Here is a 142,500-nt window from a genome sequence, read left to right as displayed (position 1 = left end):
CGAGCCCCGGAGACACGAGCCCCTGAGACACGAGCCCCTGAGACACGAGCCCCTGAGACACGAGCCCCGGTGACACGAGCACCGGAGACACGAGCCCCGGAGGCACGAGCGCCGGAGACACGAGCGCCGGAGACACGAGCGCCGGTGACACGAGCCCCTGAGACATGAGCTCCTGAGACACGAGCCCCGGTGACACGAGCCCCGGTGACACGAGCCCCGGTGACACGAGCCCCGGAGACACGAGCCCCAGAGACACGAGCCCCAGAGACACGAGCCCCTGAGACACGAGCCCCTGAGACACGAGCCCCTGAGACACGAGCCCCGGTGACACGAGTCCTGGAGAAATGAGCTCCTGAGACACGAGCGCCGGAGACACGAGCCCTGGTGATACGAGCCCCGGAGACACGAGCCCCTGAGACACGAGCCCCTGAGACACGAGCCCCTGAGACACGAACCCCGGAGACACGAACCCCTGAGACACGAGCCCCGGTGACACGAGTCCTGGAGAAATGAGCTCCTGAGACACGAGCGCCGGAGACACGAGCCCCGGAGACACGAGCCCCGGTGATACGAGCCCCGGAGACACGAGCCCCGGAGACTACCAGGTAAATTGGCATTAACCCATCACTACCCACAGACCACCAGGGATGTCATCATAAACCCCTAACTGCCCTAGACCACCAGCAATATCTGCATTAACCCTTCACTGTCCAGAGATGTTTGTAGTAACCCCCTTTTTTTTACCAGTTAATCTTAGTATTGACCATTTCATTACCCTAGACAATCAGGAATATTGGCATTGACCCTTTAAGTATCCTAGGCCAGCAGGAAAGTTGAAATTTACCCCTATTAACCCCAAATTACAAGACATGTTGACCCCTTTAGTATCACAAACAAGGGAGGTAAAAATGAATCCTGCTGATACTCTAGACCACCAGGGAGTTTGAAAGCAATTGACTTCTCTAGATAATGAGAAAAGTTGGTATTAACCCATTCACTACTCTAGGTTAGTAGAGATGCTGGGGGTGACCTATACTCATATAATACTAGTAGCACAGAGCACCCCAGGAGTTGCGGAAATCTTGGAGTTTTGTAGTAAATCTATAGGACCAAGTGACCTGGAAATGTATGGGCTCCATAAGAATGAAGAACTGGGCACCATCATGTGCTGGAGTTTGACCCCCCACCACCCACCCCCCATTTCTTGCTCCCCTCTCCTATTCCTGGGGGTACTGACCAGGTTCTTACCTTCCATGTTGACCCCTCTCTCTCCCCATGTTTGGTCTCTATATCATACATGAAAGGAACGCAGCCAAATTAATTGTGATTAAATATAGAAAAGGGCAAAAAGAAGCAAAAAATCACAAAATCATCAATGGAAATGTCAGGAGGGCGCTGGTGTTATCAGCTTCTCGCAGAGCGAGGGGGTCGCAGCTGAATTTATGGCTTTCCCTCTGTTCCGGAAGAAGAAGAAGATGTCAGATTGAGGGATGAATATTTGCTTTTGTCTATTTTTTAATGACCTAATGAACAGTATAAGAGGAATATTCACCATGGCTCAGTGTAAGGATATGAGCTGTTCTCCCCCAGAGCTGACAGCTGCGGGGCCCGGGCCCCATCGCTCACATCAGGCGGATGCTGGGAATCTTCACAGGGTATCAATTATGTGCAGCATCCCATAATGAATCATCCTGAACGATCCACCCACTGCTCCCAGGACTCACATATACAGGACATATACAGGACGCACGGCTGCATGCAGAAAGAAATGCTCAACTAGCAATTCCCTAATGTTATTCTATCACTGACATGGACCCCTATAGAGGCAAAGCCAAAATGTGTGCACTAAAGGGGCTGAACATGTACAACATGCTGCAGTATGACAGTCTGTACTCTGCAAAGGGAGCTGATAAATGAGAATGTATGGGATCTATGGGGGATTCAGTAAATGGGGAGCGGATGGTGAGATACGGAGCCTTAAAGTCAAAGCTTCAAAACATTGTTACCCTTTTGCTTCTGGTGCTTTCTAGTCTACTTTACTGATTCTTCAGATTCTCTGCTTGATGTTTCTTGTTACTCTCAGATCTGGGACAAACCTAACAGTCTCACGTCCTACTCAGCGGCACCATTATTGTTCTTAATAGTTTGTTACATTGTATCAATCTGATTAAAATGTGTCATTCTGGAGCAATGTAGCTCACAGAGGATTGTACACAACAAAAATTAGGTTATTCCCCATCCATTGCATAGAGGATAATTTGCTGATCACTGGGATGTGATAATTGAGGGTTTTTTGCAGTTACCATTTTAATATGATATTTACAAACTCTTTGGAAGAAGCATTATTCCTGAACCAGCATTTCATCCTTAGAACTGTCACAGGTAACAGACAGTCCTGTGGTGTCCGGCTATAGAAGGTCACAGCATTGGGCTGCACAAACTGCTCCCCGACCTTCTATTATTTCTTCTATATTGCTCAATAACGGACGGATGTTTAGTCAGTGTTTAGATCAGATTTGCAGCAGTGTTTTGTACCAGAGTCAGTTTTTACCATCAGTTTCATCAATGATTTTCTGGTATGAAAAGAAAGAAGTTGCAAAGCTTCTATACATTGCCGTCCTTGAACTGTCCGTGTTTCACTTTGCAGGGATGTTTCACAGATCCATCGCTGCTCTTTTGATCACCCAGTGTCACAGGTAACAGACAGTCCTGTGGTGTCCGACTATAGAAGGTCAAAGTGTTTGGCTGCACAAACTACTACTTGACCTTCTATTATTTCTGCTTGGTTTTCATCCCTTTCCCTTTAGGACCCGGCGTTGTTCCTCTGCCTTTCAGCTGTTTTTCATATCAGCACTTCTCTTGGTGCCTTTACATATCTTCACTTCCTATTACTTGGTGCTGGTGACATCTCGTACACCTTTAACAAGTCTTCAGTGCAAGCAGTCGGCTTGTATACATCTAGAGAAACTTTGTTGTTCCTCTCCCTGAGTCATCTGGAGATACGTTGTTTGTTCACTTTCCCCCTGTTTGTTATCCTGTGTCTTCTTTAGCGCTTAGTGGGGTTGACTAAGCGCTCATCCCATCCGCTCCCTACTTAGGCCCAGGTCAGAGTCAGCCTAGGGCCTAGTATCCGGCTCGGCACATAGATGTGGAACCTATCTAGGGTGGTGAAGGAAGCCAAGGCCCAGCAGTAGGTTTGGTCAGGGGGTCACCATCTCCCCCTTCCCTTTTGCCATTTGCTTAGTACTTCCCCATACGTAGCGCAACAAGAACAAAACAATAATAATGTTCCCATTAACTGACAGCAAGCAGAGATCATGAAAAAAGAATTTTAACACAAAATACATTGAAATGTTCATGTTTTAAAGAGTTAGGGCTAGGACACATGGCAAATAAAACGGTCCGAGTGGAATGTGATAAAAAAATAAATAAATCACATTTCAACCAGACCAATGTTACTTTATGGAGCCATTCCCATCTGTGATTGTTTTCTCAGCCCTAATTGGAGTGAGAAAACAGTCGCAGCATGCTGAGGGTGGAATCCGATCCATTTTCATAGTCTATGGGTGCGAGAGAAACATTGGACTGCACTCGGATGACACCGGAGTGCAGTGCGATAATCACATCAGCTGGCAATGGAGGAGATATGGAGATTAATCCCTCCCTCTCTTCCACAGCTGTGATCGGATCACAGTGGCATGACACTCTGCTTACATTCGCAGCACAGCGGGAGCCGAGAGTCGCTACCAATGTACTCGCATTGGATGCCATACGCTTGTGTGGACACAACCTTAGTGGCAATGGAACAAGCTGATTGCTAGGGGTCCTATTCCTGGGCCCCCCTCCTGATGCCGAGAACTGAGCTCTAAAATGCCTTGTTAGAAAGTATCTCCAGCAATGTCACAGATGAAGAACCGGGGCTGCAATCTGATGGGTCAGGATAATTGCATGACTCCACCATCGGACTCCATAGCAATCAGCGAGTAATCTCCTATCCGGTCCTTATTATAATAGTCGTTCAAAACTCTGTGCTGATTAATTTCTTAATATATTTTTATAACGTCTGGAGCTTTATTTTTGTGACACAAAGCTCCAAATTTTTGCAGAAGTAAAAAGATGAATTCCTCCCTCCCTGCAGCTGCCAGCAGAGGGCGCTTACTGCATCCGTGCACATAGAGCCCTGTATACAGCTCTCAGGACTCATCCCTTTAATCTATGCAGGAAGCTGCAGCTGCTCACATAGAATAGTAAAGAATCAGCCGGAATTTTAAACCTAAAACAAAAGAAAGGGGTCAAGAGAAGTGAAAAGCCGCGGCCCATATCACATTCCCTAACATCTCACTATGGCGATTATTAAGCTGCAACTCTTGCAGAAAACTCCCCCATCGCTGTGAAATGACCGTCTGCCGCCCCTTCTATGATCCCTGATATTACATTTATTACTAGGAGCATGCTGATGTTGTAGCAGAGCCACTTCCAGTAATGGATGAGTCAAAGGAGCAGAAAAACAAAATATTTCCACTTATTAAAAATCCTCCTGATGAATGGGGCTGATATGTGATGATATAGGATTATACTGCGGGAGGTGCAGCGAGTCCAGGACCGCGGCCGTCCCTGGAAGGACAATTATGTGAGCATTAAGGAGCACAAATCTTATTATTTGCAACCTCGATGCCTCCCTCCAGTTTCTTGCTCTTTGTTTATTGCGATATGAAATTTGCTTTGCCAGTTTGTAACATCATTATTTTTTGCCTGTAATGTTCAATTGTCCCATTGCCCGCGGTGCAATATACAGAAGTATCGGTATCTCGGCGGATGACGTCTGGGTTATGCACAAAGATACACTGAATATTTTATTGCAGTTCTGATCCTGGGCATTATTTAAAGGGGTCTATGGGGTTCCCGGAGAAGAACGCACATCCACCTTTAAATGCCATGTAACTTACAGGACAGACCTCGGTTTACATTTTTGGGTGAAGATCTTTAAAGGGAATCTGTCATCAGGTATTTACTATGTAATCTGACAGCAGCATAATGTAGGGGCAGAGACCCTGATTCCAGTAATATGCCATTTATTGGGCTGTATTTTGCGGTTTCAATAAAATCACTGTTTTATCGGCAGGAGGTTATCACTAGAAAACTAGGTGTCCTGTGACTCCTAGTCCAATGCCCCAGCACTGATTAGTAGCTTTCTGTCTGCCAATATACAATGTACACAGAAAGCTGCCACTTCTAGTCCAATGCCCCAGCACTGATTAGTAGCTTTCTGTCTGCCAATATACAATGTACACAGAAAGCTGCCACTTCTAGTCCAATGCCCCAGCACTGATTAGCAGCTTTCTGTCTGCCAATATACAATGTACACAGAAAGCCGCCACTTGTAGTCCAATGCCCTCCAGCACTGATTAGCAGCTTTCTGTCAACATACAGTGTACACAGAAAATGGCCACTTCTAGTCTAATACACTAGCACTGATTAGCAGCTTTCTGTCAATATACAGTGTACACAGAAAATGGCCAATTCTAGGCTAATACACCAGCACTGATTAGCAGCTTTCTGTCAATATACAGTGTACACAGAAAATGACCAATTCTAGGCTAATACACCAGCACTGATTAGCAGCTTTCTGTCAATATACAGTGTACACAGAAAATTGACACTCTTAGTCTAATACACCAGCACTGATTAGCAGCTTTCTGTCAATATACAGTGTACACAGAAAGTCACCACTCCTAGTCTAATACACTAGCACTGATTAGCAGCGTTCTGTCAATATACAGTGTACAGAGAAAGTCGCCACTTCTAGTCTAATACACCAGCACTGATTAGCAGCTTTCTGTCAATATACAGTGTACACAGAAAATCTCCACTCCTAGTCTAATACACCAGCACTGATTAGCAGCTTTCTGTCAATATACAGTGTACACAGAAAGTCGCCACTTCTAGTCTAATAAACCAGCACTGATTAGCAGCTTTCTGTCAATATACAGTGTACACAGAAAATCGCCACTTCTAGTCTAATACACCAGCAGTGATTAGCAGCTTTCTGTCAATTTACAGTGTACACAGAAAGTCGCCACTTCTAGTCTAATACACCAGCACTGATTAGCAGCTTTCTGTCAATATTCAGTGTACACAGAAAGCTGCAACTCATAGTCTAACGTCCCCAGGACTGATTAGTAGCTTTTTGTCAATATACAGTGTACACAGAAAGCTGCAACTCATAGTGTAACATCCCCAGCACTGATTAGCAGCTTTCTGTCAGTACACAGTGTACACAGAAAGCTGCAACTCATAGTCTAATGTCTTTAGCAAAGAATGAACTAGACGTATTCATTTAATTCATTGCTATTTAAACCTATATAAACTGTAAAGTTTTTTTTATTTTACGGATCTTTATGATTTTCATTTATACAAGCAGCGCAGGAAAATTACCGTTATTTCTCCAGCTCCTGCTATCAGATTATATAGCAAGAACCTGCTGACAGATTCCTTGTAAACGCCCTGTATTGCTTTAGACAGGAAGATTAAAGCTTTTACTACCGGCAGCCACCACTAGGGGGAGCTTATGGCATGTTTCAAGACTGAACGCTGGTAATACTGTATGCAGAAGTCACATCAGCTCCCCCTAGTGGTGACTGCAGGTAGCCGGAACTGTCGCAGCTGAAGCTTTATAATTATACAAAGGATGTTTTGTTTCTACCAGAAAAAAAATAGAACAATGACAAATAGATGTCTCACAGCTTTCCATGACTCCTCGATGGCTACTTTATTTATTTATTTATTTATATATATTTTTTAACACTCCAGATAATGTTAGTTTGGATGATGGGCTGTCTCCGCACTCTTTCTCAGAGCTCTGCACTCAGATTGCGAGACTATAATCTGTAATGCTGTGTCCCCGTCTCTCCTCTCCTGCAGGGACGCGTTGTCACTCACCGCCATGGCCAGCTCCTTCCAGGCTGCCCGGCGTCCCTGCTCGCTACTTCACATGTCTCCCTCCTCCCACTGCCCAGAGTCTGTTGCGCACGTCACAGGACCTTTGGGAGTGCTCCTAGTGAGTGGCCCTCTCCTAAAGGGCCAGCATGCCACTGCCAGGAAGTGCCTCTCAGCCTATTGCTGAGAGGCACTGGGTATTTAAGGCACGCTCCCACGAGGGAAGGTGCCTCTTCAACACCCTCAGTCCTGTTAGTCAGTTGGTTCTGCTTAGTCAGTTGTTGGGTCTCTGCCCGTACCTGGCTACCACCCCTTTCCTGCCTGTTGGCACCTGGTCCCAGCCTGTCCTGCCTGTTGGCACCTGGTCCCAGCCTGTCCTGCCTGTTGGCACCTGGTTCCAGTCCTGTCCTGCCCGAATCTGGTCCAAGCCTGTCCTGCCTGTTGGCACCTTGTTCCAGTCCTGTCCTGCCCATACCTGGTCCCAGCCTGTCCTGCCTGTTGGCATCTGCTTCCAGTCCTGTCCTGCCCGTACCTGGTCCCAGCCCGTCCTGCCTGTTGGCATTTGGTTCCAGACCTGTCCTGCCCGTACCTGGTCCCAGCCCGTCCTGCCTGTTGGCATCTGGTTCCAGTCCTGTCCTGCCCGTACCTGGTCCCAGCCTGTCCTGCCTGTTGGCACCTTGTTCCAGTCCTGTCCTGCCCATACCTGGTCCCAGCCTGTCCTGCCTGTTGGCATCTGCTTCCAGTCCTGTCCTGCCCGTACCTGGTCCCAGCCCGTCCTGCCTGTTGGCATCTGGTTCCAGTCCTCTCCTGCCCGTACCTGGTCCCAGCCCGTCCTGCCTGTTGGCATCTGGTTCCAGTCCTGTCCTGCCCGTACCTGGTCCCAGCCCGTCCTGCCTGTTGGCATCTGGTTCCAGTCCTTCCCTGCCCGTACCTGGTCCCAGCCCGTCCTGTCTGTTGGCACCTGGTTCCAGTCCTGTCCTGCCCATACCTGGTCCCAGCCCGTCCTGCCTGTTGGCACCTGGTTCCAGTCCTGTCCTGCCCGTACCTGGTCCCAGCCGGTCCTGCCTGTTGGCACCTGGTTCCAGTCCCGTCCTGCCTGTACCTGGATTTTGCCTGTCCACCCTGCCCTGTTGGTACTATAGACTCTGCCTGCCTGTCCTGCCCTGGCCGTGCCATCTGCCTTGCTTGTGACTTTGCTTGTCCATCCTGCCCTGTTGGTCCTATAGACTCTGCCTGTCCGTCCTGCCTGTGATGTCCACCCTGAGCCACCCTGGTGGTCCCTGTCTGCACTTGAGACTCAGTCCTGTCTGCTCTTGTGTCTATCCCTGTCCTGGGGGTCAGCTGCCACAGTCATGGTCCTCTACCCCATGGAAGGGTACACCAGGGGTCTCCCTGTGGTCCAGTGGGTCCACTTCAGCTTGGCGCAGTATAATTTCCAGAATTCGGCATCTGGAGACGGATTGTTTATTATTCTGCAGGAAGTAAATGTATCTAATTTCATCCGTCGGTTTCCGTCCATAAATCTGGAGATAATTGTCCTCGTCATTTCGCGTCGCCTCCTCCGTATAGAGGCCATCACTCCGGGGCCCTGCTATCGGGACCCATGAGCGAGTCACACTGCTGGATATCTGGGGCAATGTGTCCTGGGAGCTCCAGAACCAACGTAACCAAAGCGCTTGATCCCTGGACTGGCATCCACTGGAGACTGCAGATGTCACACGTCGCCTTCTCCCTCCGATGAGGCCCCACACCCTGACACTGGGCAACGTTCCGCCCTAGACTAATTATACCCTCCTCTCACCAGTTACAATTACATACTGGGAATATAATTCGTATTGTTGGAGACAATTGTGCAAAGCCAAAAAAATCAAATCCAGGACCAATTAATAGTGAGAGTCATGGAGGAGCCAGTAGAGGGCGATATTGTGCCAGCCCAGCTTTCGGGGCATATTATTAATGAACCTGCCCCCGGTGATGTGGCCCCTTTAATAATACAGAGCAATAATCTATGTAATGAGCATCTGATACATCAGGAAAGGGGAGAAGCTGCGATTCCATCCTAATATGAAAGGGTCATTAATAGTGTTTCAGGACCGCGGACAGCTGCCGCTCCGCCATATTGCCCGGACGTGGCCGCATCAACTGCACGAAGCAAGAATCTATTGTTATAGAGAGCAGAGAAGAAAAAATCTGTACTGCTAATCACAGAAACATGAAATAATGTATCTGGAAATCTACAATGTAATTATGCAAAACGTCAACCTATAAATGAGATTAGGTTTCTACACAAAGTAATCACATCTGTTTCATTCATCTATACCCCGTGTCCACAGATGGAGCTCCCCATGTACCAATGTATGCGCTGCGCCCCAAATCCTCTGACTTCCATCACACTGCAATATACAGTAATGGAATTATAAAGTTGTCTCCCTGCAGCCACCACTAGAGGGAGCTCACTACATACAGATTTATACAGCTACCACTAGGGGGAGCTCACTACATACAGATTTATACAGCCACCACTAGAGGGAGCTCACTACATACAGATTTATACAGCCACCACTAGAGGGAGCTCACTACATACAGATTTATACAGTCACCACTAGAGGGAGCTCACTACATACAGATTTATACAGCCACCACTAGAGGGAGCTCACTACATACAGATTTATACAGCCACCACTAGAGGGAGCTCACTACATACAGATTTATACAGCCACCACTAGAGGGAGGTCACTACATACAGATTTATACAGCCACCACTAGAGGGAGCTCACTACATACAGATTTATACAGCCACCACTAGAGGGAGGTCACTACATACAGATTTATACAGCCACCACTAGGGGGAGCTCACTACATACAGATTTATACAGCCACCACTAGGGGAAGCTCACTACATACAGATTTATACAGCCACCACTAGAGGGAGCTCACTACATACAGATTTATACAGCCACCACTAGAGGGAGCTCACTACATACAGATTTATACAGCCACCACTAGAGGGAGGTCACTACATACAGATTTATACAGCCACCACTAGAGGGAGCTCACTACATACAGATTTATACAGCCACCACTAGAGGGAGGTCACTACATACAGATTTATACAGCCACCACTAGAGGGAGCTCACTACATACAGATTTATACAGCCACCACTAGAGGGAGGTCACTACATACAGATTTATACAGCCACCACTAGAGGGAGCTCACTACATACAGATTTATACAGGCACCACTAGAGGGAACTCACTACATACAGATGTATACAGCCACCACTAGAGGGAGCTCACTACATACAGATTTATACAGCCACCACTAGAGGGAGCTCACTACATACAGATTTATATAGCCACCACTAGAGGGAGCTCACTACATACAGATTTATACAGCCACCACTAGAGGGAGCTCACTACATACAGATTTATACAGCCACCACTAGAGGGAGCTCACTACATACAGATTATACAGCCACCACTAGAGGAAGCTCACTACATACAGATTTATACAGCCACCACTAGAGGGAACTCACTACATACAGATTTATACAGCCACCACTAGAGGGAGCTCAATATATAAAGATTTATACAGTCACCACTAGGTGGAGCTCAATACATAAAGATTTATACAGTCACCACTAGAGGGAGCTCACTACATACAGATTTATACAGCCACCACTAGGGGAAGCTCACTACATACAGATTTATACAGCTACCACTAGAGGGAGCTCACTACATACAGATTTATACAGCCACCACTAGAGGGAGCTCACTACATACAGATTTATACAGGCACCACTAGAGGAAGCTCACTACATACAGATTTATACAGCTACCACTAGAGGGAGCTCACTACATACAGATTTATACAGCCCCCACTAGAGGGAGCTCACTACATACAGATTTATACAGCCACCACTAGAGGGAGCTCACTGCATACAGATTTATACAGCCACCACTAGAGGGAGCTCACTACATACAGATTTATACAGCCACCACTAGGGGAAGCTCACTACATACAGATTTATACAGCTACCACTAGAGGGAGCTCACTACATACAGATTTATACAGGCACCACTAGAGGAAGCTCACTACATACAGATTTATACAGCTACCACTAGAGGGAGCTCACTACATACAGATTTATACAGCCACCACTAGAGGGAGCTCACTACATACAGATTTATACAGCGTCCACTAGAGGGAGCTCACTACATACAGATTTATACAGCGTCCACTAGAGGGAGCTCACTGCATACAGATTTATACAGCCACCACTAGAGGGAGCTCACTGCATACAGATTTATACAGCCACCACTAGAGGGAGCTCACTACATACAGATTTATACAGCCACCACTAGAGGGAGCTCACTACATACAGATTTATACAGCCACCACTAGGGGAAGCTCACTACATACAGATTTATACAGCCAACACTAGAGGGAGCTCACTACATACAGATTTACAGTTAGGTCCAGAAATATTTGGACAGTGACACAATTTTCGCGAGTTGGGCTCTGCATGCCACCACATTGGATTTGAAATGAAACCTCTACAACAGAATTCAAGGGCAGATTGTAACGTTTAATTTGAAGGTTTGAACAAAAATATCTGATAGAAATTGTAGGAATTGTACACATTTCTTTACAAACACTCCACATTTTAGGAGGTCAAAAGTAATTGGACAAATAAACCAAACCCAAACAAAATATTTTTATTTTCAATATTTTGTTGCGAATCCTTTGGATGCAATCACTGCCTTAAGTCTGGAACCCATGGACATCACCAAACGCTGGGTTTCCTCCTTCTTAATGCTTTGCCAGGCCTTTACAGCCGCAGCCTTCAGGTCTTGCTTGTTTGTGGGTCTTTCCGTCTTAAGTCTGGATTTGAGCAAGTGAAATGCATGCTCAATTGGGTTAAGATCTGGTGATTGACTTGGCCATTGCAGAATGTTCCACTTTTTTGCATTCATGAACTCCTGGGTAGCTATGGCTGTATGCTTGGGGTCATTGTCCATCTGTACTATGAAGCGCCGTCCGATCAACTTTGCGGCATTTGGCTGAATCTGGGCTGAAAGTATATCCCTGTACACTTCAGAATTCATCCGGCTACTCTTGTCTGCTGTTATGTCATCAATAAACACAAGTAACCCAGTGCCATTGAAAGCCATGCATGCCCATGCCATCATGTTGCCTCCACCATGTTTTACAGAGGATGTGGTGTGCCTTGGATCATGTGCCGTTCCCTTTCTTCTCCAAACTTTTTTCTTCCCATCATTCTGGTACAGGTTGATCTTTGTCTCATCTGTCCATAGAATACTTTTCCAGAACTGAGCTGGCTTCATGAGGTGTTTTTCAGCAAATGTAACTCTGGCCTGTCTATTTTTGGAATTGATGAATGGTTTGCATCTAGATGTGAACCCTTTGTATTTACTTTCATGGAGTCTTCTCTTTACTGTTGACTTAGAGACAGATACACCTACTTCACTGAGAGTGTTCTGGACTTCAGTTGATGTTGTGAACGGGTTCTTCTTCACCAAAGAAAGTATGCGGCGATCATCCACCACTGTTGTCATCCGTGGACGCCCAGGCCTTTTTGAGTTCCCAAGCTCACCAGTCAATTCCCTTTTTCTCAGAATGTACCCGACTGTTGATTTTGCTACTCCAAGCATGTCTGCTATCTCTCTGATGGATTTTTTCTTTTTTTTCAGCCTCAGGATGTTCTGTTTCACCTCAATTGAGAGTTCCTTAGACTGCATGTTGTCTGGTCAAAGCAACAGCTTCCAAATGCAAAACCACACACCTGTAATCAACCCCAGACCTTTTAACTACTTCATTGATTACAGGTTAACGAGGGAGACGCCTTCAGAGTTAATTGCAGCCCTTAGAGTCCCTTGTCCAATTACTTTTGATCCCTTGAAAAAGAGGAGGCTATGCATTACAGAGCTATGATTCCTAAACCCTTTCTCCGATTTGGATGTGAAAACTCTCATATTGCAGCTGGGAGTGTGCACTTTCAGCCCATATTATATATATAATTGTATTTCTGAACATGTTTTTGTAAACAGCTAAAATAACAAAACTTGTGTCTCTGTCCAAATATTTCTGGACCTAACTGTATACAGCCACCACTAGAGGGAGCTCACTACATACAGATTTATACAGCCACCACTAGAGGGAGCTCACTGCATACAGATTTATACAGTCACCACTAGGGGGAGCTCACTACATACAGATTTATACATCCACCACTAGATGGAGCTCACTACATACAGATTTATACAGCCACCACTAGAGGGAGCTCACTACATACAGATTTATACAGCCACCACTAGAGGGAGCTCACTACATACAGATTTATACAGCCACCACTAGAGGGAGCTCACTACATACAGATTTATACAGCCACCACTAGAGGGAGCTCACTACATACAGATTTATACAGCCACCACTAGAGGGAGCTCACTACATACAGATTTATACAGCCACCACTAGGGGGAGCTCACTACATACAGATTTATACAGCCAACACTAGAGGGAGCTCACTACATACAGATTTATACAGCCACCACAAGAGGGAGCTCACTACATACAGATTTATACAGCCACCACTAGAGGGAGCTCACTGCATACAGATTTATACAGTCACCACTAGGGGGAGCTCACTACATACAGATTTATACAGCCCCCACTAGAGGGAGCTCACTACATACAGATTTATACAGCCACCACTAGAGGGAGCTCACTACATACAGATTTATACAGCCCCCACTAGAGGGAGCTCACTACATACAGATTTATCCAGCCACCACTAGAGGGAGCTCACTATATACAGATTTATACAGCCACCACTAGAGGGAGCTCACTACATACAGATTTATACAGCCACCACTAGAGGGAGCTCATTACATACAGATTTATACAGCCATCACTAGAGGGAGCTCACTACATACAGATTTATACAGCCACCACTAGAGGGAGCTCACTACATACAGATTTATACAGCCACCACTAGAGGGAACTGACTACATACAGATTTATATATCCTCCACTAGAGGGAGCTCACTACATACAGATTTATACAGCCACCACTAGAGGGAGATCACTGCATACAGATTTATACAGTCACCACTAGGGGGAGCTCACTACATACAGATTTATACAGCCCCCACTAGAGGGAGCTCACTACATACAGATTTATACAGCCACCACTAGAGGGAGCTCACTACATACAGATTTATACAGCCCCCACTAGAGGGAGCTCACTACATACAGATTTATACAGCCACCACTAGAGGGAGCTCACTATATACAGATTTATACAGCCACCACTAGAGGGAGCTCACTACATACAGATTTATACAGCCACCACTAGAGGGAGCTCATTACATACAGATTTATACAGCCATCACTAGAGGGAGCTCACTACATACAGATTTATACAGCCACCACTAGAGGGAGCTCACTACATACAGATTTATACAGCCACCACTAGAGGGAACTGACTACATGCAGATTTATACACCCACCACTAGGGGGAGCTCACTATATACAGATTTATATATCCTCCACTAGAGGGAGCTCACTACATACAGATTTATACAGCCACCACTAGAGGGAACTGACTACATACAGATTTATATATCCACCACTAGAGGGAACTCACTACATACAGATTTATATATCCACCACTAGAGGGAGCTCACTACATACAGATTTATATATCCACCACTAGAAGGAGCTCACTACATACAGATTTATACAGCCCCCACTAGAGGGAGCTCACTACATACAGATTTATACAGCCACCACTAGAGGGAGCTCACTATATACAGATTTATACAGCCACCACTAGAGGGAGCTCACTACATACAGATTTATACAGCCACCACTAGAGGGAGCTCACTACATACAGATTTATACAGCCACCACTAGAGGGAGCTCACTGCATACAGATTTATACAGTCACCACTAGGGAGAGCTCACTACATACAGATTTATACAGCCCCCACTAGAGGGAGGTCACTACATAGAGATTTATATATCCACCACTAGAGGGAGATCACTACATACAGATTTATACAGCCACCACTAGGGTGAGCTCACTACATACAGATTTATACAGCCACCACTAGAGGGAGCTCAGGAGTGCAGTCAGGAACAAGGCCAATGTCAAGCTCAGGATCAATAGTCAATAGCAATACAAGCACAAGAAACAGAAAGGATTGTTATACCTTAATTACCAAAGCATCAGAATTTACATCTTCCTTGGGGCCCAGGCATTTGTACAGCCAGAGCGCAATCCTGCTGGTCATTCATCCATTGTCTGGAACTGTGAGGGGGGAAATATATAACCCAACTATAAATCTGTATGTAGTGAGCTCCCCCTAGTGGAGGCTGTATAAATCTGTATGTAGTGAGCTCCCCCTAGTGGAGGCTGTATAAATCTGTATGTAGTGAGCTCCCTTTAGTGGTGGCTGTATACATCTGTATGTAGTGAGCTCCCCCTAGTGGAGGCTGTATAAATCTGTATGTAGTGAGCTCCCCCTAGTGGAGGCTGTGTATAAATCTGTATGTAGTGAGCTCCCTCTAGTGGAGGCTGTATAAATCTGTATGTAGTGAGCTCCCTCTAGTGGTGGCTGTATAAATCTGTATGTAGTGAGCTCCCTTTAGTGGTGGCTGTATAAATCTGTATGTAGTGAGCTCCCTCTAGTGGTGGCTGTATAAATCTGTATGTAGTGAGCTCCCTTTAGTGGTGGCTGTATAAATCTGTATGTAGTGAGCTCCCCCTAGTGGAGGCTGTATAAATCTGTATGTAGTGAGCTCCCCCTAGTGGAGGCTGTGTATAAATCTGTATGTAGTGAGCTCCCTCTAGTGGAGGCTGTATAAATCTGTATGTAGTGAGCTCCCTCTAGTGGTGACTGTATAAATCTGTATGTAGTGATCTCCCTCTAGTGGTGGCTGTATAAATCTGTATGTAGTGATCTCCCTCTAGTGGTGGCTGTATAAATCTGTATGTAATGAGCTCCCTCTAGTGGTGGCTGTATAAATCTGTATGTAGTGAGCTCCCTCTAGTAGTGACTGTATAAATCTGTATGTAGTGACCGCCCTCTAGTGGTGGCTGTATAAATCTGTATGTAGTGAGCTCCCTCTAGTGGTGGATGTATAAATCTGTCTGTAGTGATCTCCCTCTAGTGGTGGCTGTATAAATCTGTATGTAGTGAGCTCCCCCTAGTGGTGACTGTATAAATCTGTATGTAGTGAGCTCCCTCTAGTGGTGGCTGTATAAATCTGTATGTAGTGACCTCCCTCTAGTGGTGACTGTATAAATCTGTATGTAGTGAGCTTCCTCTAGTGGTGACTGTATATATCTGTATGTAGTAACCTCCCTCTAGTGGTGGCTGTATAAATCTGTATGTAGTGACCTCCCCCTAGTGGAGGCTGTATAAACCTGTATGTAGTGAGCTCCCCCTAGTGGTGGATGTATAAATCTGTATGTAGTGAGCTCCCGCTAGTGGTGGCTGTATAAATCTGTATGTAGTGAGCTCCCTCTAGTAGTGACTGTATAAATCTGTATGTAGTGACCTCCCTCTAGTGGTGGATGTATAAATCTGTATGTAGTGAGCTCCCTCTAGTGGTGGCTGTATACATCTGTATCTAGTGAGCTCCCTCTAGTGGTGCCTGTATAAATCTGTATGTAGCGAGCTCCCTCTAGTGGTGGCTGTATAAATCTGTATGTAGTGACCTCCCTCTAGTGGTGGCTGTATAAATCTGTATGTAGTGAGCTCCCCCTAGTGGAGGCTGTATAAATCTGTATGTAGTGAGCTCCCTCTAGTGGAGGCTGTATAAATCTGTATGTAGTGCGCTCCCTCTAGTGGTGGCTGTATACATCTGTATCTAGTGAGCTCCCTCTAGTGGTGGCTGTATACATCTGTATGTAGCGAGCTCCCTCTAATAGTGCCTGTATAAATCTGTATGTAGTGAGCTCCCTCTAGTGGTGGCTGTATAAATCTGTATGTAGTGAGCTCCCTCTAGTGGTGGCTGTATAAATCTGTATGTAGTGAGCTCCCCCTAGTGGAGGCTGTCTGTATAAATCTGTATGTAGTGCGCTCCCTCTAGTGGTGGCTGTATACATCTGTATCTAGTGAGCTCCCTCTAGCGGTGGCTGTATACATCTGTATGTAGTGAGCTCCCTCTAATGGTGCCTGTATAAATCTGTATGTAGTGAGCTCCCTCTAGTGGTGGCTGTATAAATCTGTATGTAGTGAGCTCCCTCTAGTGGTGGCTGTATACATCTGTATGTAGTGAGCTCCCTCTAGTGGTGCCTGTATAATTCTGTATGTAGTGAGCTCCCTCTAGTGGTGGCTGTATAAATCTGTATGTAGTGACCTCCCCCTAGTGGAGGCTGTATAAATCTGTATGTAGTGAGCTCCCTCTAGTGGCGGATGTATACATCTGTATGTAGTGACCTCCCTCTAGTGGTGGCTGTATAAATCTGTATGTAGTGAGCTCCTCCTAGTGGTGGCTGTATAAATCTGTATGTAGTGCGCTTCTGACTTGCCCACCACAGGCCCTTAGGTGACTCGGTGTCGGGCCGGACTAGTCCAGGGTAGTCAGCGGTGGCGGGGCCCGACTCCGTGACCCTGGTGGAGTCAATTAAAGTGGCGGTATGGATGGGGGAGATGGTGATGTTAAAGTTTATGGAAAATATATTCATGACGCCACCTGTGGATTGCGGCTATGGAGCCGCCGCTGCTGGAAAGGGCCTCCGGGGCTGATTAATGGCAGCTGGGATGGTTCTGCTCCCCATAGGTGGAGCGGGTACCTCGGGGCAACCGTCGGTGCTTGTAAGAGTCTATGGTGTTTTGTGAATGATGCGGTGCAGGATGAATCAGATGACACAGGGGTTGCAGTTCAGATGTTTACTCACTGTTTCTGAGTCCAGGTGTCGACAAACCAGTTGCCCGGCAGTATGCTGGGACCCACTGTGAGGGACCTCCGCCGATCCCAGGTAGTTCCAGGGCCAATGCCGGTGCACCCCTTCTTGTGTGTCCTTTCTCCTGACTGACTTCTTAGCCTTGACTATTAGTTGAACTGGTCTTGGCCTCCACCACAGGACCTGAACAAGGGGCTTGCCTCACTGGTTTCTTGCCCTCTTCCCAGGGGGACTGTGGCAGGTTGTGGCCCCGGGCGCTTGCAGCCACCCTGGGCCTCGGTGTCACTTTATGAGGAAAGGTCTTTCTTCCCTCTGTCTGGGGACCGTCCCCGAATGCAGCCAGATCCCTCCACCCGATCTTCCTGTGGAGCAGGCCACGAGCGAATATGCCCTTCCGTGGCCCTGGGATCCTTTCTTTTCTTTGGGTGTCACCTGGGCCTTGCTAGACCCCAGGATCTTCACCAGGAACCTATTTCTGTTTCTTTCTGTCAGACTTCACTCCTCCACTCTCCTGAGGTAACCACCTCCTCTCACTCCTCCACTCTCCTGAGGTAACCGCCTCCTCTCACTCCTCCACTCTCCTGAGGTAACCACCTCCTCTCACTCCTCCACTCTCCTGAGGTAACCGCCTCCTCTCACTCCTCCACTCTCCTGAGGTAACCACCTCCTCTCACTCCTCCACTCTCCTGAGGTAACCACCTTTTCTCACTCCTCCACTCTCCTGAGGTAACCACCTCCTCCCACTCCTCCACTCTCCTGAGGTAACCACCTCCTCTCACTCCTCCACTCTCCTGAGGTAACCACCTCCTCCCACTCCTCCACTCTCCTGAGGTAACCACCTCCTCTCACTCCTCCACTCTCCTGAGGTAACCACCTCCTCCCACTCCTCCACTCTCCTGAGGTAACCACCTCCTCTCACTCCTCCACTCTCCTGAGGTAACCACCTCCTCTCACTCCTCCACTCTCCTGAGGTAACCACCTCCTCTCACTCCTCCACTCTCCTGAGGTAACCACCTCCTCTCACTCCTCCACTCTCCTGAGGTAACCGCCTCCTCTCACTCCTCCACTCTCCTGAGGTAACCGCCTCCTCTCACTCCTCCACTCTCCTGAGGTAACCACCTTTTCTCACTCCTCCACTCTCCTGAGGTAACCACCTCCTCCCACTCCTCCACTCTCCTGAGGTAACCACCTCCTCTCACTCCTCCACTCTCCTGAGGTAACCACCTCCTCCCACTCCTCCACTCTCCTGAGGTAACCACCTCCTCCCACTCCTCCACTCTCCTGAGGTAACCACTCCCTCTCACTCCTCCACTCTCCTGAGGTAACCACCTCCTCCCACTCCTCCACTCTCCTGAGGTAACCACCTCCTCCCACTCCTCCACTCTCCTGAGGTAACCACCTCCTCTCACTCCTCCACTCTCCTGAGGTAACCACTTCCTCTCACTCCTCCACTCTCCTGAGGTAACCACCTCCTCTCACTCCTCCACTCTCCTGAGGTAACCGCCTCCTCTCACTCCTCCACTCTCCTGAGGTAACCACCTCCTCTCACTCCTCCACTCTCCTGAGGTAACCACTTCCTCTCACTCCTCCACTCTCCTGAGGTAACCACCTCCTCCCACTCTCCTGAGGTAACCACCTCCTCTCACTCCTCCACTCTCCTGAGGTAACCACCTCCTCTCACTCCTCCACTCTCCTGAGGTAACCACCTCCTCTCACTCCTCCACTGTCCTGAGGTAACCACCTCCTCTCACTCCTCCACTCTCCTGAGGTAACCACCTCCTCTCACTCCTCCACTCTCCTGAGGTAACCACCTCCTCTCACTCCTCCACTCTCCTGAGGTAACCACCTCCTCTCACTCCTCCACTCTCCTGAGGTAACCACCTCCTCTCACTCCTCCACTCTCCTGAGGTAACCACCTCCTCTCACTCCTCCACTCTCCTGAGGTAACCACCTCCTCTCACTCCTCCACTCTCCTGAGGTAACCACCTCCTCTCACTCCTCCACTCTCCTGAGGTAACCACCTCCTCTCACTCCTCCACTCTCCTGAGGTAACCACCTCCTCTCACTCCTCCACTCTCCTGAGGTAACCACCTCCTCTCACTCCTCCACTCTCCTGAGGTAACCACCTCCTCTCACTCCTCCACTCTCCTGAGGTAACCGCCTCCTCTCACGACTACTCTCTGACTGACCTCACTCTGAACTTCCTAGTTCCCTTTTCTACTCTTACTTTCTGACTCCTCCCACACACCCACTGGCTAGGCCCCACCCACACTATTGGGGACCAGGAATGGGACTTATGGCCCCATGAATACATCTATGGGGGTTGCTGCCACTATCTCTGAGGCCCCCTTCACACACGTCCGTGACACACGTGCGTGTTTGGTCCGTTTCCGTATGTACCGGAGACACGGCCAAACGTGCACCAATGTTATGCTATGTTTGAGGGCACACGTGCGTTATTTCATAATGTCCGTGTGTCCGTGATCCGTATGTGTTTCCGTTTTGCACGGAAGCATGTCCGTTTTCTGCACGGAACACGCACACGCGGACACCGTGAAAGTCAATGGTTCTGTGCGCACAATACGTGACACGGATGCATCTCTGTATGCTCCGTGTACGTTTTGTGCTTTTTTTCTAGCGATGTCGGTCATTCTTTCTTTTCCTGTCTATGTCGGTCAATCTCCCTCAGTCCGTCGGTCGGTCTGTCTGTCGGTGGCCGCGGGTAACCTCAGTGACAGCTCAGCTGATCCCGCTACTCACCTCATTTGCTGCGTGGAGCTGTCAGGAGCGGCGGTGTATTCTGCTGCTCCTGTCACCTTCATGCAGCAGAGCTGGATGCGACGCTGGAGGTCCGTGGATTACGCCAGACATGGAGGGCTTTGTTGGGGTTAATAAATTGGTGACGAGGGAATTTGTTAGTGTTTTTTATTTCTAATAAAGGATTTTTCGGGTGTGTTTATTTACTGTAATTTACAGATTAATCATGGAAGGTATCTCGGGGAGACGCCTGACATGATTAATCTAGGATTTAGTGGCAGCTATGGGCTGCCATTAACTCCTTATTACCCCGATTGCCAACACATCAGGGCCAATCGGGAAGAGCCGGGTAGAGTCCCAGAAGAGTCGCATCTAATGGATGCGGCCATTCTGGGCGGCTGCTGGCTGATATTGTTAGGCTGGGGGGCTCCCCATAACGTGGAGCTCCCCATCCTGAGAATACCAGCCTTCAGCCGTGTGACTTTACCCTGGCTGGTATCAAAATGGGGGGACCGCACGTCGTTTTTTTTTAATTATTTATTTTTTTAACTGCACAGTATAGTCCCGCCCCCCGGCGGCTGTGATTGGTTGCAGTGAGACAGCTGTCAATCAGCATGGGGGTGTGTCTAACTGCAACCAATCATAGGCGCAGGTGGGCAGGGAAAGCAGGGAATACGAGATTGTTTAGTGAGCAGCCGGCTTTTTCAAAAGAGGAAAAGCCGCCGGAGTTTAGTGAACAGCCGCGCAGCGCCGCACCGCGCCTGTGATCGGGGAACGGTGAGTATGCGAGAGGGGTACTCCATTCAGTCACTCTGGTGATTAGCGGTCACCGGTGAGTCCTTCACGGGTGACCGCTAATCAGTACGCGACACAGACAGAGCCGCGGTATGACAATGAAGTCGGGTGAAGTTCACCCCAGTTCATTCTCTACGCGCGACTCTGTCTACTGTCAGCGGGTATGTATCTACAACATTGTGCATCACAAACACGCATAAATTCACACGGACAACACATACACATGTCAGTTATTTCTCTCACGCATAAACGGACAACCAACACGCACAACACACGGCTAGCATACGGCATTCACACAGATGGCACACGGACACAAAAAAAGGACACAAAAATGGAAAACAAATCCGAAAAACGGACGTAACACGCATGTGCGTGTTTTTTCACGGACGTGTGAAGGGGGCCTGACATAGTGTATGCCTACCAATTGGTGTGTGCAAGTTTAGTCTGTGGACCGGCATATGACCTCATTCTTACCCAGGATGGGACATCACACCTCTGGCTGAGGTGCAATATCTCTGTGGCGACGGAAGCCTCAGGGGCGCCACACTTCCTCTAGTGGTGCCTGTATAAATCTGTATGTAGTGAGCTCCCTCTAGTGGTGGCTGTATAAATCTGTATGAAGTGATCTCCCTCTAGTGGTTTCTGTATAAATCTGTATGTAGTGAGCTCCCCCTAGTGGTGGCTGTATAAATCTGTATGTAGTGAGCTCCCCCTAGTGGTGGCTGTATAAATCTGTATGTAGTGAGCTCCCCCTAGTGATGGCTGTATAAATCTGTATGTAGTGAGTTCCCCCTAGTGGTGGCTGTATAAATCTGTATGTAGTGAGCTCCCCCTAGTGGTGGCTGTATAAATCTGGATGTAGTGAGCTCCCTCTAGTGGTGGCTGTATAAATCTGTATGTAGTGAGCTCCCTCTAGTGGTGGCTGTATAAATCTGTATGTAATGAGCGCCTCCTAATAGTATATTCTTCTCTATAGGAGCAGTATTATAGTAGTTCTATTCCTGTACATAGGAGCAGTATTATAGTAGTTATATTCTTGTACATAGGGGCAGTATTATAGTAGTTATATTCTTGTACATAGAGGGCAGTATTATAGTAGTTATATTCTTGTACATAGGGGCAGTATTATAGTAGTTATATTCTTGTACATAGGGGCAGTATTATAGTAGTTATATTCTTGTACATAGGGGGCAGTATTATAGTAGATATATTCTTGTACATAGGGGCAGTATTATAGTAGTTATATTCTTGTATAAAGGGGCAGTATTATAGTAGTTATATTCTTGTATATAGGGGGCAGTATTATAGTAGTTATATTCTTGTACATAGGGGGCAGTATTATAGTAGATATATTCTTGTACATAGGGGCAGTATTATAGTAGTTATATTCTTGTATAAAGGGGCAGTATTATAGTAGTTATATTCTTACACATAGCAGCAGTATTATAGTAGTTATATTCTTATATATAGGGGCAGTACTATAGTAGTTATATTCTTGTACATAGGGGGCAGTATTATAGTCGTTATATTCCTGTACATAGGGGGCAGTATTATAGTAGATATATTCTTGTACATAGGGGCAGTATTATAGTAGTTATATTCTTGTACATAGGGGCAGTATTATAGTAGTTATATTCTTGTACATAGCGGCAGTATTATAGTAGTTATATTCTTGTACATAGGGGCAGTATTATAGCAGTTTTATTCTTGTACAAAGGGGCAGTATTATAGTGTTATATTCTTGTACATGGGGGCAGTATTATAGTAGTTATATTCCTGTACATAGGGGGCAGTATTATAGTTATATTCTTGTACATAGGGGTCAAGATTATAGTAGTTATATTCTTGTACAAAAGGGGCAGTATTATAGTGTTATATTCTAGTACATAGGGGCAGTATTATAGTAGTTATATTCCTGTACATAGGGGGCAGTATTATAGTTATATTCTTGTACATAGGGGCAGTATTATAGTAGTTATATTCTTGTACATAGGGGGCAGTATTATAGTAGTTATATTCTTGTACATATGGGGCAGTATTATAGTAGTTATATTCTTGTACATATGGGGCAGTATTATAGTAGTTATATTCTTGTACATATGGGGCAGTATTATAGTAGTTATATTCTTGTACATAGGGGCAGTATTATAGTAGTTATATTCTTGTACATATGGGGCAGTATTATAGTAGTTATATTCTTGTACATATGGGGCAGTATTATAGTAGTTATATTCTTGTACATAGGGGCAGTATTATAGTAGTTATATTCTTGTACATAGGAGGCAGTATTATAGTAGTTATATTCTTGTACATATGGGGCAGTATTATAGTAGTTATATTCTTGCATATAAGGGCAGTATTATAGTAGTTATATTCTTGTACATAGGGGGCAGTATTATAGTAGTTATATTCTTGTACATAGGAGGCAGTATTATAGTAGTTATATTCTTGTACATAGGAGCAGTATTATAGTAGTTATATTCTTGTACATAGGGGCAGTATTATAGTAGTTATATTCTTGTACATAGGGGCAGTATTATAGTAGTTATATTGTTATACATAGGGGCAGTATTATAGTAGTTATATTGTTATACATAGGATGGCAGACAGCAGCAGAAGTTTCGGGTTTGGAAACCAACTTCCAAAATAACAAAGTTCGGGTTTGAAGTTCAAGTGAGTTACGAGTGCAAAGCACTCAAGCGAGCGGCACTGTGCTCGGGTACACTTGGTGCTCAACCCTGTGCGAGCCGCTTGCAGTGCTTGATCGGCTCACATTTTGGGTAAAATCAGCACAGTCAGATGTGTATGGACACACAACAAAAAAAAAAAAAATTTGAAAAGCTTCGCCCAACGCCCCCCGGAAGTGATCTACCTACGGCTGGCAGCATGTGGGAGGAGCCACAAACCAAACTTTTTTAAAGTTTGAATGTACCTGGTGAACCGAGTGTCCAAAGGTTCACTCATGTCTAGAGATAATGTATAGCTGTTATAGTGTGCATGCGCTTGGGGTAGAGACAGATTGCACGCGTTTCTCATTCCGCCATGCTGGATACTATAGAATGGTTTCTTACATTGTACTCCTGTAATAAACAACATTCTGTGTTTCACTTTCACAAGACCCAAATAACGTCTTATAAACTATACACTAAGGATGAAACAGAATTTCTTCACTTGTACATGACTGGGACTTTCATCATTAAATTATTAGAATCCACAATGATCCGATGACCTAAAGAAGCAGCGCGAGATCCTCATCTGAGAAGCATCGGAATAAGAAATCACCCCTGTATGGCAGATTTCAATATCAAGGCGTCTCCAAGGTCAGTGGTGCTGCGCGTGGCGATAGCGAGATATTTCAAAGACGCAGCATCAAAAAGTAACGTCTTGCTCAGGAACTGTTTGCATTTCAAAGAACTGTACAGAACACGGGATCCAGGAGATATGTCCCGTACTGTACAATGAAAGGGAGAAGAGCAAACTGCATGCTATAACCGCTCCGCCATCACAAACCGCCCAACGGAGGGAAGTCGTCATGAGCGGACTTGCTCTAGTTATTGTGGCCTCGTTCTAGTTATTTGCCGAAGTGCTACACAATGTTTCATAAACTACGTCCACTTTTCAATCACAAATATATCTATAGCTAAGTTTGCATATATATATATATACACAGTACAGACCAAAAGTTTGGACACACCTCATTCAAAGAGTTTTCTTTATTTTCATGACTCTAAAAATTGTAGATTCACATTGAAGGCATCAAAACTATGAATTAACACATGTGGATTGAAATACTTAACAAAAAAGTGTGAGACAACTGAAAATATGTCTTATATTCTAGGTTCTTGAAAGTAGCCACCTTTTGCTTTGATTACTGCTTTGCACACTCTTGGCAATCTCTTGATGAGCTTCAAGAGGTAGTCACCGGAAATGGTTTTCCAAAAGTCTTGAAGGAGTTCCCAGAGATGCTTAGCACTTGTTGGCCCTTTTGCCTTCACTCTGCGGTCCAGCTCACTTCAAACCATCTCGATTGGGTTCAGGTCTGGTGACTGTGGAGGCCAGGTCATCTGGCGTAGCACCCCATCACTCTCCTTCTTAGTCAAATAGCCCTTACACAGCCTGGAGGTGTGTTTGGGGTCATTGTCCTGTTGAAAAATAAATGATGGTACAACTAAACGCAATCCAGATGGATTAGCATGCCACTGCAAGATGCTGTGGTAGCCATGCTGGTTCTGTATGCCTTCAATTTTGAATAAATCCCCAACAGTGTCACCAGCAAAGCCCCCCACACCATCACACCTCCTCCTCCTCCATGCTTCACGGTGGGAACCAGCCATGTAGAGTCCATACGTTCACCTTTTCTACAAAGACACGGTGGTTGGATCCAAAGATCTCAAATTTGGACTCATCAGACCAAAGCACAGATTTCCACTGGTCTAATGTCCATTCCTTGTGTTCTTTAGCCCAAACAAGTCTCTTCTGCTTGTTGCCTGTCCTTAGCAGTGGTTTCCTAACAGCTATTTTACCATGAAGGCTGCTGCACAAAGTCTCCTCTTAATAGTTGTTCTAGAGAGGAGAAGGTGTGTCCAAACTTTTGGTCTGTACTGTATGTCCCTCAAAATTCCATTAAAAAAAATGCCCGCATACATTTATTGTAAAACAAATTCTTTCAGGATATGGCACATATACAAAATTGTCTTTCAGAATATAGGGCATATACAAAATTGTCTTTCAGAATATGGGACATAAGAAAAATTGTCTTTCAGAATATGGGACATATACAAAATTGTCTTTCAGAATATGGGGCATATACAAAATTGTCTTTCAGTGTATGGGTATATAAAAAAAAGTGTCATTTAGAATATGGGGCATATACAAAACAATATGAGAAAATCTGCTGAGATCTTTTTAATATCAAACTTCCTAATACTATAACAGACTGCTCTCATTTCGGATTCCTTTGTAGCCTCGTCCTCTACATCTCTACGTTTTCCTGGCAGGGGATGAGATTTACTCCAAAATGTTGCAACTTAATAAAAGTTGAAAAAACACAAATAAGGAATTTAGTTCAGCTCACCACTCACCACTTATGAATTTGGAGTCTACTTTCTGCGAAACGCGTCAAGCGTAAATATATTCTGCACTTGGTTGGAATTACCTTTTTTATGAATTTTGAATAAAGAATTTTTTTTATTACGTCGGTGCTACCCTTTTTTCATATACGAGAAAAAAAAAAACATCTTAATGGGGCCCAAAAGTAACAACACCAGGACCTATATACATGTACGTCTTTCCAAAATCCGGTATTTAATTCCAGATTGCACAGATGAATACGGACGGAGCGACAATCTGGCACACCTGCGGATCTACTACGGGAACATTTCGTCCACACAGAGTCGTATATCAATGGAGTGAGGTCACTCGGCTTTCTCACCGGGGTGTAAGAGCTAATTGCTGGTTCCATAGAAGATAGACCCATAGACGTCAATGGTTGCTGCATCAACCGTCTATGGGAAGCTGCGAGGAGCCATCAATTATTTCCTCTGAACAGAATAGAAATCTCCTAATTTAGTTGGGTTTGGGGATTAGCACCTGGAGTTGGTGGTGTCATAGGATGGAGAATGGGGGGTGTAGTAGTGAGGAGGGGACACATTCCTGCAGCAGGACCCTTTATGGGAATCTTCCCTGCACACACTGCTGTCTGGAGAAAACTGGTGAGATAAGGCTGCAGATAGCAGGTCACAGGGTAGGGGGTATAAATGGGAGAGGGGTTTGGTACAGGCTCAGACCACTGGGGGGAATAGAGGAGTCACCAGCAGCTGCAGGGACAGCAGTATACAGCCAGCACCAGCTTATTATATCCCCTGCTCACCATGGAGAGGAAGCTGTATGCCTTCTGCACCCTGCTCTGTGCCACCCTGCAGCTGCTCTCCACCACAGCCCACCCTGCAGCCCACCCAGACACTGACCGGGAACTGGACTCCTTCAAGGTAAGCATTAGATTGCAAGCTCCTGGGTTCCAGCTGCAGAAAACTAATATTGCTGGGAATTGTAGTCCTACACTTCATAGCTTAGGAACAGGTTAGCTGGGTAGTGTAGAGGTAGTGCTGTGACTTTTAGTTCTACACCTCTTAGAGAAGCTATAAGTCTTTATAGAGGATGCAGGGTACAGACCAGGCTAGACATATAATGATGGCTTTATAGGAGTCAGCGCATGCTGGGAGTAGTAGTTCTGATTATGCATGGCATAGTTGTAAGGGTAGGAGATCTAAATCCACTGCTTATGAATGGGGAAATAGGAACAAATGGTGCATGGCAGGGTTGTAAGGGTGAGATGCTGAGAGGAGTAGTTCTGATTATGCTTGGGAAACAGATGCATGACATAGCTGTAAGAATAGGACATATTGAGAGTAGCTCTAAAATCACTGTAAGGGGGTAATGGAAACAGATGGCTAGTGAGTGATATACTTGTAAAGGTGTGACATGTTGAGAGTAATAGGTCTTATCATTGCTATGCATGGGAAACAGATAGTGCAAGGCATAGTTATAATAGTAGGGCATGCTGTGAGTAGTAGTTCTACAATTACCTTTTATACATCGTATTATAGACATAATGCATGGCATCATTGTAATAGTAGGGCATGCTGTGACTAGTAGTTCTACAATCACTGCTTATACATGGGATAATATTCACAGTGCATGACATCATTGTAATAGTAGGGCATGCTGTGAGTAGTAGTTCTACAATCACTGCTTATATATGGGATTATAGACACAGTGCATGGCATCATTGTAATAGTAGGGCATGCTGTGAGTAGTAGTTCTACAATCACTGCTTATATATGGGATTATAGACACAGTGCATGGCATCATTGTAATAGTAGGGCATGCTGTGAGTAGTAGTTCTACAATCACTGCTTATATATGGGATTATAGACACAGTGCATGGCATCATTGTAATAGTAGGGCATGCTGTGAGTAGTAGTGCTATAATCACTGCTTATACATGGGATTATAGACAGTGCATGGCATCATTGTAATTGTAGAACTACTACTCATAGCATGCACTACTATCACCGCCTTATACATAGGATTATAGACATAATGCATGACATTGGTGTAATAGTAGGGCATACTGTGAGTAGTAGTTCTACAATCACTGCTTATACATGGAACTATAGACATAATGCGTGGTATCATTGTAATAGTAGGGCATGCTGTGAGTAGTAGTTCTAAAACCACTGTAAATGGGGTAATGGCTGCTAGCTCCATTTGTATGATTGGTGATATGATTGTATAGGATGATGCAGAATAGGACACCTGTATGTGACATATGGGGGACCGGGACTCTACAGAACATTATATATTCCATGTTTTCATACACAGGACATCCTGGAGAGACTGGAGGAGAAGCTGTCAGCCATTGAAGATATACAACAATCAAATCCCAGCAACGCAGAGACCAGATTGGACGATCGCACACAAGTGATGACCCTAGAAGAGGCAGGAGCCCAAATACCTGAATCCAGAGGGGTCCCCAGCAAGACCCTCTCCATCAACGACTCCTTCCTCAAAGGGCTGAGATCGCTGCAGAGCCCCAAAATGATGAGGGGTTCAGGCTGCTTCGGGAGAAGGATTGATAGAATCGATTCCTTCAGTGGACTGGGCTGTAATGGTAAGACAAGCTTCGTATTATTATTCTGTAGTCAGTAGGGGAACTACAAGTCCCAGTGTGAGGATGCTGGGAGTCCTTTTCCATTGATTGCTCTCACACACACATTTTATATATATATATGAAAGAACTACTCTGGATCCTGTGTATTTTGTGTTCTGGGTAGTTCCCAATGCAAACTACAACTCCCAATCTGTCCCAATCCCAAAAGGACATGATAGGAGTTGTAGTTTCTTTCTAGCAGGTAGATGAGCGCCCAGTTACATAGTATAGACAACTACCTGGATCAAGAACGGCCATTATAATGGTATATGTCAGTAGATACACATGTAGCAGAGCTGAATTCATTGTATCACACTCAACAATGCAGCAGGTTTACCTGCAGTCCTATGTAAAATGACAGGATGATGCCTCATTCAGTTGAGCCTGATGATAAACTCAGCTCTGCTATGTCTGGACACGGTTTAACATTAGCGCCACATGTATTACACAGAGAAGCTGCACTTCAGGAGAAAATATCTTCCATATCATCGGTATTTATCTAGTCCTGCCCCAAACGTGTAGATACAAATGACGTAATGATTTATTCAAGTGTCCATCAATCTCTTTTAAGTAGCTGCCATCACCTGGAAACCATCCAGATACGTATATATATATATATATATATATATATATATATATATATATATATATATATATATATATATATATATATATATATATACACACACACACACACACACACACACACACACACACACACACTCTGTATATAGGGGTGTGACTATCAATCAGTAGGCCTCACACCTAGATTACCTTTGTTACCCATAGCAACCATTCACTGCCCAGTTTACATTCCCCCCCTGGCTGCTATGCTGGGGTCAGTAATGGTGGCTATGCCTATCCCTAACCCCAATATGCATTGTATACGGATATACAATCCCATCCCCACATATTTGTGGCAAACATTTTCCCAGACAGACCATTATAAGTCATGAGGTGTTTAGATAAAATGGCGGCCACCATCCTGACCAAGTTTCCCATAGCAACCAATGCTTAACATTGCAGTTTAGAACATGAAAGCTGAGCTCTGATTGGTTGCTGAGGCCCCTTCAGACATGGGGGCTTCTTCTCTAGGGCCAGTTTCTTCCTCCCGTGATTTCTTACACAATTTTTGTCTCACAATTTGACTTTTCTTCCCGTAGGATCCAGAAGGTTTTGACACAATGGGGCCTATGGGAGAATCTTGTGCTGCTTGAGGCCCCTCCGAAGACGTCTCACCGGAACATTACTTTTCTATTTCTGAGGATCCCGCTCATATTTATTTATTTATATGTATTTATTTCATGTTTTATAATTGTAATTTCTAACACTTCATAGATCATAATAAATATATGACACTTTCCTTCATTCTCCAATGTCTGTGAATTATAAAACGTAAACATTTGGTTGGATTTTTTGGAAGAGGTCGTGTTACCATTGACAGGAGCATAACTGTAGCGGAGACCAGAGGTGTAACGATCGCGGTCACGACCATTGGTAGGAGCATAACTATAGTGGAGACCAGAGGCGTAACAATCGCGGTCACGACCATTGGTAGGGTCATAATTATAGTGGGGACCAGAGGCGTAACGATCGCGGTCGCGACCACTGGTAGGGTCATAACTATAGTGGGGACCAGAGGTGTAACGATCGTAGTCGCGACCACTGGTAGGGTCATAACTATAGTGGGGACCAGAGGCGTAACGATCGCAGTCGCGACCATTGGTAGGAGCATAACTATAGTGGGGACCAGAGGCGTAACGATCCCGGTCGCAACCATTGACAGGGGCATAACTATAGTGGGGACCAGAGGCGTAACAATCGTGGTCACGACCATTGGCAGGGGCATAACTATAGTGGGGACCAGAGGCGTAACGATCGCAGTCGCGACCATTGGTAGGAGCATAACTATAGTGGGGACCATAGGCGTAACGATCCCGGTCGCAACCATTGACAGGGGCATAACTATAGTGGGGACCAGAGGCGTAACAATCACAGTCACGACCATTGGCAGGGGCATAACTAAAGTGGGGACATACAGCTTCTGGTGTCGCAAAACACTTTTGGCCCCATTGAGGAGACCAGTATTAAAAATGGTGCATCGTATTTGAGGGCTTGGTTACAAAATTTGCTTCGAGCCTAGCAGTTACCCCTTTATCTGCTGTACATGGTGGCTAGAGGGCAATAAGAGCCAATGTACAGGGCCAGTTTATGGGTCATGTTGTGCACCATTGTAATCCCAAATTCACTGGACTTTCCTGATTTTCCAGATACAGTCATATCAAATTTGCGGCCTACCTAATCCAAAAAAAGGTCCAGGTTATGCAAAAAGTTACCCAAAAGTAGGCTCTCCTAGTTGGGTTAGAGGCACTTTCATATGATACTGCAGGTAGGATTTAAAGGGAATCTGTCCCCAGGTTTTTGCCACCTAATCTGAAAGCAGCATAGGGGGGCAGAAATCCTGATTCCAGCGATGTGTCACTTACTGTGCTGCTTAGTGTAGTTTTGATAAAATCACTGATTAATAAGCAGTAGATTATCATTACAGGACTACTTGGAGTGCTGCAGGTAGTCCAGCATATTCATGATCTCTGTATAACTGCTATATCTGCAGCAGAGAAAAGTGATTTTATCAAAATGACAGAAAACAGCTCAGTAAGTGACACCGCTGGAGTCAGGGTCTCTGTCTATACATTATGCTGCTCTCAGATGGGGGAGCAAAAACCTGCTGACAGATTCCCTTTAAATATCTCTATTCTCTCAAGTATTCAGGATCTGTGTTGAAAAATATATTGATATGTTCCACAACATGCGACATTATAGGGAGGAGTATAACACTTCACGGAGGCACTGTATAGGTAGTGCATACAGGTCTGTAATATGGAGGTCCGACCCCAATTTTCATATGTGAATGTTCATTACTGATTCGAATATTGTCCATGTCCCTCTTATGACGTGTACTGATAGTATATTCTAATCATCAATACTGGAGCAGAGGGCAGTGAGAATTTATTATATACTAGGTGGTCGAGAACCATCCAAGGCTAATGTCACCATCACCACTGGGTATCCCGGTAGCTCGTGTGACCCTACTCTTCCACCATAGTGAATACTGTCACAGCCTGAGTCCTGGTCTGCTCAAAGGTCTGCAGCTCGGACACGCTACTGTAGTGCCCGCATTCTCCACCAGAGAAATGTCACGGCCTGCTATGGGGATGAGGGTCGCACAGGGATCAGCCTCGTGTCATAGATGACTGCTGTCGAGGGAAGGAATAAGGTCACACACAGAGTTCAAAGTATGACAAGATTCCCCATTTATTAGCGGAAGTTAATACATATTTATACAGTATATTTTTTGGGCCCAGCAAATAGGATACAAAACTTAAGCATCCTATTAGTTGCATGACCATCTTTCTACTGATTGGTTATTTTTCAATCATCTGCATAATTGGATGTTAATTTCAAACTAACATGTTTATAGGTTACACTTTGATTAACATAGTGTGGGCATACTGCCACAGAGGAAAGGGGGGTGTTGTACCTCAAACCTTACCTATGAGAGCTGGACATTACATGCTTTCTCAGCAGGAAGCTTCAAGGCCTTAGACAAGGGTCTTGGAGGCTAAAACATAATGCTTCTTTAGAGGTAGCTGGAAGGTCAGTGTGTAATGTTCCTTCAGAGATAGCTTGAAGGTCAGTGTGTAATGTTCCTTCAGAGATAGCTGGAAGGTCAGTGTGTAATGCTCCTTCAGAGATAGCTTGAAGGTCAGTGTGTAATGCTCCTTCAGAGGTAGCTGGAAGGTCAGTGTGTAATGCTCCTTCAGAGGTAGCTGGAAGGTCAGTGTGTAATGTTCCTTCAGAGGTAGCTGGAAGGTCAGTGTGTAATGTTCCTTCAGAGGTAGCTGGAAGGTCAGTGTGTAATGCTCCTTCAGAGATAGCTGGAAGGTCAGTGTGTAATGCTCCTTCAGAGATAGCTTGAAGGTCAGTGTGTAATGTTCCTTCAGAGATAGCTTGAAGGTCAGTGTGTAATGTTCCTTCAGAGGTAGCTGGAAGGTCAGTGTGTAATGTTCCTTCAGAGGTAGCTGGAAGGTCAGTGTGTAATGCTCCTTCAGAGATAGCTTGAAGGTAAGTGTGTAATGTTCCTTCATGAATGTTTTCATTAACTGACTGCAAGCAGCTGGAAATGGTGCACAGTTTACACATAAAGAAAGTTGCAGATTTTCTCATTTCTACACTAAGTTACGTCTACACAAAAATTGTGAACAGAGCTGCTATGCAGACCTATGCATCTCCATGGTAACAGACTACAAATCAGCCCTGTGTAGTCAGATCCTGTATATTAGTTTGCAGACTGTCATAATCCTATTTACCCCCTATAGATACACAATATAAATTATCAAGACGAGTGAGCAGAAGGAAGTAATAAAACCGCAGGATCAGACTACACAGGGGTTGTTTGTAGTCTGTTACCATGGAGACACATAGCTTTGCATTGCAGCTATAATTGGTGGAACATTTTTAATCAAGACCTATTAGATATATTTTTAGTTTTTTATCCTATTTTAACCCTTTTTTGGCATTTAAAAAAGTAAAATTGATAGTGATGCAATATGGCAAAAATGAATAATGAAAAAGGAGGTAAATACATTTTTTTTTTTCTTAAATTCTCAGTCCATGATGACACTCATATTTAACGCTTTGGCGTTAAAGGGGATATGACACCTTTACCTGTTACATGATGATTTTGGCTGCTGCCAATGATCGCTCTGTGCTGCTATATGACAGTGTAATGCAGGTGAATGGAGTTACATTGCCACCTCCTAGAGAAACGCAGCCACGACAAGCACAAAAAATCCAATTAGGTCCAACTAAACTTTTGCAACCTGCTTGTCCTGGCCTTGATGCACAGTGTGACCCTATTCACTTGAGTTATGTTGCCATATAGCAGTGGCGCAGCGCACTGATCAGCTGCCTATGGATTGATCCTTTTTTTTTTTAGAACTATTACAGAACCCCCTGGATTCTCCCTGCCCCAAACCCTTTGACTGACAGGTCCCTCCATATAGAAAACAAAAAAAGACAAGGCGAAGCCACTGGAGAACCTCCTTGGACTAATCATCCTCTGAGATACATGTCCCCGGCCGGCTTCTCAAAGTATGTTTTCACTGAAACGCTGCAGAGTTTTAGAGTAATTGTATATGGGGGCAATTGTGCAGCATATTTTTGTCATGATGACATTGGGATAGCGGGAACAGCGGCTCCCAAGCTGACCCTGAAGCTAGGGGGGGCCCTATGCTATCCTTAATCTCAGGAATTCTCTTGATGGTGGGTAGACCCAAGTCTACGTCCTGGCCCTTTGGGATAGCAGGGCTCCTAAGTTGACTCTCAAGCTTAGGGGGCCTTATGCTATCCCTAATCTCAGGGATACACCTGATGGTGGGGAGGTCCGAGTCTCGTTCCTGGTCCTGCTCCTGACCAGTCCTGATCTGATTTCCCCTCTTCCCAGGGAGGGATGGGTCAGGAGTCTATTGAAAACCATAGATAAAGACAGATAAGAGAAAAATCAAAACACTGTCACGCAGCACACCCACAGGATAAGAAACTAAGAGACTCAGGAAAAAAAAATGAGAGCAGCAAGGAAGTACAAAACAACAGGAGTGAACTCCACAGATAGGAACCACTTAAGCACAACTTTCACCACTTTCACCACAGAGTCTGGGACACCAAACCTCACAGACTAACATAGAATAAACTATAGCTGGCATTGGTAGAATGATTCCACCAGCATAAATAGGAGGGGAGCAGATGTGATAGGTCTCTCCACAACATGTGATTAAAGGAACAAGCACACTAGCAGAGATTAACTCTTGCTAGCCTGCCTATGATTCAGCACACAGCAGCTTGACGCCCGAGTCTGGTTGTGTTGATCCCAGACACCAGAGAAACTATCGGATGGAGTGTCAGAATCTGCAATCTGAACAGAGACCAGTGCCACCATGACAGTTGACAAAGTTTGTGCAAAACTCGGGGTGACAATTTCTGATTCTTGCTGCTTGTCGTTGGGGTGGCTTTAATCTAATAACAGAGGTGCTTTAAGACAATCCCGTGCCTAAGTTTACAAACCTATTGACCCAAAATATACCCCAAATTGTAGAGCGACACACTGTCCCCTCCACACAGTACCTACACAGTGATGCCAATGTTGTATCCATGCAGTTGTCAATAGCGCCATCACATTGATACCGTCACCTTTATAGCCGCCCTAGTGTTGCCCAGCTCCATACACATAGCAGGGCCCATGGGGTCTACGGAGCCCCAAAGCCCAGGAGACGTTTATCTCTTTTGGGTAGATGTATATACCAATCCTGCCCTATGTCGATATACTGAGCACTTTAAAGACCACCCCATGGCCATTGCAGGTACTGCACTCTCATAAAAAACTCTTTTAAGCAATAATTTTTAGATTTAGGCTGAATTTCCCCCCCTCCTCCATTGCAGATCGAGTCTGTTTATGGTCATCTGTTTTTTACTATGATATCGCCAATAACCATGTGATGAGCAGATGTCCTGGTCCAGAAATAGTGCTAGACGTTGGGCACAAGCCGGGTCACATTGTCCTCATTCCATAGGCATCGGCACATCCTGAGGATTGGTCAAAAGGTTGGATTCTCTGATTTTCCATGAGAGGTAGAGGGAGAGGTGAGGAGCCTCTTATGGCAGGAATGTTAGGCGGCCAGCAGCCATAGGGTCAAGTGGGCAAGTTGGCTCTTCGGAGGGCTCGCTGCAATGGCAAGGGAAGGATAACTTTAAAAGGGAATCTTCTACTGGTGTGGAAGCGGCCTCTTTATCTTTCGGAAGTGCTAGAATGTGGATGAGTTCATGCCCGGCCCATATATAACCAGTCAGTGCTGGACAGACAGGACATAAGACAACTAGACACACAGACGAAAAGAAGGGACCGGCTACTTGATAGGAAAACTAACTAGCCATGGGAACCGCAATCCTTGGGAACTTATCCTGCCTTTTGCTTCTTCTGGCATTGACCACCAAGAGCTATGGAGGTCCAGTGTACAACGCCATGATATCATCAGACCTGTCCGATCTAAAGGTAAGACAAAGACATGTGAGCTTACATTAGATTATGGGGAGATGTAGCAGAGCTGAGATTGTCAATGGTGCATATCCTGGGCTTCTCCACAATTCATGGTGATAAGACCCCATGAGATGTGGATGTGTAGGAGATACAGCAGAGCTGAGCTTGCCTTTTGGTACTACTCATCATCGTGCCTCATTGGAAAAGTTTGAAACTTTCAAGAAGTTTACTGTACGGAGACATTGTGGACAGACTCCAAACTCAACTTGTAGCTCCTGCCTATAGTCTGTAGGATGTGTTCCTGCGCACACTGTAAAACCCAACCTCTCTCTGTGCCCTCCGTAAAAGCCGACCTCTGCCTAGTCTGTAGGATAAGTGACCCTGTGCCCACTGTAAAAGCCGACCTCTGCCTATAGACTGTAGGATGTGTTCCTGCGCCCACTGTAAAAGCCAACCTATCCTCTCTCTGTGCCCTCCGTAAAAGCCGACCTCTGCCTAGTCTGTAGGATAAGTGACCCTGTGCCCACTGTAAAAGCCGACCTCTGCCTATAGACTGTAGGATGTGTTCCTGCGCCCACTGTAAAAGCCAACCTAACCTCTCTCTGTGCCCTCCGTAAAAGCCGACCTCTGCCTATAGTCTGTAGGATAAGTGACCCTGCGCACACTGTAAAAGCCGACCTCTGCCTATAGTCTGTAGGATGTGTTCCTGCGCACACTGTAAAAGACAACCTCTGTCTATAGTCTGTAGGCTAAGTGTTCCTGCGCCCACTGTGAAAGCCGACCTCTATATATACCAACCAAAATATCCCAATAAACCACTATACAATCAATTAAAACAAGTTTTTTTATTGATGGCATTTTTAAAAACATAAATGACAAAAAGAAAAATTAAAACCTACATAAAACCCATAGGCAGGGAGAGCAAGTCATACACTATTAACAATAGAAATTAAAGCACATGGGGAATCACACTGTAAATACACATCAATATATTCTATCACCTGTTCACAAATATTAGAGCAATGATGCAGTCAAAAATGCCTTCATATTGGTAAAATACCTAACACAACCGCACAGTATGACACAGCTCCCCTGCCACGCACTCCAACGCGCGTTTCACACCGCTTCTTCAGGGAGTGACATATATATATATATATAGTCTGTACAATGTGTTCCTGTGCCCACTGTGAAAGCCGACCTCTGTCAATAGTCTGTAGGATAAGTGACCCTGCACCCAAAGTAAAAGCTGACCTCTATATATAGTCTGTAGGATGTGTTCCTGAGACCAATGTAAAAGCCGACCTCTGCCTATGGTCTGTAGGATAACTGACCCTGCGCCCACTGTAAAAGCCGACCTCAGCCTTTAGTCTTTATGATGTGTTCCTGTGCCCACTGTAAAAGCTGACCTCTGTCAATAGTCTCTAGCACACCTGACCCTGCACCCACTGTGAAAGCCGACCTCTGTCAATAGTCTGTAGGATAAGTGTTCCTGTGCCCACTGTAAAAGCCGACCTCTGTCTATAGTCTGTAGGATAAGTGTTCCTGTGCCCACTGTAAAAGCTGACCTCAGCCTATAGTCTGTGGGATGTGTTCCTGTGCCCACTGTAAAAGCCGACCTCTGTCTATAGTCTGTAGGATAAGTGTTCCTGTGCCCACTGTAAAAGCCGACCTCTGTCTATAGTCTGTAGGATAACTGACCCTGCGCCCACTGTAACAGCCGACCTCTGTCTATAGTCTGTAGGATAACTGACCCTGTGCCCACTGTAACAGCCGACCTCTGTCTATAGTCTGTAGGATAACTGACCCTGTGCCCACTGTAAAAGCCGACCTGGCTGGGCAGCTATAGGGGATCAGAGGTGATAGCTGCACCCCTGTATCTGACAGGGTCACTTTACTACAATAGACAGCAATGCTATAAGTAGTGATGTTTCGGGGGTCCTTCCTTGTAGCTCTGAATATGAGACCTCCAACTGCACGGTCATTCTCCATAGAAGTCATTGACACTCAGTGGCTGAGGTTTAGCCTAGTGAGAGCCGTGTGCATTAATGCAATATGGATCTGTAACCCTCAGATCTGCAGCTGCTGTGGAACTACAACTCCCAGCAGACCCCAAAAGTCAGAGGACGAGCTGGGAATCTGCTATTGATTCTAACTGGACCTCTGTTTTCTGGGCTTGTAATTTTGAGATTGCAAATACTTGCTTCTAGGGTTTCCATTCATTTCAATGGGGGAAAACATTTTATAGCCGGAGTGAGATCGTCTACGGGATCCGCTCTCCCCCTGGCCCCGGCCCCTATATCTGCATCATGCAAAGATTTCACCATATACTTTATATTACAAGGAGAAGGGGTATTTATCTGAAGACCCCTCTGATGGAATTGGGTGGTCCAAAGTCCTCAGTGCCTGTTATTACCTCCATCCCATAGATCCAGTTCATTTCATCTAAAACTGGAATATGAAGCCCCTCCAAATCTTATATTGGGGAATTGCAATATTAGCAATTGCTTGAAACATCCCGGGGCAATACAGATATTGGAGCAGGGCTCATTGTACAGACCCCCCTGATCATTGCCACTTGGTGGCTGCAAGTCCACCATTAGCTACACATAAAGGAATCGCTGAAGAGGCAATTCCCTAATAAAGTGGCTACAAATTGGGGCTCTATGGCCCCCCACAAATAGGATCCTTAAGGTGAAGTCATGGACAGAAGCGGTGTATTACGTGGAAACATTTCTCTTTCTATAGGGTCTCCTGGAACGCTTAGAAGATAAACTTCCCGTAGAAGAACCAGAAATTCCAGCTCAAGACGTGTTTGTAGGAAACTACGATTCATCCGATCCCCTCCAATCTGCAAATTCCGCTCCATCCTGGGCTGGAGAAGCCGCCCGGCCCCCCGCAGACATGGGCTACAACCGGGGGTCCTGGGCTCAGCCTGATAAAATCTCCCCTCTGAAGAACAAGCTGCGAGAGCTGCTGAACGCCCCCCGCAGCATGAGGAGGTCTTCAGATTGCTTTGGCTCTCGGATTGACAGAATTGGCACCCAGAGTGGCATGGGCTGCGGACGCCGGGTAAGGATTGGGGGGTCTTCTAATACTTATGGTGCCCTCTGCTGACATTACTGATATTAGCTCAGGAAGAGTTGGAAAACTTTTTTAAAATTAAAACATAATTATAATTATTTTTTACATCCAGGAGTCATCTCCTCCTAATCCAATACTTCTTACAGCTGAGGGTTTGCTACAGTTCATCCCTTTTAAGACCATTATCTGTGAGCAAAACAAGGTGATACAGCACTGATACATTGTAACAAACTGGATCATAGAAATGCGCGCAGACGACTGGATACACTGTAACAAATCCTCAGCTCTCAGAAGTTTACAGTCTCTTCAGGTTTTGAACTTTTGTATATAAATATATAAAGTCACTGACATTCAGAGTTCCCGATGTACAGCCACCATTAGGGGGAGCTCACTACATACAGATTTATACAGCCACCATTAGGGGGAGCTCACTACATACAGATTTATACAGCCACCACTAGAGGGAGCTCACTACATACAGATTTATACAGCCACCACTAGGGGGAGCTCACTACATACAGATTTATACAGCCACCATTAGGGGGAGCTCACTACATACAGATTTATACAGCCACCATTAGGGGGAGCTCACTACATACAGATATATACAGCCACCACTAGAGGGAGCTCACTACATACAGATTTATACAACCACCACTAGAGGGAGCTCACTACATACAGATTTATACAGCCACCACTAGAGGGAGCTCACTACATACAGATTTATACAGTCACCACTAGAGGGAGCTCACTACATACAGATTTATACAGCCACCACTAGAGGGAGCTCACTACATACAGATTTATACAGCTACCACTAGAGGGAGCTCACTACATACAGATTTATACAGCCACCACTAGAGGGAGCTCACTACATACAGATTTATACATCCACCACTAGAGGGAGCTCACTACATACAGATTTATACAGCTACCACTAGAGGGAGCTCACTACATACAGATTTATACAGCCACCACTAGAGGGAGCTCACTACATACAGATTTATACAACCACCACTAGAGGGAGCTCACTACATACAGATTTATACAGCCACCACTAGAGGGAGCTCACTACATACAGATTTATACAGCTACCACTAGAGGGAGCTCACTACATACAGATTTATACAGTCACCACTAGAGGGAGCTCACTACATACAGATTTATACAGCTACCACTAGAGGGAGCTCACTACATACAGATTTATACAGCCACCACTAGAGGGAGCTCACTACATACAGATTTATACAGCCACCACTAGAGGGAGCTCACTACATACAGATTTATACAGCCACCACTAGAGGGAGCTCACTACATACAGATTTATACAGCCACCACTAGAGGGAGCTCACTACATACAGATTTATACAGCCACCACTAGAGGGAGCTCACTACATACAGATTTATACAGCCACCACTAGAGGGAGCTCACTACATACAGATTTATACAGCCACCACTAGAGGGAGCTCACTACATACAGATTTATACAGCCACCACTAGAGGGAGCTCACTACATACAGATTTATACAGCCACCACTAGAGGGAGCTCACTACATACAGATTTATACAGCCACCACTAGAGGGAGCTCACTACATACAGATTTATACAGTCACCACTAGAGGGAGCTCACTACATACAGATTTATACAGCCACCACTAGAGGGAGCTCACTACATACAGATTTATACAGCCACCACTAGAGGGAGGTCACTACATACAGATTTATACAGTCACCACTAGAGGGAGCTCACTATATATAGATTTATACAGCCACCACTAGAGGGAGCGCTTTACATACAGATTTATGCATCTCCCATTGAATTCAGTACAAGTTGTATAGATCCATATGGAGTTAGGTCCCCCTAGTGGTCACAGCAGTCAGTGAAAAGTATATAATTTGTGATTAAATAAGTTTGGACCTCAATGAAATGAATAAACCAGTCTACAAATTGTAGCTCTCCAGCTGCCGTGAAACTACAACCCCCAGCATGTCAGGACAGTCGGAGGCAGCAGCTGTGGGTTTCTGATCAATGAAGGTGGATATTAATGGCATACAGCATCTTTAAGTTACTTCTGCCTTGTGAGAACTCCTTGGGGCGATTTCCATCCCCCGCTGTATATACACGTATTCACAGTATCCGTATACTGTGTGTGGATAAAGCCGTCAATAATAAAGTTGTCGGCGCACCACGCAAGATAATCGATATTCTTCATTAGACCCGCGCCGCTCTGTATTTCTATGTGTTACATTATTAGACACAATGACGAGCGAGGATTAAATCAATATTCCCGGATAGAAAGTATCCGCTCGGTGTCGCCCCCGCTTTCCTGTCTCCCATTGTGTCTTAAGTCTCTGCTTCGAGGGTCCGAGGAGCCGCACAGTAAAACCTTCTCTTTTTCTTCTTCTTTCCACAGTTTTCAAGAGAAAGCGAAGCTAAACAAGCCCAGGATTAGGAGACGATCGGGGACGAGCGCGGGGGGACGAGCGCGGGGGGGGGCGAGCGCGGGGGGGGGGGGGGACGAGCGCGGGGGGGACAAGTGCGGGGGGGACGTGCCGGCAACCTAAAGGAACATTCACCCCAAAAATAAAAAAGACAAATCTCAGCTTTGGATAAAACTTCGATCCCATTATTTTATATTTATAGCAGGAAAATTGCTGGATAAAGAGAATAGACGCAGTGGGGAAGTCATCCAGCTTTCCTAGAGTCCTGACAGGTCTACATATGCAGATATATAGGGGGGGGGGGGGGGAAGAGTGTGAAGAATTGGGAGCATTAGCTGCTTTTTTCCAGAAACAGCGCCACATCTGTCCACTGGTTGAGTGTGGTATTACAGCTCAGTCTCATGCTCTTCAATGGGGTTGAGCTGCAATACCAGAACAGACCATATGCAGAGGGTGGCGCTGTTTCCTATAGCCAATTTTCTTATTTCAGACAACCACCTTTAGCAAAGCACTGACCACTTCTATAGGGGCCGCGGCGGTGGCCATAGTGTCAGTCGCTCATCCATAGTATATAGTATACAGTGACTGGAGATATAACTCCGCACCCCGGCTTTCTGTGATGGGATCCCTGCAATATATACATAGATATTAAGGCAGATTTTTCATACAGGGGTCTGTGAAAAGCTGCGCCCCCCCCCCCCCCCGTAGGAGCCGTAATAGGGGACTGTGAGGTAAATCCGGAGATATGACGATAAATCATGACATTCAAGTCATGTCAGGAAGCCCTCTCCTGGTGTCACCCCCCCCCCCCTTCCCTTCACACAACTGGTTTAGCAACAAATCCATGGCCATGTCCTGTGATATGGAAATTAGGTGGCTTGAGGACAATGGACACAGGATGACTCCCTGCCGTCACCCTGTAGTAGGAGCTGCTAGCTAGTTAGCAAGGCTATGGAAATAGCCAGACAGAACGACTCCAGTAAAAAATGGTTCATATCTCGCAAGCCATATTTCCGATAAATATGGCAACCATAAAAATGGTGTCTCCGCATGTGGACGATGCCGGCACCCCCTTTTTATGGGAGCAGGACATTGGGAAATGCCCCAGGCGTGATATCAGCCAATGGGGAACTGGCAGACAGGCCATGAGTCCCCTCGTTCTGTAGCTAAATTCATAACTGTCACAATGAGAGCATTGGCGTCCGCCTACGACGCTCCCAGGCAAAGTTATGGCCAATATCCCCTTGGCTGGATAATTCTGATCCATGCAGGGGGAGTGGCAGTGCTTCCCTGTGAGGTCACTAAGGTAGGAGGGGACCTGGATCTGCCCAGGTTGATAACCCTACTTCGGCCATTTTCCAGCGTTCTTCTGCTCGGGGGCCTGGTTGGGAAAGACCTGTGAGAGAGTTCCTGGAAACCTGGTCTACAGCGCCCCCCTGTGGCCAGACGCAACAAGGTAACTGCTGGAACTGTGTGTGCCTGTTTGTAACCCATGCTTTGATTGTAACTGTACTCTGACATAACTGTATATTCTGTAGATTCCCTATTGTATATATTGTAGTTTCTAGTGTGCTTTAGGCGATTAAATTATATAATTAATCCTGGGCTGTTCTGTTATCTCGATCTTGAATCCCACGTCTGTGTGTTCGGCTAATAGTTACCGTGAAGCGGTTGGTGGCAGCGAGTTGTGCCAAGGATTATTGTGGGGAGGCCAGTGAGATTCGGGGAGATTTTATATATTCCGCCCGCGGAGGTCGGGGGAATATATACCTTACTCTCACCGGGGACCCTTCAATAATCGGCATAAGTAGTATAGCGGCCTCCTTGCTTATTGTCGGGCAATTCCATAATTGGCCTGACTATAAGAGGGGCGCTAGAGAGCGCGTCACGTGCTCTGTCTGTCGGTCGGGAGGTATAAAGGAGGGGTGACCCCCACTTGTTACCCCCCGATTGTGACGTACTGGTAGCCAGCGCGGGGGATTTCTGAGTGACCCCCCCGGTGGTTTGTGACATATTGGTGGCAAGCGGTGGGATCGAGATAATAGTGTGTGTGAGTGTGAGACCCATACTCCCAGACACTAAAGACTGCCTGCAGCAGCTGTGGCTGCTGGGGTCTTCAGACCAGCTCAACACTAGAGTGTCAGAGTGCAGATACTGTAAGGTGTGTGGAGGCATCAGGTGTCAGTTCTGTGTCAGTGACCAAAAGTCTGCAAGAATGGCTGATAGCACCAGGAGCAAAGCCAAAGGAATGGCCGATGCTCAGGCCAGAGACGATGAGGAGGTTGCCCACGAGTCCTCCAGGAGCTCGACGCCTGAAAACCGTTCTGCAGAGGACAGCGCACAAGCTGGCAATTATGGACAAGATGAGGAGGAGCTCGCCCAAGGTTCCTCAACGAGCCAGATGCCAGCCCTCCGCTCTGCAATGGACAGTGAAGCACCAGGCTCCGCAGCGGGCCGCAGATCACCACGTGCCATTCCACCGAGCCTGGGAGGCTCGGATAGCCTTCTTCAAATGGCTATGGCCCTACTCCAGGCTGGAGACCGGGAGGGCTACCAGGCACTCCTGGCAGAGCGCAGGGCAGCGTGTGAGGCTGAGGCTGCGGAGCGGCAGGCAGAGCGGCAAGCAGCGCGTGAGGCTGAGGCTGCGGAGCGGCAGGCAGCGCGTGAAGAGCGCCAGGCAGAGCGTGACTACCAGCTGCAGCTAGCTCAGCTCCGGCCCTCATCAGCCGCACGTGACCTTCAAGACACCAAACTTCCAAAGGTCCGTGTTGAGGACTTCCCAGTGCTGGAGAAGGATGGAGACTTGGACTCTTTCTTGACTGCTTTTGAACGGACTTGCTTGCAGCACCATCTGAACAAGGACCAGTGGGCCAAATACCTGACCCCCCGTTTAAGGGGTAAGGCCCTGGATATCCTTGGGGACTTGCCTGCTGAGGCAGATCAGGGCTACGACACCATCAAGCGGGCCCTGATCCAACAGTACAACCTCACTCCAGAGTCCTACCGCAAGAAGTTCCGGAGCCTACAGAAGGGACCAAAGGACTCCTGGGCTGACCACCGGCGGGCACTTGCCCGAGCTGCCGACCACTGGACCCAAGGCCTGCAGCTTTCCACCGGACCGGAGATCCTGGACTTGTTCATCACGGAGCAACTCTTGTGGAACTGCCCTGAGGATCTCCGCCAGTTCATCCGAGACCAGAAGCCAAAGGGGTCCACGGCTACAGCTGCCCTTGCCGATGACTACACCAACAACCGGGCCCCTGAGGCCAGGAGAGCGGCCACCAGCAGCACCTGGAGAGGGGGTAAGATGAATTCTGCGACTGCCCCACCTGCCCCTAGACTGCAGGGGGTGTCCCCCTCCACTCCCCTCTCCAGGCCCGTGGCGGAACCAAGACGGTGCCACCAGTGCAACCTACCTGGACACTTCAAGGCCATGTGCCCTCAGCGTCCCAAGGCCCCGGCTCCGTCCCCGTCCCAAGGGCCGCCCAAGGTGTATTGTGTGGGTGGGGGTGGTGGTAGGTCCCTGGACAGCTTCCAACCTGTCACCGTCGGCCGGTCTGTGACCATAGGACTGCGAGACAGCGCCTCGGAGGTGACTCTGGTGCGGCCTGAGATGGTGTCCCCCCAAGACTTGATCCCTGGAAAAACCCTCGCTGTCTCCGGGATTGGAGGCATTGACCCGGCGCTGCCTGTTGCTGACATTTATGTGGACTGGGGCGCAGGGCGGGGGGTGAGGGAGGTGGGGGTAACTGATCGGATCCCCGCAAACGTGCTACTTGGGACAGATTTGGGGCAGATAACCTCCCAGTTTGGGCCCCAACCAAGGGCTGAACCTTCAGCCCGTACTGACTTGACTCCTAACAATGTTAATGTGTTATCTATGAATGATGTAAGGGAGGAGGGAGTGAACTCTGATATTTCTGCTTGCACAGACACCATAGACACACACACAGCTGCAGCTGTGACAGGGGAGGGGGTCAGAGAAAGGTGTGACAATGCCTCTACAAGTAACCAGCCTGTGAGCTGGGATCTGCTGCCCTCTGCAGGGATAAGCAGAGAGCAGGGTGCTGCAGGGGGAGGACCAGTGTGTGGGGTGGGGGCTACCACAGCAAATGTGGGGTCCCCAGAGATTTCACAGCGGGGTTCTGTTGCTGCAGGAGGGGAACAGGCAGGTGAGATTGGGGCCAGTCCAGGAGCGGAAGTGCTCCCAGGTAAGATCTCGGTGCATGGTTCCCCCACAACCGGGGTGTCAGGAAGCCAGGTAGGTCTGCCTGAACCGGCGACTTGGTCAGGAACGGAGGAGGAGCAGGCACGACCCACGGTCGCAGCGGCTGTGGCCGCTGTCACCCGCAGTGGGAGTGCTGGAAGCCAAGGGGCCTCCCGGAGGTCCGATAGCTCTTCCCCTTCTGACCAAGTGGCAGCCGAGTCAGGTGGAGGCCAGGACACAGGTCCCGGGGTACTGACCGAAGATGTGACAGTCTCGTCGATTCTGGCCACATCTGGTCAGGGGTTTCAGGCAGCGTTAGAAGCTGACGACAGCCTGAAAGCTCTTAAGGAGCAGGCGGCACAGCCTCCCTCGGACTCGGACCCGGAGCGAGTGGTCTGGGACTAAGGACGGCTGTACCGGGCCACGGTCCAGCAGAGTTCACCGGAGGCGTGGCCCAGGGACCGACAGTTGGTGGTACCCTATCCGTTCCGGACGGAGTTGTTGCGGATCGCACATGAGATTCCGATGGCCGGACACCTAGGGATCGCTAAGACCAAGGCCAGGTTAAACCAGCATTTCTACTGGCCAAAAATGGGGGCCGATGTGGCTGCCTACTGCCGTTCGTGTGAAACCTGTCAGAGAGTGGGGAAGGCGGGGCCACGCCCCAAAGCCCCACTGGTATCTCTGCCCATCATCGATGAGCCTTTCAGGAGGGTGGCTGTGGATCTGGTCGGCCCGCTGGCCATCCCCAGCAGCTCCGGGAAACGCTTCATACTGACGGTAGTGGACTATGCCACCCGGTACCCAGAAGCAGTGGCCTTGTCGTCCATTCGGGCTGACAAGGTGGCCACCGCATTGCTGGAGATTTTCTCCCGAGTGGGTTTTCCCCAGGAAATGCTCACTGACCGGGGGACCCAATTCATGTCCCAGCTGATGGAGGCCCTCTGTAAGCAAGTCCAGGTGCGACATCTGGTGGCCAGCCCGTACCATCCACAGACTAATGGCCTGTGCGAGCGGTTCAATGGCACCTTAAAGCAGATGCTTAAGATGTTGGTCGACTCCCACGGGCGTGACTGGGAGCGGTATCTCCCACACCTGTTATTTGCTTACCGGGAGGTTCCACAGGCCTCAACAGGACTCTCACCGTTTGAGCTCCTGTACGGGCGACGTGTGCGGGGCCCCCTGGCTCTGGTGAAAGAGGCTTGGGAAGGGGATTTGGCCACCCCTGGAGTGTCGGTCATCGAGTATGTCATGCGCTTCCGGGACAAAATGCAGGCCTTGACGCAACTGGTACACGACAATATGGCTCAAGCCCAGGCCGATCAGAAGCGTTGGTACGACCAGAACGCTTGTGAGAGGACCTACCAAGTGGGTCAAGAGGTGTGGGTACTGGTCCCCGTACCACAGGACAAGCTTCAGGCAGCCTGGGAAGGCCCATACCTCGTGTACCAGCAGCTCAACCCTGTGACGTACCTGGTCACCCTGGACCCTGCCCGTGGAAGGCGGAAGCCCTTCCATGTGAACATGATGAAGGCACATCATGAGCGGGAGGCATGTGCGCTCCCCGTGTGCAACCTGCCCGAGGAGGGAGAAGCGGAAACCCTCTTGGATATGCTAGCCCAGGTTAGGGCAGGCGGATCCATTGAGGATGTGGAGGTTGGCCACCAGCTCTTGGAGGACCAACGGTCCCAGCTGTGGGCCACCCTCCTCCCCTTCCGGGGGTTGTTTACCAACCAGCCCGGAAGGACTGACTTGGCTGTCCATCACGTGGACACTGGGGATCATCCCCCGATCCGGCGTTCAGCATATCGGGTCTCCCTGGAGGTGCAGCAACACATGCGCCAGGAGATTGACGAGATGCTGAAGCTGGGGGTGATCCAGGCATCCAACAGCGCTTGGGCCTCGCCTGTAGTCCTCGTCCCTAAGAAGGACCGAACCACGCGGTTCTGCGTGGACTACAGGGGGCTCAATGCGGTCACGGTCGCCGATGCGTACCCAATGCCACGCATCGATGACCTGCTCGATCAGTTGGCCGGGGCTCAGTACCTGACCATCATGGATCTGAGCCGGGGATATTGGCAGATCCCCCTGACTCGCAAGGCCAGGGAACGCTCTGCCTTTATTACCCCATTTGGACTGTACAAGTCCACGGTGATGCCATTCGGGATGAGGAATGCCCCTGCCACTTTCCAGCGGATGGTCAACACCCTGCTCAAGGGACTTGAAGGGTACGCGGCCGCGTACCTGGATGACATTGCCGTCTTCAGTCCCACCTGGGAGGACCACCTAGAGCATCTAGCACAGGTGCTCGGGCGGATCCACCGGGCAGGTTTGACCATCAAGCCGGGAAAGTGTCAGCTGGCCATGAGCGAGGTCCAGTACCTCGGTCACCGGGTAGGCGGGGGAACACTGAAGCCCGAGCCTGAGAAAGTGGAGGCCATCGCATCCTGGCCCACCCCCAGGACCAAGAAGCAGGTGATGTCCTTCTTGGGGACCGCTGGGTACTATAGGAGGTTTGTTCCACGCTATAGTAGCCTGGCCAAGCCCTTGACGGACCTCACCAAGAAGAAGCTGCCCTCTGCAGTCGATTGGACAATGGACTGCGAGACAGCCTTCCGGCCCTAAAGGACGCCCTGTCCAGCCCGCCCGTGCTACAGGCAGCCGACTTCACGCGGCCGTTTGTAGTACAGACCGACGCCAGTGACTTCGGCCTCGGTGCGGTGCTCAGCCAGGTGGACTCTGCGAGCCAAGAGCACCCAGTCTTGTACCTGAGCAGGAAGCTGTTACCAAGGGAAGTGGCCTATTCTACAATGGAGAAGGAGTGCCCTGGCCATAGTGTGGGCCCTGCAGCGTCTGCAACCCTATCTATACGGGCGCCACTTCATCGTGGAGACGGACCATGTGAGGTAAATCCGGAGAGATGACGATAAATCATGATATTCAAGTATGTCAGGAAGCCCTCTCCTGGTGTCAACCCCCCTTTCCCCCACACAACTGGTTTAGCAACAAACTCCATGGCCATGTCCTGTGATATGGAAATTAGGTGGCTTTGGGACAATGGACACAGGATGACTCCCTGCTGTCACCCTGTAGTAGGAGCTGCTAGCTAGTTAGCAAGGCTATGGAAATAGCCAGACAGAACGACTCCAGTAAAAAATGGTTCATATCTCGCAAGCCATATCTCCGATAAATATGGCAACCATAACAATGGTGTCTCCGCATGTGGACGATGCTGGCACACCCTTTTTATGGAAGTAGGACATTGGGAAACACACCAAACGTGATATCAGCCATATGGGAACTCGTAGACAGGTCATGAGTCCCCTCGTTCTGCAGCTAAATTCATAACTGTCACAATGAGAGCATTGGCGTCCGTCTACGACGCTCCCAGGCACAGTTATGGCCAAAATCCCCTTTTCTGGATAATTCTGATCCATGCAGGGGGAGTGGCAGTGCTTCCCTGTGAGGTCACTAAGGTAGGAGGAGACCTGGATCTGCCCAGGTTGATAACCCTACTTCGGCCATTTTCCAGTGTTCTTCTGCTCGGGGGCCTGGTTGGGACAGACCTGTGAGAGAGTTCCTGGAAACCTGGTCCTACAGCGCCCCCCTGTGGCCAGACGCACAAGGTAATGAGATTGAATTGCATACCTGTTGTAACCCATGCTTGATTGTAACTGTACTCTGACATATGTATATTCTGTAGATTCCCTATTGTATATATTGTAGTTTCTAGTGTGCTTTAGGCGATTAAATTATATAAATTAATCTTGGGCTGTTCTGTTATCTCGATCTTGAATCCACCGTCTGTGTGTCTCGGCTAATAGTTACCGTAAATCGGTTGGTGGCAGCGAGTTGTGCCAAGGATTATTGTGGGGAGGCCAGTGAGATCGGGAAGATATTATATATTCCGCTCCGCGGTAGGTCGGAGGGAATATATACCCTACTCTCACCGGGGACCCTTCAATAATCGGCATAAGTAGTATAGCGGCCTCCTTGCTTATTGTCGGGCAATTCCATAATTGGCCTGACTATAAGAGGGGCGCTAGAGAGCGCGTCACGTGCTCTGTCTGTCGGTCGGGAGGTATAAAGAGAGGGTTGACTCCTGCTTGTTACCCCCCGATTGTGACGTACTGGTAGCCAGCGCGGGGGATTTCTGAGTGACCCCCACCGGTGGTTTGTGACATATTGGTGGGCATAGCGGTGGGATCGAGATAATAGTGTGTGTGAGTGTGAGACCCATACTCCCAGACACTAAAGACTGCCTGCAGCAGCTGAGGCTGCTGGGGTCTTCAGACCTAGCTCAACACTAGAGTGTCAGAGTGCAGAATACTGTAAGGTGTGTGGAGGCATCAGGTGTCAGTTCTGTGTCAGTGACCAAAGTCTGCAACAATGGCTGATAGCACCAGGAGCAAAGCCAAAGGAATGGCCGATGCTCAGGCCAGAGACGTATGAGGAGGTTGTCCACGAGCCCTCCAGGAGCTCGACGCCAGAAAAACCGTTTCTGCCGAGGACATTGCACAACCGAGGGCACTGCTGGACAAGATGAGGAGGAGCTCGCCCAAGGTTCCTCAACGAGCCAGATGCCAGCCCTCCGCTCTGCAATGGACAGTGAAGCACCAGGCTCCGCAGCGGGCCGCCAGATCAACCACGTGCCATTCCACCGAGCCTGGGAGGCTCGGATAGCCTTCTTCAAATGGCTATGGCCCTTCTCCAGCTGTGGAGACCGGGATACCTACGAGATACTCATGGCAGAGCGCAGGCAGAGCGGCAGGCAGCGCGTGAAGAGCGCCAGGCAGAGGCTGTGACTACCAGCTGCAGCTAGCTCAGCTCCGGCCCTCATCAGCCACACGTGACCGTTCAAGACACCAACTTCCAAAGGTCCGTGTTGAGGACTTCCCAGTGCTGGAGAAGGATGGAGACTTGGACTCTTTCTTGACTGCTTTTGAGCGGACTTGCTTGCAGCACCATCTGAACAAGGACCAGTGGGCCAAATACCTGACCCCCCGTTTAAGGGGTAAGGCCTGGATATCCTTGGGGACTTGCCTGCTGAGGCAGATCAGGGCTACGACACCATCAAGCGGGCCCTGATCCAACAGTACAACCTCACCCCGGAGTCCTACCGCAAGAAGTTCCGGAGCCTACAGAAGGGACCAAAGGACTCCTGGGCTGACCACCGGCGGGCACTTGCCCGAGCTGCCGACCACTGGACCCAAGGCCTGCAGCTTTCCACCGGACCGGAGATCCTGGACTTGTTCATCACGGAGCAAGCTCTTGTGGAACTGCCCTGAGGATCTCCGCCAGTTCATCCGAGACCAGAAGCCAAAGGGATCCACGGCTACAGCTGCCTGGCAGATGACTACACCAACAATCGAGCTCCTGAGAGCCAGGAGAGCAGCCACCAGCAGCACCTGGGAGAGGGGGGGTAAGATGAACTCTGCGACTGCCCCACCTGCCCCTAGGACTGCAGGGGGTGTCCCCCTGCAACTCCCCTCTCCAGGCCCGTGGCAGAACCAAGACGGTGCCACCAGTGCAACCTACCTGGACACTTCAAGGCCATGTGCCCTCAGCGTCCCAAGGCCCCGGCTCCGTCCCCGTCCCAAGGGCCGCGCCAAGGTGTATTGTGTGGGTGGGGGTGGTGGTAGGTCCCCTGGACAGCTTCCAACCTGTCACCGTCGGCCAGTCTGTGACCATAGGACTGCGAGACAGCGCCTCGGAGGTGACTCTGGTGCGGCCTGAGATGGTGTCCCCCCAAGACTTGATCCCTGGAAAAACCCTCGCTGTCTCCGGGATTGGAGGCATTGACCCGGCGCTGCCTGTTGCTGACATTTATGTGGACTGGGGCGCAGGGCGAGGGGTGAGGGAGGTGGGGGTAACTGATCGGATCCTGCAAACGTGCTACTTGGGGACAGATTTGGGGCAAATAACCTCCCCAGTTTGGCCCCGCCCCAAAGGCTGAACCTTCAGCCAGTACTGACATGACTCCTGACAATGTTAATGTGTTATCTATGAATGATGTAAGGGAGGAGGAGGAGTGAACTCCGATATTTCTGCTTGCACAGACACCCTAGACAAACACGCAGCTGCAGCTGTGACAGGAGGGGAGGGGGTCAGAGACAGGTGTGACGAATGCCTCTACAAGTAAACCAGCCTGTGAGCTGGATCTGTTGCCCTCTGCAGGGATAAGCAGAGAGCAGGGTGCTGCAGGGGAGAGGACCAGTGTGTGGGGTGGGGGCTACCACAGCAAATGTGGGTCCCCAGAGATTCTCACAGCGGGGTTCTGTTGCTGCAGAGGGGGAACAGGCAGGTGAGATTGGGGCCGGATCCAGGAGCGGAAGTGCTCCCAAGGTAAGATCTCGGTGCAGGGTTCCCCCACAACCGGGGTGTCAGGAAGCCAGGTAGGTCTGCCTGAACCGTGCGACTTGGTCAGGAACGGGAGGAGGAGCAGGCACGACCCACACGGTCGCAGCGGCTGTGGCCGCTGTCACCCGCAGTGGGAGTGCTGGAAGCCAAGGGGCCTCCCGGAGGTCCGATAGCTCTTCCCCTTCTGACCAAGTGGCAGCCGAGTCAGGTGGAGGCCAGGACACAGGTCCCGGGGGTACTGACCGAAGATGTGACAGTCTCGTCGATTCTGGCCACATCTGCGTCAGGGGTTTCAGGCAGCGTTAGAAGCTGACGACAGCCTGAAAGCTCTAAAGGAGCAGGCGGCACAGCCTCCCTCGGACTCGGACCCGGAGCGAGTGGTCTGGGACCAAGGACGGCTGTACCGGGCCACGGTCCAGCAGGGTTCACCGGAGGCGTGGCCCAGGGACCGACAGTTGGTGGTACCCTATCCGTTCCGGACGGAGTTGTTGCGGATCGCACATGAGATTCCGGTGGCCGGACACCTAGGGATCGCTAAGACCAAGGCCAGGTTAAACCAGCATTTCTACTGGCCAAAAATGGGGGCCGATGTGGCTGCCTACTGCCGTTCGTGTGAAACCTGTCAGAGAGTGGGGAAGGCGGGGCCATGCCCCAAAGCCCCACTGGTATCTCTGCCAATCATCGATGAGCCTTTCAGGAGGGTGGCTGTGGATCTGGTCGGACCCGCTGGCCATCCCCAGCAGCTCCGGGAAACGCTTCATACTGACGGTAGTGGACTATGCCACCCGGTACCCAGAAGCAGTGGCCTTGTCGTCCATTCGGGCTGACAAGGTGGCCACCGCATTGCTGGAGATTTTCTCCCGAGTGGGTTTTCCCCAGGAAATGCTCACCGACCGGGGGACCCAATTCATGTCCCAGCTGATGGAGACCCTCTGTAAGCAAGTCCAGGTGCGACATCTGGTGGCCAGCCCGTACCATCCACAGACTAATGGCCTGTGCGAGCGGTTCAATGGCACCTTGAAGCAGATGCTTAAGATGTTGGTCGACTCCCATGGGCGTGACTGGGAGCGGTATCTCCCACACCTGTTATTTGCTTACCGGGAGGTTCCACAGGCCTCAACAGGATTCTCACCGTTTGAGCTCCTGTACGGGCGACGTGTGCGGGGCCCCCTGGCTCTGGTGAAAGAGGCTTGGGAAGGGGATTTGGCCACCCCTGGAGTGTCGGTTATCGAGTATGTCATGCGCTTCCGGGACAAAATGCAGGCCTTGACGCAACTGGTACACGACAATATGGCTCAAGCCCAGGCCGATCAGAAGCGTTGGTACGACCAGAACGCTTGTGAGAGGACCTACCAAGTGGGTCAAAAGGTGTGGGTACTGGTCCCCGTACCACAGGACAAGCTTCAGGCAGCCTGGGAAGGCCCATACCTCGTGTACCAGCAGCTCAACCCTGTAACGTACCTGGTCACCCTGGACCCTGCCCGTGGAAGGCGGAGGCCCTTCCATGTGAACATGATGAAGGCACATCATGAGCGGGAGGCATGTGCGCTCCCCGTGTGCAACCTGCCCGAGGAGGGAGAAGCGGAAACCCTCTTGGATATGCTAGCCCAGGTTAGGGCAGGCGGATCCATTGAGGATGTGGAGGTTGGCCACCAGCTCTTGGAGGACCAACGGTCCCAGCTGTGGGCCACGGACTGACTTGGCTGTCCATCACGTGGACACTGGGGATCATCCCCCGATCCGGCGTTCAGCATATCGGGTCTCCCTGGAAGTGCAGCAACACATGCGCCAGGAGATTGACGAGATGCTGAAGCTGGGGGTGATCCAGGCATCCAACAGCGCTTGGGCCTCGCCTGTAGTCCTCGTCCCTAAGAAGGACCGAACCACTCGGTTCTGCGTGGACTACAGGGGGCTCAATGCTGTCACGGTCGCCGATGCGTACCCAATGCCACGCATCGATGACCTGCTCGATCAGTTGGCCGGGGCTCAGTACCTGACCATCATGGATCTGAGCCGGGGATATTGGCAGATCCCCCTGACTCCCAAGGCCAGGGAACGCTCTGCCTTTATTACCCCATTTGGACTGTACGAGTCCACGGTGATGCCATTCGGGATGAGGAATGCCCCTGCCACTTTCCAGCGGATGGTCAACACCCTGCTCAAGGGACTTGAAGGGTACGCGGCCGCGTACCTGGATGACATTGCCGTCTTCAGTCCCACCTGGGAGGACCACCTAGAGCATCTAGCACAGGTGCTCAGGCGGATCCACCGGGCAGGTTTGACCATCAAGCCGGGAAAGTGTCAGCTGGCCATGAGCGAGGTCCAGTACCTCGGTCACCGGGTAGGTGGGGGGAACGCTGAAGCCCGAGCCTGAGAAAGTGGAGGCCATCGCATCCTGGCCCACCCCCAGGACCAAGAAGCAGGTGATGTCCTTCTTGGGGACCGCTGGGTACTATAGGAGGTTTGTTCCATGCTATAGTAGCCTAGCAAAGCCCTTGACGGACCTCACCAAGAAGAAGCTGCCCTCTGCAGTCGATTGGACAGTGGACTGCGAGACAGCCTTCCGGGCCCTAAAGGACGCCCTGTCCAGCCCGCCCGTGCTACAGGCAGCCGACTTCACGCGGCCGTTTGTAGTACAGACCGACGCCAGTGACTTCGGCCTCGGTGCGGTGCTCAGCCAGGTGGACTCTGCGAGCCAAGAGCACCCGGTCTTGTACCTGAGCAGGAAGCTGTTACCAAGGGAAGTTGCCTATTCCACGATGGAGAAGGAGTGCCTGGCCATAGTGTGGGCCCTGCAGCGTCTGCAACCCTATCTATACGGGCGCCACTTCATCGTGGAGACGGACCACAATCCCCTCAGCTGGTTGCACACCGTCTCTGGGACGAATGGGCGATTGTTGCGATGGAGCCTTGCGCTCCAGCAATACAACTTCACCATTCGCCACAAAAGGGGCCGTGACCACGGTAACGCAGACGGGCTGTCCCGACAAGGAGAGGTCGCGGACGGGCGCACGGGGGAACACCGGAGTGTGCTGCCCCCTAGCGCCCTCAAAAGGGGGGAGGTGTGAGGTAAATCCGGAGAGATGACGATAAATCATGATATTCAAGTATGTCAGGAAGCCCTCTCCTGGTGTCAACCCCCCTTTCCCCCACACAACTGGTTTAGCAACAAACTCCATGGCCATGTCCTGTGATATGGAAATTAGGTGGCTTTGGGACAATGGACACAGGATGACTCCCTGCTGTCACCCTGTAGTAGGAGCTGCTAGCTAGTTAGCAAGGCTATGGAAATAGCCAGACAGAACGACTCCAGTAAAAAATGGTTCATATCTCGCAAGCCATATCTCCGATAAATATGGCAACCATAACAATGGTGTCTCCGCATGTGGACGATGCTGGCACACCCTTTTTATGGAAGTAGGACATTGGGAAACACACCAAACGTGATATCAGCCATATGGGAACTCGTAGACAGGTCATGAGTCCCCTCGTTCTGCAGCTAAATTCATAACTGTCACAATGAGAGCATTGGCGTCCGTCTACGACGCTCCCAGGCACAGTTATGGCCAAAATCCCCTTTTCTGGATAATTCTGATCCATGCAGGGGGAGTGGCAGTGCTTCCCTGTGAGGTCACTAAGGTAGGAGGAGACCTGGATCTGCCCAGGTTGATAACCCTACTTCGGCCATTTTCCAGTGTTCTTCTGCTCGGGGGCCTGGTTGGGACAGACCTGTGAGAGAGTTCCTGGAAACCTGGTCTACAGCGCCCCCCTGTGGCCAGACGCACAAGGTAACTGATTGAATTGCATACCTGTTGTAACCCATGCTTTGATTGTAACTGTACTCTGACATATGTATATTCTGTAGATTCCCTATTGTATATATTGTAGTTTCTAGTGTGCTTTAGGCGATTAAATTATATAATTAATCTTGGGCTGTTCTGTTATCTCGATCTTGAATCCCACGTCTGTGTGTTCGGCTAATAGTTACCGTAAATCGGTTGGTGGCAGCGAGTTGTGCCAAGGATTATTGTGGGGAGGCCAGTGAGATCCGGGAAGATATTATATATTCCGCCCGCGGAGGTCGGGGGAATATATACCCTACTCTCACCGGGGACCCTTCAATAATCGGCATAAGTAGTATAGCGGCCTCCTTGCTTATTGTCGGGCAATTCCATAATTGGCCTGACTATAAGAGGGGCGCTAGAGAGCGCGTCACGTGCTCTGTCTGTCGGTCGGGAGGTATAAAGGAGGGTTGACTCCTGCTTGTTACCCCCCGATTGTGACGTACTGGTAGCCAGCGCGGGGGATTTCTGAGTGACCCCCCCGGTGGTTTGTGACATATCACAATCCCCTCAGCTGGTTGCACACTGTCTCTGGGACGAATGGGCGATTGTTGCGATGGAGCCTTACGCTCCAGCAATACAACTTCACCATTCGACACAAAAGGGGCCGTGACCACGGTAACGCAGACGGGCTGTCCCGACAAGGAGAGGTCGCGGACGGGCGCACGGGGGAACACCGGAGTGTGCTGCCCCCTAGCGCCCTCAAAAGGGGGGAGGTGTGAGGTAAATCCGGAGATATGACGATAAATCATGACATTCAAGTCATGTCAGGAAGCCCTCTCCTGGTGTCACCCCCCCCCCCCTTCCCTTCACACAACTGGTTTAGCAACAAATCCATGGCCATGTCCTGTGATATGGAAATTAGGTGGCTTGAGGACAATGGACACAGGATGACTCCCTGCCGTCACCCTGTAGTAGGAGCTGCTAGCTAGTTAGCAAGGCTATGGAAATAGCCAGACAGAACGACTCCAGTAAAAAATGGTTCATATCTCGCAAGCCATATTTCCGATAAATATGGCAACCATAAAAATGGTGTCTCCGCATGTGGACGATGCCGGCACCCCCTTTTTATGGGAGCAGGACATTGGGAAATGCCCCAGGCGTGATATCAGCCAATGGGGAACTGGCAGACAGGCCATGAGTCCCCTCGTTCTGTAGCTAAATTCATAACTGTCACAATGAGAGCATTGGCGTCCGCCTACGACGCTCCCAGGCAAAGTTATGGCCAATATCCCCTTGGCTGGATAATTCTGATCCATGCAGGGGGAGTGGCAGTGCTTCCCTGTGAGGTCACTAAGGTAGGAGGGGACCTGGATCTGCCCAGGTTGATAACCCTACTTCGGCCATTTTCCAGCGTTCTTCTGCTCGGGGGCCTGGTTGGGAAAGACCTGTGAGAGAGTTCCTGGAAACCTGGTCTACAGCGCCCCCCTGTGGCCAGACGCAACAAGGTAACTGCTGGAACTGTGTGTGCCTGTTTGTAACCCATGCTTTGATTGTAACTGTACTCTGACATAACTGTATATTCTGTAGATTCCCTATTGTATATATTGTAGTTTCTAGTGTGCTTTAGGCGATTAAATTATATAATTAATCCTGGGCTGTTCTGTTATCTCGATCTTGAATCCCACGTCTGTGTGTTCGGCTAATAGTTACCGTGAAGCGGTTGGTGGCAGCGAGTTGTGCCAAGGATTATTGTGGGGAGGCCAGTGAGATTCGGGGAGATTTTATATATTCCGCCCGCGGAGGTCGGGGGAATATATACCTTACTCTCACCGGGGACCCTTCAATAATCGGCATAAGTAGTATAGCGGCCTCCTTGCTTATTGTCGGGCAATTCCATAATTGGCCTGACTATAAGAGGGGCGCTAGAGAGCGCGTCACGTGCTCTGTCTGTCGGTCGGGAGGTATAAAGGAGGGGTGACCCCCACTTGTTACCCCCCGATTGTGACGTACTGGTAGCCAGCGCGGGGGATTTCTGAGTGACCCCCCCGGTGGTTTGTGACAGGGACATATTGCTAGTAACACAGATAAAGTGAAGATACATTTACGTGGATTTTTTTTTTATTTTGGGGACTTACTCTTTAAGGATGATCCCTACTTATCGCCACCGTGCACACATCACAACTTAACTATTTAAAACATGCAAAAATTCTATTATTTATTTTTATATGTTTTTGGTCACCAGGGGGTCACGTCAGTCACACGAGGGTTAACACCCGGGCCCCATTCACCTTGTAATTGTCTTATATGGAATAAAGATCATTTTTTACTACCTTGATGTTGTCGGCTTTGCGCTGTGGTCATTACCTCTGCACCCGAGTCCTGATGTAGTGTTGGTTTGCGGCTGTGGTCATTACCTCTGCACCCGGGTCCTGATGTAGTGTCGGTTTGCGGCTGTGATCATTACCTCTGCACCCGGGTCCTGATGTAGTGTCGGTTTGCGGCTGTGGTCATTACCTCTGCACCCGGGTCCTGATGTAGTGTCAATTTGCGGCTGTGATCATTACCTCTGCACCCGGGTCCTGATGTAGTGTCGGCTCTGCGGCTGTGGTCATTACCTCTGCACCTGGGTCCTGATGTAGTGTCGGTTTGCGGCTGTGATCATTACCTCTGCACCTGGGTCCTGATGTAGTGTCTGTTTGCGGCTGTGGTCATTACCTCTGCACCCGGGTCCTGATGTAGTGTCGGTTTGCGGCTGTGGTCATTACCTCTGCACCCGGGTCCTGATGTAGTGTCGGTTTGCGGCTGTGATCATTACCTCTGCACCCGGGTCCTGATGTAGTGTCGGATTGCGGCTGTGATCATTACCTCTGCACCCGGGTCCTGATGTAGTGTCAGTTTGCGGCTGTGGTCATTACCTCTGCACCCGGGTCCTGATGTAGTGTCGGATTGCGGCTGTGATCATTACCTCTGCACCCGGGTCCTGATGTAGTGTCGGATTGCGGCTGTGATCATTACCTCTGCACCCGGGTCCTGATGTAGTGTCAGTTTGCGGCTGTGGTCATTACCTCTGCACCCGGGTCCTGATGTAGTGTCGGATTGCGGCTGTGATCATTACCTCTGCACCCGGGTCCTGATGTAGTGTCGGTTTGCGGCTGTGATCATTACCTCTGCACCTGGGTCCTGATGTAGTGTCGGTTTGCGGCTGTGATCATTACCTCTGCACCCGGGTCCTGATGTAGTGTCAGTTTACGGCTGTGATCATTACCTCTGCACCCGGGTCCTGATGTAGTGTCGGCTGTGCGGCTGTGGTCATTACCTCTGCACTATCTTAAGCTACAAATCCCCACTTCCCACCAAACCATCATGTGCTGCTTTCGCTGTGAATGGAGAAGAAAACTCGAGAATAAGCACAAGTAGTTCCTGGAGGGTTTATTAGGATCTGTTACATTTCTGGTGTTTGGAGAGAAGCGTTAGTCGCACAGCGGCGCCCGATCCACGACACATGAAGCAGATCCCGAGATGGAGACGTTTTTTATCTTTTAATTGAGATGGAGACTGAAAAACGGCAAATTAAATTAAATTAAATACAAAAATAAAGTTCTACAAGACGAAACGATCAAATGATGAGAAGACGAACAACGAGGAGTGCAAACGAGTAATTAGTGGTCCGTTACTATCACTACATGGTTACACGAGAGAGAACCGCAACGGCTGGACGGGCTGAAGCCGCAAGATCGGGGGTCACCGGTGGAATACTGGATCACTTATCCACAGGGTCGGGGGGAGAAATGTAGGATCACCGGGACCCCCACCGGGCCGGAAATAACCTGTATGACCGGAGTCATGGGATAACCTCTCCCGTAGAGTGACTCCTGTTCCAGTCATGCAGTGACTGTGAGGGACCCCCTCCCACGCGGGTGACTGTGAGGGGACCCCCCTCCCATGCGGGTGACTGTGAGGGGACCCCCAACTCACGCGGGTGACTGTGAGGGACCCCAACCCACGCGGGTGACTGTGAGGGACCCCCTCCCACACAGGTGACTGTGGGGGACCCCCTACCCAACGGGTGACCTAATACCCTACATTGTTGGGTTCGGTTGGTGCCCGAGTGATGATCTATCAGGATAGACTTTCCAGTCGCTGACACATCGGGGTTAATATTTCTCCGGCACCAGCTGCAGCACAAAAACAAATTACCTTGTTAAAAAAAAACAAAAACAAGCCCCTTTTCATTAGCAGCACGGAGAACACTGCGGCCGCACATATCAGGATGACGGATTCCTGTGACATTTTAGGAAAAATAAATGTTCTGCCATTGTAAAAGGAAAAGTATAACGCTGGTTCAAAATGTAACATCCATCACTGGCACCGGCCGCGGCCTGAAGAGCGCAGTTCCGGTCCCCGGAAGAAATAAGCACAGACATTATAGGGAACGTCGCCCCAAAACGTTTACTTACTTGTGGCCTCCGGCCGTGTGAGGACCCCGATAACCGGCTCAGCTTATATCTAACTATACTCTGTGCCCCGGACAAAATTCATGCACAGAAAAGCAGCAGAGGAGTCTGGGGAATGTGCGGAGGTCAGAAGCCAGGAATGGGTTAAAGGGTGTCATAAGTGCCATAAATGAAGGTAAATAGCAGGACCCCAAAGGGATGGGAACGTCTGGAGCCTCTGAAGGCAATGGCCGCAGGAATGCATCATTTACAGGGGACGGAAAACGGCCTGGAGGAAGCAGGAGACACAGGAGGCTGGAGACACCGGCCGGGCGGGAGGACAAAGGCCGGCCGGGCGGGAGGAAGGAGAGGCCGGTGGATGGGGACACCGGAGGAAGGAGAGGCCGGGCAGGCGGGAGGAAGGAGAGGCCGGGCGGGCGGGAGAAAGGAGAGGCCGGGCGGGCGGGAGAAAGGAGAGGCCGGGCGGGCGGGAGAAAGGAGAGGCCGGGCGGGCGGGAGAAAGGAGAGGCCGGGCGGGCGGGAGAAAGGAGAGGCCGGGCGGGCGGGAGGAGAGGCCGGGCGGAAGGAGAGGCCGGGCGGGCGGGAGAAAGGAGAGGCCGGGCAGGCGGGAGAAAGGAGAGGCCGGGCGGGCGGGCGGAAGGAGAGGCCGGGCGGGCGGGAGGAAGGAGAGGCCGGGCGGGCGGGAGGAAGGAGAGGCCGGGCGGGCGGGAGGAAGGAGAGGCCGGGCGGGCGGGAGAAAGGAGAGGCCGGCCGGGCGGGAGAAAGGAGAGGCCGGGCGGGCGGGAGAAAGGAGAGGCCGGGCGGGCGGGAGGAGAGGCCGGGCGGAAGGAGAGGCCGGGCGTGCGGGAGGAAAGAGAGGCCGGGCGGGCGGGAGGAAGGAGAGGCCGGGCGGGCGGGAGGAAGGAGAGGCCGGGCGGGCGGGAGAAAGGAGAGGCCGGCCGGGCGGGAGAAAGGAGAGGCCGGGCGGGTGGGAGGAGAGGCCGGGCGGAAGGAGAGGCCGGGCGGGCGGGCGGAAGGAGAGGCCGGGCGGGCGGGCGGAAGGAGAGGCCGGGCGGAAGGAGAGGCCGGGCGGGCGGGCGGAAGGAGAGGCCGGGCGGGCGGGCGGGCGGAAGGAGAGGCCGGGCGGGCGGGAGGAAGGAGAGGCCAGGCGGGCGGGAGGAAGGAGAGGCCGGGCGGGCGGGAGGAAGGAGAGGCCGGGCGGGCGGGAGGAAGGAGAGGCCGGGCGGGCGGGAGGAAGGAGAGGCCGGGCGGGCGGGAGGAAGGAGAGGCCGGGCGGGCGGGAGGAAGGAGAGGCCGGCCGGCGGGAGGACGGAGACGCCGGTTGGGCGGGAGGACGGAGACGCCGGGCGTCACCTGATATATGAATGGCTGCTGCTGTGCAATAAGCCAAGAGATCCCAGGATGACAATGTGCAGGGACAGCATGGAAATCATGTGCACAGGCAAAAATGGACATGGACTTCCCCTTTAAGAACGTCTGGCTATACAATATGTAGGATGCCCCATCACAAAATCTACATCCGGATGTAAACCTAGAGCTGCAGATCCATGCACGAGACTCGTTCAGGCTTCTCCGGACTCATCAGCTCCGGCCGGTGCAAAACTACAACTCCCAGAATGCCGCAGGCTAAGCGCTGTAGTTTTGCAGTTTGCAGACCCAAGAATACAGACAGCTGCAAACATGGCCCCCCGACAGGCCGGCGGCTGCTGGAGGGTGCACGGGACAGTCAGAGGTTGGCGCGCCCCTTTAAGGCCAGAGCAGATTGTCCTGTGTCACGGTCCTTATAGAAGGAGGTCACTGAAGGCGCAGGGTAAGGAGGGCTGGAGCGAGGACAAGACCCTCTTCATTATGGCCGCAGTCACACGGGGCGTCTTTGGAAAGCTCGGCCGCCCGGACCTGGGGGCCCAGATACTTGACGAGTTCCTAGGTCAGGCAGGGCGGGGCATCAGGAGGTCATGTAGTGCTGCCTCAGCCGGGATTGCAGGGATTCATGGGTTAAATTATGCCTCGTGATTACTCCGACTATCTGTGGAGGGAAACGGCACCACAAATCGATTATGCAGGAAACCGCAATATAGTAAAGCGTCTGCTGCCACCTGCTGCTCACAATCAGGCACTGCAGCATTCAGAGAACGTGCGCCGGAGCAACACCGGCAATGCAAGCGCACCAATCACAGGCGTCCTCTAGTTTATGGCTTCTCATTGCTCAGTTACTCAGAGGATCAGGCACCAGATCTTACAATATGAGCTTGCATTAGTTCTCACACCTGAAGAGGCAGGTGCACTTACTTTGAAAAATCAGTCAGTCAGAATACCTGTAGAAACTTTGTGGACGTTTCCCTTCATTCTATTAAAGTTTGCTCCTGATAAGCTCATAAAATGTCCATTTTAATGGTCAGGATCATGCGGCCATTCATAGTAAGTACACCAGCCTCATGAGGTCTAAGAGCAAGGAAAGGGGTTTTCCAGTTTCACGAAAGTAGCGTTCCCAGGCGGGTTTTTTTTCTTTTAACACTACGTGCTTTACTCACCCTTCCCAGGTCCTACGCAGTCACTACTGCTGTTACCAGTGCAGGTGTCAAACTGACAGCGCTGCAGCCAATCAATGACCTTAGGCGTTCAGAGCGGCTCATGCAGTCTACACAGGTAGAGTAATAGAGCTCAGTTATTGGCTGCAGCGCTGGAGACATGACGTCAGCGCTGCAGATAATCATCGACACTGGGAGCAATATCAGACACAGAGATGGACCAGGGGAGGGCGAGTAAGGGAGAGATTGCTTTTTTCCTTTTTTTTTCCCCTTTACAACAAACTGCACGTGGAGATACAATTTTCATGAAAAAGGAAATCCTCAGTAATAATGTACTCAGTTTTGAAAAGTGAAATCTGGTGACAGATCCATATTAAAATGATCTCTGTCGTCTGTCAGTGAATGAAAACGGTCGTTAACATTCAGAGTATGACATTGTGTCCTGAGCAGGTCGCATATACAGTGTGTCCACCCATATCCTGTCCACCGTCACCCGGTGCGATGTATACAGGATATGGGGGGACACACTGTATACAGGTTCGGTGTATACAGGATATGGGGGGACACACTGTATATAGGTGCGGTGTGTACAGGACATGGGTGGACACACTGTATATAGGTGCGGTGTATACAGGATATGGGTGGACACACTGTATATAGGTGCGGTGTATACAGGATATGGGTGGACACACTGTATATAGGTGCGGTGTATACAGGATATGGGTGGACACACTGTATATAGGTGCGGTGTATACAGGATATGGGTGGACACGCTGTATATAGGTGCGGTGTATACAGGATATGGGTGGACACGCTGTATATAGGTGCGGTGTATACAGGATATGGGTGGACACGCTGTATATAGGTGCGGTGTATACAGGATATGGGTGGACACACTGTATATAGGTGCGGTGTATACAGGATATGGGTGGACACACTGTATATAGGTGCGGTGTATACAGGATATGGGTGGACACACTGTATATAGGTGCGGTGTATACAGGATATGGGGGGACACACTGTATATAGGTGCGGTGTATACAGGATATGGGTGGACACACTGTATATAGGTGCGGTGTATACAGGATATGGGGGGACACACTGTATATAGGTGCGGTGTATACAGGATATGGGTGGACACACTGTATATAGGTGCGGTGTATACAGGATATGGGTGGACACACTGTATATAGGTGCGGTGTATACAGGATATGGGGGGACACACTGTATATAGGTGCGGTGTATACAGGATATGGGGGGACACACTGTATATAGGTGCGGTGTATACAGGATATGGGTGGACACACTGTATATAGGTGCGGTGTATACAGGATATGGGTGGACACACTGTATATAGGTGCGGTGTATACAGGATATGGGGGGACACACAGTATATAGGTGCGGTATATACAGGATATGGGGGGACACACAGTATATAGGTGTGGTGTATACAGGATATGGGTGGACACACTGTATATAGGTGCGGTGTATACAGGATATGGTGGACACACTGTATATAGGTACGGTGTATACAGGATATGGGTGGACACACTGTATATAGGTGCGGTGTATACAGGATATGGGTGGACACACTGTATATAGGTGCGGTGTATACAGGATATGGGTGGACATGCTGTATATAGGTGCGGTGTATACAGGATATGGGTGGACACACTGTATATAGGTGCGGTGTATACAGGATATGGGTGGACACGCTGTATATAGGTGCGGTGTATACAGGATATGGGTGGACACACTGTATATAGGTGCAGTGTATACAGGATAGGGGTGGACACACTGTATATAGGTGCGGTGTATACAGGATATGGGTGGACACACTGTATATAGGTGCGGTGTATACAGGATATGGGTGGACACACTGTATATAGGTGCGGTGTATACAGGATATGGGTGGACACACTGTATAGAGGTGCGGTGTATACAGGATATGGGTGGACACACTGTATATGGGTGCAGTGTATACAGGATATGGGTGGACACACTGTATATAGGTGCGGTGTATACAGGATATGGGTGGACACACTGTATAGAGGTGCGGTGTATACAGGATATGGGGGGACACACTGTATATGGGTGCAGTGTATACAGGATATGGGTGGACACACTGTATATAGGTGCGGTGTATACAGGATATGGGTGGACACACTGTATATAGGTGCGGTGTATACAGGATATGGGTGGACACACTGTATATAGGGGCCCCTATGTTAGCAGGACAGGTAGCCTCTATGTTGGGGTCTTCCTGTGCAGTCTGTGTGACGCTGCGCAGCAGAACCGTCCACGATTTGCCACTACTTCTCCCCAAGTCCCTGAGAGCCTTTGCTTCACTTGGACTTGCAGTAAACCCGTGTGTGGTCTTAATGAGCAGATGTCAGCTCTGTGGCCGACGTCCGCCTTGTACAGGAAAGCCCAGCCTTACAGTGCGTGACCCCCCCCCCCCAATCGGTCAGACTCGACACCTGTAACCATCAGTTTGAGACTGTCCATCATATTACCATGCAAAGTTACAGCCCCGTGATCACTTACCTCGCCCACCGCATTCACCACAGGCAGGTGCCGCAGGCCCATGGTTCTGAACAGGTTAAACACCTGGGAGGCGTGTGTGTTCGGTGACACCGTGAACGGCGATGGGTTCATGTAGGGGGTGACGTCCTGCGACACAAGGAAAAGAAGTCACAAAGGAGACATTCTGCCATTATTTCCTGTGCCCAGTGGCCCGCAAAGAGAACGCTGCGCCCCCGTCTAACAGTGAGATGTTTCCACGCGTGGCTCGATGCCACCTTGTAGCATACGGCTGGGCAGGACACCCTTAGGCTGGAGTCACACTTGCGAGTGACTCATGTATAATTCGCGTGAGTCTCGCATCGCATCGCATCACCCGGCACGGCCACGCACTCTCCTGACAGGGGCTTGTCGGCTGCATGTATTTCTATGCAGCTGAGATTCTCTTGTCCAGAGAGTGCGTGGCCGTGCCGGGTGATGCGATGCCAGACTCGTGCATATTATACGCAAGTCACTCGCAAGTGTGACTCCAGCCTTACAGATGACTCGGATGGACCCAGACGTGACATAACCGGCATATTATACTCAACTACCACCCTGCAACAAGAGCTGTGGATGGGAAACCGGTAACATGTCTTTCTTTCCTAACCACATGGCTGCTGGCGGATAAATCTATGTACTAAGGAGCCTATAGGTCTTACCATACTAATTACCCAACCCGCACCTAGGTCCCTTCTAGAGGAATTTGGGGGCCCATTTACTAAAGCAAAGAAAACAAAAGATGAACTCCGCCGGTGTCTTACCACAATCATCCGTGGATTGAGGAGCGTCAGGTTCACGTCGTGGATGTCGGGGTAACGGGGATAATCCTCCGACATCTCGGCGTGGGAGAGGCGCGGCTGGCTGGTGCTCTGAAACAGGAAGGGTCCATCAAAAATAGCAACCCAACATGGAGGGTCACTGGCGTCCGCACAGGAGCGACAGGACTTACAGACTGCGTCTCGGAGTAACAGACTCCCCTGACTAATAACGTGACCAGCTGTGAGCGTAGGATCAGGCCGTGGAACGTCAGGGGCCGGAAGCGCTCCTCCATGGTCCACTCCTCGCTAGGGGACTGGTCGGGGTACAGGTTGGGATACGGGGTGTACCTGGAGACACAGTAACGCCATCAGTTATTGTAGATATGGGACCTCACGTCTTCATGAGTCTTCCTGAAGAAGACCATCCTCTGACGCTGCGCATTCATTAGCATGTTACCATGCACACAGGGGCGTGCTTACATGCTAAGGGGGCCTACTAGCAAAGAAACTAATGCCCTTGTGACTAGTTGCTGGCCTCATTAGCTAGTTTATTAACTTCCTCATTGGAAGTTGGGTGACCACCATGAATGGCTTATAGCACGACATCCCCCCCTACTGCCCGCAGGCAGGACAGGATGACCACAGCCACACTACGCACCACGAGGGAGGCGTCACGCCACGTTTCCTTACTTCCGCTCTAACATCTGCTGCAGCATGTCCTCTTTCTCGACCGGTTCCTCCGCAGCCAGCTGCTCGTCACACATGTTCCTCAGCTCGCTGGACGGGTAGGATTTCATGGACTGACTCCTCTTCCTCTGCTCGCCTGCCCGGGTCAGGATACTGGACTTCTGGACAAAGAGACAACAGCCTGGATTATCGCAACAGTCATCTTCCGGTCAGTCTAAAAGGGTTGGCTATAACGTTTTTTTATTGATGGCCTTAGTCTTCGGATAGGCCATCAATGTCTGATCGGTGTGGGCCAGCGGTTACTGCCGGTGACCCGAAGATCTCAGATGCCCGTCCAAACTGTGGTGGCCACGGCCGAGTCCATCAGATCAGCCCTGTGCAGACCCAGCCTAGCTGAAAACATTGTACCTGTGAGCGGCAGTCAGCAATTGAGGTTTTCAGTCACTGCCAGCAAGCAGAGATTGGTGAAACATGAGAAATTCAGTACCCGGTATAACAGAGCCACATGTGACCCATTCCAGGGTTCTCCACAGACGGACCTTATATTTGATGTTGTTACTGATCAGCTGATTTCCCTTCATAAACTCCTTTTCGTTTCCTCGGTTCTCGGTGACCACGGGGAAGGCGTGATGGGCGGTGGTGCGCAGAATGCTGACCAAGGACTGGATCCGAGTGTGGGGGTACACGTAGGTCAGATTGGGCTCCATGATGTCGCAGGCCCGCAATCTACGGTCACAGAAAATGTTACCAAAAACTTTAAAATGAGCCGACACCTCCGCAGCAGGAAAGGGGTTAAAGGGAACGTGTCAGGTGCAATGTTCACCCGGAACCACGAGCAGTTCTGGGTGCATAGTGCTAATCCCTGCCTATAGTACCATAGAAAAAAACAATCTTTAGAAAAATTATTTCCAAGATCCTATATATGCTAGTGAGGTCAGGGACTAGTCACAAGGGCGTTAGTTTCCTTGGCTAGTTGGCCCCCTTAGCATGGAAGCACGCCCCTGTATACACTAGCATAGATAAAGAGATCTATAGAAAAAGTATTTCTAAAGATCCCATATGATATGCTAATGAGGTCAGGGACTAGTCACAAGGGTGTTAGTTTCCTTGGCTAGTCGGCCCCCTTAGCATGGAAGCACGCCTCTGTAGGGATGGTAACATGCTAATGAATGTGCAGCGTCAGAGGATGGTCGTGCTCACCTCTCTGCTGCCATCGCGTCCGACTACTGGATTTCAGCTCAGTGCACTTGATCCCCGGACTTCCGGCTTCATAGTGTGCATTGCCGAAAGTCTGGGGATCATGCACACTGAGCCGAAGTCCAGCGTCGGCCGCGGTGGAAGCAGAGAGGTGAGCGCGACCATCCTCTGACGCTGCACATTCATTAGCATGTTACCATGCACACAGGGGCGTGCTTACAAATGCTAAGGGGGCCGACTAGCCAAGGGAACTAATGCCCTTGTGACTAGTCCCTGACCTCATTAGCATATCATATGGGATCTTTAGAAACACTATTTCTGTAGATCCCTTTATCTATGGTAGTTTATACAGGGGGGTACTAACATGCTAAGGGGGCCGACTAGCCAAGGGAACTAACGCCCTTGTGACTAGTCCCTGACCTCATTAGCATACCATATGGGATCTTTAGAAATACTTTTTCTATAGATCCCTTTATCTATGGTAGTTTATACAGGGGGTACTAACATGCTAAGGGGGCCGACTAGCCAAGGGAACTAACGCCCTTGTGACTAGTCCCTGACCTCATTAGCATACCATATGGGATCTTTAGAAATACTTTTTCTATAGATCCCTTTATCTATGGTAGTTTATACAGGGGGTACTAACATGCTAAGGGGGCCGACTAGCCAAGGGAACTAACGCCCTTGTGACTAGTCCCTGACCTCATTAGCACATTATAAAAGCATCTATAGATCTCTTTATCTATGCTAGTGTATACGGGACGGTTAGGCAGGGATTACTAATATACACCCAGACCTGCTCGTGGTTCTGGTGCATATTGGACCTGACAGGTTCCCTTTAACATTAAAGGACTACAACTCCTATTATAATAGGCCCGTTACTTGTCCATCTCCTCCTCCGTCTCCCACTCCAGCAGGGGGACTCCTCTCAGCGCCACGTGGATATCGTAGATGCCTTTGTTGAAGAAATCCCCCGTCCACTTGGCGACCTAAATGGAGGAAATAAAATAAATCCTCAGGACGGAGTCTGGCTATAGACATGAAATGACAGAGGTTGTGACCGCAGGTTGTCATGTCAAATCATTGACAAGAGTTATAAAAACATGGCTGCTTTCTTCAAAAACAGCGCCACTCCGGTCCACAGGTTGTGTCTGGTACTGCAGCTCAGTCCCCACTCACGTCAATAGAGCGGACCTGCAGGACCAGACACAACCTGAGAACGGGTGGTGCCATTTTTCGGAAGAAAGTGTAATCTTGTCCAGTCCCTTTAAGTTGTTTTAAAGCCCACGTCACATCAAAAGCTGCAAATTGTTACAGCAGTAAAATTACAAATGCAGCTTTGGATGTGACTAGAGTATCGGACACAATGTGAATTATGACCCCGCGTCTTTGATCCACCTCACCATCAGGGTGATCATGATCGGTAATCCGTAGGAGATCTCATTGGTGGATTCAATAAGGATGACCGTGAGGCTGATGGTCATCCGTACCACACCGCCCAGGAAGGCGGCCGCTCCGATCAGGGCAAACGTTCCGGAGTAGATGTGGGTCAGTCCCAGGTAACTAGGACAGAAGTACAGACGGTTAGCACCCGAGGCCGGGGGACAAGGCGAGCCCCCCGCTGCTGTATATTCTACCTTTTCAGGAGGTTAGCAACCAAGCGACCGAAGGCCGCGCCGCAGAGCAAGGAAGGGACAAAGAGCCCGCTGGGAACAGACAGCCCGTAGGTCCAGCAGGACAGGAGGAAGTACATACAGCAGAAGAAAGACAGAGTGACGGGGCTGAAAGTGCCTGGAACACAAGAGACGGACACGAGCCGCCGTCACACCACTATACACGGCCCACGCGCCAACGTGCCGCAGCACCGGCGCTCCACAGACTCACCGTCCTGGTGGAAGAGCTGCAAGATGGCCGACTCCTGCGGGTTGAAGAACAGCGTGGCCATGTCGTTGTAGGTGTTGTTAGGACAGAAGAAGGTTTTGATGCTGGAATTGACTTCATCAGAAGAGGACACCTAAAACGGAGAAATCGGGGGGGGGGGGGGGGGAATTAGAGCCAGCGACCAGTAGAATTCTGAACACAGCTCTGGGTGCGAGCGGGAAAATCATCGGCTTATCCACGACCCTACGGATGGCACTCGGCTGTCCTCGTCATAGACCATATGTGACCGCAGCTCCGATAAAACAGGGGACAAGGGACCCCCATTTGTGTGATTAGTGGTGGTCCAGGTATTTATTACATTAGAAGAACGTAAAAAATAAGAAGGAAAACTGGAGTAACGGGACGATTTCTGTGAAGTAGCGAGATATCGGGTGGGGGGAGCGAGGGTCATCTGTGCTGAAAGGTCATGGAAGTAAGAGACCACGACTGAGATAGTAGATGGAGAGGGACCTAGTCAGGCCACCACCGAGATATCGAGGGGTCTGAGATAAGACACCTTAGAACCCACCACCGAGATACCGAGGGGGTCTGAACTAAGACACCTTAGAGGCCACCACCGAGATACCGAGGGGGTCTGAACTAAGACACCTTAGAGGCCACCACCGAGATATCGAGGGGTCTGAGCTAAGACACCTTAGAACCCACCACCGAGATATCGAGGGGGTCTGAACTAAGACACCTTAGAGGCCACCACCGAGATACCGAGGGGGTCTGAGCTAAGACACCTTAGAACCCACCACCGAGATATCGAGGGGGTCTGAGCCAAGACACCTTAGAGGCCACCACTGAGATATCGAGGGGGTCCGAGCTAAGGCACCTTAGAGGCCATCACCGAGATACCGAGGGGGTCCAAGCTAAGACACCTTAATAGCCACCACCAAGATACCAGGGGGGCCGGGCTAAGACAACTTAGAGGCCACCACCGATATACCGAGGGGTCCGAGATAAGACACCCGAGGGGCCTGAATCAAGATATCTGTGTTGGGTGGCTGGTTAGGAAGGCAAGAGACCCCAAGATACCTGGTAAGAGGGGTCAGAAAGGCCAATATGGAGATACCTGGGGACCTACACGTAGATATCTGGAAGCCTATGTGCTGGATGGGAGGAAAGACCGAGAATAACATGGAGAAGAATGACGAGAGCCTCCATACTGCCCACATCGAGGATGACACAGTACCTGCACTGCGATGCTGCTGTTATTCCAGTCAGTAGGGGGAGACAGTGAGCGACATTCTCCCAGAACCATCGATGACACAAAGACAATGACGGTGGTGACTAAAGAGACCAAGAGGCTCTCACAGACTCTGGAAGAGAAGGAGCAGGGTCAGGACGCCATATACAGGGGTATGTGCCGGACTCTGGCCCCGCGCCGCACCCTTACCTGATAAGCTTCGGCTTGGGGTGCACGTTCTTCATCCGGTATTTTCCCAGTCTTTTATTCAAGCAGTTAAATGTGGCTCCAAGAAGCCCCCCGACCACCCCCATAATAATGAAGAAGGCCAAATCCACCACCGTCCACAGGTGACACTTCTTATCAGAGTCCGAGCACTAAGAAACAAGACACACATCACAATTATAAGAAACGTCCGGAGGATTCAGGGGATTCCTACAGGGGAGCGCTGCTCTGGAGAACCAAGAGAACGGCACTGCTAGGAGAAGTGACTGCACCCGCAGAACAGTGAGCGCAGCTCTGGAGTATAATACAGGAGGAAACTCAGGATCAGTAATGTAATGTATGTACACAGTGACTGCACCAGCAGAATAGTGAGCGCAGCTCTGGAGTATAATACAGGAGGAAACTCAGGATCAGTAATGTAATGTATGTACACAGTGACTGCACCAGCAGAATAGTGAGCGCAGCTCTGGAGTATAATACAGGAGGAAACTCAGGATCAGTAATGTAATGTATGTACACAGTGACTGCACCAGCAGAATAGTGAGTGCAGCTCTGGAGTATAATACAGGAGGTAACTCAGGATCAGTAATGTAATGTATGTACACAGTGACTGCACCAACAGAATAGTGAGCGCAGCTCTGGAGTATAATACAGGATTTAACTCAGGATCAGTAATGTAATGTATGTACACAGTGACTGCACCAACAGAATAGTGAGTGCAGCTCTGGAGGATAATGGAAATAAATGCTTTGCATAATAATCTGTGTTAAGTGCTTACAGATAAGGATGCTACTAGCTGATACACACCTTAAATTCCCCAAAATTCAGCAGTCCTGGAACCTGGAACGATCCCCAGCTTGAAAACAGAATCCCAGATCGGAAGAAATTCAATGTAAAAGTGGCGGACATGGAGCAGAAGAGCTGCCGAGAATGGAGACCGGATAATCAGATCCTCATGGACACAAGACAAAGACTCCATCCATTCCCCATACAGGACACGTAATACTCACCACTTTCCACGTCAGTCCCTGATTCCAGAAGCTCGACCCTTCCTCCAAACTAAACAGGGTCCCCCCGATGGGAGCCCCAAAAGCAGCAGCCACCCCCGCAGCAGCTCCGGCGGACACAAAGTCCCTCTTGTCCCTGAAGACAGAGCCAAGGACATGAGCAATCAGCAGCTTCCAGGTGGGCACATGAGAATATCAGGGGGGGGGGCAGCGTGCACACTCACCTGTCACTGCGGAAATAAGGGAAGTCAAAGCGGATCTTCTGCAGGGAGATGCTCTGGAACTGAAGAGGAAACACGGAGGGGTCAGAAACATTAAGGAGGGTCTCCGCTGCCGCTCAGTATGGAGGAGAATGTGAGCAGCACCAATGACGCCACATCTACACCTGTCTGCCGAGAGTGAGCGGCCCCGGTGGACCCAGCATCTACACCTGCCTGCCGGGAGTGAGCGGCCCCGGAGGACCCCGCATCTACACCTGCCTGCCGGGAGTGAGCGGCCCCGGTGGACCCCGCATCTACACCTGCCTGCCGGGAGTGAGCGGCCCCGGTGGACCCCGCATCTACACCTGCCTGCCGGGAGTGAGCGGCCCCGGTGGACCCCGCATCTACACCTGCCTGCCGGGAGTGAGCGGCCCCGGTGGACCCCGCATCTACACCTGCCTGCCGGGAGTGAGCGGCCCCGGTGGACCCCGCATCTACACCTGCCTGCCGGGAGTGAGCGGCCCCGGTGGACCCCGCATCTACACCTGCCTGCCGGGAGTGAGCGGCCCCGGTGGACCCCGCATCTACACCTGTCTGCCGAGAGTGAGCGGCCCCGGTGGACCCCGCATCTACACCTGCCTGCCGGGAGTGAGCGGCCCCGGAGGACCCCGCATCTACACCTGCCTGCCGGGAGTGAGCGGCCCCGGTGGACCCCGCATCTACACCTGCCTGCCGGGAGTGAGCGGCCCCGGTGGACCCCGCATCTACACCTGCCTGCCGGGAGTGAGCGGCCCCGGTGGACCCCGCATCTACACCTGTCTGCCGAGAGTGAGCGGCCCCGGTGGACCCCGCATCTACACCTGCCTGCCGGGAGTGAGCGGCCCCGGAGGACCCCGCATCTACACCTGCCTGCCGGGAGTGAGCGGCCCCGGTGGACCCCGCATCTACACCTGCCTGCCGGGAGTGAGCGGCCCCGGTGGACCCCCGCATCTACACATGCCTGCCGGGAGTGAGCGGCCCCGGTGGACCCCGCATCTACACGTGCCTGCCGGGAGTGAGCGGCCCCAGAGGACCCCGCATCTACACCTGCCTGCCGGGAGTGAGCGGCCCCGGAGGACCCCGCATCTACACATGCCTGCCGGGAGTGAGCGGCCCAGGAGGACCCCGCATCTACACCTGCCTGCCGGGAGTGAGCGGCCCCGGAGGACCCCACATCTACACCTGCCTGCCGAGAGTGAGCGGCCCTGGAGGACCCCGCATCTACACCTGTCTGCCGGGAGTGAGCGGCCCTGGAGGACCCCGCATCTACACCTGTCTGCCGAGAGTGAGCGGCCCTGGAGGACCCCACATCTACACCTGTCTGCCAGGAGTGAGCGGCCCCGGAAGACCCCACATCTACACCTGTCTGCCGGGAGTGAGCGGCCCCGGAAGACCCCACATCTACACCTGTCTGCCGGGAGTGAGCGGCCCCGGAAGACCCCACATCTACACCTGTCTGCCGGGAGTGAGCGGCCCCAGAGGACCCCGCATCTACACCTGTCTGCCGGGAGTGAGCGGCCCCGGAGGACCCCACGTCTACACCTGTCTGCCGGGAGTGAGCGGCCCCGGAGGACCCCACATCTACACCTGTCTGCCGGGAGTGAGCGGCCCCGGAAGACCCCACATATACACCTGTCTGCCGGGAGTGAGCGGCCCCAGAGTACCCCGCATCTACACCTGCCTGCTGGGAGTGAGTGGCCCCAGAGTACCCCGCATCTACACCTGCCTGCCGGGAGTGAGCAGCCCTGGAGGACCCCGCATCTACACCTGCCTGCCGGGAGTGAGCGGCCCCGGAGGACCCCGCATCTACACCTGCTTGCCGAGAGTGAGCGGCCCTGGAGGACCCCGCATCTACACCTGTCTGCCGGGAGTGAGCGGCCCTGGAGGACCCCTTTAAATATGTGATCAAGATCACCTTTGGCTTCATTACAAGATGAAAGAAAATAAACACCATCATTGCATTGTCTGGTGGCATTGGCATAAAAGCAATATCCCGAGGGTCTCACCTGAGGCAGCCCTGCCCCCACAACGGCCCCACTGTGAATCATTGGTCCTTCCTTTCCTACGAAAAGTCCTGTAAAGACAAAACGTCATGGACTGTTATACAGAAGTAGCAACGCAGAACCTGGAGCAATGTGTATACGGGAGCATATAACAAGTCCATCAACAGCGACATTTACACAGTATAGAAAGCCCACCTGACCCAGAGGAGGGGAAAAAAAACATTTAATGAGGTTGTCTTGGTCACCAGTATAATGGGTGGTGGTCCGACCCCCAGCAGACCCACCGGGGAGCAGACTGCAGCACAGCATTACACAGTGCACATACCCAGGACTCCACAGCTCCGCACTCTGCATAGTGGCCAGTCTCAGGTACTGCAGCACCAGCATTACACAGCGCACATACCCAGGACTCCACAGCTCCGCACACTGCATAGTGGCCAGTCTCAGGTACTGCAGCACCAGCATTACACAATGCACATACCCAGGACTCCACAGCTCCGCACACTGCATAGTGGCCAGTCTCAGGTACTGCAGCACAGCATTACACAGTGCACATACCCAGGACTCCACAGCTCCGCACACTGCATAGTGGCCAGTCTCAGGTACTGCAGCACCAGCATTACACAATGCACATACCCAGGACTCCACAGCTCCGCACACTGCATAGTGGCCAGTCTCAGGTACTGCAGCACAGCATTACACAGTGCACATACCCAGGACTCCACAGCTCCGCACTCTGCATAGTGGCCAGTCTCAGGTACTGCAGCACAGCATTACACAGTGCACATACCCAGGACTCCACAGCTCCGCACACTGCATAGTGGCCAGTCTCAGGTACTGCAGCACCAGCATTACACAATGCACATACCCAGGACTCCACAGCTCCGCACACTGCATAGTGGCCAGTCTCAGGTACTGCAGCACCAGCATTACACAATGCACATACCCAGGACTCCACAGCTCCGCACACTGCATAGTGGCCAGTCTCAGGTACTGCAGCACCAGCATTACACAGTGCACATACCCAGGACTCCACAGCTCCGCACACTGCATAGTGGCCAGTCTCAGGTACTGCAGCACAGCATTACACAGTGCACATACCCAGGACTCCACAGCTCCGCACACTGCATAGTGGCCAGTCTCAGGTACTGCAGCACCAGCATTACACAGTGCACATACCCAGGACTCCACAGCTCCGCACACTGCATAGTGGCCAGTCTCAGGTACTGCAGCACCAGCATTACACAATGCACATACCCAGAACTCCACAGCTCCGCACACTGCATAGTGTCCAGTCTCAGGTACTGCAGCACCAGCATTACACAGCACACATACCCAGGACTCCACAGCTCCGCACACTGCATAGTGGCCAGTCTCGGGTACTGCAGCACCAGCATTACACAGTGCACATACCCAGGACTCCACAGCTCCGCACACTGCATAGTGGCCAGTCTCAGGTACTGCAGCACCAGCATTACACAGTGCACATACCCAGGACTCCACAGCTCCGCACTCTGCATAGTGTCCAGTCTCGGGTACTGCAGCACCAGCATTACACAGTGCACATACCCAGGACTCCACAGCTCCGCACACTGCATAGTGGCCAGTCTCAGGTACTGCAGCACCAGCATTACATAGTGCACATACCCAGGACTCCACAGCTCCGCACTCTGCATAGTGTCCAGTCTCAGGTACTGCAGCACCAGCATTACACAATGCACATACCCAGGACTCCACAGCTCCGCACTCTGCATAGTGTCCAGTCTCAGGTACTGCAGCACCAGCATTACACAGTGCACATACCCAGGACTCCACAGCTCCGCACACTGCATAGTGGCCAGTCTCAGGTACTGCAGCACCAGCATTACACAGTGCACATACCCAGGACTCCACAGCTCCGCACACTGCATAGTGGCCAGTCTCAGGTACTGCAGCACCAGCATTACACAATGCACATACCCAGGACTCCACAGCTCCGCACACTGCATAGTGTCCAGTCTCAGGTACTGCAGCACCAGCATTACACAGTGCACATACCCAGGACTCCACAGCTCCGCACACTGCATAGTGGCCAGTCTCAGGTACTGCAGCACCAGCATTACACAGTGCACATACCCAGGACTCCACAGCTCCGCACACTGCATAGTGGCCAGTCTCAGGTACTGCAGCACCAGCATTACACAGTGCACATACCCAGGACTCCACAGCTCCGCACTCTGCATAGTGTCCAGTCTCAGGTACTGCAGCACCAGCATTACACAGTGCACATACCCAGGACTCCACAGCTCCGCACTCTGCATAGTGGCCAGTCTCAGGTACTGCAGCACCAGCATTACACAGTGCACATACCCAGGACTCCACAGCTCCGCACTCTGCATAGTGGCCAGTCTCAGGTACTGCAGCACTAGCATTACACAGCGCACATACCCAGGACTCCACAGCTCCACACACTGCATAGTGGCCAGTCTCAGGTACTGCAGCACCAGCATTACACAGTGCACATACCCAGGACTCCACAGCTCCGCACTCTGCATAGTGTCCAGTCTCAGGTACTGCAGCACCAGCATTACACAGTGCACATACCCAGGACTCCACAGCTCCGCACTCTGCATAGTGGCCAGTCTCAGGTACTGCAGCACCAGCATTACACAGTGCACATACCCAGGACTCCACAGCTCCGCACTCTGCATAGTGTCCAGTCTCAGGTACTGCAGCACCAGCATTACACAGTGCACATACCCAGGACTCCACAGCTCTGCACACTGCATAGTGGCCAGTCTCAGGTACTGCAGCACCAGCATTACACAATGCACATACCCAGGACTCCACAGCTCCGCACACTGCATAGTGGCCAGTCTCAGGTACTGCAGCACTAGCATTACACAGTGCACATACCCAGGACTCCACAGCTCCGCACACTGCATAGTGGCCAGTCTCAGGTACTGCAGCACCAGCATTACACAGTGCACATACCCAGGACTCCACAGCTCCGCACACTGCATAGTGGCCAGTCTCAGGTACTGCAGCACAGCATTACACAGTGCACATACCCAGGACTCCACAGCTCCGCACACTGCATAGTGGCCAGTCTCAGGTACTGCAGCACCAGCATTACACAGCGCACATACCCAGGACTCCACAGCTCCGCACACTGCATAGTGGCCAGTCTCAGGTACTGCAGCACCAGCATTACACAATGCACATACCCAGGACTCCACAGCTCCGCACTCTGCATAGTGGCCAGTCTCAGGTACTGCAGCACCAGCATTACACAGCGCACATACCCAGGACTCCACAGCTCCGCACACTGCATAGTGGCCAGTCTCAGGTACTGCAGCACCAGCATTACACAGTGCACATACCCAGGACTCCACAGCTCCGCACACTGCATAGTGGCCAGTCTCAGGTACTGCAGCACCAGCATTACACAGTGCACATACCCAGGACTCCACAGCTCCGCACTCTGCATAGTGGCCAGTCTCAGGTACTGCAGCACCAGCATTACACAGCGCACATACCCAGGACTCCACAGCTCCGCACTCTGCATAGTGGCCAGTCTCAGGTACTGCAGCACCAGCATTACACAGTGCACATACCCAGGACTCCACAGCTCCGCACACTGCATAGTGGCCAGTCTCAGGTACTGCAGCACCAGCATTACACAGCGCACATACCCAGGACTCCACAGCACCGCACACTGCATAGTGGCCAGTCTCAGGTACTGCAGCACCAGCATTACACAGTGCACATACCCAGGACTCCACAGCTCCGCACACTGCATAGTGGCCAGTCTCAGGTACTGCAGCACCAGCATTACACAGTGCACATACCCAGGACTCCACAGCTCCACACACTGCATAGTGGCCAGTCTCAGGTACTGCAGCACCAGCATTACACAGTGCACATACCCAGGACTCCACAGCTCCGCACACTGCATAGTGGCCAGTCTCAGGTACTGCAGCACCAGCATTACACAGTGCACATACCCAGGACTCCACAGCTCCACACACTGCATAGTGGCCAGTCTCAGGTACTGCAGCATCAGCATTACACAGTGCACATACCCAGGACTCCACAGCTCCGCACACTGCATAGTGGCCAGTCTCAGGTACTGCAGCACCAGCATTACACAGTGCACATACCCAGGACTCCACAGCTCCGCACACTGCATAGTGGCCAGTATCAGGTACTGCAGCATCAGCATTGCACAGTGCACATACCCAGGACTCCACAGCTCCGCACACTGCATAGTGGCCAGTCTCAGGTACTGCAGCACAGCATTACACAGTGCACATACCCAGGACTCCACAGCTCCGCACTCTGCATAGTGGACAGTCTCAGGTACTGCAGCACCAGCATTACACAATGCACATACCCAGGACTCCACAGCTCCACACACTGCATAGTGGCCAGTCTCAGGTACTGCAGCACCAGCATTACACAGTGCACATACCCAGGACTCCACAGCTCCGCACACTGCATAGTGGCCAGTCTCAGGTACTGCAGCATCAGCATTACACAGTGCACATACCCAGGACTCCACAGCTCCGCACTCTGCATAGTGGCCAGTCTCAGGTACTGCAGCACCAGCATTACATAGTGCACATACCCAGGACTCCACAGCTCCGCACACTGCATAGTGGCCAGTCTCAGGTACTGCAGCATCAGCATTACACAGTGCACATACCCAGGACTCCACAGCTCCGCACACTGCATAGTGGCCAGTCTCAGGTACTGCAGCACCAGCATTACACAGTGCACATACCCAGGACTCCACAGCTCCACACACTGCATAGTGGCCAGTCTCAGGTACTGCAGCATCAGCATTACACAGCGCACATACCCAGGACTCCACAGCTCCGCACACTGCATAGTGGCCAGTATCAGGTACTGCAGCATCAGCATTACACAGTGCACATACCCAGGACTCCACAGCTCCACACACTGCATAGTGGCCAGTATCAGGTACTGCAGCATCAGCATTACACAGCGCACATACCCAGGACTCCACAGCTCCGCACACTGCATAGTGGCCAGTCTCAGGTACTGCAGCACCAGCATTACACAGCGCACATACCCAGGACTCCACAGCTCCGCACTCTGCATAGTGGACAGTCTCAGGTACTGCAGCACCAGCATTACACAGCGCACATACCCAGGACTCCACAGCTCCGCACTCTGGATAGTGGCCAGTCTCAGGTACTGCAGCACCAGCATTACACAGCGCACATACCCAGGACTCCACAGCTCCGCACACTGCATAGTGGCCAGTCTCAGGTACTGCAGCATCAGCATTACACAGTGCACATACCCAGGACTCCACAGCTCCGCACACTGCATAGTGGCCAGTCTCAGGTACTGCAGCACCAGCATTACACAGTGCACATACCCAGGACTCCACAGCTCCGCACACTGCATAGTGGCCAGTCTCAGGTACTGCAGCACCAGCATTACACAGTGCACATACCCAGGACTCCACAGCTCCGCACTCTGCATAGTGGCCAGTCTCAGGTACTGCAGCACCAGCATTACACAGTGCACATACCCAGGACTCCACAGCTCCGCACTCTGCATAGTGTCCAGTCTCAGGTACTGCAGCACCAGCATTACACAGTGCACATACCCAGGACTCCACAGCTCCGCACACTGCATAGTGGCCAGTCTCAGGTACTGCAGCACCAGCATTACACAGTGCACATACCCAGGACTCCACAGCTCCGCACACTGCATAGTGGCCAGTCTCAGGTACTGCAGCACCAGCATTACACAGTGCACATACCCAGGACTCCACAGCTCCGCACTCTGCATAGTGGCCAGTCTCAGGTACTGCAGCACCAGCATTACACAGTGCACATACCCAGGACTCCACAGCTCCGCACTCTGCATAGTGTCCAGTCTCAGGTACTGCAGCACCAGCATTACACAGTGCACATACCCAGGACTCCACAGCTCCGCACACTGCATAGTGGCCAGTCTCAGGTACTGCAGCACCAGCATTACACAGTGCACATACCCAGGACTCCACAGCTCCGCACACTGCATAGTGGCCAGTCTCGGGTACTGCAGCACCAGCATTACACAATGCACATACCCAGGACTCCACAGCTCCGCACACTGCATAGTGGCCAGTCTCAGGTACTGCAGCACTAGCATTACACAGTGCACATACCCAGGACTCCACAGCTCCGCACACTGCATAGTGGCCAGTCTCAGGTACTGCAGCACCAGCATTACACAATGCACATACCCAGGACTCCACAGCTCCGCACACTGCATAGTGGCCAGTCTCAGGTACTGCAGCACCAGCATTACACAGTGCACATACCCAGGACTCCACAGCTCCGCACACTGCATAGTGGCCAGTCTCAGGTACTGCAGCACTAGCATTACACAGTGCACATACCCAGGACTCCACAGCTCCGCACACTGCATAGTGGCCAGTCTCAGGTACTGCAGCACCAGCATTACACAGTGCACATACCCAGGACTCCACAGCTCCGCACACTGCATAGTGGACAGTCTCAGGTACTGCAGCACCAGCATTACACAGTGCACATACCCAGGACTCCACAGCTCCGCACTCTGCATAGTGGCCAGTCTCAGGTACTGCAGCACCAGCATTACACAGTGCACATACCCAGGACTCCACAGCTCCGCACTCTGCATAGTGGCCAGTCTCAGGTACTGCAGCACCAGCATTACACAGTGCACATACCCAGGACTCCACAGCTCCGCACACTGCATAGTGGCCAGTCTCAGGTACTGCAGCACCAGCATTACACAGTGCACATACCCAGGACTCCACAGCTCCGCACACTGCATAGTGGCCAGTCTCAGGTACTGCAGCACCAGCATTACACAGTGCACATACCCAGGACTCCACAGCTCCGCACTCTGCATAGTGGCCAGTCTCAGGTACCGCAGCACTAGCATTACACAGTGCACATACCCAGGACTCCACAGCTCCACACACTGCATAGTGGCCAGTCTCAGGTACTGCAGCACCAGCATTACACAATGCACATACTCAGGACTCCACAGCTCCGCACTCTGCATAGTGGCCAGTCTCAGGTACTGCAGCACCAGCATTACACAATGCACATACCCAGGACTCCACAGCTCCGCACACTGCATAGTGGCCAGTCTCAGGTACTGCAGCACCAGCATTACACAGTGCACATACCCAGGACTCCACAGCTCCGCACTCTGCATAGTGTCCAGTCTCAGGTACTGCAGCACCAGCATTACACAGCGCACATACCCAGGACTCCACAGCTCCGCACTCTGCATAGTGGCCAGTCTCAGGTACTGCAGCACCAGCATTACACAGCGCACATACCCAGGACTCCACAGCTCCGCACTCTGCATAGTGTCCAGTCTCAGGTACTGCAGCACCAGCATTACACAATGCACATACCCAGGACTCCACAGCTCCGCACACTGCATAGTGGCCAGTCTCAGGTACTGCAGCACCAGCATTACACAATGCACATACCCAGGACTCCACAGCTCCGCACACTGCATAGTGGCCAGTCTCAGGTACTGCAGCACCAGCATTACACAGTGCACATACCCAGGACTCCACAGCTCCGCACACTGCATAGTGGCCAGTCTCAGGTACTGCAGCACCAGCATTACACAATGCACATACCCAGGACTCCACAGCTCCACACACTGCATAGTGGCCAGTATCAGGTACTGCAGCATCAGCATTACACAGCGCACATACCCAGGACTCCACAGCTCCGCACTCTGCATAGTGGCCAGTCTCAGGTACTGCAGCACCAGCATTACACAGTGCACATACCCAGGACTCCACAGCTCCGCACTCTGCATAGTGGCCAGTCTCAGGTACTGCAGCACCAGCATTACACAGTGCACATACCCAGGACTCCACAGCTCCGCACTCTGCATAGTGGCCAGTCTCAGGTACTGCAGCACCAGCATTACACAGTGCACATACCCAGGACTCCACAGCTCCGCACACTGCATAGTGGCCAGTCTCAGGTACTGCAGCACCAGCATTACACAGTGCACATACCCAGGACTCCACAGCTCCGCACACTGCATAGTGGCCAGTCTCAGGTACTGCAGCACCAGCATTACACAGTGCACATACCCAGGACTCCACAGCTCCGCACACTGCATAGTGGCCAGTCTCAGGTACTGCAGCACCAGCATTACACAATGCACATACCCAGGACTCCAGAGCTCCGCACACTGCATAGTGGCCAGTCTCAGGTACTGCAGCACCAGCATTACACAATGCACATACCCAGGACTCCACAGCTCCGCACTCTGCATAGTGGCCAGTCTCAGGTACTGCAGCACCAGCATTACACAGTGCACATACCCAGGACTCCACAGCTCCGCACACTGCATAGTGGCCAGTCTCAGGTACTGCAGCACAGCATTACACAGCGCACATACCCAGGACTCCACAGCTCCGCACACTGCATAGTGGCCAGTCTCGGGTACTGCAGCACCAGCATTACACAATGCACATACCCAGGACTCCACAGCTCCGCACACTGCATAGTGGCCAGTCTCAGGTACTGCAGCACCAGCATTACACAGTGCACATACCCAGGACTCCACAGCTCCGCACACTGCATAGTGGACAGTCTCAGGTACTGCAGCACCAGCATTACACAGTGCACATACCCAGGACTCCACAGCTCCGCACTCTGCATAGTGGCCAGTCTCAGGTACTGCAGCACCAGCATTACACAGTGCACATACCCAGGACTCCACAGCTCCGCACTCTGCATAGTGGCCAGTCTCAGGTACTGCAGCACCAGCATTACACAGTGCACATACCCAGGACTCCACAGCTCCGCACACTGCATAGTGGCCAGTCTCAGGTACCGCAGCACTAGCATTACACAGTGCACATACCCAGGACTCCACAGCTCCACACACTGCATAGTGGCCAGTCTCAGGTACTGCAGCACCAGCATTACACAATGCACATACTCAGGACTCCACAGCTCCGCACTCTGCATAGTGGCCAGTCTCAGGTACTGCAGCACCAGCATTACACAGCACACATACCCAGGACTCCACAGCTCCGCACACTGCATAGTGGCCAGTCTCAGGTACTGCAGCACCAGCATTACACAATGCACATACCCAGGACTCCACAGCTCCGCACACTGCATAGTGGCCAGTCTCAGGTACTGCAGCACCAGCATTACACAGTGCACATACCCAGGACTCCACAGCTCCGCACTCTGCATAGTGGACAGTCTCAGGTACTGCAGCACCAGCATTACACAGTGCACATACCCAGGACTCCACAGCTCCGCACTCTGGATAGTGGCCAGTCTCAGGTACTGCAGCACCAGCATTACACAGCGCACATACCCAGGACTCCACAGCTCCGCACTCTGCATAGTGGCCAGTCTCAGGTACTGCAGCACCAGCATTACACAGCGCACATACCCAGGACTCCACAGCTCCGCACTCTGCATAGTGTCCAGTCTCAGGTACTGCAGCACCAGCATTACACAATGCACATACCCAGGACTCCACAGCTCCGCACACTGCATAGTGGCCAGTCTCAGGTACTGCAGCACCAGCATTACACAGTGCACATACCCAGGACTCCACAGCTCCGCACACTGCATAGTGGCCAGTCTCAGGTACTGCAGCACCAGCATTACACAGTGCACATACCCAGGACTCCACAGCTCCGCACACTGCATAGTGGCCAGTCTCAGGTACTGCAGCACCAGCATTACACAGTGCACATACCCAGGACTCCACAGCTCCGCACACTGCATAGTGGCCAGTCTCAGGTACTGCAGCACCAGCATTACACAGTGCACATACCCAGGACTCCACAGCTCCGCACACTGCATAGTGGCCAGTCTCAGGTACTGCAGCACCAGCATTACACAGTGCACATACCCAGGACTCCACAGCTCCGCACACTGCATAGTGGCCAGTCTCAGGTACTGCAGCACCAGCATTACACAGTGCACATACCCAGGACTCCACAGCTCCGCACACTGCATAGTGGCCAGTCTCGGGTACTGCAGCACCAGCATTACACAATGCACATACCCAGGACTCCACAGCTCCGCACACTGCATAGTGGCCAGTCTCAGGTACTGCAGCACCAGCATTACACAGTGCACATACCCAGGACTCCACAGCTCCGCACACTGCATAGTGGCCAGTCTCAGGTACTGCAGCACCAGCATTACACAGCGCACATACCCAGGACTCCACAGCTCCACACACTGCATAGTGGCCAGTCTCGGGTACTGCAGCACCAGCATTACACAATGCACATACCCAGGACTCCACAGCTCCGCACACTGCATAGTGGCCAGTCTCAGGTACTGCAGCACCAGCATTACACAACGCACATACCCAGGACTCCACAGCTCCGCACACTGCATAGTGGCCAGTCTCAGGTACTGCAGCACCAGCATTACACAGTGCACATACCCAGGACTCCACAGCTCCGCACACTGCATAGTGGCCAGTCTCAGGTACTGCAGCACCAGCATTACACAGTGCACATACCCAGGACTCCACAGCTCCGCACTCTGCATAGTGGCCAGTCTCAGGTACTGCAGCACCAGCATTACACAATGCACATACCCAGGACTCCACAGCTCCGCACACTGCATAGTGGCCAGTCTCAGGTACTGCAGCACCAGCATTACACAGTGCACATACCCAGGACTCCACAGCTCCGCACACTGCATAGTGGCCAGTCTCAGGTACTGCAGCACCAGCATTACACAGTGCACATACCCAGGACTCCACAGCTCCGCACACTGCATAGTGGCCAGTCTCAGGTACTGCAGCACCAGCATTACACAGTGCACATACCCAGGACTCCACAGCTCCGCACACTGCATAGTGGCCAGTCTCAGGTACTGCAGCACCAGCATTACACAGTGCACATACCCAGGACTCCACAGCTCCACACACTGCATAGTGGCCAGTCTCAGGTACTGCAGCACCAGCATTACACAGTGCACATACCCAGGACTCCACAGCTCCGCACACTGCATAGTGGCCAGTCTCAGGTACTGCAGCACAGCATTACACAGCGCACATACCCAGGACTCCACAGCTCCGCACACTGCATAGTGGCCAGTCTCAGGTACTGCAGCACAGCATTACACAGCGCACATACCCAGGACTCCACAGCTCCGCACTCTGCATAGTGGCCAGTCTCGGGTACTGCAGCACCAGCATTACACAATGCACATACCCAGGACTCCACAGCTCCGCACACTGCATAGTGGCCAGTCTCAGGTACTGCAGCACTAGCATTACACAGTGCACATACCCAGGACTCCACAGCTCCGCACACTGCATAGTGGCCAGTCTCAGGTACTGCAGCACCAGCATTACACAGTGCACATACCCAGGACTACACAGCTCCGCACACTGCATAGTGGCCAGTCTCAGGTACTGCAGCTCAACTCCTATTGAAGTGAACGATGCTGGAGCTGCAGGACCGGGAGGAGGGATCACTGGGTATGAGATTCCTCTGATCTTAACCTGATGACCCATCTGAAGGATAGAGGAATAATAGAGAAGATGCTGGACAATACACATTCAATGAGGAACGAAGTAATATTCTGGCTTAATGGTTTGGTAAATCTGACCCCGATATGTACCCGGCTTTTGATACAGACGACTGGCACTGAGTATCAGAATTTGTGCCCTGTGCTATCCTCACCTCCGGAGACACTGAACAGGACCCCCAGAGCTTTGCAGACGAGTGTCTTGAGCCGGACGACTCCTGGGACCTTCACCCCGTTCAGGTAACATTTGATCTCAGGAATTCCAGACCCGGCGGCCACGGGCTGCAAAATATAATGACTTGGTTAGGAGCCTGCGCCCCTCCGTGCCCCGATACTTCACGGCTTATGAGAAATTACCTGGATGAGGACGAATAACGTCGCAATGAAGGCAAAAGTCAAGTTAAATCCAAGAAGCTCCAGCAGCGAGAGGGCGAGACATCCCCGGTCCGTGCACTCCTCCACAGCTGGCATCAGGTCAAGGAAGCTTCTAAGAAGCGCCATGAATGGCTGCACGGGATGACACTGACCCCTGAACACCACAGGGGGTACACACATAACGGTGCCCAATACAGCGCCAACCCTGCACCCCGGGGAAGGATACAGCCTTGTACCACTCTGAACTTAAACCGAGAAAAGAGGCGAACAAAGTAATCCACGAACAGCCCAACCTGCGGAAGAGAAAGACGTCACGAAGGCAAACACAACAAACCCGGACAATATTATTATAGCGCCATCTATGCCATGGCGTTGTACAAGTGAAAAGGGTATACACAGTGTACAGGAGGAGAGAGGACCCTGCCCGCGAGGGCTCACAGTCTACAGGAGGCGAGAGGACCCTGCCCGCGAGGGCTCAGTCTACAGGAGGAGAGAGGTCCCTGCCCGCGAGGGCTCACAGTCTACAGGAGGAGAGAGGACCCTGCCCACAAGGGCTCACAGTCTACAGGAGGCGAGAGGACCCTGCCCGCGAGGGCTCACAGTCTACAGGAGGCGAGAGGACCCTGCCCGCGAGGGCTCACAGTCTACAGGAGGCGAGAGGACCCTGCCCGCGAGGGCTCACAGTCTACAGGAGGAGAGAGGACCCTGCACACGAGGGCTCACAGTCTACAGGAGAAGAGAGGACCCTGCCCGCGAGGGCTCATGTCGCGGGCGGAGGAGGGGACGCCGCGCTCTCCCACTGCTCGGGTCCGGCTGCCGCTGCGGCTGCGGCCTGCTGCTGCTCGGTGGCTCGAGCGATGGGCCGGATCCCGGGGACTCTAGCGGCGCTCCTCGCCCGTGAGTGAAAGGGGTTTGGTTGTGGGGATTGTTTATTGTCCGTGACGCCACCCACGGTTGTGGCGATTGTGTGGACACCACCGCTGCTCTGGCTGGGGATCCCGGGAGTGGTGGTATGGAGCAGCCAGTTGTTGAATTGCCCCTCCGTGGGTAGGGGATTGGTGGTCCCGGGGCCCAGTGATGGGGTTGGGATGGTGGACAGGCGGGTTATGGGGCCTGTGGAGGTGCAGGGGCAGCGCTGTGCCGCACGGCACGGAGGTACTCACTCAGCCAGTAAACACGACACAGTTCTCGGTAAACAAACGGCTGGTTGGACGGGTCCCTCGGACGGTTACGGTGCTGATGTTCCCTGCAGTTGACGGTGACGGTCTCTTCCCTGCACCTATGTGTAGTCTGTTGGTAGCGATGGATTCCCACCGGTAACCCGCTCCCCGACCTGGATATGGGCCGGAGGAGCCCCACTCTTGCCCGCAGGCGCTGGCCCTGGGAAACTGGTGCCTTGGCGGTGGCGGTGTCTCCCCTTAACGGTCGGACTGTTGCCTTCAAACGGGACTTGGTTGTTGGGAGACAGTCGTCCCCTTCACTGATGGATTTGGCAAATTATGGCGACTCCTAGCCTTGCCGGGATCCGAAAGGCCCCTGCCCTGGTGCTGACTGTTCTTTGTATACCGCTCCGGTACCGCCGGGTCACCACCCGTCCACGGTCCTTTCGGCAACCTCCGAGCAGCCTCTCCTGCAGACGGTCACCGCCGTCTGCCAACCTTGCTGTCTCAGTCCGGGGCACACACCTGGACCAACTTCAGGCTTCTTGCTGTCACTTTCTTCACTTTCTACTTCCACTCTGTCACTTGCTCCTCTACCACTTCACCAGCTTCACTCTAACTTCCTTTCACTTTCACTGCCCTAGCTGGACTGCCTGGTTTTCCCGCCTCCAGGGCTGTGAACTCCTCGGTGGGCGGAGCCAACCGCCTGGCCCACCCCCTGGTGTGGACACCAGCCCCTGGAGGAAGGCAACAAGGATTTTTGTTTTGACTTCGGTGTACCTGCAGGGAATGTGGGGTGCATGTTGTGTTGTGACCTGTGACCCCCTGGCTTGCCCAGGGCGTCACGTTCACAGTCTACAGGAGGAGAGAGGAACCTGCCCGCGAGGGCTCACATTCTACAGGAGGAGGAGGACCCTGCCCGCGAGGGCTCACAGTCTACAGGAGGAGAGAAGACCCTGCCCGCGAGGGCTCACAGTCTACAGGAGGAGGGAGGACCCTGCCCGCGAGGACTCACATTCTACAGGAGGAGAGAGGACCCTGCCCGCGAGGGCTCACAGTCTACAGGAGAGAGGACCCTGCCCGCGAGGGCTCACAGTCTACAGGAGGAGAGAGGACCCTGCCCGCGAAGGCTTACAGTCTACAGGAGGAGAGACGATCCTGCCCGCGAGGGCTCACAGTCTACAGGAGGAGAGAGGACCCTGCCTGCGAGGACTCACATTCTACAGGAGGAGAGAGGACCCTGCCCGCGAGGACTCACATGCTACAGAAGGAAAGAGGACCCTGCCCGCGAGGGCTCACAGTCTACAGGAGGAGAGAAGACCCTGCCCGCGATGGCTCACAGTCTACAGGAGGAGAGAAGACCCTGCCCGCGAGGGCTCACAGTCTACAGGAGGAGAGACGACCCTGCCCGCGAGGGCTCACAGTCTACAGGAGGAGAGAGGACCCTGCCTGCGAGGGCTCACAGTCTACAGGAGGAGAGAGGACCCTGCCTGCGAGGGCTCACAGTCTACAGGAGGAGAGAGGACCCTGCCTGCGAGGGCTCACAGTCTACAGGGAAGGGGAGAGGATATAGTAGGTGAGAACAGAGCTGGTCATGCAGTGGTGTAGTGGGGGGAGGGGGGTGGGAGAGGATATAGTAGGGGAGGGCACAGCTGATTGCACAGTGGTGTAGTGGACTGAGGCTTGTTGTAGGCTTGGAGGAAGAGGAGGGTCTTTAGGTTTCTTCTGAAGCTTTCCACAGTAGTCGAGAGTCTGATCTGTTGTAGAGAGTCCCCGAGTGTGGAGGAGGCACGGGAGAAGTCCCCGAGTATGGAGGAGGCACGGGAGAAGTCCCCGAGTATGGAGGAGGCACGGGAGAAGTCCCCGAGTATGGAGGAGGCACGGGAGAAGTCCCCGAGTATGGAGGAGGCACGGGAGAAGTCCCCGAGTATGGAGGAGGCACGGGAGAAGTCCCCGAGTATGGAGGAGGCACGGGAGAAGTCCCCGAGTATGGAGGAGGCACGGGAGAAGTCCCCGAGTATGCAGGAGGCACGGGAGAAGTCCCCGAGTATGCAGGAGGCACGGGAGAAGCCCCCGAGTATGGAGGAGGCACGGGAGAAGCCCCCGAGTATGGAGGAGGCACGGGAGAAGCCCCCGAGTATGGAGGAGGCACGGGAGAAGCCCCCGAGTATGGAGGAGGCACGGGAGAAGCCCCCGAGTATGGAGGAGGCACGGGAGAAGCCCCCGAGTATGGAGGAAGCACGGGAGAAGCCCCCGAGTATGGAGGAGGCACGGGAGAAGCCCCCGAGTATGGAGGAGGCACGGGAGAAGCCCCCGAGTATGGAGGAGGCACGGGAGAAGCCCCCGAGTATGGAGGAGGCACGGGAGAAGTCCCCGAGTATGGAGGAGGCACGGGAGAAGCCCCCGAGTATGGAGGAGGCACGGGAGAAGCCCCCGAGTATGGAGGAGGCACGGGAGAAGCCCCCGAGTATGGAGGAGGCACGGGAGAAGTCCCCGAGAATGGAGGAGGCACGGGACAAGTCCCCGAGAATGGAGGAGGCATGGGAGAAGTCCCCGAGAATGGAGGAGGCCAGAGAGCAGGAGGTTGCAGTAGTCGAGGCGGGAGATGATGAGGGCATGTACTAGTGTTTTTGCAGATTCTTGGTTAAGGAAGGCACTGATCCGGGAGATATTTTTTGAGTTGTAGTCTGCATGAGGTGAAGAGGGCTTGGATGTGTGGCTTGAAGGAGAGAGCAGAGTTGAGGGTTACCCTGAGGCAGCGAGCATGCGGGGCTGGGGAGAGTGAGCAGCCATCAACTATGATGGAAAGGCTTGTTGGAGGGGTGGAGTGAAGAGGAGGAAAGACAATGCACTCTGTTTTGTCCATGTTAAGCTTTAGGAATTGCGCAGAGAAGGATGAAATAGACAGACATTGTGGGATTCTGGTTAGTAGAGAGGTGATGTCAGGTCCAGAGAGGTAGATCTGTGTGTCATCAGCATAGAGATGATACTGGAAGCCGTGGGACTCTATGAGCTGTCCCAGGCCAAAGGTGTGGATGGAGAACAGCAGGGGTCCAAGAACTGAGCCTTGGGGGACCCCGACAGATAGGGGGCGAGAAGAGGAGGTGGTGTCAGAGGGGGGAGACGCTGAGAGATCAGTCTGTTAAGTATGAGGAGATCCAAGATAGCGCCAAGTCTGTGATGCCCAGAGATCAGAGGATCTGTAATAAGAGGGAATGGTCTACTGTGTACTTATTAAAGAGGTCTTCTCACCAAAACCAGCATGGACCAGCGGCTGTACCCCTCACTGTCAGACGGACAACACCAAACCCACGTATCCCATGGAGATGCTCGTCCCCCTGGCTGCGCTCTAGCTCCGCTTTGCTGCATCCTCTATTGAAGTCTATGGGAGTCTGAAATCTTTCCTCATCCGTTTAGCAGAGGTTCCGGTTGCTGCCATCTTTCTTTATCTCTGCGTGTGCGGTGGAAAGCGCCGGCTCGGCTCACACCCATGGGGAAGTCAGTGCAAATAGTAAAGACCCAAACCATTAAAAAGCAAGAAACAATGGTCATTACCAGTCCTGTGCACACGCCGATGGCAAACACCATGATCCACCGCAGCGCCTCGTACCTCCGGGACTTCTGCAGAAGAAGAATGGATGACATAAAGCGGAATCATGGGATAACCTCAATGCTTTAGAGATCACTGCTTGCAGTTAGTGAATAGAATCAGCCCCAATTATATGCAATGGTAGAAATCCCCTGCGGACCGTGTCCTGCCCATTGAGCTGAGGGTGTGTTGCAATGTGCCAGTGCGATGATCTCTTGTAACAATCTGCATAAGGGTTTATTTTCGCCTCTCATGAAATTAATTCTTGCAAAAATTCTAAAAAAATATAAAAGGCATGCGTCTCCCAAAAACAATTAATCCTGAGAATGGGGCTCTGGTGCCCTCAGTTTGGATGGGGTACGGTCAGACATGTGCACCACTAATGTACTCTTGTACTCTGCAGTGTCCGTGCAGGGGTGCACAACTCCCCCCATAAAATGGAGAATTCCTGAGACCCCCCTCTCAGGACTGGTCGGACCCCAGTGATCAGACGCTTACGACCTAACCTAAGTGCCACTGATCTCCTCCACCTGTGCTCATCCTCACAACCCTGGATGGACGGCACGGATTACACACAGGCGCCTTACCTTGTGCGTGATGGATTCCAACACTTCCAGGTAGGGGTCATTGATGCAGCGGTCATAGTCCAGACTCTGCAGCACAGAGGGAATAAGGAAGATTCATGGATATAATACAGAAATAAGATGACATGAGAGCAACAAGGAAAAGGAGCCCTGAGGACCCTCGGGAAAAGGTAATGGCGGTGCAGTCTTTGCAGATCAATCATTAAACAATAGAGGGGCTTTAAAATAAAATGGATAACAAGTTTCTGCTGATGTGCAGCCTATATTACTGGGAGAGACACACAGAGCTCACATCCAGCCTATATTACTGGGAGAAACACACAGAGCTCACATCCAGCCTATATTACTGGGAGAGACACACAGACCTCACATCCAGCCTATATTACTGAGAGAGACACACAGAGCTCACATCCAGCCTATATTACTGGGAGAAACACAAACATAGCTCACATCCAGCCTATATTACTGGGAGAGACACACAGACCTCACATCCAGCCTATATTACTGGGGGAGACACACAGAACTCACATCCAGCCTATATTACTGGGAGAGACACACAGAACTCACATCCAGCCTATATTACTGGGAGAGACACACAGACCTCACATCCAGCCTATATTACTGGGAGAGACACACAGAGCTCACATCCAGCCTATATTACTGGGAGAGACACACAGAGCTCACATCCAGCCTATATTACTGGGAGAGACACACAGAGCTCACATCCAGCCTATATTACTGGGAGAGACACACAGAGCTCACATCCAGCCTATATTACTGGGGGAGACACACAGAGCTCACATCCAGCCTATATTACTGGGAGAGACACACAGAGCTCACATCCAGCCTATATTACTGGGAGAGACACACAGAGCTCACATCCAGCCTATATTACTGAGAGAGACAAACAGAGCTCACATCCAGCCTATATTACTGGGAGAAACACACAGACCTCACATCCAGCCTATATTACTGGGAGAAACACACAGAGCTCACATCCAGCCTATATTACTGGGAGAAACACACAGAGCTCACATCCAGCCTATATTACTGGGGGAGACACACAGAACTCACATCCAGCCTATATTACTGGGAGAGACACACAGAGCTCACATCCAGCCTATATTACTGGGAGAGACACACAGACCTCACATCCAGCCTATATTACTGGGAGAGACACACAGACCTCACATCCAGCCTATATTACTGGGAGAGACACACAGAGCTCACATCCAGCCTATATTACTGGGGGAGACACACAGACCTCACATCCAGCCTATATTACTGGGAGAGACACACAGAGCTCACATCCAGCCTATATTACTGGGAGAGACACACAGAGCTCACATCCAGCCTATATTACTGGGAGAGACACACAGAGCTCACATCCAGCCTATATTACTGGGGGAGACACACAGAGCTCACATCCAGCCTATATTACTGGGAGAGACACACAGAGCTCACATCCAGCCTATATTACTGGGGGAGACACACAGAACTCACATCCAGCCTATATTACTGGGAGAGACACACAGAGCTCACATCCAGCCTATATTACTGGGAGAGACACACAGAGCTCACATCCAGCCTATATTACTGGGGGAGACACACAGATCTCACATCCAGCCTATATTACTGGGAGAGACACACAGAGCTCACATCCAGCCTATATTACTGGGAGAGACACACAGAGCTCACATCCAGCCTATATTACTGGGAGAGACACACAGAGCTCACATCCAGCCTATATTACTGGGAGAAACACACAGAGCTCACATCCAGCCTATATTACTGGGAGAAACACACAGAGCTCACATCCAGCCTATATTACTGGGGGAGACACACAGAACTCACATCCAGCCTATATTACTGGGAGAGACACACAGAGCTCACATCCAGCCTATATTACTGGGAGAGACACACAGACCTCACATCCAGCCTATATTACTGGGAGAGACACACAGACCTCACATCCAGCCTATATTACTGGGAGAGACACACAGAGCTCACATCCAGCCTATATTACTGGGGGAGACACACAGACCTCACATCCAGCCTATATTACTGGGAGAGACACACAGAGCTCACATCCAGCCTATATTACTGGGAGAGACACACAGAGCTCACATCCAGCCTATATTACTGGGAGAGACACACAGAGCTCACATCCAGCCTATATTACTGGGGGAGACACACAGAGCTCACATCCAGCCTATATTACTGGGAGAGACACACAGAGCTCACATCCAGCCTATATTACTGGGGGAGACACACAGAGCTCACATCCAGCCTATATTACTGGGAGAGACACACAGAGCTCACATCCAGCCTATATTGCTGGGAGAGACACACAGAGCTCACATCCAGCCTATATTACTGGGAGATACACACAGAGCTCACATCCAGCCTATATTACTGGGAGAGACACACAGACCTCACATCCAGCCTATATTACTGGGAGAGACACACAGATCTCACATCCAGCCTATATTACTGGGAGATACACACAGACCTCACATCCAGCCTATATTACTGGGAGAGACACACAGAGCTCACATCCAGCCTATATTACTGGGAGAGACACACAGAGCTCACATCCAGCCTATATTACTGGGAGAGACACAGAGCTCACATCCAGCCTATATTACTGGGGGAGACACACAGAACTCACATCCAGCCTATATTACTGGGGGAGACACACAGAGCTCACATCCAGCCTATATTACTGGAGACACACAGAGCTCACATCCAGCCTATATTACTGGGAGAGACACACAGAGCTCACATCCAGCCTATATTACTAGGGGAGACACACAGAACTCACATCCAGTCTATATTACTGGGAGAGACACACAGAGCTCACATCCAGCCTATATTACTGGGGGAGACACACATAGCTCACATCCAGCCTATATTACTGGGGGAGACACACAGACCTCACATCTAGCCTATATTACTGGAGGCACACACAGCTTACATCCAGCCTATATTACTGGAGAGATACACAGAGCTCACATCCAGCCTATATTACTGGGAGAGACACACAGAGCTCACATCCAGCCTATATTACTGGGGGAGACACACAGAGCTCACATCCAGCCTATATTACTGGGAGAGACACACAGACCTCACATCCAGCCTATATTACTGGGAGAGACACACAGATCTCACATCCAGCCTATATTACTGGGAGATACACACAGACCTCACATCCAGCCTATATTACTGGGGGAGACACACAGAGCTCACATCCAGCCTATATTACTGGGAGAGACACACAGACCTCACATCCAGCCTATATTACTGGGAGAGACACACAGATCTCACATCCAGCCTATATTACTGGGAGATACACACAGACCTCACATCCAGCCTATATTACTGGGAGAGACACACAGAGCTCACATCCAGCCTATATTACTGGGAGAGACACACAGAGCTCACATCCAGCCTATATTACTGGGAGAGATACACAGAGATCACATCCAGCCTATATTACTGGGGGAGACACACAGAACTCACATCCAGCCTATATTACTGGGGGAGACACACAGAGCTCACATCCAGCCTATATTACTGGAGACACACAGAGCTCACATCCAGCCTATATTACTGGGGGAGACACACAGAGCTCACATCCAGCCTATATTACTGGAGACACACAGAGCTCACATCCAGCCTATATTACTGGGAGAGACACACAGAGCTCACATCCAGCCTATATTACTAGGGGAGACACACAGAACTCACATCCAGTCTATATTACTGGGAGAGACACACAGAGCTCACATCCAGCCTATATTACTGGAGACACACATAGCTCACATCCAGCCTATATTACTGGGGGAGACACACAGACCTCACATCTAGCCTATATTACTGGAGGCACACACAGAGCTTACATCCAGCCTATATTACTGGGAGAGACACACAGAGCTCACATCCAGCCTATATTACTGGGAGAGACACACAGAGCTCACATCCAGCCTATATTACTGGGAGAGACACACAGAGCTCACATCCAGCCTATATTACTGGGAGAGACACACAGAGCTCACATCCAGCCTATATTACTGGGAGAGACACACAGACCTCACATCCAGCCTATATTACTGGGAGAGACACACAGACCTCACATCCAGCCTATATTACTGGGAGACACACAGAGCTCACATCCAGTCTATATTACTGGGAGGGACACACAGAGCTCACATCCAGCCTATATTACTGGGAGAGACACACAGAGCTCACATCCAGCCTATATTACTGGGAGAGACACACAGAGCTCACATCCAGCCTATATTACTGGGAGAGACACACAGAGCTCACATCCAGCCTATATTACTGGGAGAGACACACAGACCTCACATCCACCCTATATTACTGGGAGAGACACACAGAGCTCACATCCAGCCTATATTACTGGGAGAGACACACAGAGCTCACATCCAGCCTATATTACTGGGAGAGACACACAGGGCTCACATCCAGTCTATATTACTGGGAGAGACACACAGACCTCACATCCACCCTATATTACTGGGAGAGACACACAGACCTCACATCCATCCTATATTACTGGGAGAGACACACAGAGCTCACATCCAGCCTATATTACTGAGAGAGACACACAGAGCTCACATCCAACCTATATTACTGAGAGAGACACACAGAGCTCACATCCAGCCTATATTACTGAGAGAGACACACAGAGCTCACATCCATCCTATATTACTGGGAGAGACACACAGAGCTCATATCCAGCCTATATTACTGGGGGAGAGACACAGAGCTCACATCCAGCCTATATTACTGGGGGAGACACACAGAACTCACATCCAGCCTATATTACTGGGGGAGACACACAGAACTCACATCCAGCCTATATTACTGGGGGAGACACACAGAGCTCACATCCAGCCTATATTACTGGGAGAGACACACAGAGCTCACATCCAGCCTATATTACTGGGAGAGACACACAGAGCTCACATCCAGCCTATATTACTGGGAGAGACACATAGAGCTCACATCCAGCCTATATTACTGGGAGAGACACACAGAACTCACATCCAGTCTATATTACTGGGGGAGACACAGAGCTCACATCCAGCCTATATTACTGGGAGACACACAGAACTCACATCCAGCCTATATTACTGGGGGAGACACACACAGGGCTCACATCCAGCCTATATTACTGGAAGAGACACACAGAGCTCACATCCAGCCTATATTACTGGGAGAGGCACACAGACCTCACATCCAGCCTATATTACTGGGGGATATATATATATATATCTGCTATTCCATGTATTCCCCTTACATAGTCACTGGTGTGCATACCTTATCTCCCCATAGTGATGTTTTTTTAGGTTTTTTGCACCCAGTTCAGACATAGAATGGTGTTCCAAACGTTATTCGTTATTGTTAGTAGTTTTTCGTTTGTGAACCCTCCCCACCACACCTATTGCTAATCCATATAATACGCATAAATAGCCTGGGTCTCCGCTTCCCATACACGGTAAGTTTTTTAACTGCATGAGAGGACACACACAAGCTAGGGACCCCAACGTAGAGAAATACTTTGGCGTAGTGTTGGGGCTCTATTGCATTGATCAATTCAGTAGCTAAATTTCTCTTTATTCCTATGTTCATGGCAGTAATGCAGGTTCCATTTTTCACATTTTCACTTTACATATAGCTATTGGATTTTTCAAGTCAGTATTCACACAGCAGTTTCTGCTATTCCATGTATTCCCCTTACATAGTCACTGGTGTGCATACCTTATCTCCCCATAGTGATGTTTTTTTAGGTTTTTTGCACCCAGTTCAGACTTAGAATGGTGTTCCAAACGTTATTCCTTATTATTTATATTACTGGGGGAGACACACAGAACTCACATCCAGCCTATATTACTGGGAGAGTCACACAGAGCTCACATCCAGCCTATATTACTGGGAGAGTCACACAGAGCTCACATCCAGCCTATATTACTGGGAGAGTCACACAGGGCTCACATCCAGCCTATATTACTGGGAGAGTCACACAGAGCTCACATCCAGCCTATATTACTGGGAGAGACACACAGAGCTCACATCCATCCTATATTACTGGGAGAGACACACAGAGCTCACATCCATCCTATATTACTGGGAGAGACACACAGAACTCACATCCAGCCTATATTACTGGGAGAGACACACAGAGCTCACATCCAGCCTATATTACTGGGAGAGACACACAGAGCTCACATCCAGCCTATATTACTGGGAGAGACACACAGAGCTCACATCCAGCCTATATTACTGGGAGAGACACACAGAGCTCACATCCAGCCTATATTACTGGGAGAGACACACAGAGCTCACATCCAGCCTATATTACTGGGAGAGACACAGAGCTCACATCCAGCCTATATTACTGGGAGAGACACAGAGCTCACATCCAGCCTATATTACTGGGAGAGACACAGAGCTCACATCCAGCCTATATTACTGGGAGAGACACAGAGCTCACATCCAGCCTATATTACTGGGAGAGACACACAGAGCTCACATCCAGCCTATATTACTGGGAGATACACACAGAGCTCACATCCAGCCTATATTACTGGGAGAGACACACAGACCTCACATCCAGCCTATATTACTGGGAGAGACACACAGAGCTCACATCCAGCCTATATTACTGGGAAAGACACACATACCTCACATCCAGCCTATATTACTGGGAGAGACACAGAGCTCACATCCAGCCTATATTACTGGGAGAGACACACAGAACTCACATCCAGCCTATATTACTGGGAGAGACACAGACCTCACATCCAGCCTATATTACTGGGAGAGACACAGAGCTCACATCTAGCCTATATTACTGGGAGAGACACAGACCTCACATACAGCCTATATTACTGGGAGAGACACACAGAGCTCACATCCAGCCTATATTACTGGGAGAGACACACAGACCTCACATCCAGCCTATATTACTGGGAGAGACACACAGGGCTCACATCCAGCCTATATTACTGGGAAAGATACTTGTGACAAAGCTATATCTCTTCCCACAGTCATAGTGCCCCCTCTCAGTTGCACACCAGTAATGGCACTCGCATGCGTCTACAATTAATGTGACGTCCTTACTTCATAGTCTTTACGGGGTAAAATCTCCTCGTCTTCTTCGCGAGTCTCCCCTAAAATTGTCTGGAAAAAAATAAAAAATGAAAATGTTAGTATTAGTAACATCATCAGGAAAGGCTCCAAAAATAGTTTATTAGCATCCAAAAACCCATCTTCTGTATGTGTGCACGGTATAGGACTTGTCAGAGCAGCAGTTTGTGCTTCAGAGCTGTCCTCCTACTGCAGACAGGAGAATACTACCAGAGGAAGCCATTTTGGAGGCTGTGGAGATTTGGCATTGGTCACCTGGTCATACGATACGATAGGATATAGGATGTGACCGGGACGGTGGTGGGGGGCGAGTTATGGCATGTGACCGGGGCAGTGGTGGGGGGTCAGTTATGGGATGTGACCGGGGCGGTGGTGGGGGCCAGTTATGGGATGTGACCGGGGCAGTGGTGGGGGGTGAGTTATGGGATGTGACCGGGGCGGTGGTGGAGGGTCAGTTATGGGATGTGACCGGGGCGGTGGTGGGGGGGCCAGTTATGGTATGTGACCGGGGCGGTGGTGGGGGGCGAGTTATGGGATGTGACCGGGGCGGTGGTGGAGGGTCAGTTATGGGATGTGACCGGGGCGGTGGTGGGGGCCAGTTATGGGATGTGACCGGGGCAGTGGTGGGGGGTCAGTTATGGGATGTGACTGGGGCGGTGGTGGGGGGCGAGTTATGGCATGTGACCGGGGCAGTGGTGGGGGGTCAGTTATGGGATGTGACCGGGGCAGTGGTGGGGGGCGAGTTATGGTATGTGACCGGGGCGGTGGTGGGGGGCCAGTTATGGGATGTGACCGGGGCAGTGGTGGGGGCCAGTTATGGTATGTGACCGGGGCAGTGGTGGGGGGCCAGTTATGGGATGTGACCGGGGCGGTGGTGGGGGGGCCAGTTATGGGATGTGACCGGGGCGGTGGTGGGGGGCCAGTTATGGTATGTGACCGGGGCAGTGGTGGGGGGTGAGTTATGGCATGTGACCGGGGCGGTGGTGGGGGGCCAGTTATGGGATGTGACCGGGGCAGTGGTGGGGGGTGAGTTATGGCATGTGACCGGGGCGGTGGTGGGGGGCCAGTTATGGGATGTGACCGGGGCAGTGGTGGGGGCCAGTTATGGGATGTGACCGGGGCGGTGGTGGGGGGCCAGTTATGGGATGTGACCGGGGCGGTGGTGGGGGGCCAGTTATGGGATGTGACCGGGGCAGTGGTGGGGGCCAGTTATGGGATGTGACCGGGGCAGTGGTGGGGGGCCAGTTATGGGATGTGACCGGGGCAGTGGTGGGGGGCAGATGATGGGATGGATGTGGCGGGGCAGGTTATGGGATGGATGTGGCGGGGCAGGTTATGGGATGGATGTGGCGGGGCAGGTTATGGGATGGATGTGGCGGGGCAGGTTATGGGATGGATGTGGCGGGGCAGGTTATGGGATGGATGTGGCGGGGCAGGTTATGGGATGGATGTGGCGGGGCAGGTTATGGGATGGATGTGGCGGGGCAGGTTATGGGATGGATGTGGCGGGGCAGGTTATGGGATGGATGTGGCGGGGCAGGTTATGGGATGGATGTGGCGGGGCAGGTTATGGGATGGATGTGGCGGGGCAGGTTATGGGATGGATGTGGCGGGGCAGGTTATGGGATGGATGTGGCGGGGCAGGTTATGGGATGGATGTGGCGGGGCAGGTTATGGGATGGATGTGGCGGGGCAGGTTATGGGATGGATGTGGCGGGGCAGGTTATGGGATGGATGTGAAGGGGCAGGTTATGGGATGGATGTGGCGGGGCAGGTTATGGGATGGATGTGGCGGGGCAGGTTATGGGATGGATGTGAAGGGGCAGGTTATGGGATGGATGTGACTGGGGAGGTTATGGGATGGATGTGGCGGGGCAGGTTATGGGATGGATGTGACTGGGGAGGTTATGGGATGGATGTGGCGGGGCAGGTTATGGGATGGATGTGGCGGGGCAGGTTATGGGATGGATGTGGCGGGGCAGGTTATGGGATGGATGTGGCGGGGCAGGTTATGGGATGGATGTGGCGGGGCAGGTTATGGGATGGATGGGACGGGGCAGGTTATGGGATGGATGTGGCGGGGCAGGTTATGGGATGGATGTGGCGGGGCAGGTTATGGGATGGATGTGGCGGGGCAGGTTATGGGATGGATGTGGCGGGGCAGGTTATGGGATGGATGTGGCGGGGCAGGTTATGGGATGGATGTGGCGGGGCAGGTTATGGGATGGATGTGACGGGGCAGGTTATGGGATGGATGTGGCGGGGCAGGTTATGGGATGGATGTGAAGGGGCAGGTTATGGGATGGATGTGGCGGGGCAGGTTATGGGATGGATGTGGCGGGGCAGGTTATGGGATGGATGTGAAGGGGCAGGTTATGGGATGGATGTGACTGGGGAGGTTATGGGATGGATGTGGCGGGGCAGGTTATGGGATGGATGTGACTGGGGAGGTTATGGGATGGATGTGGCGGGGCAGGTTATGGGATGGATGTGGCGGGGCAGGTTATGGGATGGATGTGGCGGGGCAGGTTATGGGATGGATGTGGCGGGGCAGGTTATGGGATGGATGTGGCGGGGCAGGTTATGGGATGGATGGGACGGGGCAGGTTATGGGATGGATGTGGCGGGGCAGGTTATGGGATGGATGTGGCGGGGCAGGTTATGGGATGGATGTGGCGGGGCAGGTTATGGGATGGATGTGGCGGGGCAGGTTATGGGATGGATGTGGCGGGGCAGGTTATGGGATGGATGTGACGGGGCAGGTTATGGGATGGATGTGACGGGGCAGGTTATGGGATGGATGTGGCGGGGCAGGTTATGGGATGGATGGGACGGGGCAGGTTATGGGATGGATGTGGCGGGGCAGGTTATGGGATGGATGTGGCGGGGCAGGTTATGGGATGGATGTGGCGGGGCAGGTTATGGGATGGATGTGGCGGGGCAGGTTATGGGATGGATGTGGCGGGGCAGGTTATGGGATGGATGTGACGGGGCAGGTTATGGGATGGATGTGACGGGGCAGGTTATGGGATGGATGTGACGGGGCAGGTTATGGGATGGATGTGACGGGGCAGGTTATGGGATGGATGTGACGGGGCAGGTTATGGGATGGATGTGGCGGGGCAGGTTATGGGATGGATGTGGCGGGGCAGGTTATGGGATGGATGTGACGGGGCAGGTTATGGGATGGATGTGACGGGGCAGGTTATGGGATGGATGTGGCGGGGCAGGTTATGGGATGGATGTGGCGGGGCAGGTTATGGGATGGATGTGGCGGGGCAGGTTATGGGATGGATGTGGCGGGGCAGGTTATGGGATGGATGTGGCGGGGCAGGTTATGGGATGGATGTGGCGGGGCAGGTTATGGGATGGATGTGGCGGGGCAGGTTATGGGATGGATGTGGCGGGGCAGGTTTGCATACACAGGGCAGCTCTCTGGGCGTCATGTGGGATGAGAATGACAAAGGGACCCGTCTCCATGGCAATCTATGGCGGCGGTGTCAGCCCCGCCTCTTGTCACTGTTGTCCTGACCCCGGTCTCACCAGCTCCTCCGGGGTGCGGCTCTCCTGGTCTCCGCAGCAGCAGCAGCAGCACCCGGAGCCCCCGCACGTCGCCATCTTGCTCCCCCTCCTTGCACACAGCGGCTGTCACATGACCACAGCCCCTAGCAGCCCCCCCAGAGGTACCAGCAGGACACGCCCATGCAGCCCACGTGACCATCTCGCGACGCCTAAACACCCCGCCCCTAAAGAGGTGGTGCTATGGTGCTCGCGCTGGGCGATCACGTGGTGCCTGCGGGCGCCGCTGGTGACGTCACGAGAGGTTTAATGCGCGCCGCCGGCTGTCGGGGGTGAGGAGGAGACGGCAGCGGGAGAGCGAGGTGAGAGCGGCGCTGGGGATGCCGGGCTGTGCACACGGGGCGGCTCTACACCGGCCATGTGCGGTATCCTGGGCGGCTTCTCAGTATGTTGGGACTGTGGGGATTGAATGAATGTGACGCGCTCCTGGGACACGCTCCCTTCATGGTCTCTGCAGCAGCAGCATGCTGGTACTTGTAGTCCCCAGAATCACACTGACTTCTGTATATAAGTGATAACATTCTGCAGCTGTGTTCAGCCCCCAGACCCTGCGCTATGTGCAGCCTCCTGCGCTCTGCCACTGTTCACACTGCAGACCCCACAGATGGTGACCGCTGCGTCCATCCATGCACCTGCAGAGTGGCTTTTTCTCATGGCTCCTCTGTGTGGGCGATCAGAGATCGAGGGCGACTGAATGTAGCCGGCCATCCCTGTAGCAGCTCCCGGGAGCACCGGCCGTCCTCTGAGCAGCCCCGGACCACTGTCTGCCTCCGGGGTCAACAAGCAGCCCCCAGGACCATCAGCTGCCCCGGGAGCACCGGCCGTCCTCTGAGCAGCCCCGGACCACTGTCTGCCTCCGGGGTCAACGAGACAACAAGCAGCCCCCAGGACTATCAGCCGCCCCGGGAGCACCGGCCATCCTCTGAGCAGCCCCGGACCACTGTCTGCCTCCGGGGTCAACAAGCAGCCCCCAGGACCATCAGCTGCCCCGGGAGCACCGGCCGTCCTCGGAGCAGCCCCGGACCACTGTCTGCCTCCGGGGTCAACAAGCAGCCCCCAGGACCATCAGCTGCCCCGGGAGCACCGGCCGTCCTCGGAGCAGCCCTGGACCACTGTCTGCCTCTGGGGTCAACGGGACAACAAGCAGCCCCCAGGACCATCAGCTGCCCCGGGAGCACCGGCCGTCCTCGGAGCAGCCCCGGACCACTGTCTGCCTCCGGGGTCAACGAGACAACAAGCAGCCCCCAGGACTATCAGCCGCCCCGGGAGCACCGGCCGTCCTCGGAGCAGCCCCGGACCACTGTCTGCCTCCGGGGTCAACGAGACAACAAGCAGCCCCCAGGACCATCAGCTGCCCCGGGAGCACCGGCCGTCCTCTGAGCAGCCCTGGACCACTGTCTGCCTCCGGGGTCAACGAGACAACAAGCAGCCCCCAGGACCATCAGCTGCCCCGGGAGCACCGGCCATCCTCTGAGCAGCCCTGGACCACTGTCTGCCTCTGGGGTCAACGGGACAACAAGCAGCCCCCAGGACCATCAGCTGCCCCGGGAGCACCGGCCGTCCTCTGAGCAGCCCCGGACCACTGTCTGCCTCCGGGGTCAACGGGACAACAAGCAGCCCCCAGGACCATCAGCTGCCCCGGGAGCACCGGCCGTCCTCTGAGCAGCCCCGGACCACTGTCTGCCTCCGGGGTCAATGAGACAACAAGCAGCCCCCAGGAGCACCGGCCGTCCTCTGAGCAGCCCCGGACCACTGTCCTGCCTCCGGGGTCAATGAGACAACAAGCAGCCCCTAGGACCATCAGCTGCCCCGGGAGCACCGGCCGTCCTCTGAGCAGCCCTGGACCACTGTCCTGCCTCCGGGGTCAACGAGACAACAAGCAGCCCCCAGGACCATCATCTGCCCCGGGAGCACCGGCCATCCTCGGAGCAGTCCTGGACCACTGTCCTGCCTCCGGGATCACCACCGGCCGTCCTCTGAGCAGCCCCGGACCACTGTCTGCCTCCGGGGTCCACGGGATCACAAGGAGCCCCCAGGATCACCACTGGCCGTCCCCAGAGCGGGTCCCGGGACCACCGTCCGTCCCTGGAGCAGTGCAGGGGGTGGGGGTCTCAAGTCTTTCGCTGACTGCCGTCACGTTGCCTCGTTCGCTCTCGTGAAGCCGCCAGATGCTTCATTATGGAAAGTTCTGGGACTTTCTAACTCTTCTTCTCGGATTCCCCGGGGTCTGCAGTAATTTCCTCCATTTTTTTTTTTTGAGAATTTTTGTATTTTTGTCACTTTTTTTTAACTTGTTGATTTTTTTCTTTTTCTTTGAGAAATCACAGCTGAGGGTTTGTTCCAGTTGCATCCTGGACTCCGGGCAGAGACGTGTGCGCTCGGGGCATTGTGCTTTCCAGATGGATACAATTGTAACATTCTGTTATCTGTGATGAGGGGATCGTCCCGGGTAGATAAGTTCTTCCTCCTGGTGGCCGGGGTCCGGGCTCTGGACCCTCCACCCATCTGCTCCATTCATCGTCTATGGGACGGCTGAGTGCAGCGCTATCCTGTTCTGTGGTCCCATAGACAATGAATGGTGCAGCGAAGCCTACATCCAACCTGTGACCCCCATCACACTGGGCTGTGCAGAGACATTGGGCCCCAGTGATCAGGAAGATGCCTTCCCTCCCCCCCCCCCCATCTTATCCTTGTCGATAGGGGTTAGTGCATTGACTTGTGCTAGCCTTTTAAATGAGGTTTTTCATGTGGGGTCTGCTCCTGTGACGGACCCCATTATAGTCTGAGATCTCTGCAGGGGTCTGCTCCTGTCACAGACCCCCATTATAGGCTGAGATCTCTGCAGGGGTCTGCTCCTGTCACAGACCCCCATTATAGGCTGAGATCTCTGCAGGGGTCTGCTCCTGTCACAGACCCCCATTATAGGCTGAGATCTCTGCAGGGGTCTGCTCCTGTGACAGACCCCCATTATAGGCTGAGATCTCTGCAGGGGTCTGCTCCTGTGACGGACCCCCATTATAGGCTGAGGTCTCTGCAGGGGTCTGCTCCTGTGACGGACCCCATTATAGGCTGAGATCTCTGCAGGGGTCTGCTCCTGTGATGGACCCCATTATAGTCCGAGGGCTCCGCAGGGGTCTGCTCCTGTGACGGACCCCATTATAGGCTGAGATCTCTGCGGGGGTCTGCTCCTGTGACGGACCCCATTATAGTGCGAGGGCTCTGCAGGGGTCTGCTCCTGTGACGGACCCCATTATAGTGCGAGGGCTCTGCAGGGGTCTGCTCCTGTGACGGACCCCATTATAGTGCGAGGGCTCTGCAGGGGTCTGCTCCTGTGACGGACCCCATTATAGTGCGAGGGTTCTGCAGGGGTCTGCTCCTGTGACGGACCCCATTATAGTGCGAGGGCTCTGCAGGGGTCTGATCCTGTGACTGACCCCATTATAGTGCGAGGGCTCTGCAGGGGTCTGATCCTGTGACGGACCCCATTATAGTGCGAGGGCTCTGCAGGGGTCTGCTCCTGTGACGGACCCCATTATAGTGCGAGGGCTCTGCAGGGGTCTGCTCCTGTGACGGACCCCATTATAGTGCGAGGGCTCTGCAGGGGTCTGCTCCTGTGACGGACCCCATTATAGTGCGAGGGCTCTGCAGGGGTCTGCTCCTGTGACGGACCCCATTATAGTGCGAGGGCTCTGCAGGGGTCTGCTCCTGTGACGGACCCCATTATAGTGCGAGGGCTCTGCAGGGGTCTGCTCCTGTGACGGACCCCATTATAGTGCGAGGGCTCTGCAGGGGTCTGCTCCTGTGACGGACCCCATTATAGTGCGAGGGCTCTGCAGGGGTCTGCTCCTGTGACGGACCCCATTATAGTGCGAGGGCTCTGCAGGGGTCTGCTCCTGTGACGGACCCCATTATAGTGCGAGGGCTCTGCAGGGGTCTGATCCTGTGACGGACCCCATTATAGTGCGAGGGCTCTGCAGGGGTCTGATCCTGTGACGGACCCCATTATAGTGCGAGGGCTCTGCAGGGGTTTGATCCTGTGACGGACCCCATTATAGTGCGAGGGCTCCGCAGGGGTCTGATCCTGTGCCTGCAGTTATTGTCCTCTGCTATCAGCCATATTGAGGCTGAGATGAGACTGCTTGTCAGGGTGTTCCTATGTCCCATTTCTCCAGTGCTGCCAGCTGTAGGGTTCATGGCCCTTTTAAAAACCAGCACAGGTACCAGTAGAGGGCGCTAGTGAGTGTGCGGCACTTTTGCATTTTACTTTTTTTTTTTTCAAGCATGTCAGAGGACGAGGTCACCCCCGGCAGATTTGCACCTTTTTTAGGGCCATTGCACCGACATTTATGTGCATGGAATAAAACTCCTGTATTTTCTCCCACAGACCCCGACCACCTCCACCCCTGATCACTGGGATCCGCACCTCTCCCCATTACACAGTGCAGGGGCAGGTCGGACCCCTGACCACCTCCACCCCTGATCACTGGGATCCGCACCTCTCCCCATTACACAGTGCAGGGGCAGGTCGGACCCCTGACCACCTCCACCCCTGATCACTGGGATCCGCCCTTCTCCCCACTACACAGTGCAGGGGCAGGTCGGACCCCTGACCACCTCCACCCCGATCACTGGGATCCGCACCTCTCCCCAGTACACTGTGCAGGGGCAGGTCGGACCCCTGACCACCTCCACCACTGATCACTGGGATCCGCACCTCTCCCCATTACACGGTGCAGGGGCAGGTCGGACCCCTGACCACCTCCACCCCGATCACTGGGATCCGCACCTCTCCCCATTACACAGTGCAGGGGCAGGTCGGACCCCTGACCACCACTGATCACTGGGATCCGCACCTCTCCCCACTACACAGTGCAGGGGCAGGTCGGACCCCTGACCACCTCCACCACTGATCACTGGGATCCGCACCTCTCCCCAGTACACAGTGCAGGGGCAGGTCGGACCCCTGACCACCTCCACCCCTGATCACTGGGATCCGCACCTCTCCCCACTACACAGTGCAGGGGCAGGTCGGACCCCTGACCACCTCCACCACTGATCTGAGCTGGTAGAAGGGAATGAATGAAGCGGTGGGGCGCGCTCTGTTACCCCTTTCTGCCCGTCGCTCTGGGTCCCGGTGATCTGAGCTCCACCAATCGTTACCACCTCTCCTTAGGATGGGTGATGCTGTGTTTTCTCTGCATAACCCTTGTAATGCCTCTCACAGCTGAGGGTTTGTTACAGTTGTATCTGATGGCAGATATCCGGCAGGAGAGGGGTTTGTGCACTTCTCGGGCATCGTCTAGACGTGTGATGTCCTGATGGATGGTGGAGCGGAGGACCGGCTGTGGGTGCGCTCCTGGCAGCGTCTGTATAATCCTGTAACCACACCTGACTTGGCCCCGGGCCTCGGCTGACTCTTCACCTAGTTTTCCCCGTATTCAGGAGTGCGCGACGCCTGTATTACTGATGATTATATAATATAGTGGGGGCTGCTCTCCCGCCCCAGACTGATGGGTATAGGGGGCTGTGCACACTAGGTATTCAGTGCAGAAATTTCTGCATCTCTTGGCAGGAAAAAGCCAGTGGCACAAATGTTTTTGATGCGGTTTTGCAGACTTTTTTTGGTGCAGATTTTTTCCCCCAATCATTTATAGGGGTGAAATCTGCAGCAAAAAGACAAGCCTTGCCCTGCTGCAGATTTATCTACAAGGAGCGAATGCATGAGCCAGGAATTGGGAAACCCTTCCGCTGATAAAACGCACCGTGTGCACGCAGCCGTACCGTGCTGTGAGCCTGTAGTGTCCCCGTGCACCTGTAGGCTCATATTATAGGGCCAATGGGTATTATTGATGGAGCCCGGGTCACCTGTAGCACAAGACCCCAAAAAGACGGACGCGATTGAGGTATCCATTCACTGACAGCAATCACAGAGCGGCAATGAAGCCTGGACCGCTCTGTAGCTTTTCCTTCCAGAATTGCGCTGGATGAGACTTGTCGGAGCAATTATCCCCGGCTCTGTCCCTCGTCTTCTCGGCCGGCTTTATAAAGGGTTAAATATGCCGCCACCTGTAGCCCAGATACTGTACAAGTGGTCTGTTGCGTAACGCTCCGCTGTTTGATTAACCCTTTTCTTCCTCTCTTGTCCTCCAAGACCTGCTAAATACCTGAGAAGAGCGGTTCCTAGAAGTCCCTGGCGCCGCAGATCAGGAGTTCAAACCTCTCCGGAGACTCGGACAGAAAGATCAGGTGTCGGCGGCGCTTTAAATAGCGGCCGCTTCTCTCAGCTCCATTTTGGGACCCCCAATTATGAGACCTGTGGAGATGGAGCGTGTTCTATAATAAGGCCGGGGTGACGCTGGCAATGAATGCCACGTGCCCGAAGGCAACGACTAGCGTGGGTGCAGGATGCCAATCACCTGGCACGTGGCACGGTGCAATGGGGGCCACGTTCATGTGTGCAGCTTCAGGCTGCAGGATTCCCATCGCTTGGCACGTGGCACGGTGCAATGGGGGCCACGTTCATGTGTGCAGCTTCAGGCTGCAGGATTCCCATCGCTTGGCACGTGGCACGGTGCAATGGGGGCCACGTTCATGTGTGCAGCTTCAGGCTGCAGGATTCCCATCGCGTGGCACGGTGCAATGGGGGCCACGTTCGTAGGTGCAGTGTCGTCTTCACATACTGCAACTTTAAATACTTCTTTGATCTGAAGATTTTTAACGAAGCTTCCGTCATTTTTCCAAAAGTTTCAGGAGCTGGCGGAAGAACGGCAAAAGTTCTAACCTTGTGAGCAGTTTTTACAGGCCATTAGGGGTCTGTGCCGATCTTTGTGCACCACCAGGACGCTGGATTGTGGCGTCACTCCCTGGCCTCGCCTGATATGTAGGGCGAGGGACCCCTCTAATCGCCCGCCCGTGTCCCGCATTATCTGCCATTATCGCAGCGGTATACCTGCAGATTACGCTCCGCAGTTGGAGCTTCCTGATTTCCCGCTTTCAGTGAAAGTTCCTATGTATGAACCGCAGGACCCCGGCGTAGTGATGAGTCAGCGGCTAAAGTCTAACACCACCAGTGCGGGCGCCGGGAGATGGACCTGAGATTGGGGATTTGTCCTTTCTCCTGCATCAGGCGATCGTCACATCACTGTGTGCAGCGTTCCCATAGGACCGGCACCGGAGCGTCAGGCTGCCGGAAATCTGATCATCTGGAAAAGTGCGCACAATCTGATTGGTCTGTTTTGGGGGGGTAAGGGGGGGGTTTAAATCTCTGTTTCTATGGAGTACAAAGTCACCCAGCTTTCCTAGGCCCCTGAATGACAGCTTTTACTACATATGGTGTGGAGCAGATCGGAAATAAAGCATGTGGAGTCCATAATGCTGGCCATATTAATTTTCATCCAGCTTTCCCAGGAACAGAGACCTGAGAAATTAATATAAATAATTTTAAATAATAATTAAAAAAAAATATATATAAAAATAAAATAAATAACAATAAATAAAAATAAGAATATTTTTATTATAATAATTTTTTTATAATATATATATATATATATATATATATATATATATATATATATATATATATATATATATATATATATATTATAAAAAAATTATTATAATAAAAATATTATTCTTATTTTTATTTATTGTTATTTATTTTATTTTTATATATATATTTTTTTTTTCTTTCTCCTAGGTCTGATCTCTGGTGCCACCATGGTGAAGGCAAACAGCATTGATGGCGGCAGCGCCAGCTGTAGCAGCACCGAGAACTCCAAGGAGAGCTCCCGCTGCTCCACCCCGGTCCTGGACGTAGAGCGGCATGAGCGTCTACGAGATAAAATGCGCCGGCGCGTTGAAGCGGGAGACAAGTGGTTCTCGTTGGAGTTCTTCCCACCACGAACAGCAAGTGGCGCTGTGAACCTGATCTCCAGGTGTGTGAGCGGCGGCTCTACACGGGGTCCTCCGGGGTCGGGATTCCTCTTACCAGGTCTTCTAACATTACAGGTTTGATCGGATGGGTTCTGGGGGCCCCCTCTTCATCGATGTGACCTGGCACCCTGCAGGGGACCCAGGTTCTGAGAAAGAAACCTCCTCCATGATCATTGCCAGCACCGCTGTGAACTTCTGTGGGTTGGAGACGGTTCTGCACATGACGTGTTGTACCCAAAGCAAGGAGGAGATCACCGCACATCTGCAGAAGGCGAAACACAACGGGCTGAAAAACATCATGGCTCTTCGAGGGGGTAATATAGAGATAACTGATGAAATAATATTCTGTCCCCTATAAAAGAATATAACTACTATAATACTACCCCCTATATACAAGAATAGAACTACTATAATACTGCCCCCTATGTACAAGAATATAACTACTATAATACTGCCCCCTATGTACAAGAATATAACTACTATAATACTGCCCCCTATGTACAAGAATATAACTACTATAATACTGTCCCCTATATACAAGAATATAACTACTATAATACTGCCCCCTATGTACAAGAATAGAACTACTATAATACTGCCCCCTATGTACAAGAATATAACTACTATAATACTGCCCCTATGTACAAGAATATAACTACTATAATACTGCCCCCTATGTACAAGAATAGAACTACTATAATACTGCCCCCTATGTACAAGAATATAACTACTATAATACTGCCCCTATGTACAAGAATATAACTACTATAATACTGCCCCCTATGTACAAGAATATAACTACTATAATACTGCCCCCTATGTACAAGAATATAACTACTATAATACTGTCCCCTATATACAAGAATATAACTACTATAATACTGTCCCCTATATACAAGAATATAACTACTATAATACTGTCCCTATATACAAGAATATAACTACTATAATACTGCCCCTATGTACAAGAATATAACTACTATAATACTCCTATTTGATCTTGAGCCTTTCTGTTGTTCTAGATCCCCTTGGTGAGGAGTGGGAGGAAGAAGCGGATGGATTTAATTACGCGGTTGATTTGGTGAAGCACATCCGCAATGAATTTGATGACTACTTTGACATCTGTGTCGCTGGTACTTCCCTATGTGTAAGGTCTTGTGATTGCTGGAGATGGTGAGTGGCGGTGTAACGTGAGGCTGTCGTTATCGGTACAGGTTATCCTAAGGGACACCCCGAAGCCGAGAGCTGTGACGCCGATCTCCGGCACCTGAAGGAGAAGGTGGACGCCGGAGCCGACTTCATCATAACTCAGCTGTTCTTCCGGTCAGAGACCTTCCTACAGTTCCTAAAGGATTGTCGGGCGATCGGCATCACCTGCCCCATCCTGCCAGGAATATTTCCCATCCAGGTGTCTAGTACTAATGTATCTGGTCTCGGGTGTTGAGTTGTCAGATGACGTGCTTTCCCCTCCCCCACATAACACATTTTGCCTTTCTTCCTCAGGGCTACGGTTCCTTACGGCAGTTGGTTAAGCTTTCCAAACTGGAAATCCCGCAAGAAATCATGGACGTGATTGAGCCGATCAAGGATAACGACGCGGCCATCAGGAATTACGGCATTGACCTTGCTGTGTCCATGTGCCGGGAGCTGCTGGACAGCGGTCTGGTGCACGGGCTGCACTTCTACACGCTCAACCGGGAGGTGGCCACCATCGACGTGCTCCGGCGGCTCGGCTTGTGGCAGGAGGATCCACGGTGAGGACATGATGTGACGCACGTGCCCAACCCCCACTCCTCTTATTTCCTATGGGTCTACCGGATGCTCCTCTCAGCTTTTTCCCACAGCCCCATAGAAAATGAATGGCCTCCGACTTGCTGTTGTTTTGTTAAGGGGTCACAAATCCTCCCAACATGGCAATCGCTGTGAATCCCAGCACCGGGACACGCCAACCAGCAAGTGGTCACCACCTGTGAATAAAGGAATTGTCCAGTTCTGTGATCCCATATGATCTGTCTACAGAGTGCTCCCTCTAGTGGCCGTCCGGCTCTGCAGAAATCTGTGCGTGCGGACAGCCCAAATCCAGAGCCCCTATTTACTGTTGGGTCCTCTAGGAGCTATGATATCAGATAATGGTGGCTTACGCCTTTTGGTTTATTTCCCGGTAGACGTCCTCTGCCCTGGGCGGTGAGCGCTCACCCCAAGAGGAGGGAAGAAGACGTGCGTCCGATCTTCTGGGCCTCCCGGCCGAAGAGCTACATTCACAGAACCCAGGAGTGGGACGACTTCCCCAATGGACGTTGGTTTGTATCTAGACCAAAGACTGTGCCGATTTTTTTTTGTCTCCATCCTCCCCGGGGATCAAACCTGAGACCTGTGTGATTTTTCTATTTTTAAGGGGAAACTCTTCCTCTCCGGCCTTCGGGGACCTGAAGGATTATTACCTCTTCTACTTGAAGAGCAAGTCTCCACGGGATCAGCTCCTGAAGATGTGGGGCGAGGAGCAGAGCAGCGAGGAGAGCGTCTTCGAGGTCTTCACCTGTTACATTACGGGAACTCCCAACCGGAACGGCCACAAGGTGAGGTCAGGCCCCGACCCTGAGGACGAGGCCAGGATTCTGTGGAGGGGAGACCACTAATGAGGCCTTGTGTCCCACTCCAGGTGACTTGTCTTCCTTGGAACGACGACCCTCTGGCTCAGGAAACCAATTTATTAAAGGACCAACTGGAGAAAGTTAATAAAAGGGGGATCCTGACCATTAACTCCCAGCCGAACGTGAATGGGAAACCCTCAACAGACCCCGTGGTGGGGTGGGGGCCGAGCCGAGGCTACGTCTTCCAGAAGGTAGGAAGCTCCTTAACTCTTATCAGCTATAAAATGTGATTGGTGAGGCTTTACTGTGGTGAGCAGGACGTGGACCCCGTAGTCTGCTTTCCCTGCAGCTGCCTGGCATTGGGTGGGTTTAGGCCATACTGAAGACTGGATTTTCTATGTTTCATCCTTTTTTTTCTTGGCACAGGCGTATTTGGAGTTTTTCACCTCCAGTGAGATGGTGACGGCTCTTATCAAAGTGCTGAAACGCTATGAACCTCGGGTCAACTACCACATAGTGAATGTGCAGGTACGGCTCCATCTACCGCACTACGTAATGGCGTCCTGACCAAACGGTAACTAATTCTATCACTGCAGGGTAAAAACGTCACAAACGCCACCGACCTGCAGCCAAACGCTGTCACCTGGGGCATTTTTCCCGGCCGTGAGATCATACAACCAACGGTGGTGGATCCAGTGAGCTTCATGTACTGGAAGGTAAGCGCAGGAGGGGGGGCTGTATTACCGACGGGGGCGGCCGGGCCCCTGTGTGCACAGATATTACATTCAGTAACGTACCCTCTCTGTCCCAGTCTTTGGATGTACATAAACCCAACAGACCCCTCCATTATAGCAGCTCAGGTAAAAGGGTGTGTCTGTCAACTATTGGTAAAAACTCAGCAGAATAGTGAGTGCAGCTCTGGAGTATAATACAGGATGTAACTCAGGATCAGTAATGTAATGTATGTACACAGTAACTGCACCAGCAGAATAGTGAGTGCAGCTCTGGAGTATAATACTGGATGTAATTCAGGATCAGTAATGTATGTACACAGTGACTGCACCAGCAGAATAGTGAGTGTACCTCTGGGGTATAATACAGGATGTAACTCAGGATTAGTAATGTATGTACACAGTGACTGCACCAGCAGAATAGAGAGTGCAGCTCTGGAGGATAATACAGGATGTAACTCAGGATTAGTACAGGATCAGTAATATATGTAGTTAGTAAGTACAGCAGCAGAATAGTAAGTACATAAATTACTGATCTTGTACTAATCCTGAGTTACCTCCTGTATTATACTCCAGAGCTGTACTCACTATTCTGCTGCTGCAGTCACTGTGTACATACATTACAGGATGTAACTCAGGATCAGTAATGTAATGTATGTACACAGTGACTGCACCAGCAGAATAGTGAGTGCAGCTCTGGAGTATAATACAGGACGTAACTCAGGATCAGTAATGTATGTACTTAGTGACTGCAGCAGCAGAATAGTGAGTGTAGCTCTGGGGTATAGGATTAGTAATGTATGTACACAGTGCCTGCAGCAGCAGAATAGTGAGTGCAGCTCTGGAGTATAATGCAGATCCTGTGACTTGACCCTTCCATCACTTTCTGTCTGGCAGGATGAAGCTTTTGCCCTGTGGATCGAGCAGTGGGCTAAACTGTATGAAGAGGAGTCTCCGTCCCGCATGATCATCCAGTACATTCATGATAATTACTTCCTCGTGAACCTGGTGGACAATGACTTCCCGCTGGAGAACTGCCTGTGGCAGGTGATCGAGGACACTTTCCAGGAGCTGGATAATCCCACGGAGCAGTGACTGTAGCACCTCCGGCTCTGCGCTTTCTACCTCGTGGATTCTGGAAGAGCACACATCCACCCCTAGCCCCCCTGGGCTTTATTCTCCACATCCCTGTACAGGCCGTACCCCTAGATATCCTGTCACTACACTCTGCGGTCCTGGGATGAAAGGGAGCTGAGGCTCCGTGTATACAGTTTATATCAACTGCTATGATCACTGAACTAGCTCTTCATATTATATAATTTTTATTTATTTTTTTTCCTCCCCGAGAGGATTTTGGATTTCTTACTTATTTATATCTGCTTTATAGGAAAATGTCCGCATTGTCCTGGTGTGTAGGAAGCGGTGATGTAGCTGATCGCAGCGGGGATTGCAGGATCCCTATGTCGCTGCACGTTTGTCCATAGGCGTCTGCTGCCCGCGTCCGTCCTGTGCCGGCTTTATACTGTAGGAGAATCTCCTATTCTTATATAAGCTCACTTTCATAGAGGAAGGATCAGAAATCTGTTTTTAATGCTGTGCACAAAGAACTATTATATTTTTATTGGATTATAAAGACTGATTGGTGCGGCCTCCTGTGCCTGGATATGACCCATAGCGGCTCGGTTTAGTCTATAGACCTCCTAATATATCAGCCGTTCCTCCATCTGAATCCTCACAGGTAGACGGGGCGAGTGGATCGGATCTTAAAGTGCACCAATCATCAGGACTTTCCTATATAACCTAGAGCCAGTGCTATACTGGCACTATCATGCTGATTCTATACATACCTTTTAGTTGTCAGCTAGCCTGAATAGGTTTTGAAACACAAGAAAGTAAAGTTTGTAAAATGAAAAGCTTGAGTGGCAGCAGCTGCTGATCAGCTGATATCTGGGGTGGGGTTTGATAGTGACTTCCGCCCCTCTGCCTGTTGTTCCTCTCCCTAATTCCATTATAGAAGCGTTTACTAAGTGACTAGAAGGACCTGTGCTGATGTCATACCCATGTGACCACAAGGGGTGGGGCCTCAGCCAACAGAAAAATGTTGCTTCCTGGTATCGGCTATGTTGGCTGAGGCCCCGCCCCTTCTGGTCACGTGGGTATGACATCAGCATAGGTCCTTCTAGTAAGTAAAACAATTCTATAATTAGCATAAATAACCAACCGCGAGGAGGACAGGCAGGGGGTGGGAATCGCTATGAAAACCTACCTAGCTATCAAAAAGCTGATGATTTTATAAACTTTACTTGCTTGTGTTTTAAAACCTATATATCCTAACTGACAATGAAAGGTATGTGTAGACTTAGCCTGATAGTGTTAGTATAGCACTGTATGTATAGAATCAGCCGGATAGTGCCAGTATAGCGCTGTATGTATAGAATCAGCCTGATAGTGCCAGTATAGCGCTGTATGTATAGAATCAGCCTGATAGTGCCAGTATAGCGCTGTATGTATAGAATCAGCCGGATAGTGCCAGTATAGCACTGTATGTATAGAATCAGCCGGATAGTGCCAGTATAGCACTGTATGTATAGGATCAGCCGGATAGTGCCAGTATAGCGCTGTATGTATAGACTCAGCCTGATAGTGCCAGTATAGCGCCGTATGTATCGAATCAGCCTGATAGTGCCAGTATAGCTCTGTATGTATCGAATCAGCCTGATAGTGCCAGTATAGCTCTGTATGTATAAAATCAGCCTGATAGTGCCGGTATAGCACCGTATGTATAGAATCAGCCTGATAGTGCCGGTATAGCACCGTATGTATAGAATCAGCCTGATAGTGCCGGTATAGCACCGTATGTATAGAATCAGCCTGATAGTGCCGGTATAGCACCGTATGTATAGAATCAGCCTGATAGTGCCGGTATAGCACCGTATGTATAGAATCAGCCTGATAGTGCCGGTATAGCACCGTATGTATAGAATCAGCCTGATAGTGCCGGTATAGCACCGTGTGTATAGAATCAGCCTGATAGCGCCGGTATAGCACCGTGTGTATAGAATCAGCCTGATAGCGCCGGTATAGCACCGTGTGTATAGAATCAGCCTGATAGCGCCGGTATAGCACCGTGTGTATAGAATCAGCCTGATAGCGCCGGTATAGCACCGTGTGTATAGAATCAGCCTGATAGCGCCGGTATAGCACCGTGTGTATAGAATCAGCCTGATAGCGCCGGTATAGCACCGTGTGTATAGAATCAGCCTGATAGCGCCGGTATAGCACCGTATGTATAGAATCAGCCTGATAGCGCCGGTATAGCACCGTATGTATAGAATCAGCCTGATAGCGCCGGTATAGCACTGTATGTATAGTCTCAGCCTGATAGCGCCAGTATAGCACTGTATGTATAGAATCAGCCTGATAGCGCCAGTATAGCACTGTATGTATAGAATCAGCCTGATAGCGCCAGTATAGCACTGTATGTATAGTCTCAGCCTGATAGCGCCAGTATAGCACTGTATGTATAGAATCAGCCTGATAGTGCCAGTATAGCTCTGGCTTTAGGTTATATAGGGAAATTCTGGTGATTGGTGCACTTTAAGAAGCGTTTACTGCTGCTCCCCCTTTCCCCCCCTTCTCCTTCCCTAATTATCTTAAATGTATATGTATTACATTTTTCGGCAGACTTTTCGGCAGTATCCGGATGTTATATGCAGCTTTCACCCTACACGTCTTGAGCCGGTACTAAGCATGCAACATGATAGGACCTTACCCAAAAAGCAAACACCCCTCCCCCATGGGTGGTCATGGTGTCAGGAGTTGGCTTTTTGTATTTTGTCTCTTATAAGGTGCCCTGTTGCCACCTGCAGCTTGTTGAGATTGAGACTAGCCAATGGTAATAATTATAGCATAGATGACTTTTGTTTTTTTGTTTGTTTTTTTTTTTACAGTACCCAACCCTCTAAAAAGAAAAAAAAAAACATCCAGGGGTGCATGAACCTTGGCGATGGTCTTGTACTGGTGCAAATCTCTTAAATAATGTCTGTTGGTTAATTATTTTTTTTTTGGGGGGGGGGGGGGGGGGTTAAGTCCTGAACTCTCCCTAGACCTCAATGGAGTGGGAGGAGATACATCACAGACAAGGGCCAAGCCATGCGCTTTCTCTACTTCATTCAGAAGTTAAAATTAGTGATGAGCGAGTATGCTTGTTACTACTCGGTACTCGCACGAGTATCAATGTACTCGGGCTACTCGGCGGGGACCGAGTAATCTCGCGATACTCGTGCTGTACTCGTGGTCTTCATGTTGGCGCTCTTTTTAGAGCCAGCCCTTATGCAGGGATTGGCTGGCAGACCAATGCAATGCCACAGCCCTGTTGTGGAATTGCAGTGATTGGCCGGCCCTCACAGCATGACCGTGCCTTTAGCCCGACACTTCCCCGCTCGGCTACGGCCCCTCCCGCACTCCACTCCGCGTGTATATATATATGCACGCTTACACACACACGTACGTTTTTTTATTTAATTTACAGTTTTATGGTTTCTACATGCTGCCGGTGGTCATTTCACAAAAATACTCGGGTCTCCCATAGGATAACATTGGGCTCGGTGCTCGGGCCGAGTACACGAGTATCTTGGGAGGCTCGGCCCGAGCCTCGAGCACCCGAGCTTTTTAGTACTCGCTCATCACTAGTTAAAATGTAACTTGTTTTTTTTTCCCCTTGGAGGCAGCAATGTCTCAAAGGGAACCTGTCAGATCCAATATGCACCCAGACGCAGGAGCAGTTCTGTGCATATTGCTAATCCCTGCCTAACCGTCCCTGTATACACTAGCATAGATAAAGGGGTCTTTAGAAAGTATTTCTAAAGATCTTATATTGTATGCTAATGAGCTCCGGGACTAGTCCCCTGGGCGTTGCTTCCCATGCTAGTCATCCCCATTAGCATGTTAGTGCGCTCCTGTGAGTGTGCTAACATGTTAGTTAATGCACAGCTTCAGAGGATGATGTTACTCACCTCTCCGCCGCATGACGCTGGATTTCGGCTCCGTGCACGACCCCGGACTTCCCGTAATGCGCACTACTTCAATTTGAAGCCAGGACGCGTACACCCGGCTTCATAGTGCGCATGACCCAAACTCCGGGGTCATGCGCACTGAGTCGAAATCCAGCGTCGGGCGGCGATGGCAGCAGAGAGGTGAGATCATAGACGCGAGCATATTCATTAGCATGATGGTACCACCACAGGAGCGCACTAACATGATAATGGTGCAGACTAGAAAAGGAAGCAACGCCCAGGGGACTAGTCCCCTCGCTCATTAGCATATGATAAAAGATCTTTAGAAATACTTTTTCTATAGATCTCTCTATCTATGCTAGTGTATATAGGAATGATTAGGCAGGGATTAGCAATATGCACAGAACTGCTCGTGGCTCTGGGTGCATATTACACCTGACAGGTTCCCTTTAAAAATTGATTTACTTATTTGCATGTGTAAGATAACAACATATGGAAGAAGGAAGCACGCTCGCTATTTTCAATAAGCTTCATGTTCATTTAATTTTGAAGAGTGTTTTTGTTTTTTTTCTTTGAGGGTCGGGTAGAAAATCTCACAAAACTCCCCTTTGCAATGATTATCAATAGCTCGTCTCAATCCCAACAGGCCGCAGGCAGCAACAGTGCCCTGGATAAGAGGCAACACCAATGCAAAATCCAAAAATGCAACTCCTGGCACCGCCATCCCCCATGGGAGAGGGGTGTTTGCTTTGTTTGGGGGTAAGCTCATATCATGTTGCATGCTTAGTACCAGCTCAGGACGTGTCGGGTGAAAGCTGCATATAACATCCAGAGACTGCAGAAATGTAATTCAATGCAAAAAAATAACCATGTACCCTACCGGTGTTTACCAAACTCTCCTCCCCCCAAACCACATGGACATACAGGTGCGTTCTTCAAAGGACAGTCCTCATTAAGCGGTGACCAAATCCAATGCCTCCAGCCCTGAGAAATGATGGGAAATTGGAGTCCGACTGCCGGAAGGAGGCCACCAACGATAAATGCGGGATAGACATTGGACGGGTGAAGGGTGTTCTCCAAGAAGCAGAAGGGGAACCGCAAGGTGGGATCACTGGGCTTATGGTGGATAGATTTGGAGGGAAAAGGGGGGGGGTTTACATCTCCAGTGTTGCATTATTTGTGACTGTGGACGTTGGTAATGTGGATAGTGAAGACGCTGGAACGTGGTATGACCCACGGTAGGATTTTGGTGAATTCCAGCAGCGCCTTTGCTCCCTTGGCTTTACCCCCGCGCCTCTAATTAGGTGACCTGTCATGGGCTGAGTCCAATACTTCAGTCTCCCTTCCCAATACGTATAAAACATGATGCCCGAGTCCTCAGAGGTTTTCTGGTGCCTATCAAGAATGAAATCACAAAGTGACACCCACAGGGCACACACCGTGCACCGCTGTCACCCGTGAGCCGTACGTGGTTATCTGAGCTGCCGGGAAAAAATGGACACGTGAGCAGCCCCATAGGTTATAATGGGTACATGTGATAGCTGTGGGGGGGTTTGGGGGGAAATGGATGTCACACGTACAGGTGATGGGACAAAGGTCAGGGACGTGATTCGGAGAGCTGACTCTTCAGAGGACCTTAGCCTGTCCAATCTTGAATGATACCTGTGGAGTTGGGCATCTGCCGTGACGTCTTACCATCCAAGCGACAAACCAAAGAGTGACCGACCTTTAATGGAAGAAGCGTCTTCTGCTCCAGAGAATCCTTCTTTCTTGTCCCCTCCACATCAGGACAGCTGAAGAGCACATGGCGAGCGTCCATGGATGACACCAGGACTCGTGCAACATCTATGTCCCTGAAGAGACGGCACGTGCTGCTGGATTGTTGCAGTTTTTCTGTTGACCAAAGCAATGTCAAGGCGCATATCTGAAATTAAGGGGTAGAGAGATGATTTTGAGTAGTTAACAATCCAACCCCCGGTGAGACTGTGTCCAAATCCAGGTGAAGGCTCCGCCAAACATCCAAATCCGGGTGAAGGCTCCGCCAAACGTCCAAATCCGGGTGAAGGCTCCGCCGAGTGTCCAAATCCGGGTGAAGGCTCCGCCAAACGTCCAAATCCGGGTGAAGGCTCCGCCAAACGTTCAAATCCGGGTGAAGGCTCCGCCGAGTGTCCAAATCCGGGTGAAGGCTCCGCCGAGTGTCCAAATCCGGGTGAAGGCTCCGCCAAACGTCCAAATCCGGGTGAAGGCTCCGCCGAGTGTCCAAATCCGGGTGATGGCTCCGCCGAGTGTCCAAATCCAGGTGATGGCTCCGCCGAGTGTCCAAATCCAGGTGAGGGCTCCGCCGAGTGTCCAAATCCAGGTGACGGCTCTGCCGAGTGTCCAAATCCAGGTGAAGGCTCTGCCAAATGTCCAAATCCAGGTGACGGCTCTGCCGAGTGTCCAAATCCAGGTGACGGCTCTGCCGAGTGTCCAAATCCAGGTGACGGCTCTGCCGAGTGTCCAAATCCAGGTGACGGCTCTGCCGAGTGTCCAAATCCAGGTGAAGGCTCTGCCAAATGTCCAAATCCAGGTGACGGCTCTGCCGAGTGTCCAAATCCAGGTGACGGCTCTGCCGAGTGTCCAAATCCAGGTGACGGCTCCGCCGAGTGTCCAAATCCAGGTGACGGCTCTGCCAAGCTTTCGGCGTTGGACGGATCTTTCATCATAGTATCGTCCAAGTATGGACCGTAAACTAGGCTTTTGGGAGCAGAATGTGTAGATTTGTGTCTTTGCTTGTGGGGTCTCTGCTTTTTAGTGTGTTTTAGTTCTTAACACCGAAGACTCAAAAGAACAATGTAGAAACCAAAGACGGCACATGCAGAAAAATAGAATATTTATTACAAATCCCATAGAAAACAGTCACAAAATAACCCGTCCGTAGTGAAGTAGCTTGTAGTAGCAGAGTATGGCCTGAAGGGGTCACTGTTGCTCAGATTCAAAGTTTTTCCTGAAGAGGGGAGATGATCTATGAAACATCGCACCCAAGAAAAAAAAAAGACATACCATTAGAAATTTGTATTGTATCAGTGCAAAGATCAAAGCAGGAGCCGCTGTTTTATTTCTCTAGTCCCTTCCACGACAGCATAGGAGGTTGTCTCTCCACGCCCTAATTGGGACAGGAGGTTTAAAAGGACCCTCCCACCTCCCACAGCCAGTGTCTTTCCTGTCCCCATGGGGCATGGAGAGGTTTTTGTTTTTCTCCTATGCTGTGGTGGCCGGCGAACTACAGTATATTTTTTTTTTTTGTTTTCTTCTTCCCCTGTACCTTAAGCCGGACAGCATCGGTCGGGCCTCACCGCTCCTCCCTTGCTGTTCCCTCACGCTGTGGGGGACCGCTGCTCCAGTCTTCCGGATCCTCCTGAGGGGTGATGCAGGCTGTTGAGCTCCCCGGCCGGCGTCCTCCCTGAGCCGCCGGCCGCTTCCCGCATGCACGCTGCCGGAGCGATCCGGAAGTGCTCCCGGGGGCGGGACTTCCGGTCTTGCGGACTTCCGGTCGAGCGCTTCCGGTTTTGCGGAGGCAGCGTGGAGGCACGCCGACGGTGACACGGCCTGCCCAGGACCGGATGCGGGAGGCGGGGAACATGCACCGTCACTGGGGGGGCAGGCCCTTTTGCATAAGGGCTGCCACGAAGACATCAGATCATGGTAAGCAACCGTGCTCCCTGTCATGTCTTCCGCTGCAGCAGCCTCTGCAGAACCCAGTGTGCCCCCTGCTACTGTGAGTATGGAGGGGAATGGTCCCTCGGACATAGGTCTCATCAGGTGATTTATGGCTCTATGGTCTGTGTTTTCTAGGAGGACAAGGCCACCAAGAAAACTGACAGAAATGAAAAGTCAGAGAAGCCTGAGAAGTCAGAGAAAGCTGACAAGTCCGATAAGCCTAATAGACCTGACAGAGTGGAAAAAATTAAAAAATGTCCTATTTGTATAAAAAAGCTCCCTGCAGTATGGGATAAAAAGCTTTGCCAGCAATGTACGGACCAGATTATTAGGGCCGAACAACCATCTCTGATAGATGAGTTGCGGTCCATGATGAAACAGGAGATTAGGGCCTCTCTGGCCTCCCTTCCTGTTCCTGGCCCTGCTCCTGACCCTGCTCCTGGCCCTGCTCCTGGACCCTCTCCTCCAAAAAAGAGGAGACTCCAGTCGACCCCATCTGATCAGGAGGACGCTGATTCCACCTCTGAGGGTCCTGATGAAGGATTTCCATCAGGGGGGTCTGACCAGTCCTTGCTATTTCACTCAGAAGAGTTGGGGGATCTTATTGGGGCAGTTCGGAGCACTATGGGTTTAGAGGAAGTGCAGTCTCTTCCTTCTATCCAGGACGAAATGTTTGCTGGCCTGAAGTCAGTCAAACAGTTGGGATTCCCAGTTCATGCCAATGTTTTGGATATTGTCTCTCAGGAATGGGAATTTCCTGAGAGGCGGGTACGGAGTGACCTTAGACGCCGGTTTCCTCTGGAACCTTCGGGACTACATTGGGAGGTCCCAAGAGTAGACGTTCAGGTGGCTAGGGTAGCTAAGCAAACGGCTCTTCCCTTTGAGGATACTTCCCAACTGAAGGATCAGATGGATAGGAAGGTAGAGGGCCTGATGAAGCGGTCCTGGGAGGAATCGTCTTCCTCTATTCAAGCCAACATTGCCTCCACCTGCGTATCCAGGTCCCTAATTAGGTGGTTAGACCAGTTGGAGGCTCATATTTCCCAAGGGACCCCTAACGAGGAATTACTGGAATCCCTTCCCTTGCTTAGGAAGGCTACCTGTTTTCTGGCAGATACCTCGGTGGAATCTGTCCGCCTGGCAGCCAGGACCTCGGTGCTTTCTAACTCTGCCCGACGTGCCCTCTGGCTTAAGGCCTGGAGCGGAGACTCCACCTCCAAAATGAGGCTTTGTTCACTTCCGTTTAAAGGGGATTTAGTGTTTGGGCCTGCCCTGGATGATATCCTGGACAAGGCGACCGATCGTAAGGCCTTGCCCGATCCTAGACCTAACAGGAAGCGGTCCTTTCGTCCCTCGATGCCTCAGGCCTCCCAGCCCAGAGGGAAAGGGAAGGCTGGCAGGTGGAGCTATCCCAAAGGTAGAGGGAGAAACATCCTCATCCCTCCCCATCAGCAACGTCCTCAGCAGGACAAACAGTGACTCGTCCCGGGTGGGGGGAAGACTCTCAGCGTTTCTTCCCCAGTGGCAGTCCATAACCACCTGCCAATGGGTTCTGAAGATCATCTCGGACGGTCTTCTCATAGAATTCCTTTCCCCCCCTCTTCCGGGTCTCCGAGTCACTGCGCTGGCGTCACCGGGTTCACAGGCTCTGTTGTACACAAAGATTATAGAGCTAGTGCACTCGGGGGTAGTTTCCCCAGTCCCGAGTCAGGAAGAAGGGGTAGGACACTACTCCCGTCTCTTCCTGGTCAAGAAGCCATCCGGCGACGTCCGTATAATTATCAATTTAAAACGTCTAAACCGTCAGGTCAGGTACCGGCGGTTCAAGATGGAGTCAGTGAAATCAGCTATTCCCCTGATAGGTCTACACCATCAGATGGCCTCTATAGATCTGAAAGACGCCTACTTCCATGTACCCGTCCATCCGGGACACAGGCAATACCTCAGGTTTGCGGTGCTTCACGGGGAGGAAGTACTTCATTTCCAATTCAATGTACTTCCCTTCGGGATCTCCTCAGCTCCAAGGATCTTTTCCAAGATCATGGCAGAGGTGGTCGCCTTCATGAGATTGCAGGGTATCTGTCTGGTTCCATATTTGGACGACTTTCTTCTCATGGCTCCATCTGCTCCAACCCTCCGGAGCCATGTGGAAAGGTCTTTGGGAATCCTTCGGTCTCTGGGATGGATTCCCAATCTCAAAAAATCACAGTTAACCCCCTCCTCCACTCGGCAGTTTCTCGGAGTGCTGCTGGACTCCGACAGACAGGCATCTTTTCTCCCAGAGGGCCACAGGATAGCTCTGTTAGCCAAAATATCAAAGCTCCGCAGGCAGGCTCGCCCGACGCTTCGAGTGGCTATGTCAGCTCTGGGTTCCATGACATCCTGCATTCCTTCAGTCAGGTGGGCTCAGGCCCATTCTCGGTGTCTCCAGGATCATATCCTGGCACATTGGGACAGACTCCCGTCATCCCTAAACAGACGGTTTCGCCTCTCGGAGTCCGTCTCCTCATCCCTTCTCTGGTGGCTGAGTCCCGCCAACCTGCAGGTGGGGGTTGCCTGGACTCAGAAACCCCTGGTTACACTGACCACAGATGCCAGCCTACGAGGATGGGGGGCAATGGTGGCAAATTCCCCATTTCAAGGGGTCTGGAGTCCTTACGTCAGCTCCCAATCATCCAACTACCGGGAGCTCAGGGCAGTCAGGGAAGCCCTCCTTGCGGCTCAGGACCTCGTCCGGGACTCTCACGTCCTGGTATATTCAGACAATGTCACAACAGTGGCACATCTCCGCCATCAGGGCAGTACACGCTCAGGCGCCCTGAAGTCGGTATCCTCCCGAATCTTTCAATGGGCAGAACAATCTCTGCTCTCCCTTTCTGCGGTCCATCTGAAGGGCTCCCTCAATCTTCAGGCGGATTTCCTGAGTCGTCGGGATGTTCATCCAGGGGAATGGAGCCTGGATCAGGCGGTGTTCTGCTCTCTAGTGGCAAGGTGGGGTGCACCAGAGGTAGACCTCTTTGCCTCGGCAGGGAATCGCAAGGTCGCAACATATTTCTCCCTGAACCCAAGGGACGGGGCGTTAGGGGTAGACGCTTTCTGCCACAGATGGTCCTTTCGCCTCGTTTACGCATTCCCCCCTCTTCCTCTTCTCGCACGGGCCCTGAGGAAGATCAGAGACGAGGGGGTCCCAACCATACTGGTAGCCCCTCTGTGGCCCCGGAGGAGTTGGTACAGCCTGGTCATGACGCTAGGAATCGACGGCCCAGTCCTCTTAGGTTCGGACCCCAGCTTACTGTCACAGGGTCCGATTTTCCATCCGGCTCCCCAGAAACTCAACTTGGCTGCCTGGCTTCTGAGGCCCGGGCACTGAAGGCCCAAGGGCTTTCTGACAAAGTTGTGGCTACACTACAGAAGAACCGTAAACCTGTGACTAATAGTATATACAACAAAATCTGGAAGAGATTTTCCTCCTGGTGTGGTTCTCGGCCTCCTGACCCTCTTCGACCAAATATTGCGCAGATTCTGGACTTTCTCCAGAGTGGGTTAGGCTTAGGTCTTAGGCCTAGCACCCTGAAAGTTCAGGTGTCAGCACTCAGTGCAGTCTTTGACACGGCTCTGGCAGATCATCGTTGGATCCGTCGGTTCTTTGTGTCCGCTAGTAGACTCTGTCCACGTCAGAGGGTCCTGACGCCTCGCTGGGATCTCAATACGGTCCTTACAGGTCTATCTCAGTCTCCGTTTGAACCTCTGTGCTCTTGTAACATTCGTTCCCTTTCTCACAAGACTGCCTTTCTTGTGGCTATTACATCAGCTCGCAGAGTCGGCGAACTTCAGGCTTTGTCTGTTAGGGAACCTTACCTGACCATCAGGGATGACAGCATTGTTTTTCAGCTGGACCCTTCCTTCCTTCCCAAGGTGGTTTCGGATTTTCACCGTTCGCAGTCCATCGTCCTGCCTTCCTTCTGTCAGAATCCTCGGACTCCGGGTGAGGAAGTGTTTCATTCTTTGGATGTCCGTCGGATAGTGTTGCACTACCTAGAGGTTACTGCTTCTTGGCGCCTTGATTCTAACCTGTTCATCCAGCCCTTTGGCCGCAATACGGGCAAGAAGGTGGCTAAGAGTACCGTCGCCAACTGGATTGTGCGGGCAATTAGAGATGCCTACCTCGCTCAGCATCTCTCTCCACCTACTGGATTCACGGCGCACTCCACCAGGGCTACCTCTGCCTCCTGGGCCGAACGGGCAGGGGCCTCCCCTGAGCAGATCTGCAAGGCGGCTACGTGGTCTTCGCTCCATACTTTCACGAAGCATTATCGGTTGGATCTGGATTCCAACAGGGATTTGGCCTTTGGCAGGAAGGTCCTGCAGGCTGTGGTCCCCCCCTAGGTATCAATTCTTTGGTATTCCTCCTATGCTGTCGTGGAAGGGACTAGAGAAATAAGAATTATTCTTACCGATAATTCGGTTTCTAGGACCTTCCACGACAGCAGGTAATTCCCTCCCCTATGTATTCATTTATTCCTGAATGTGTAGTACTTCTCATATGCTATGGATTCTTTGTAAGACACTGGCTATGGGAGGTGGGAGGGTCCTTTTAAACCTCTTGAACCTCCTGTCCCAATTAGGGCGTGGAGAGACAACCTCCTATGCTGTCGTGGAAGGTCCTAGAAACCGAATTATCGGTAAGAATAATTCTTATTTCATGTGGTTGTAGTCGCAGCACTCGTGTGATTAAAGGGAACTGGTCATCTCGAAAATGCTATTTACCTGCACTTATAGAATGAATCTATAAGTAAATAGTATCTGTTATACAGCAGAACTAATGCAAAAACCTTCTCCCTGATTTAAATCACAATTAACCCCCTTTGCGCACCCTCCCGTCACAGAGCGCATGAATGGAGCGGGCTCAGGAGCTGTGTCCACACCATGCAGGGCTGATATCGGCTGTTATACACCAGCTAACAGCAGCAATTGGTGCTTGCTGCGATCGCTGCCGTTAACCATTTCACTGCTGCTGTCGACATTGGCTGCTGTTAACCATTTGAATGCTGCTGTCAATGATCCCTGCCATTAACCATGTCAATGCTGCTCTCAACCATCCCTGCCATTAACCACGTCAATGCTGCCGTCAACAATCCCTGCCATTAAATAGGTCAGTGCTGCTGTCAATGATCCTTGCCATTAACCATTTCAATGCTGCTCTCAAGCATCCCTGCCATTAACCATTTCAATGCTGCTGTCAACAATGGCTGCTGTTAACCATGTCAATGCTGCTGTCAATCCGTGCCATTAACCATGTCAATGCTGCTGTCAACGATTCCTGCCATTAACCATTTCAATGCTGCTCTGAACCATCCCTGCCATTAACCATTTCAATGCTACTGTTGACAATGACTGCTAATAACCATTTCAATGCTACTGTCAATGATCCCTGCCATTAACCATGTCAATGCTGCTTGCTGTCAACAATCCCTGCCATTAACCATGTCAATGCTGCTGTCAACGATCCCTGTCATTAACCATTTCAATGCTGCTCTCAACCATCCTGCCATTAACCATTTCAATGCTGCTGTCAACGATCCCTGTCATTAACCATTGCAATGCTGCTGTCAACGATCCCTGCCATTAACCATTGCAATGCTGCTGTCAACCATCCCTGCCACTAACCATTTTAATACTGCTGTTAATCACTAACCACAGTATTTAAATGTTGCTGTGACCAGTATGTTTGCTAGATGAGGGCCACTGATTTTCCACGTTTAACGTTTACTCCACAACATTTAGAAAAGCCTGTGAAATTCTGAATTTATGTGCTACTATGGTTTGATTTCTTTACCTGTGTGGATTGGATGGGTTGTTACCTACATCTGGTGAGAAATTCATGTCAATAGCACCTTTACAAATATATTTACTGAGCCAATTGGTGACGCGTTCAATACTTATTTCACCCGCTGCAAGTCTTACAACTGCAATAAAATCCCTGACTTGTGGGTTTTCAGTGATTGCAGTTTCCCAAAACAATGTAATAAGTTATTTTTCACCACTACAAAAAGGCAGAGCTCAATATACGCTGGAAAAAAAAATACAGCGTGTGAATAAGCTTTCTGAAATGATTTTGATTATGCTGGTACTGTAAAACACTGCACCATATATGCTGCGTAAAATATGCAGCAAAAGTGCCAAGTGTGAACGGACCCTGAGTGACTGCAGCCTTTTATCCTTTGCGACCAGACGTTTCCTTTCAGCTATGTGACTGGTTTTGTGGCTGTGTGTGATACATACACATAATCTCCCAGTATTCGCCATGTGAGGGGGCGATCACATGCCAACTAGTCTCACAGTAGCCATATGAGACTAGTCTGCATGTGCTCAGGTGTGCAAATCGCATATTTCCGGTCATCCACCCACCGGTACGGAGCAGCGCTTTGTTTCACAGTCACTGACTTAAGACTTGTCTTCTGAGGCCAGACAACAGTTTAATGACAGCAAGCAGAGGTCTAGAAAACCATGATATGAAAAAAGTGATTTACAAGGCCAGAAAACTCTTTAGTCTTTGGTGCCCTCTTGTGGCCATTCCCAGCATTGCGTATATTAACATGAAGTGCAGGCGCCGCTCCCCCGCATCGAGGGCCGTGGCCGAGACTCCGAGCGCAGATCGTACAGTCTGAATTATTCACGCAAAATAAGGAACCGAATCCTACTTGTTTCTATGAAAGTGAAACCTCTGTAGAATTCACTTCCCCGAGTATGTAAAGCAGAATAAGAAAAAAGTCACAGTCCTCCGGATGGGGCGAGCACCTAGTCCAGCGCTATAAACATATATGTGTATTATATATATATATATATATATATATATATATATATATATATATTTATATATATTCCTTACACTGCAATAGCGCCACCTCAGGCTGTGGCCCAAATCTAGAACTGCAGGTCCTCCACATTTAGAGGGAAACTGTCAGCAGGTTTTGTTACTCCAGCTGCTGTATTCAGGTTATCACAATTTTATCTGATGCAGTTCACTGTATAACTCCGCCCACACCACTGATTAGCAGCTTTCTGCCTATGAAGTGTACACAGAAGGCAGCCAATCGGGTGGGGGAAGAGTTATACAAACCGCATGAATATGGAGGACTACTTGGCAGGAGTTTTATTAGCCCGCTAATGATAATATGCTGATAAATTAGTGATTTTATCAAAACTACAGCAAGTAGCCCAGTAAGTGACACATCGCTGGAATCAGGATCTCTGCCCCTATGTTATGCTGCTGTTAGATTAGCAGCATAGCCCCTTTTTAGGCTATGTGCGCACAGTGCGTTTTTCGCTGCGTTTTTGCGCGTTTTTTGGGTGCTTTTTTTGGCCTCGAAACTGCATGACTTTCCTTCCCCAGCAAAGTCTATGAGTTTTCATTTTTGCTGTCCGCACACAACTGTTTTTTTTAAGCTGCGTTTTTGAGCTTGAAAAAAAAAATGGACATGTCAATTCTTTCCTGCGTTTTTCTGCGTTTTCCGCCCATGCAATGCATTGGAAAAACGCAGCAAAACGCAGAGATCAAAAACGCAGCCAAAAACGCACCAAATCGCGGTAAAAACGCATGCGTTTTTTGATGAGTTTTTTCAACGCAGGTGCGTTTTTGTGCGTTTTTAGCAGCTAAAAACGCACAAAAACGCAGCGTCAAAAAAACACAGCGTGCGCACATAGCCTTAGCGTACAGTTGGTGTTGCATCTGGAGCCTCATCCTCCGTTCATGTCTCCGCTGGTCATTGTACAATATTCCCATCGGTTGGATAATGGCGCCATCTCATGTATACAGTAGAGAAGCCGGCACTTTGTGGACGGAAGCCTTGTTATTCTCCGAGATTGCAGAAAAACAAGGTCATTTCCACAAACTTCTCTCAAGATCAGAAAACAATTGCACTGCTGCCTCTGCTAATAATGAACAAAGGGGCAACATGGATCCGAGTCACGGACCGGACGGAGACGTCTCAATAATGACAACCTCAGATTATAATCCTGCATCATCAAAAAACAAAAATATAAACACAGCACTTCTGTTTTTGTTCCCATTTTTCATGAGCTGCCCTTTAAGATCCAAGACTTTTTCTATGGACACAAATGGACTTTTTCCTCTCAAGTATTGTTTACAAATTTGTGTAAATCTGTGTTCATTGCGCTTCTCCTTTGTGGAGATAATCCATCCACCTCACAGGTGCGCCTTAGGCTGGCCAGCATGATTATTGCACAGGTGTGCCTTAGGCTGACCAGCATGATTATTGCACAGGTGTGCCTTAGGCTGGTCAGCATGATTGTTTCACAGATCTGCCTTAGGCTGGCCAGCATGATTATTACACAGATGTGCCTTAGGCTGGCCAGCATGATTATTACATAGGTGTGCCTTAGGCTGGCCAGCATGATTATTACACAGGTGTGCCTTAGGCTGACAAGCATGATTATTACACAAGTGCGCCTTAGGCAGGCCAGCATGATTATTGCACAGGTGCGCCTTAGGCTGGCCAGTATGATTATTACACAGGTGTGCCTTAGGCTGGCCAGCATTATTATTACACAGGTGGGCCTTAGGCTAGCCAGCATGATTATTACACAAGTGTGCCAGCCTAGGGCACACCTGTGCAATAATCATGCTGGCCAGCCGAAGGCGCACCTGTGCAATAATCATGCTGGCCAGCCTAAGGTGCACCTGTGCAATTATCATGCTGACCAGCCTAAGGCGCACCTGTGCAATTATCATGCTGGCCAGCCTAAGGCACACCTGTGCAATAATCATGCAATCTAATCAGTATATGTCGCACCTGTGAGGTGGATGGATTATCTCTGCAGAGCAGATGTGATCACTAACAGATTTAGAAAAATTGGTCAACAATATCTGAGAGAAAAAGGCCTTGTGTGCCCATAGAAAAAGTCTCAGATCTGTGAGTTCAGCTTCCCTCCTTTGAGATTATCTGGTTCCTTGATAAAGCAAGTCCATCTCATCTCCATTAAATTTGGTCATCAACCAATAAATGTTATGCATAAATTTTATAAGTAAAAACAAAAAAGAAATGCTTATAAAATGTAAAGAACACTCACATTCCGCCACAAGGTACAATCAAGAGATCCCAGTGTAACATGGCACATATACGTCCTTCTTCCAGGTTTGCACCTTCAATCTTCCCTGATTACCCCGAATATCTTCTAAGAGGTACCATTCTGTGCAGGTGAAGGGAGACTACGCCCTTTATTTCATTATCGGAGTATTGTTTTAAAAGAAATTTCCTCCATTTCTTAAAGAATTTCTCTGTCAATTTATTTTTATTCCTTTCTGCCTCCAATTTATCCATCCTAATTAGAGACCTAATCTGGCCCCCACCTCTCCCAAGCATGCTGCGGTCCCTTCCAGCCATCTGCAGAGGATAACAGTCTTCTTGCTTATCATGGCTATACTATGAAATAGATTTCGTACTTTAGTCTCCTACAGCCCCTCCTCACTCAGCTCCTGTAATTTCCTATTTACACAAGATGTGGTATTATACTAGATGTAACTACTATAATACTGCCCCCTATATACAAGAATATAACTTCTATAATACTGCCCCTATGTACAAGAATATAACTGCTATAATACTGCCACCTATGTACAAGAATATAACTACTATAATACTGCCCCTATATAAAAGAATATAACTACTATAATACTGCCCCTATGTACAGGGAAATAACTGCTATTATAGTACCTTGTTAGTATTCAGGCTGGAGGTACGTAGATCTTTTGTGTCACCATTGATTGTCTGGACTTGTTAGTGCCCCTTGTGGACTGGAGGTCACAATTCTTATTTTAATGGGTCACTTAACAAGATTGCACTCATTTGCTGGGATGATTTTGGGACATCTGCTTCTCGCTGCTCATTTTCTCTCTTCCCACATGGATTGTAAATTAAGGGATAATAAAGAAAAATCACGGTATCGGCTGCGCTGCTAGGAAAGTTCGTAGAGATGATAATATTATTCCAAAAGTTTTTATTTGCAGAAATATAAGCCACAACGCGTTTCGGGGATAAAAGCTCCCCCTTCCTCAGGTAGGCTACCTGAGGAAGGGGGAGCTTTTATCCCCGAAACGCGTTGTGGCTTATATTTCTGCAAATAAAAACTTTTGGAATAATATTATCATCTCTACGAACTTTCCTAGCAGCGCAGCCGATACCGTGATTTTTCTTTATTATCCCTAAATCTCCAATCTCCTTGTTGGAGTTCACGGGGCTGCTGCAGCTAATCCAAGATCTGCCTGAATGTGCCTGAATCTATCTACGCTTCTGAAGGGCCGGTGAGTCACCGGCATCGGGTCCACGGGTCCGTCCATCCCAGAGGAGGAGCTGCAGCCTAGCGCTGGTCTGGCGGCTGTGCTCTCCACGTGGGTTATCGATCGCGTGAGCGGCCGCCCGAGCTGGAATTCTTGCGGGCTGGAGAGGACGAGATCCCCGCTGATGCCATAGGGGTACACCCTGGATTCCCCTCGGCTGGTTCCCCAGTGTTGTACCTGATGTACAACGGGATCAGGTGAGTGTGGCCATCACACTGCATTTACAATAGTTTTATCATTTGATTTTACACAGGAGCGCGCTTTTCTTTTATCTTAGGATTGTAAATTAACTAATTTACATAAAATCCATAAAAAGTGGAGCGTGGTATTCCTGGTGATGAATCCTGCTGGGATAGGGGGATCCCAAATGCGGGAAGTCTCCAAAAATCTGGGCTGATCAGATTATCGGCAATCAATAAAGCACAGTAGGGGGCGCTATGAGGTGGAAACCTTCCAGAGTCTCAGCAATGTTACCATAAAGGGGTCTCCAGGACAGGAACATTAGCAGGGTATCCTAGACATAAAGCACCATTGTTTGCTCATCGACGTCTGACCCCAGAGACCACCAGGGCCCGACCCCAAAGACCCCTCTGTCATAAAAGTAGAGATTAGGAATGAGGACAATGACGGGGCTCGCAGGGGCGACGGCTCGAACACTTGTGAGGACCACGGTTCGCTCTCACTGATCATATGCTAGCAATGTTAGGGCCCATTTGCAGCTCTCATCGCTTTCATGTTTGTGAGTGATTGATGTTTTGTTGAGGTTTGTCCCATATCAGCAGGGACAGGAAAAGGGTAAGTCTAGTGGAACGGGGGCGCCCAAAAACTTAAGGTGTCATACACTCAGTTGTCAGGGAGGGTTGAGTCCCTTAGGGTTTACCTAGGGTACCCCTAGCTTTGGCACTCCTGTCCCGGTCTATTGTTACCTTGTACCCAGCTGGTTACTGTTTTACGATGTTTCACTGTCATGTTATCATGATATATTAGTAAAGTGATTTTTTTTTTTTTTTATAGGGGTTTGATGATTTTGTTTATTCTACTCACCCTGATTACACACGCTGAGTCCTCTTCTGTCCTGAGCAGTGGTGCTCACCTGGGGCTGCGGGCAGCGGTGTTCCCCTGGGGAGTGCGGGCAGCGGTGCTCACCTTGGGTGTGCGGGCAGCGGTGCTCACCTGGGGTGTGCGGGCAGCGGTGCTCACCTGGGGTGTGCGGGCAGCGGTGCTCTCCTGGGCGTGCGGGCAGCGGTGCTCTCCTGGGCGTGCGGGCAGTGGTGCTCACCTGGTGCTGTGGGAAGTGGTGCTCACCTGGGGTGTGCGGGCAGTGGTGCTCTCCTGGGGTGTGCGGGCAGTGGTGCTCTCCTGGGGTGCGTGGGCAGTGGTGCTCACCTGGGTGTGTGGGCAGTGGTGCTCTCCTGGGGTGTGCAGGCAGTGGTGCTCTCCTGGGGTGTGCAGGCAGTGGTGCTCTCCTGGGGTGTGCAGGCAGTGGTGCTCTCCTGGGGTGTGCAGGCAGTGGTGCTCACCTGGGTGTTTTTGGAAGGGTTGTCACCTGGGTGTGTGGGCAGTGGTGCTCACCTGGGTGTGTGGGCAATGCTGTTCACCTGGGGCTGCGGGCAGTGGTGCTCACCTGGGGTGTGCGGGCAGCAGTGCTCACCTGGGGTTGTGAGCAGTGGTGCTCATCTGGATGTGCGGGCAGCGGTGCTCACCTGGGGTGTGCGGGCAGCAGTGCTCACCTGGGGTTGTGAGCAGTGGTGCTCATCTGGATGTGCAGGCAGCGGTGCTCACCTGGGGCTGTGGGCAGTGGTGCTCACCTGGGGCTACGTGCGAAGAGTCCAGGGCATATTCTCGGGATGCCCAATACTGATCTTAATCTGTACAGTGCACAATGTGGAAGCCCATTGTACGCCTCTTGCTGCCTGCGTGCTTGTATGTAGGGTGGCAAATTATGGACCATGTTTTATCCCCATGATAGTGCCCGTAGGGGAAAAAATTGGTCCCATATTCCGATTGTGGTAGATCAAGGCGATTGTTTTTTATGGAAACCATATATAACGTGAGTGACTTGGGATGAGGGTCCTTGAGACCCTCAGGAACCAGGATATAAGAGCGACTGCTGCCTCTGAGCCCCCAGTATCGACACCAGGGGGGGGGGGTTTCCAATCGGTTGTCACAATATGTCATTATTATGGTACCCGTCTCCCCGCGATGATCTCCAGCCGGTGAGGAGTCTTCAGCTCCTGACTCCTTCGTCTTGAGGAGGAGATGGAGGGTTTCGTGTTCCCGGACTCTTTTGTGGTCGCCGGTAATTTCAGCTTCTTCGCTCATTCAGAAGTTTAACTTAACCTGGGCATTTCGTGGCTTGGATTTCATCGATTGTTCTTGCCCACGGCTTCTACAAGTAACCCGAGTCCGCGGTGGTAACCCAAGAGCGGCCACTGGTCCCCGCAGCAGATCCTCGCCAGGAAGGGCTCAGCTTTAGGATTTACATTTTATCAGGTCGTGTTTTCAATGACTGGACGGAGGTGTCACATGGGAACTAAAAATGGCCACTACATGTCTTATACTATTTATGTTTGTTTTCATCCGTCCTCATGTCATTATATTCTGGAGTAGAAGGCTCAGACGTTATTATTCTAGAGGATGGAGGGATAGCCTGACCTAGGGGAACCTGCTGGTCTTGTGGGAACAGATAAGCTTCATAAGCAGAGGAGGTGCCAAAACAGGAGGAGAATAAAGATTCTCCAGCAGCGCAGAGGATTTCAGTAAGGTTTTTATTAGGGATTAGGATGTGAAAGTGAAATCAGTCCCCATAATGTCACCCCGTCCGCTGTGTACCGAGGATATTATAACGGATGAAGAGTATCTACTGCAAACACATGGAGGTGGAGGGCGGCCATGGTCATATACAACCTCCCCGCCGGGCCATACAGTGATGATAAGCGGTGGGGTCCAGACATCTCTGCCGTCACTTACCTATTGTGAGAACCAAAGGGATCAGCCCTGAAAATTAAGCATGGCGGATGGGATCTCCTACCGAGGGAAGATTCTCAGATACTCTGTATTATTGTCCTTACAGAGGAATTAGGGGCAGGTGGCATACAGAAATGAGACCCTCTTCCCTGTTATAGATCGGATCTACCCCCCTTCCCCAACGAGAGATCGCTCAATCTCCACCAGTCCTGACAGCTGTGAAATCTGAGGTGTCCGGTGCACAGACGCAGGGCAGGAACCAACATGGCGACAGACGCTGATTGTGATCAGTCAGGCACAAACCGAGGATATATTATTCACAGAGGGGAGAGAGGGGGACCCCTCACTGACCGAAGACCCCCCAATCACACCACAGTATACCCTCACCCTATGATATATACACAGGCCCCTAATCACATCATTGTATATTCTACCCCAAGGTATACACTGTGTGCAGAATTATTAGGCAAATGAGTATATTGATCACATGATACTTTTTATACATGTCGTCCTACTCCAAGGTGTATAGGCTGAGAGCCAACTACCAATTCAGTAAATCAGGTGATGTGCATCTCTGTAATGAGGAGGGGTGCGGTGTAATGACACAACACCCTATATAAGGGGGGCTTAATTATTAGGCAACTTCCTTTCCTTTGGCAAAATGGGTCAGAAGAGAGATTTGACGGGCTCTGAAAAGTCCATATTGTGAGATGTCTTGCAGGGGGACGCAGCAGTCTTGAAATTGCCAAACGTTTGAAGCGTGATCACTGAACAATCAAGCGTTTCATGGCAAATAGCCAACAGGGTCGCAAGAAGCGTGGTGGGCAAAAAAGGCGCAAAAAACTGCCCATGAATTGAGGAGAATCAAGCGTGAAGCTGCCAAGAGGCCATTTGCCACCAGTTTGGCCATATTTCAGAGCTGCGACGTTACTGGAGTATCAAAAAGCACAAGGTGCGCCATACTCAGGGACAGGCCAAGGTAAGGAAGGCTGAAAAACTACCACCTCTGACCAAGAAACATAAGATAAAACGTCAAGACTGGGCCCAGAAATATCTGAAGACTGATTCTTCAAAGGTTTTATGGACTGATGAAATGAGAGTGACTCTTGATGGGCAGATGGATGGGCCAGAGGCTGGATCAGTAAAGGGCAGAGAGCTCCACTCCGACTCAGACGCCAACAAGGTGGAGGTGGGCACTGGTATGGGCTGGTATCATCAAAGATCAACTTGTGGGACCTTTTCAGGTTGAGAATGGAGTGAAGCTCAACTCCCAGACCTACTGCCAGTTTCTGGAAGACGACTTCAAGCAGTGGTACAGGAAGAAGTCGCTATCATTCAAGAAACACATGATTTTCATGCAGGACAATGCTCCATCACATGCATCCAACTACTCCACAGCGTGGCCGGCCAGTAAAGGTCTAAAAGATGAAAAAATAATGACATGGCCCCCTTGTTCACCTGATCTGAACCCCATAGAGAACCTGTGGTCCCTCATAAAATGTGAGATCTACAGGGAGGGAAAACAGTCCACCTCTGGGAGCAGTGTCTGGAGGTTGTGGTGGCTGCTGCACGCAATGTTGATGGTAAACAGACCAAGCAATGACAGAATCTATGGATGGTGGCTGCTGAGTGTCATCATAAAGAAAGGGGGCTATATTGGTCACTAATTTTTTGGGTTTTGTTTTTGCATGTCAGAAATGTTTATTTCTAAATTTTGTGCAGTTATATTGGTTTACCTGGTGAAATAAACAAGTGAGATGGGAATAGATTTGGTTTTTATTAAGTTGCCTAATAATTCTGCACAGTAATAGTCACCTGCACAAACAGAATCCTCCTAAGATAGCCACATCTAAAAAAAAAAACCTCCAACCACCAAAAATATTAAGCTTTGATATTTATGAGTCTTTTCGGTGATTGAGAACATAGTTATTGATCAATAATAGAAAAAATCCTCTAAAATACAACTTGCCTAATAATTCTGCACACGGTGTATACAGAGACCCCCAGTCACACCACTGTATACCCTCACCCTATGGTATATACAGAGACCCCCAGTCACCCCTCCTCCCCCCGAGACCATCTAATATGTCCGGGGACACAAACATTGGGGGTTGGAATAAGCCCCTCCACCCCGGCTGTCATTAGGCAGCTGAATTCCTGTTAACTTGTCATTGATTTATGTCCCAAAACAAAATTTCCCGGAGCAGTTTCTGGACTGGATCCGTTCGGCACCGGAGAGTTGTCGGCTCTGCTGCACCACTCACCACTTAATGATACTCAGGAGCCAGGCGCTGGCGCCCAGGAGTGGAGCACACGACATCACACGAGTGTATGACTCGACCGAATGCAATGTGAAAAAATCTCACATTGCACTCGGACCAATGTTAGTCAATGAGGGAGAGCAGATGGTCAGCTTTTATCTCATCCAGATTCTGCTGAGATTGTCTGCGAGAGACGAATCACCCGCACCCATACAAGTCTATGGGTGCGAGTGAAACATCAGACTGCTCTTGGATGACAGAGTGCAGTGCGATAATCCCATCAGCTGACAATGGAGGAGATGGGTAGATTAATTCCTCCCTCTCCTCCGCAGCTGTGATCCAATCGCAGGATCAGATCACAGTTGCATGACACTCGGCTCACACTGGCAGCACACCGGGAGCTGAGGGTCATTAGCATATCGCATCCGATGTCATATCATAGTGTGAAACCAGCTGGTCAGTGAGAAGAGCTAAAAAGACAAATCGGACAACTTTTAAAAAAATGAAAATAAAATAAACACACAAGTGGATTATTCATTGTTTAATATTATGAATAAAAAAAACAAAAACAGGAAAACAACAGTAAAAACAACACTAAAACCATAGGAAAACCCTCCCAAAGACAAAAACTATCAGAAAAACACTCAGAAAATGACCAAAAATATAAAAAATAAATTTAAAAAAAAACAAACAAACAGCACAGATGTTTCAGGGAAAAAATAAATTCCACAATTTTCTTCAAGAATAATCCAGTTGAAAAGCTTGACTTTAGTTCCAAAAATGTTGTATTAAAGTTTTCTACATAACATAATGTTATAAATTCACCTGAGTGTAAAAGACATTGTGCGCTTATTATCTCAGGAGGTTCTGGAGCAGAAACTGAAGGGAAACTCCTCAAATTCTCAAAAATTCCTCAACAACTTGGGAGTTTCTGCTCTGAAAACTCTGCAAAAAGACTCTGTGGTTACATATCCTAATAATGGGTGTTCAGAGTTTTTGTTGTTTGTTTTTTTTTACAGGGAAATTAAAATTGATCTGGTTTAAAATCAGCATCAAAACTGCTGCAAATAATCCTTGAAAACTGATGTGGATTTCGAAGCGGATTTGCTTCCGGATCCACATTAAAAAAAACCTGAAAATATACCAAAGTGGCCTTTCTACATCAGAAAAACCCTTTAGAATGGACCAGTAGTTTTTAGTAAATAGTGGATTTTTTTTTCAGTATTTTTTAACTAAATTTTCTTAGTTTTTTTGGATATAAATCGTGTTTTTATACGGCACAAGCAAAATGTACTCCAACACACAATGGACATTCAGAAAAAAAAAAAAAAAAAAGCTTAAAAGAATTAAAAAAAAAAAAAAAAACTAAAAAATTCTGACCCAGCGCAAGAGGACAGGAGCGAGCACCTTCTCAGTCTTGTTCTGCCCTAATAATTGGTGAAATCTCCCTGTGATCCCCCCCACCTCGGCCGCTCCAGTCCGTTGTATTCAGCACATTGGCCGTGTAATGAGCAATTTTCTCGGACATTCTGACAGCTGAAACCACAAGTGGCCTTATTATCTTACCTCCCGATAAGAGACGAGCTGCGGTAATTATCAGCCATGGGCGAGACACGGGGAAGATTGATTCATGGGGACAGAGAAACTGGTCTCCGGCAATTGCTGATTCTTACATTATTTTTTAATTCACAGGAAGGTAAAATAATACCGTCATCAAATATTTATAGGAAGGGAAATCACATGTGGCGCTTTACTATGCAGAAACAAATATTAGAAAACATTATTTTTTTTTTTTAATTTATTGCAGTATTTGTCTTTTTTTGTTGCAGTTAATTTTTTTAAAATTATATATATATATATATATATATATATATATATATATATATATATATATATATATATATATATATATATATATATATATATATATATATATATATATATAAAATTATTTATATTTTGTAGTGGTATATGGGAACTATGTGGCGGTATTAGGTTTTCTCTATATAGCACAGTGGCATGCTGCATATTAGGAGCCTTGTACGTGGCTGTATTCTGGCTCTGATTTGTACAGAGCCATACATTTGAACGAGCTCTCCACTATACCGCCACATGGCTCCGATATTTCAGAGTTTTTCTTCTGTCAGATCGGTATGAGAAAATCTCTTGACATCAGCTCAGGACTCTGCGTGCCGTCATACAACCTTCTCCACGTGGATCTGTCGAGTTCTTGACTCTTCCTTTGAGCATTTTTTGCTAGTAATATGTTTGCTGTCAATTACATAATTATCAGATTGTCTATGGCGGTATTATTTCTGCTGTATGTGATAGTATATTATCATAGCACTACATGGCAATATTATGTGGGCTGTATATTAGGTTCTTACCTCTGTATGGTGCTATTATGTGGGCGGTATATGATTATATATGCACTTTATGGCTGTATATCAATATCTTGACAGTATATGCCATCGTTGTATGGGCTACATGTAGCTATATAATATTATCAGGGCTCTATAATCTGGGCTGTATACAATGTGGGTAGGAGCAAGCTGTATATTACATTGGCACTTTACCATAATACAGCTTTATATTCTTATCTTGAAACTGTTATGTGGTCTGTATATTATTTTGGCACTATATGGACCTATCATGTAGGCTGCATAATATCTTGGCTCTATATGGTGTAATTATTAGAGGTATATATGGCTTTATATTATATTAGCTCTATATAGAAGTGTTGTATATCCTGTATATTATCTTGGCACTATATGGCATAGTTATATGGGCTATATATGGCAGTGTTGTATGGACTGTATATTATCTTGACACTATAAGTTATGGTTATATTGGCTATATATTATATTGGCTCTATATGGCAGTGTTGTAAGGACTGCATATTATTTTGGCTGTATATGGCAGCAGATAGGGTGTAGTGATATGGGCTATAGATTATATTGGCTCTATATGGCAGTGTTGTAAGGACTGCATATTATTTTGGCTGTATATGGCAGCAGATAGGGTGTAGTGATATGGGCTATAGATTATATTGGCTCTATATGGCAGTGTTGTAAGGGCTGTATATTATCTTGACACTATATGGCATGGTTATATGTGAAAAAAGAAGAGCGATTCTCCACATCCAATAATCCAGACTGTTTGGCTATGGGTTACGTTAATCGTGGATTAAAGGAATTCTGGCCACATTCTCCCTGGTTAGAGGCAGCGTTCACCATCGCTATGCTCACCGTCCTCCATTTTTAGAAATATTTCCACAGCCGTTTCCTTTTCAGAAGATTTTTATTCAATTGCTTCCAAAAAGGTACAAATGATACAAAATGTCTGTATACAGGAGAATATTGCACGTAGGCTGGAGGTAACCAGAAGCGAGGATTTACAAACGGCCGTAAACAAGAACAGCGCGAACTGCGCCGCGTCCTAATAATTAATTTACACATATGATGCGGCTGAATCTCGTGGCCGCTGATTCCTATAGTAATGATTTATGTGGTGAGCGACTATACGATGGAGGACCACGGTTCACTCGTCACACAGAAGGCTCAGAGAACTAATAGATTAGTAATTTACCTTCTCTGAAAATGTCAGACGAAAAATTATAATTAGAGATGAATGAATCGATTTCTAACAAATCAAATCACAAGTTTGAGGAATATGGCGAATTTGGGATTCACACGAATCTGACAAAATGGCGGCCAATCATTAAATACATTCTCTCATTGGTCCTTAGTTCTTCCTTCATGTGACTCCAGGCTAATGGCTGACCTCACCAGTGGTCACGAGGGCCTCAGTGCTCAAAGAACCAAAGATTGGCTTATCGCTAAGACTAATTAATTGCCAGTAGAGGCAGCCATGACAGGGGAGGGAGGTTTACACGGTTTCCTCAGAGCGTTGCGTTATCATTATCTACACAAATGTTATTTCTCAGTGAAGAGCCCACTTTTGGGCCTAGTCGTTAGGCTGCTTCAGGAAAATGACACCATTTCTGAGGTGATTTTTGTAAGCACTGGCTTCAAAACACAAAATG

At 50.5% G+C, this 142,500-nt stretch overlaps 5 protein-coding genes across 6 annotated transcripts in view; 3 read left to right on the top strand and 2 right to left on the bottom strand.

The window, feature by feature from the left end:
- Nucleotides 1-27,129: 27,129 nt before the first annotated feature.
- Nucleotides 27,130-30,502, top strand: LOC142256417 (natriuretic peptides A-like). Its single transcript, XM_075328099.1, has 3 exons — nt 27,130-27,415; nt 28,812-29,100; nt 30,303-30,502. Exons 1-3 carry the CDS (start codon nt 27,299-27,301, stop codon nt 30,317-30,319), a joined length of 423 nt encoding a protein of 140 aa, XP_075184214.1. The 5' UTR covers nt 27,130-27,298; the 3' UTR covers nt 30,320-30,502.
- Nucleotides 30,503-36,120: 5,618 nt separating this feature from the next.
- LOC142256491 (natriuretic peptides A-like) lies at nt 36,121-41,782 on the top strand. Its single transcript, XM_075328208.1, has 3 exons — nt 36,121-36,247; nt 38,978-39,301; nt 41,730-41,782. The coding sequence occupies exons 1-3, from the start codon at nt 36,128-36,130 to the stop codon at nt 41,766-41,768; spliced, it is 483 nt and encodes a 160-aa protein (XP_075184323.1). The 5' UTR covers nt 36,121-36,127; the 3' UTR covers nt 41,769-41,782.
- A 17,853-nt stretch (nt 41,783-59,635) lies between these two features.
- Nucleotides 59,636-103,023, bottom strand: CLCN6 (chloride voltage-gated channel 6). The gene is made up of 23 exons (XM_075328566.1): nt 102,867-103,023; nt 99,297-99,356; nt 92,151-92,216; nt 91,530-91,595; nt 87,041-87,107; nt 86,797-86,903; nt 86,595-86,721; nt 74,888-74,955; nt 72,867-72,925; nt 72,646-72,778; nt 72,443-72,556; nt 71,621-71,787; nt 71,417-71,543; nt 70,183-70,312; nt 69,936-70,089; nt 69,702-69,861; nt 69,181-69,287; nt 67,641-67,827; nt 67,105-67,262; nt 66,606-66,762; nt 66,418-66,525; nt 65,639-65,764; nt 59,636-62,589 (listed from the first exon to the last, which is right to left on the bottom strand). The coding sequence occupies exons 1-23, from the start codon at nt 102,939-102,941 to the stop codon at nt 62,509-62,511; spliced, it is 2,604 nt and encodes an 867-aa protein (XP_075184681.1). The 5' UTR covers nt 102,942-103,023; the 3' UTR covers nt 59,636-62,508.
- Nucleotides 103,024-103,113: 90 nt separating this feature from the next.
- Nucleotides 103,114-115,795, top strand: MTHFR (methylenetetrahydrofolate reductase). 2 transcript variants are annotated; one of them, XM_075327635.1, is made up of 12 exons: nt 103,114-103,204; nt 110,599-110,836; nt 110,910-111,148; nt 111,857-111,967; nt 112,049-112,242; nt 112,338-112,588; nt 113,000-113,134; nt 113,230-113,410; nt 113,494-113,676; nt 113,852-113,953; nt 114,022-114,141; nt 115,054-115,795. In XM_075327635.1, exons 2-12 carry the CDS (start codon nt 110,619-110,621, stop codon nt 115,249-115,251), a joined length of 1,932 nt encoding a protein of 643 aa, XP_075183750.1. In that variant the 5' UTR covers nt 103,114-103,204; nt 110,599-110,618; the 3' UTR covers nt 115,252-115,795. The 2 variants fall into 2 exon arrangements, with proteins under 2 accessions (XP_075183750.1, XP_075183749.1); XM_075327634.1 differs by lacking the exon at nt 103,114-103,204 and adding an exon at nt 103,388-105,134.
- Nucleotides 115,796-141,773: 25,978 nt separating this feature from the next.
- The window catches only part of AGTRAP (angiotensin II receptor associated protein), a 10,442-nt gene continuing 9,715 nt past the window's right edge, over nt 141,774-142,500 (bottom strand). Inside the window, exon 5 of the mRNA XM_075329331.1 lies at nt 141,774-142,500. This exon is cut by the window's right edge and continues 832 nt beyond it. The gene's annotated coding sequence lies outside the window, so the exon portion shown is untranslated.

This window comes from Anomaloglossus baeobatrachus, chromosome 11 (genome assembly GCF_048569485.1).
Source record: "Anomaloglossus baeobatrachus isolate aAnoBae1 chromosome 11, aAnoBae1.hap1, whole genome shotgun sequence".
Classification (NCBI taxonomy): domain Eukaryota; kingdom Metazoa; phylum Chordata; class Amphibia; order Anura; family Aromobatidae; genus Anomaloglossus; species Anomaloglossus baeobatrachus.
This window is presented reverse-complemented; position numbering and strand designations above follow the sequence as displayed.

Bases quoted from the DNA above. Each gene is read 5' to 3' on its own strand.
- LOC142256417 (XM_075328099.1), top strand. From the start codon at position 27,299: ATGGAGAGGAAGCTGTATGCCTTCTGCACCCTGCTCTGTGCCACCCTG. The intron at 27,416-28,811 runs GTAAGCATTAGA...TTTCATACACAG, and splicing joins GGGAACTGGACTCCTTCAAG to GACATCCTGGAGAGACTGGA.
- LOC142256491 (XM_075328208.1), top strand. From the start codon at position 36,128: ATGGGAACCGCAATCCTTGGGAACTTATCCTGCCTTTTGCTTCTTCTG. The intron at 36,248-38,977 runs GTAAGACAAAGA...CTCTTTCTATAG, and splicing joins CAGACCTGTCCGATCTAAAG to GGTCTCCTGGAACGCTTAGA. The intron at 39,302-41,729 runs GTAAGGATTGGG...TTCTTTCCACAG, and splicing joins GCATGGGCTGCGGACGCCGG to TTTTCAAGAGAAAGCGAAGC.
- CLCN6 (XM_075328566.1), bottom strand. From the start codon at position 102,941: ATGGCGACGTGCGGGGGCTCCGGGTGCTGCTGCTGCTGCTGCGGAGAC. The intron at 72,557-72,645 runs GTGAGTATTACG...CATTCTCGGCAG, and splicing joins AGGGACTGACGTGGAAAGTG to CTCTTCTGCTCCATGTCCGC. The intron at 69,288-69,701 runs GTGAGGTGGATC...TCCTCCATTTAG, and splicing joins CGATCATGATCACCCTGATG to GTCGCCAAGTGGACGGGGGA.
- MTHFR (XM_075327634.1), top strand. From the start codon at position 105,071: ATGCTTCATTATGGAAAGTTCTGGGACTTTCTAACTCTTCTTCTCGGA. The intron at 112,243-112,337 runs GTGTCTAGTACT...TTTCTTCCTCAG, and splicing joins CAGGAATATTTCCCATCCAG to GGCTACGGTTCCTTACGGCA. The intron at 112,589-112,999 runs GTGAGGACATGA...ATTTCCCGGTAG, and splicing joins TTGTGGCAGGAGGATCCACG to ACGTCCTCTGCCCTGGGCGG.